At 30.6% G+C, this 101166-nt stretch overlaps 1 protein-coding gene across 1 annotated transcript; it reads right to left on the bottom strand.

Moving 5' to 3' along the window:
- Positions 1-17150: 17150 nt before the first annotated feature.
- Positions 17151-99321, bottom strand: LOC129971746 (uncharacterized). Its single transcript, XM_056085722.1, has 2 exons — positions 99292-99321; positions 17151-18833 (listed from the first exon to the last, which is right to left on the bottom strand). The coding sequence occupies exons 1-2, from the start codon at positions 99319-99321 to the stop codon at positions 17151-17153; spliced, it is 1713 nt and encodes a 570-aa protein (XP_055941697.1).
- Positions 99322-101166: the final 1845 nt, after the last annotated feature.

Genomic DNA, 101166 nt, shown 5'->3' with positions numbered 1-101166 from the left:
AATCGTACGTAGCATCATAATTACAAATGTATAATTTTGTGCTTTTGAAGCTGTCGAAAACGCGATTCCAGTGACAGAACCTGTTCCAGATATCCTCTATTTTTTTGCTAATGTACGATCTTCAAAATTTTTTCCTACTCCCACGAAAGGATAATTAATTCGACATACTCATTTCCACGCGTGTAAAGAAAGTGCAAAAAATTTTCAATTACCATCGAAACGTCATGTTTAGCAAATCTAACTATACATTGAAGTCTCAAGGGTTATTTGATTATGCTTTTACGGCTTTTACAACTATTAAAAATTTATTTGACAAAAACAATCTTTATTTGACAACTAATAATAATAATTGCAAAATTCATCTCCAAATTCTCCTAGTTGCTTCCGGAAAGAACTCAATACCTACATGAAAATCTTTCGTTTTTGTTAATGAGTTGGATTTCAAAAACAAAATTTTCAATCGTTGGAATCTTTGTGGTCAGGAGCGACGTGTCGCTTTACTTGGAAGATGGTTATCAAATTTTCTAAACTAATTTTATCTTTATTGAGAGTAATTAGTTTTGGCGCAGGAATTTCGTCAAAATAAATAAATCGTGGATTATTTATCTTTATCCAGGAGTCTTAGAGACAATTATGGTATGTTACTAATTTCGCTCAGATAAAGAGGATTTTTCTTTTTACCTCAGCAAAAAGTATAGAGGAGCTGGGAGAATATCTTTGTTGAGATCAATTGCTTTGTTCATTGTGGGGACTTTGTAATTTCTGATATAAAGGTAAGTTCTGTTTGAGCTGATTCAAGCGCTTGCTTGTTGTTATTCTTTAAAAAGGGAAACAAAACATGTATTTCTTAACAACATTACTGCTGGTTATTTTAAGTAATCTATGGCATCCCTTGCAGTTTCTTGAATGCGGATCTCTTCAGAAAGTACAGAGTGCCCCACAAGGTCCTCAGCGTCTAATTTTTACAGATTCGGTTCGAATACGTTAAGACGAGTATTTTGATATATAACACGTGGGATCCCCGAATATAGCGTCATAGTTTGATAACACGAAAAGCGTTAATTATGAATTTGACAGTTTGTATTCCAAATGACGATGCATACGACAATTGACCAACATGGAAGCTTCCCTAGATGATTATGCAAATTCGTGGCAGCCAATAAGAGGAAAAGCGTGTCTGAAAGTGTATATGCAAATTCCTGCAACTATAAGACTAAAAAACAGCTTTGATGAGAATGAGTCGCGTGTTATTCGCTAGAAAATTTCCGTGTAATGTGCGTATTCGTTGTGGTTCTGAAATGAACAAATACTCGATTGAACGTATTTTCATGGCGCTGACTTATCATGAATTGCAATCATATCACAGTGTGGTGAAAAAATTTGGCAATCGCTACAACATAAACGGCACTACGTTCAAAAGAACATACGAAAAATTTAAGTAAACCTACACTGTGTTGGGCAATGTGCTAGCGAAAATGTGAAGGGAAGAAAGAGATGCATGCAAGAAGAGAACGTAATGTTCAGAAAATGAAAGTTTTTGAATGATAGTGACATCCCATTCTTGCACGGCAGAGATGATAAGATAAGCGATTATTGGTTTATGCAAAATAGTGTTAAACCTCACCGCATTCTCGTAACTTCGATCTCTTAGCTGAACATTTTCACAATAGACTGATCGAGATTACGAGATCCATTGCGAAATAATGCTTCAGAATGGCCACCTTTCTCTCCGGATCTTAATCCATGCGACTTTTTTTATGAGGACGTTTGAAAACACAGTGTATCTCATTCGGGCCTCAACACTGGATGATTTGACAGGAGCAATTGAAACCGAGGTCAAGGAAATTGGAACACATGTTTTGCACAAAACAATTTAGAACTTCGATTCCAAACTTTGCTATTTTATTCGTTCGAAAGGCCGACATGTTGAAAACCTATTGTATTGATATTTGTCAATAAACATTCGATTTTCACTTGGTTTTGACGCTATATTGGGGGACCCCATATGTTAAACACCAAAATACTCGTCTAGAGGCTTTCTATCCGAATCTGTAAACATTGGACACTGCATATCTTATGGAACATCCTGTATCCAGCCGCAAAGTTTTATATTCACAGGTTCTTTGTGCTATGACTGGTTTCGCAAATCTTCTTTCATGTGTACGAAGATAGAGTAAGAAGAGAAGGTAGGTAGAGTATGTTATATACTTCTCAATACTTTCGATCAGTTGATAAGGAGTATACAGTTAATAATTAATTCGCCATCAAATTCGTCCAAACCTGTTACTAAATCAATCATGCCACACTCATAAAGCATTTGAATAATTACCTTTTCTGAGTCTATGGGAAGCTGTTTTTCCCAAGATTTACAAATTTGAAAACCCGTCAAAAAGAAGGTGTAGCAAACTTCCAGATTTTTAGTGTAACCTTCATAGGCCAAAAAGTGTATTTACCATATTTTCCTTTGAAAGAAAATTTTATAAGCCTAATTAAATAATGTTTTACATAATACATGATGCAAAGTAAAATTAAGACTTTTAACTTTGTTTTAGATTAACATCAAGTGCAAAATATCTTGAAGACTGCATTGGGACAAATCTCGTTAAGTCGGATTGTATTCAAAGGACAAGGGTGACACAAGAATAAGCACACCTCTCCATAGAGTCCTACACCACATAAACATGAGGTGTTTAACTCAAGAAAACTTATCTAACGAACACAAGGTTCACATGCATTGAATCATCGACAAAACCAAGTGTTAAACTAATAATCCTTTAAAGTCTTGGAATCTTGGATTTAAAGTAAAAATTTCCACTTTTAAAAAATAATGAATTTTTTTAACAAAAAGAATATATAATGTGATAAGCAAATGGTTTTAGAATATTTTATTTCACAGAAACATTAAAATCTACACTTCATCTTACGAAGCATTAGAAAAAGAGCGCCATTATTATCCTGAATAACAAAAACACACCCCAGCATTCGCTTCTATAAGCACTATAAATTTGCTTTTCCTAGCATTTTAAGCCGACAGAAGCATAAGCTACAACTTAGCATTTTTCCGAAATAAATCACGGTCATTTTCTTTGTTTTATAATGAGAATCTAATAATAGGGAAATAAGCGTGTAAGTGAACAATTATCAAAAAGAAAGTTATAAACGAAGGGGAAAAAATGAATCTGAAACCGCCAATCGCATTAAAATAACATTAAAGATCTCATACTCCTTATTAAAGATAGCGCGCTAATAATAGAGCAACTTCTTTCTGAAACCGATTTTTTTTCTCCTTCGCATCAAAAGTGGCTGCCAGAGTTATTCTATTTGCTGTCTTTTCATTCTTTTTTCAGTTTTGGAGCGCTTTTGTTTTTGGAATAGAGGGTTCTCCGTTGTGGAATTAATCATTTTACAGATGCAGTCGACAAGAATAGAACAATTTTTGTACCCCATTCTCTAATGATGCAAGAGTTCCTCTGGCACACCCTAAAAGATACCAAGCTCTTTTTTTTGGGCATTATTTATTTATTTATATTCATTCAGTTGTTTGTTTATTTTTTGTTAAAGAAGCATTCGGTTCGTCGACTGCGTTTGAAAAGATTCAGTGAGAAAAAAAAATGTTCTTGAAGAACCAAACGATTAGTTTTGCTCTTTACGAATTCTTTTTTATTTTTAGTCTCTAAAGAATTACATTTGCAAAATAAACTTTTCGTAACACGTTTCAGGTATTCTTAAAGCCAGTTTTAAAAATGTATAAAAGATTATTGCGGCTAGATATTTGTACCAATTTTTATAAATTTAAAAACATGAAACGATTTATTCTGTGGTTGCTTTTATAATAATTTATTTGAAATACATGGTTACTTTTAGAATTATTTGAACATTTTTTAAAAAAGGTTTTTTTTTTTAATTTTACGCTATCTTTCAATGGAAAACAATTATTTCGTTGGATTTTTTTTTTATTTAGAATTTTAAAATGTTCATCAACTTCTCAAAAAAAAATACTTAATAGTTCAAAATTTCTTTTTTTTTTCTTCAAAATACTATTTTTTTAATACTAACTACGAATACTAATATTGTTTCTGTAATAACAAAAAATTATAAAATCATAATTTTTAAATGTTTTTTCAACCAAATAACTTTTTCGAAACTTTTAATAAAACATTTAAATTTTTTATTAATAATTTTTGCTTTGAAATGAATATTAAATGTTCTATCTTTGTCATACACCTGGTACCTAAAATACTTTGGTATCAATACTCTTTCACTTTATCTTTCTTAGGTAACTTAAGATGAATATTAATTTTCATTTATCTCTTACATCTTGATGAATTAATTGATAGATGAAATTGATTAGATAAAACCGATCAAGACTTATCTCTTCAAAAGGTTTTGAATAAGATTTTAAATGACGCATGTGTATATTTGCTTACAGAATTTCACAATGAGAAGCATAGTTATTCAACACTGGTCTTATATTAATTGCTACTATTTTTCTCAAATTAATTGATTATAATTCTACATAAAACATATGTATGCGAGTTTTGTTATTATTTTCAACTGTTGCAAGAAAAGGAGAAAGAAATTGACAGTGAAGCAAAATATTAATAGAAGAACCCTAGCATAGCATCTATATTTATCTCAGACAACTGAGCGGGGGGGGGGGAATCGTTCCTCTTATTCAGTTGAAGAAAATGAATCTACGAAGCAAAGAAAATGTAATAATTTGTTTTTACCTTTTTTTTTAAGAAAAAAATTTTGAAATATGATGACTTAAGTATATATTAATACTACAAATAGTGTTGTAGATGAAAGGCTCGCAAGTCATTATCAGTTAATACCAGAAACACCTTATCTGGCATTTTATAAAAAAATCCTGCCATTTGTGGTTGTCGGTTATGCCTCCATCTTGACTCGAAGAATTTCTAACAATAGTTCTGCATCCTATATGTTAAAATATTTATGATTAGTCGTTTTTTGCCACTAGCGGGTTCGTTAAGATTAATGATCTTTAGAACTTCAATTAAATAATTTATGTAACTTGGATTTAATGGCTTCTTCAGCAAAGTATTGTTTCAAATTATTATAGACAGGGAATTTATAGATTATGCGAGAAATAAGGGATAATATATTTTAATTTCCGATCTTGTATAAATAATTAATTTAAAGTAGAATGCCAACTACTTCTGAAATTAGGCTTTATTTGTAAATCTCAAAAAAATTATTAAAAGCATCTGTATTTAAGACCTATTTTTAATGGGAAATTTTTGTTATATCTACATTAGCAATAATGCGGAAAAATACCAAGATGGAATATCTGTTATAAGAATAAATCAATATGGGCTTCATTGAGTTTTTAAAACACAATGTAATAATATTATTGTGAATAAAAACTTAAATTAGCTAAAAATTAGATAAAAAAAATGGCGAGAAAATTGTTATTATTGAAAATATGTTTTTTAAACTTTAAAATCATAAAAAAATCCCTTTTGTGCTGTAACGTTTTCTGAAGTTATGCTAAAACAAACCAACATTTCGCCTAATACATTTTTAAAAAAAATTAACTCCGAATTTCACGTTATAGTACGTGTATATGTATAATTATATACATCTGCGTCAACAGTCTGTCCTGTAAAGTGCCAGCACAAAGCCAGAAAGAGATTCATTTTTACTATAAAAAGAGAGATTTGAATACAGAGAAATTTCAAACCGATTCATACAGACCCGAACAGCATGTAGAAAATTCGAAGTATACTTAAAAATGAATGTAGAGTATTGTATTCGAAATTATATATTATTATTTATATATATTTGTAGAGGATTAAATTTAAAGTACTTCACAAATAATAAAAATAGTTCTTACCTTCATAAAATTCCGATCAGAAATCCTTATGAATCCTTCGACAGTTTTAGTTGTTTGAATCAAACAAAAAGTATACACTTGAATCAGAGCTCAAACCTTATCATGCTTTTTCCTTCAAACCATATCTACACTGAAATGGAGTTTTAATAAATTACTCTCATCTTAACTTAAAAACTACGTCTTCACGAAACATTGATTAATGCATTTCTCAAGAAAAATAACAAAGGAAATAGTGGTTCAATATATGGAATTATTCAGTGCATTAGAAGAGAATAAAAACATTTGAATTACCGTTGCCAAGTTAATAGTTAAAATACAAGCTCAATATTAAATATTCATTTCTTATCACTTATAAAGCAGACGATAAATAAACTTAATTGAATATAAAAAAATAAAGTAATAGAACTCAAATTACAAAAAATAATGTAAATTAATAAGACAATAAAACATTCAACAACAATAAACAACCAAAATTTGTTCTTACAACTATCACTCGAAATTTACCGATATTATTTAAGCTATTATCGAATTCACTGTAATTATATATTGAATCAGTAGTTCGATTTGTTATATTATTTATTAGAAGTTCAGTTTGTTATATTATTTATTAGAAGTTCAGTTTGTTATGTTATTTATTAGAAGTTCAGTTTGTTATGTTATTTATTAGAAGTTCAGTTTGTTATGTTATTTATTAGAAGTTCAGTTTGTTATGTTATTTATTAGAAGTTCAGTTTGTTATGTTATTTATTAGAAGTTCAGTTTGTTATGTTATTTATTAGAAGTTCAGTTTGTTATGTTATTTATTAGAAGTTCAGTTTGTTATGTTATTTATTAGAAGTTCAGTTTGTTATGTTATTTATTAGAAGTTCAGTTTGTTATTTATTAGAAGTTCAGTTTGTTATTTATTAGAAGTTCAGTTTGTTATTTATTAGAAGTTCAGTTTGTTATTTATTAGAAGTTCAGTTTGTTATTTATTAGAAGTTCAGTTTGTTATTTATTAGAAGTTCAGTTTGTTATTTATTAGAAGTTCAGTTTGTTATTTATTAGAAGTTCAGTTTGTTATTTATTAGAAGTTCAGTTTGTTATTTATTAGAAGTTCAGTTTGTTATTTATTAGAAGTTCAGTTTGTTATTTATTAGAAGTTCAGTTTGTTATTTATTAGAAGTTCAGTTTGTTATTTATTAGAAGTTCAGTTTGTTATTTATTAGAAGTTCAGTTTGTTATTTATTAGAAGTTCAGTTTATTATATCATGATATGTCGAGTGTTAAAAATTGAACTTCAGACACTTTCAGCGGAAGCAAGAAATAACTATAAGGGAATATAATTGTTGAGCAAAGTTTGAGAGATAGTTTTTAGAACACATTTTGGTTCAGCAAAATTTTCTGGTAACTGCGGGGTCTTTCTTCGCAAATCCCGACATATCATGATATGACAAAGAACGATTCCGTAGCTCAGTGCCAGTGATTACGTTAACCGTAATAAATAATAACCATGATCATTTATTCCACACATAACTTTCTTGGCATTCTTGAAAAACGTTTAGAAATAGCAAAAATTGCAGGATTAAATCTACAATATAGATGCATTAATCTTTTATTACAGGTTAGAGACAGGAAAGTTGGAAAAATATTTTACTTTTGGGGATTATATTTTCCTGTTACTACCTTTCAGAACTCAATAAGCGAAATGCTTTGTTTTCTTTTTTGGAATTTTTCTCTGTATGCTGACACTTTTACTGTTTAAGAAGAAGAAATTTCAAATAAGTGCTGTAAATTGAAAAAAACATGCATCTCTGTTCATTTTCGCTGTTAAAAATGTTGAATAATGGTCCCAGGTGGAGCAAAAATTGTAATAATTCTGCAGGTAATGGCTAAAAATGCAAGTCAGCATAAAACTTTTAGCTAATCAAATGAATCTAAACATTTGAGTTAAATGGGAATGGACCCTTTAACGAACGAAAAACTTGGTTTCTTGTTTATAATTTAGAAGCATTGGCTGACGAATCATTTTGAAAACCATATTCAGCTCTAATAACACCTATTTTTAAAACAAGCAATTCTTATATTCATCTCTTATTATAAGAAGTTTGGACAATAGACTATCTCGTGCCAAGAAACACGACTAAATCAAATCGAGCATAGTCTATATCTGAAAGCCCCCCCCCTCCCTTTAACACGTACATAAATGCCTTCATTTGCGTAATAAGACTTGAAAAAATTAGTACAACCTTCGAAACTACGAGTGTTACAAATCTTTAATGCGTTATTGAAAAAAAAGAAAGCTACACATCGCAGCAACTATTTTGGCTGTTTCATCGTCTCTATTCGGAAGAGAGTAAAAAAAATGAACAGAATCAGGGAGTCGTACAAAATGAAATTCCTGGCGAACTGCCTCCCTTCTTCCTTTCATTATTATGTAAAAAGACAGCGTTGGGGAGGTGAAAAAAAAAAGACATTTGATTAACGTCCCATACATCGGGACTTTGACTTCGCAGACCAGGAAGCGTGGAGATCAGGGAACTGCGGAGGTGTTTGTCTAGATCCCGCTAGGAAGGACAAAGGGTTATTTTTGTATGCTTAACAAGCGTCAAGTGCTTCATCGTTGAGTGTGAAAATAGTAATAGAATACTGATAAACAGACAGTTATTCCAGAACATTTGGACATCTAAAAAAATGTTGCGTAATTAAGTTCCTATTTCAGTTCAGAGTAAATATCTCACTTGAAATTTTTAGACAGAATATAACGTTTCTTCTTCACATCCATGTAAATGTAATTGAAGTTAAATTTTTATTCATCTTAAAAAGTTCATTAACTTTTCAACTCATAATGTATCAAATTAGTTGCATATTTTTTTTTCATATTAATAATCAAAAGGCATGTTTTTTAGAACATAATATTTTTTTTTTGGAATTTTTTAAATAAAAATTTGGATTTATTACAATTAATAGAAATTAAAGAGTTTAGAATGGGAAGAATTTTTAGAGTTCAATTTTTTTTAATTTATGATTTTTTTCAAAAAATTTTGATTTTTGGATGCAATTTTCCCATTGTTATATGTGAATCCCTGCGCCAAAAATATTTTTTTATTATGTAATTTAAAATATCGGGCTTTGAAGAGTTAGCATAGATTTAAAGAAGAGGAAACAAGAGAAAAAATGAATTATTTTATCCGAAAAACTTCTCAAATGCAAAATTTTAATTGTGCTTCAAAACCAGGTAATATTTCAACAGACGTGATACCAGGTATATTGAATTGAATTTTGTCATTTAAACATTCATTTTGACAAATAACCCGCCCAAAATACCTTTTTAAGGAATAACGGCACTTACTTCAAGAATTCACAGCCGAACGTACACAAGAACAGCAGCATACAAGCAAAAAAAAAATGCTTATTAAACAATCGCATCAGCACAAAACTATAAGAGAAAACTCGTTGGAAATCAATCAACCCTCCAAGAAAGATTATGTTCCATTCATCCACTACTATTCATTACCACTCATCTGTAAATTCCACTTTTTACAGCTTCCATGATAGAATTTTGAATGATCTAGAAAGTTATACTTTCGCTTAAATCAATACATAGCCAAAATTTCTTTTTTGTTATCAAAATCACCAATATCGTCGCCAAAAGCAAAATGGTAGCCAAATTCGCCGCCAAGAGGCAAAATGGTAGACAAATTTGTCGCCAAGTTGCATTGATTTGGCGTCATTAATCCATTGCTATATATCTTTCTTACCAAGAGACTTACTACTCAGGAAGGCAATATTACAAATTCATAACAATATCTTCGGTCACTAATTTCTCATGCCTTCGACTTTGTTCTTTTGTTAATTGTAAAATAATTTATTTTATATAATTACTCTTAGAAGATATACATTATCAGATTTCGTTACAAACTTCTAAATGTCATTGGAATTCTTGAATTATGTATTTCTTAAGTGAAATTTAATTATTTTGACTTCTTTTGATTAGCCTGCATTCCCTTAACAAACTTCCATTGCTAGATAAGAAAGATAACAATTGACCCAACAGATTTAACATCACCTGACTGCTTACTTAGTTACTCTTTGATGAAAGTGTATTTGAAACTTAATCTTCTGACGTCAAAGCCAAGACTTCACCACCAGGCCAAAGAAACCATCTATTTTGTTGGGGGGGGGGGAATATTAATTTAAGAAATATAATTCCAGCAACTTAAACTTCTTAGGGTAATATATTTATCATTTCTCTGTCATGTATTTTTCTGAATTATGTTGATATATTTCTAGTTCCATCTCTATAACATTTATCTCACAAATTTTCTCTTCCTCGATTGTTTCCGTAGTTATCAAACTATCGCTACGAGTCCTAAAAGTACTTTTGTCAAAATTACTGAAGCGAATATAATGTATACAACACAGCACAATTGAAATCCGCTATGTCGTATATGGTTTGCTTGTATAAACACAAGGGCTGGAAATTTATTAATGTTAGCTATTTAATTTCAATCGAGATAGTACCAATATTAGCTGGAAATGTTTTTAGACTTACGATGTAGTCAATAGCTATGTGTATATCTTATTACTAGAGATAGGTAAATCGTAGAATACCTGAAACATTTGATGATTCAGATGGAGTGTTCTATCAGATGGTAGTCTATTCGATCTATTAGATGATAATCAATTTCAAAATGAAAAATACAAATTTTATTTCTTCTTTAAAAATAAATTAAAAATTTAAATTTTATATATCTAATCTAAGACAGCATAGCTTATTAATGTTCTTCGTTTGTCTAGTTTTTATCTCATTTTAGTGTATTGGCAATGTGCATAACGATATTTACATCAAAAAGAGTGTCAGCATAAAAATATTATCATACCTAAAAAAGAGCACCTAAAGTTTTGAAATTAGCTTAAAGCATTACTTAAAAACTAAAGTAAAAATTCTAATGCACGTTTTTTAGTCAACCCGCACAAGAACTAACGAAACATTCAATTTGAATTTTCAGAATCTTGTTACTTGGTAGCACTTAGTAGTCTTGTAATAATATAGGAAATGCATTGTTACAAAATTGTGCTTAAAACTAAATTCAAAAATAAATTTTTTAATTTAATGAAATTTGCATGAAAATTAAAGCGAACGTCACTGAAAAATTAATATTTTTAACTTCAATGTGATTTAAAGTTGGGTTTTATGCAATAACATGTTTCAAATTTATCGAGAGAATAAGTTAAAATTCCGATTAATTTTTGATTAATGAAATATCTAATTAAGATTTTGAAAATATTTTTTTAGTGAGCATTTACTATTCCAAAAAATGAATAAGTACAACATTTTGATATGTTCCATTGGTCGTTTTGAGCAGCTTTTGCATTGATTATAGCGCATCATGCAATGCACAGACAGAAGGTCAATTTATAAACATTATTGTGGTAAATTAACTAAACGACAGGGCGTTTTGCATTCTCCGCATTTTGCAGAGGGCAGAATTCAGACAGAAGAGACAAACGTCAGCTGAGAAGGGTGGGACCGGAACTCGAAAAGGCACGATCCTCTTATAAAGGCCAAACTGGAATTCTTGCGTAAAAGAATACATATGTAAATGCCCAATGTACCACGCGTAGGTGGGAAAGACCTTCTGAACAACGTCAACTGTCCATAATCACGTAATAAAAATTCCTCCTCATTAATTCCTCGTTCATTATTGAATTCTCACTTGTGAAAATCCTCATATTCGTCTTTGTTAATCTATACTTATAATAAAGCTCAGTGTGTGTGTGTGTGTGTGTGTGTGTGTGTGTGTGTGTGTTGGCGCTCTACAGGCCAGACCGTTTGACCTACAGCTACCAAATTTGGTACAAGTATACCTTGGAGATTGGGAATGTGCACCTAGGGTTCCTTTTTTCGAATTTTTAATTAGAATTTTAATTACTAATTAAAAACCAACTTTCCCGCCAAAAAAATCTTCCATTTTCCCCACCGGCAAATGAGTAAGGCTTCAGGTTTTTTTCTCCCAACAGTAATGAGGCTACAGTTAACATTTTTCGGAGGATTATTTCAAACGATTCTGTTTATTTTCTTAATGTTTCATGCATTTAAAATTAAACATTGTTAATTAATCGGTCTTTCAGATTCATTCTAAAGTACTTTTGAATTAAAATAAAACAGAATAAAGGAAATTAAAAATTTCTAAACCGCATAGCGTTACCCCAACTGGCGTAGAAAAAAAAAAATCACGTATTTGCGTTACGTAACTGACGTTGAAAATTCACGCATGCGCATTGTGTTGACAATTATTATCAACGGATGCGGACTGGATTTAAATTATTTTTAGTTTCGTTGTATGATTTTGTAATTAAAATGTATTTATGTTAGTTATATATTTTTTGTATATGCTTATAGTTTTAAGTACATCGTTTTTTAAGTAGTTTTTTTAAAACCTGTTTTCAACCGTTTATTTTAAACAATTCGTTTTATTTTCTTAGTGTTTGATGCATTTAAAATTAAACATTGTTCATTAATCTATCTGCTCATAATGAATCTAAGAAAATTTTGTTGACAAATTCTTGAGATATTAAATAAATTAAAAAAAGATATTCTTTAGTGCCCATAAAGTTTAAACGCTGAGTGTCTCTATTTTCAGTAATCAGATTATAAAAAAAATGCTTTGTTTCAGTAAAAAATATTATTATATTAATTGAAGATTAATTCTTTCCACTTTAATTTAAAGCATAAATTCTACGGGTGCTAACAGAAAATTAGAGAGATACATATTACGTTATGACTGAAGGCCTTTATAATATTATAAATGAATTATATGACAATCAAAATTTGAAGTTTTAAAATATTTTGATGAAGAAGCTATTAAAGTAGAAATTGCATAAAATATTTAATTATTAAAATTTTAACGAACATTAAGATTGGCGAACCGGCTGGTCGCCAAAGGCGGCTAGTCTAGAAATAAAACGATTAAGCTAATTTAAGTGGGCTGATGCATTAGAACCCATCACATCCACATTATTGAATTAAAATAATGTCTTTATGATCTTGTACTTTATAATTCAGCAAGTGTACTAAAATCGAAGTAGGAATAAAATAACAAAAAATTTTCTACAAACAATTTAAGTATTTTATGATTGCTTTATAAATGCAAGGAGGTAACAATAACATATGGATTTAAATATCTACTTCCTGGCATTGATATTATTTATTACGCTCTTGCACTATTTTATTATAAATTGAAGTTCCATAACGTGTTTGATAAATAACATCCACTCAGAATTTTTTGTAGAATTTTGTTTATACAATTATTTTTCACAGTATACTTATTTTTACAAAATATTTATATATATTAAAAACTCCTTTATAACCACATCTCTCAACCTTCTGCAATATTTATCACCGATTGCTTTTTATTCCTCGACGACTTCATATAAGATCCCATCACCGCCAAGCGATATCGCCACTTTTATTACCAAAAGCAGCTGAATATTTCTCCATTTTTTTGGAATTCGTTACAAAGTAGCGTTATGGCCTTATCGTGGCCGCAGGAAAGAAAACTTTTCGGAGATCCGTTATCCATTAATCTCCGCTGCCTCGCAGGCAGATTGCCAACAGCGATACAGCAGCGTAACTCTGAAACACAATTTGTATGCTCTATCATACTGAATGACAACACTGTCTTGGGGTTCATTGTTTGGAACCACGCTGTATGGTGGGACTTGTTACTTCTCCTGTATGAACCCTTTTCAAAGCCTATTAAAGTTCTGTTGCTGTAAAAAGTAAAGTTCTCTGCTGTGGATTTTGAGTGAAAATGTTGTCCCGAGATTCTTTGTCGTGATCTGTTTTTTGGATGATGTGCAAATTACCTTTCGAAAGCTTGGAAAGGTTATTGTCTGTTTTTTTACTGTATCTATATAGTAATGTTAAATAATTTTATATATTTTAATTAAATTTGCACCTAAATAGGATAGACGCTTTTAACAAGATTATGTTTCAAAGTTGCATATTTTATATGAATTGGAGAAAGTGACAATGAAAAAAAGAATTAAAACCTTCTACAAGACAAATCATTGGATCTCGAGTTACCAAATTTAATACAGAAGATTTTTTAATTTTAAATAAATCTTTTATTAAAAATTAAAATTTTAATTTTTTTCCATAACTTTAAAGTTTGTTCTCACACAAAACGCAATTTTGCATCACTTTAAAATACAAAAATTAAGCTAAGTGATATCATTTTTCCTTCAATTACAATCGATGTATTTTTATTTCAGTTGTAATCGATGCGTCGATGTATTTGACAAAACACCAAAAGGAACAGTTCTCCACACCAACCATTGGCCCGATTTCGTCAGTTTTTGTTTTATTTCAAAATCACAACGTCTTAATATACCGTCGAAAGTCGCCGGCTCCCTAGCTTCTAAAACACTACTTGATGATATATTGTCTATTGTGAAAAAGGCGAAAGAATTTCCCAGTTAAACCACTGAACGTAGTTCGAAAATTTTTATTTCATATGAAAACTTTTGACCTTTAGTTGCGTCCTCAATATCCGCCTGCTCCCCTTCCGCCGTCCTAAAGCTTCGAAAGGTAGAGGAAAAATAAAACGTTGACACACTGCTCACCCTCAACAACTAGATGGAACGCTTCAATTTTATTCGGTACTTTGTAAAAATAGAGAACTCGTCAGATTTCTCTATAATTATTGTACAAGTATAATTGAAAATATTACTTTAAAGTAACACTGGTTAATTTTACTTAATCGAAGGCAAACAGTGGGTCGTTGAAAGCACATCATTTTTATTCGATTTAAAAAATATGTATAAAAATTCATTTCAAACAAAATTTTCCAAGTAGCATCTTTTTTCTTTATACAACTGCGTGCAACAAGATAATAAAATTCTTAACAATCATCGTAAATATTTTAACAGTTCTATACAATTCTATTGCATTCTGTTTCAATGCAATTGTTTTCTCTTAGTTTAATAAAATTTTAAAAATTGTTTGAAATACTTTTTACCACAAAGCTTTTCATTGTTCAGTTACTGAATTTATATTCATACATGTTGGGACGATATTAAATACATTTTTTCTGTCCATTATGAAGTTACTTTATAATTAAGAACAAATCTTAAAAATAAAAAATCAGAAGGCAAAAGCCTAAAACATTATCATTTTGCAATGTTTCAGATTAAAGTCTCCAGTACCTGTAAATGTTTAATATGAATATCACCATCTAATGTAACGTGGTGTATTAAATATTAGGTTCCTCGTTTTGTGAATTAAATTTTGCAGAAAAGGTATACTGCTAGTTATGCGTTGAAAATGACATTGAATTATTTCATATTGTAATGAATCAGGCAATCTAACTGCATGTAAGTAAATGCCGATTCTTTATGGAATCTGTGGTAGATGCCGTAGAAGTAGAAAGGACTTAATGCTATAATATTGTATAATAAAATATGAGATCAAATGAAATACGACTTCGACGTTGAAAAATTATACTTCATTTTTAGCCTTTAATTGAATGTCATATGACCATACTAAACCTCCGGAAGCCGAGCAGGTAGGTCCTGAGGCAAAGTACTAGATGTCTAGCTTACTTATTATATATGTATATTAACAATGATTACTAGAAAAGAATTTTCATCTTTCCGTTAAAATCGCACCAGTTATCACCAAGCAAATACAATGTCATCAGCTGTAGCCAAGCCTTATACTATGGTCAAAAATTGGTGACAGTGCAGGAAAAAATAGAAGCCAATAATTGGCATCCGACTTTGGTGTCGTACTACTAGGAAAATATCCAGAATTCAATAAACAATGACAGTACACCAGTTGCACTTAACTTTTGACTAAACATTTAGTAGATAGGATAGCATCCCTGTACTCTCTGTATCATGATTTGAAACTTGATTTTTCACCCCTCTTTCTCCCCCTTGAGAATTATTATAGTGGTCACTAATCAATGAAGTCTGTTCAATTGCCCGGTAATATTGCGTATTGTTATGAAATCTGCATTTTTAGTTAAGTGAAATTTAGATCAACATAGATAAGTTGAGTTTAGATCAACATAATGTGAATGTGCGAGTGTTATATTCAAGTAAAATAGTATAAACATATTGTTCAACCCATGGATAAAATTGGTTTCTAATGGTAAAGGATAAAAAATAAATGACTTTTGAAAATAAGAAAAGTTAGATTATTTTTTGATCTTATCCAGGAGCGATGGACCCAGGACTTGACATTTTTTTTCCTGTCTTTTTACTCTTTCGGATATTTTCAATAATTTAATGCAATTGTGTTTTTATCTATGTTATTACACATTGGATAGATTTCAATAGGTTAAACATTAGACTTTTCATTTTCTTAGTGTTTTATCTCCCAATCTCGTTATGATAAATAACTGTGCAGTTTTATTTTGCATCTAATCAGATTTTCGAGCTAAACTTTTGACATGGAAACTTTATTAGTTATTGTTATAAGTTGAAAGGCGAACATCATTGAAAAAATGCATTGAAATACCCGTAACAGTATAAAGAAAAAAGTTTGCTCTCTCTCTCTCCGAATCTGCTTCACGATTGTACCAAGTGAGAAATGAACCAAAGGGGAATAATCCTACCGAACCATATAGGATACTCTCCCTCCCCATATAGGAAACTTGCCTACCTCGGGCTGTGAACACAGCGAGTACTCAAATTTTTACTATCCTCAGAATCGGAGATTCCCCAAAACGAAACGGTGGCAATGCAACATAAACACTTAAAGGAGATCTGTCCCTTCATCCCTTCCGACCCTCTTGTAAAGTGATATAGTTCCCTCTCGTATATATTTTGTGTTTCGTAGTACACTGGAGAAGCCAGCTATTTCGACGTCTTTTTTCTGATCAATTAAAATCGAATTTCCATTTGAAACTGCCATCTTAGAAAAAAAAATCACATACAAAATTTTATTTATCTTTATGTGTTTTTGTTATCGTATTTACATATTTTTGAATTTCATGCATAAAGGTCATTAAACTTTTAACCGATTTTATTCAGAATTTATACAAGTCTACACTTTAGAGTTAAAAAAATCTATATGCAAAATTTAATCTTAAAATTTGTTTAATTTTCAGTTATGGTGTTCTCGTATAATCGAACTTATAGACAGACAAAATATTTCTGATTCGATTTCATCCAAAATTTGATAACAGCAACTACAAATTTGGTATAAAAACCACAAAGGTATATCATTCAGACATAATTCCAAAATAAAATTTTTGCACCTAGAGAGATCAAAAACTAGGAGATTCTTAAAAAAAAACTCCTATTGAGAATTATAACAGTACTTCTCTGTTATAACTCTGAGACAATAACAGTACTTCTCTGTTATAACTCTGAGACAATAACAGTACTTCTCTGTTATAACTCTGAGACAATAACAGTACTTCTCTGTTATAACTCTGAGACAATAACAGTACTTCTCTGTTATAACTCTGAGACAATAACAGTACTTCTCTGTTATAACTCTGAGACAATAACAGTACTTCTCTGTTATAACTCTGAGACAATAACAGTACTTCTCTGTTATAACTCTGAGACAATAACAGTACTTCTCTGTTATAACTCTGAGACAATAACAGTACTTCTCTGTTATAACTCTGAGACAATAACAGTACTTCTCTGTTATAACTCTGAGACAATAACAGTACTTCTCTGTTATAACTCTGAGACAATAACAGTACTTCTCTGTTATAACTCTGAGACAATAACAGTACTTCTCTGTTATAACTCTGAGACAATAACAGTACTTCTCTGTTATAACTCTGAGACAATAACAGTACTTCTCTGTTATAACTCTGAGACAATAACAGTACTTCTCTGTTATAACTCTGAGACAATAACAGTACTTCTCTGTTATAACTCTGAGACAATAACAGTACTTCTCTGTTATAACTCTGAGACAATAACAGTACTTCTCTGTTATAACTCTGAGACAATAACAGTACTTCTCTGTTATAACTCTGAGACAATAACAGTACTTCTCTGTTATAACTCTGAGACAATAACAGTACTTCTCTGTTATAACTCTGAGACAATAACAGTACTTCTCTGTTATAACTCTGAGACAATAACAGTACTTCTCTGTTATAACTCTGAGACAATAACAGTACTTCTCTGTTATAACTCTGAGACAATAACAGTACTTCTCTGTTATAACTCTGAGACAATAACAGTACTTCTCTGTTATAACTCTGAGACAATAACAGTACTTCTCTGTTATAACTCTGAGACAATAACAGTACTTCTCTGTTATAACTCTGAGACAATAACAGTACTTCTCTGTTATAACTCTGAGACAATAACAGTACTTCTCTGTTATAACTCTGAGACAATAACAGTACTTCTCTGTTATAACTCTGAGACAATAACAGTACTTCTCTGTTATAACTCTGAGACAATAACAGTACTTCTCTGTTATAACTCTGAGACAATAACAGTACTTCTCTGTTATAACTCTGAGACAATAACAGTACTTCTCTGTTATAACTCTGAGACAATAACAGTACTTCTCTGTTATAACTCTGAGACAATAACAGTACTTCTCTGTTATAACTCTGAGACAATAACAGTACTTCTCTGTTATAACTCTGAGACAATAACAGTACTTCTCTGTTATAACTCTGAGACAATAACAGTACTTCTCTGTTATAACTCTGAGACAATAACAGTACTTCTCTGTTATAACTCTGAGACAATAACAGTACTTCTCTGTTATAACTCTGAGACAATAACAGTACTTCTCTGTTATAACTCTGAGACAATAACAGTACTTCTCTGTTATAACTCTGAGACAATAACAGTACTTCTCTGTTATAACTCTGAGACAATAACAGTACTTCTCTGTTATAACTCTGAGACAATAACAGTACTTCTCTGTTATAACTCTGAGACAATAACAGTACTTCTCTGTTATAACTCTGAGACAATAACAGTACTTCTCTGTATACTTCGTATATGTGAAAGCAAACTACTATAAATTCACGAAATTACTTTCAAAGAGTGTTTTTCGAATTTATAATTTATCTACAGTATTTTATTTATCTGTGGAAACAAAATATGTAGCATGTATAGTCATAACCAGCTCCAATTTTATTATTGACAAGTTTGGATAATCTGAAATTAAATCTATTACACGATATTCTTTTAGACATATAAAATGCGGTTAGTTCGGCACTTATATTAGAAATATAAAATGTATGCTTATTCACTTAATTAAACGATTTAAATATGAATATTATATATTTCAGCTTTATTAAAGTTATTGAGCTGTAAACGCAATTAGATTTTGAACCGATCAGATTTCATTCTCTAGGGATAGAAAATTTTCCATTAAATTTGATACCAAATACACTGATAAAATATTCCAGACACTGAGCAGACAAATGTGATTGCGAATCGTCTGGAAACTTTTTCAATCCTGTTTCAGAGTCAGAAAATATGAATACTTTAAAGAAATGTATGCAAGTTCTTATGTCAAATCATTGTTCGGAATTTTCTAGGAGAATCTATGTATCAGATATTTAAATATTCTGTAAATTTCCCCGCGCCAAATAAATGACAAAGATGGAATATTCGGCAGGTCTCTTATTAAATTCCCGCCAAAACTGAAGTTCTTCGAACATGAAAGGATTTCTCGCGTTCGCCTTATAAATCGCGTGCCTTTTCACTTCACATCGGTTCTAATAAATCGATTGAAATTCTGAGAAAATTCGAAAATTGCTGCGTTGCTGATAATGCACGAAAAAGCCCCTGAAAAGCCACGAGAAAAATATTCCTTCCATTAAGTGAAGCTACTAAATCATTTGGGCCTTGATGAATTAGCACTATCGAGAAATGGCGGAAGAAAAATAATAAAATTCATGGCAGCGGCTTCGCAAGAATTATTAAAAGCACTGCAAAGTAATTATTCGAGACTTTTCTGAATTATGATGGAATCCCCGAGTTAAAAGTTATATCTATGAGGACATTCATTTGGCTGTTCTGTGATGGGGAGATTTTTTTCTAGTGCTTTTAGCAAATAAAATATGGAGGCTGGGTATATGCAATTGTAATGACTTAAGTAACTAAGAGAATTAAATTATATACATGCTGTTTTAATTTCATTCTTTTTTCTAAGCCACCTTCCTTGATTTAAAATGTTAATTACTTGCACATGTATAAAATATGCATGAAAAATTACAGAACGGAAAAGAATCAGACATTAGGATTCAGTGAATATCGATGCATTAAACAATCCAAACTTGGAGACAAGGAGAGTTCTGTTTTACTACTGTTGCCCATTTTTACATATAATTATTTTGAAATGAAATAATCTAAATGTAGGAAATCTGAAATGGGATTCTGATTCTTATATTCAGGTAGTAACCCTATTTCAGACCAGATTCATCAATGAAAAAAAAGATAACTAAATGCACAATACTTTTACATTACGATAAAAAAGATTACCCAAAAATTGCATATATAATAAGTACTATTTTTAACAAGTACTATCCTATTGATGTTGACGGAAAATATCATCAGTCTGATTCAACATTTAGCTCACATAGTCTTAGTGGAAATAGGTGGCACAAAAAAAATGCGAAAATCATAAGAAAGGATGGGAACACTAATTGGATGAGCTAGAGAGTGCTGCTGCTAGCCAACGCTGCGGTGGATTTCACAAGTCATTCCAAATTCCGAGGGTCTATAAAGAACATGCAGGAGTCTACAAATGCTTGATGGATATGCCAACATGATGAATTTACATATTTGATATATATGCTAACTTTGCCGAAAGAATCCATCACTATTGCAGATATCAATGAAAAACCTGATATTTTCCAAAAAGTTAAACAATCCATGAGCCGTAACGGTAAAGGGTGCATGTACTTGCGTAGTAAAAATTCATTATAATTTATGAAATTGAATAAAAAAAATCATTTAGTTAAGATTTCAGAAATTTAATGCATTCTCCCACTCATTCGGTCAGTGATTTCCGGTCATTATTTTGCATTCGTCTACATGTTTTCAACCTGATTAAAAGTTCGTAATCTGAATTACACATCACTTGATGTATATTCCATTATTACATTTGTTTGACAATGCATTTTCATTCTCGTCATTTAAATCTCCTTTAAATCACCTTGTTTATTTGCATAAGAATTACCATTCTGTCTGATTAAAATATTAGTTTATTCCATGCACAATTAGATTAAGCAAAAATTTTGTTTAATCTTACTGAGTATTACAAATTCTTTTTTTAAAATGCAGAATTATTCAAAATATTTGACTTGATTGCAAATGATGCTAAAGTTCTTGTAAATTATGATGCGAGGAGGATAAGGCTGAACACAATATAGCAGCAATTTAAAATTAATGTAATAATTGCACTTAGACTCATCTTGGATACTTGGACAGCACCCATGCAGTAATCCAGTTAATGCAAGACACTGTCAAACATATTCGCATTCATTGATGCGAATTCGATACTGACATGTATATTCTGCATGTGACCTCTTAATAGTCTGAAATTATCTTTTGTGTCATCATTTCTTTGGGACGTGCCATAGACTTTGTCAGGAAGTCATCATTGCTTGTATAGTAACCGAACTGAAAATAACCGTAGAAAATGCTTCACATTGTGATAAGATGTTCTAAGGGTGTCTTCCTTGTGGTCAAAAGAATCGTCATATATCAGATATTACGAACGTTTCCTTTTAAGTTAAGATCTTTTTTTTTTGAAGACTATATAATCATTTGCATTTAATTGCTCGAACACTTTTTTTCTTGTAAAATTCTTTCTCTTTATTTCCCTTTAAACTGCAGCTTTTTATTTTAATTTTAATATCACTGCATCTGTCATGTATAATTGAAAATCTTAGCGATATCTGTTAAGCAAAATCAGGTTAAAAAACACCCCGTTACTTTGTTATACTTCATTATCAGATGCTCAAATTCAAATTTATATTTTAACATCAAGCAACTCGGGAACTATTTAAATGTTTAAATTGACTGATTTATCGATTATGCGACTAAATCAAAGCATGAATAGAAATTATGTTATCGTAAACATTTTATTTATATTTTCTTTACACAATTTTATTGCAAAGATCAAAAAACAGATGTCTTCAACTTTTAATGTTTTTGCTAATTCATTATATTCACCATTCACGGACCAAATCGAAGATTGTTAGTATTTTCCTCCAGCATTTTTTTTATTTGGTTTTGCATTTCTTTCTGTTAGTGGATAATTGCTTGTTTCAATCCAATTTTAGGTTTATTTTTGATTTGAATGTTATGAATAATGAATATACAATAGAAAAGAAATAAAATTTGTAATATTATATATTTATATCTAAAGTATACAACAAATAATATATTTTAAGAGCTGTACCAGTGTGCATGAGAATTTATACTAAACTTTCTTTAGTTAGTCTGCAACATTCACATTTCAAATACTATTAACAGGATAATAAGCCCATCTAGAAATGCATCTTTTAGTGCAATTCGTAATACATATATTATTCGTTATAATAAAATTCTGCAATAACATTGTGAAAAATATGCGATTTACATATAGGAATTAGATGTGTTAGTTTAAAGAATATCCATCTTTATAAAGACCTCTGCTATGCAAATATCACCCTTATATTAGGAAATGCGAGAAAATTCCGAAAAAACGCTTCATTTAAAAAAAAAAAATACTTAACTTTTTTTTAATGTTTTATTTAAATCCCTCCTCACTTTTTTATATGACTTCAAATATTATCTGCACTCTTCTTAGATATAATATACAAAAATGTTGGTGAAAATCTCAAATTAATCCCCTTGGAGCCGAGAAAAGCATCTGCAGACATCGTTCCTGGCTGCCATAGCAACTGAACCTTAAACGATAGAACAGGTGAGTCTACTGGAAGTTGTTGACTCACCGAGTCAGGATTAGAGAAATGGAAGTAGAAGAGTATTCCGGGCAAATTTGCACAGGATAAACTTCGCGGGTCTTTAACGGTGAATTAATATTTTTATTTTAAATATCGCACAGAACCAACAGTTGATGGTATTGGAAAATTTCCGAGAGGAATTTAATATTGTCCCTTGGGATTTGTAACTGTATTTAATAGTCTATGCATGAATTTTAAAATATAAAAATCATTTCAAATGCATGTATATGAAAAATGAGAAAATGTATATATCATGCATAACATTTAAAAATAATATTAATGGTTTCAAGAAGTTATGTAATGGTTTTAAATAATATTTTGTGAACCCTTTCTGTGGCCGTGGGAAGTATGCTTTCCACTACATTTATCAATCTTTGTATGAAATTATGTAGGTTGCATAAGTTCTGACACATTTTTTTAGAAAGACAGAAACTTAGATGCTTTAGTTCTTTATCTCACACAAATGACGTGTCTTGATTTGTTACTTAATTATTAATTAACCAAATTAATTAATAAAATTGAATTAAATTTATCTAATAAGCTAAATGAATCCCTTTTCTTATTCTAATTTCAAGTCTAAAAATATTTAAACATAATATGACTAGAAAAAAATGGCCCTTTAAAGGGTTAATAAATAGGGTTCCATTCTTAATAATTAATACATAATACTAATAATAGGGTTTCTTAATAACTAATTTTCAAACCCATTAAAAATCAACATCCTCTTACAAATTCAAAAATGCCTTGAATGAAACAAGGAATAATTTGCTGTTAAAAAGATTTTAAAATCTGTATCATTATACTTATTTTTAAAGACAATTCCGGTCATATTAGTCATATTCAGTAGAATGGTTTTGAGATACTAACAAAAACTAAAGAAAAACGTTCTACTCTTTAGTAGTAGAAACTGACTATGAAAATCTAAGTTTTATTACTTATTCTTTGCGAGGAAACGACGTCTATTAATTGGCGGTTTTTCTACAAAATGTATATGGCACTCATGACATTTAAAAATACTATTAATAGTTTTAAAAACAGTTACAAAATATTTTCAAATAATATTTGTTAATAAATAGGGTTCTATTCTACTCTTGATTTAACTAATTTCCAAACACATTGCATATCGGCATGCCCTTATGAACGCAAAAATGTTTTAAATGAAACAAATAATTATTTGTTGCTAAAAAAAAAATTACAAAATCTATATATACTTATTTTCAAAAGATAAATCCGGTCATATTAGTTACATTCAGTAGAATAATCCTGATACAAAAGCATTTTACTCTTCAGTGACTGAAGACATGAAAATTTAAATTTTATTATTTTAGGCCAATCAACGGTTTCTACAAGAAATAAATGTTCACTGATTAATTTTTTTATGTGGTGGCCATTGAGAGGGTCTAAAAATTATTAAAATATTGTATACATTTTATTCTCCTATCACTCCTACCGGGGAGTACCTCAGAAATGAGTATGTGGTGACGCTTTATAAGCCAGATAACAGCTACGAGACATGAGAAATTTCTTTTGTCTAGTGGTCTTGTTACTCGGCTACGAACCCAAAGGTTGCGAGTTCGATCCTCGCCTATCGCCAATAGCTACATTGGTGACCCGATGACGCAAATTACGCAAACCTTCATACAACTGTTGTGGCGCCCTCTACCAGCAATAAATAAAAAAAATGAAGCTGATAAATAATCAGCCAATAAAAAAAAATGAAGCTGATAAATAATCAGCCAACAACAACAAAAAAAATGGATAAGGCGCAACATCCAATATATCACCACTAATAACAGCAAAAACAGGACAAAAAATCGTTCGTCTCACCTCCGACGCACTGGAGGGGGAGTAATGTGGTGACGCTTTATAAGCCAGATAACAGCTACGAGACATGAGAAATTTCTTTTGTCTAGTGGTCTTGTTACTCGGCTACGAACCCAAAGGTTGCGAGTTTGATCCTCGCCTATCGCCAATAACAACAAGTATAAGAAGCTTCCTGTATGATGGTTGGTTTTCGCCACCCGAGTAGGTATAGAAATGGTGAGGGTCGGCAACTTCTTTCCGATGGCGGGACGTGCTTCCCACGGAAAGGATTGTACCATGGCCGGAAATGTCCTATAGAACTCATCATTAAAATTTAATCCGAAAGCTTTTGATTAGGTGTGGAAGAGTAGCCTTGTGTGGTTATTCTTCTGTCAAAGAAGGTTTATTATTCTCAAATTTTTGTAGCAGAAGAATGGATCTTCTTTGTTTAAAATTGTAGAGTACTAAAAATATTTAAATATTAATATAAGGACTAGATGGACTATATAATGAAGTCTCATAAATTTATTAGAAATAAATTCATTGCTCAAACAATGCAATTTCTTTTCATTTGAAGCCTTTTTCTAATTGAAAATAACTATCTCTTATGGATTAGAAGTTACTTATTCAGCCACTATGAGAGTGAATGTGGAATTTCTCTTAACCAGCTATAATGTAATACATATGCAAAGTTTGGACGGTACGATAATTTCTTGCTTTAATGAATGATTTTCAAATATATATATATATATATATATATATATATATATATATATACACACACACACACAAGGTTAGCAAGAAATACGTTACCCACTTCAGAGGGCTCTAAAAATGCGTTCTATTAGTCCAAATAAGATAAAATTTGAACAAAAGATAATTCTTTACAATTATTAATTTGAAAAATTTACTACAAAAATTCACCAATAGATAATGCTGTAACACAAATGGCGTTTATTTGCATATATTGAAAACGTGAAATATAATTTGAGTTACGGCGAATGTCTATTGCCATTTTTCTTTGTATAAAAGGAAGACGGATTCTGCACGAACATTAGTTTCTCCTCTGGTCGTCATGTCTACGTTGCAATTAAAAGACTGCTGGTGAAATTGTTCTACCAGAACCAACAAAACGCCGTTGCAGCTCTAAAGGAATTTCGTCGCATTAAGCAGGTACGAAGGGATCCAATGTCTCCAGGTGCCCTACGCAAGATGATGCAGAAATTTGAAAGTGAAGTTTCAGTGGAAAGTGGAGGATTCAGTGGGAGTTTAAAAACAACAGACGATGTTGGAATTAAGAAGCAGGATTGAACTTCAGACAACGGAATGAGTGTTCGAGGCTCGTCCACTTATCTATCTATTACCCCCTTTGCATTACAACAGAAGTCTGCAGATGAAGTTAAAAGTCACGATTACCGTGCAACGCCATGCGAATTGATTTCATTACACTCACAATTAAAATACACAGCAATCGGAAACGAAATGTTCTAACTGGTGATTAAAATCGTCTGCTCAGTAAATGCGAGAAATAGGTCTAAAAATCTAGTATATTTAAAGCCCTAACCTCGAGCCGCATTCGATGAGAAATCGATAAATGTCGCTAGTTAGAGACAGCTGTCAAAATAGATATTAATTACACACCAAACAAGACATTTCAGAAACATCTCCGAAACTATTTGATAACAATACAGTATTACCCCGCTTTTACAGTTTTCAAGGGAACACAGGAAGAGTGGTATAAGCTGTAAGAAGAGTAAAACCTCTTATATTTATTACCATTTAACCATAATCAGTACATACCAACAAAAAGTGCTGTAAACGATGAGAAATCATACAAGTGGGAATGTAAAAGAATTGTAATACTGCACAGCAAGAAGAAATGAGGTGGCAAATATGCGCTGAATTGATAACCACTTGCAGAGGATTCACTCAGACTAAATAAGCAGACACTGAAAATATTTTCAGAACCACCGGTTCTTAAATTTGCAACATTATCGTGAAAATGGAAACTGAGCTAAAATGCATTAAACAATAAAAGATTTTAAAAAATGTCACTTTTCAGAGTATAACAGAATAAACAAATCTAAGAACATATATGATAGTAAAATATAACAAATCGAATTATGCACGATTCAGGTCTGATACTGATATATAATCCAATATAAAAATAGCACAAAATGGAAAACTGTATTACTATATACTTTATAGTACTTTACTGTAAAGTATATAATACTTTACTATACGCATTATTTAACATATACTTTAAGTATTCATGTATTCAAAGCAGTAGATATAAAAAAAATTGGGTTTATAAAATAATAACAATAGAAAAATTTCAATAATTCATTTAAAAGGAATGGAAAATAAATAATAAATAAGATAATAAAGCAAACATTATACAGGTAAGAGGATTATCTAATTAATTCAAGAACTGAAAATTCAGTCCAAAGAAGGAAAAAGATGTATACTTAAATTTAAACACGCAGAAAATTTCCCTGTATATGTTTCGAGCAATATTTTTTTCCTCTATGTTCTATTCTTATACAAAAGCATTTCCAAAATTCCCATATTATTAAAATTATTACGAAAATGTGTTTTACTTATTAGTCAGTATTTGGACATTCAAGAAGATAATGTCCGATATTTTTCTACGTCAACTTCACAGAAAAAAATCTGACGATTATCCAAAAAAATATTTCTAATAATATCCTTATGAATAACATTATTCCTTAATTGGTTGTTAATTAGTCTTGCCCTTACGGACTCACAAATATAAAAATATTAAGGTACAAAACAGTAAGGTTAAATTTATAAATAAAAGGAATGGAAAAAATTAAGGTAAAATAACAAAAAAAATAAGTAAATAAAATAGAAAAAGATAGTAAACATTATATAAAAAAGTAAATAAAGAGAAGAAAGAAAAATACAAAAATAGAGTGAGCGTAAAAATAACTAATTCCTTCTGTAATAATATAACTTGTTTTATTTTGTATGTTAATAACATCAAATTTTTTTAGTATAAAAGTTGTTCGCTTCTACGATTATGAATTTGTAGATCTATTAGTATACATCAAAAGTAATAAAAATTGCGAGGAATAGTTGCGTAAATCTCATTTAGCTACCTTAACGTCCCACTTAAAATCAACACCAGGGCTATTTTGGGACTGACTTCGTCATTTGAACACAGATTAGATGCCGGTGACGGCGTCTGAGTTTGTCATAGCATTTTGCAAATGCGCTATTAGTCCACTCGCTGTTTGTACATTTACAATTAAAATGGTTTTTCAACAATTTTTAGTTGACTAATATTCTGAATGAGAGACATTAATGCAGTTTGATATAGTAGCCAAAAAAACTCTCAATGAAAGACAATTTAATTTTAGTAACAACTCCCTAAAATCATCATTCCAATTTAAAATTAACAAACGATAATCTGATAAAAACGTAAAAAAAAAATAAATTACTTGAAAGTTACGGTTAAATTACTTAACAACGCGAGATTCGACATACGTCATTGCAATGCTCCTTGCCTTGAATTGTTTTATAGAAAACAATATAATAAAAAGGAACCGAGACAAGTCTCAAGATAGATAGTTCTTGAACCAACTATTTACATTATCTAGGTTATAATGATTCTTATTTTGGCACTACAAATAACGATCTCTAAAATAAGCAGAGAAAACCGCAGAGATGGCATTGGTTTTATGACGAAAATAGACCAACAGAATGATAACTTCATACTAAGTCACCATTTTAAAATTTTACAAACTCAATAAAAACTTTTACCAAGAAAAAACAGTTAATTAGCATGTAAAAAAGCATTTTAAGCAAAGAAGAAAAGAAAAAAAAATACGAGTTGATTTAAGGATAGCGATCAGCCACCAATACCAAATTTGTTGTTGGTGAGTTTTTGGATGTTTGTGATAACTTCAGTGTGACTTGTAAGATTTTGGAATCTGTTCTTATGTCTTAAAAATATTTAAAATAGACCAAGGAATGAGTACAAGTATGAGTATACTGGTGGTAATTCGTTACGGTTTTAAAGAAAGCAAAAATAATAAAAATAGTATACGAGCATTAATATAAAAATACTATAATTTATGTCTTAAATTTTTATGCATCACACAGCACCGACAAATACAGTTTTTATATGAGACTTTGTTTATACATTACTTAGGTGTGTTGAAGTACTTAGCATCTTTGCAATGCAGAGATGTCTGATTGATAGGTTATAATTCATATTGTTTGCACTAAACAGACGTATTTTGCTAGAAAGGGATATTACTTCTACTTGGATTTAAAATATTTCAATTTCTAAAGATATCAAGTATGCAGATTTCTTGCGAATTCTTATTTCATGAAAAACATACAGCAAGAAAAAATTACTCAAATCCATTTAACTTTTGTTTATTCAAATTCCAGTTGAATTTTGTTTGAAATGATATTTTTTTCAGAGGCAACATTGTTTTCCAATTCCGTGACAATAACAGGATGTGGATTTTTGTCCACATGTCAATGTGCCAATCCTCCAAAAACTCGCCAAAGTTGAAGTAAGATATCATTTTGGATCGTACAAATTTCCACATACAGCAAAAAATTGTAAAATTCAATGTTGTCAACTGAATTTTATTCTTAAGTCGAACCAATGTCGTAATAGTGGATATTGGTATAAAATCCTAAAATTGCTACAAATACCCGGTTTTAATTTTTTAGAAATTGTTTTTTTTAAACCGTTTGTTTGAACTAGTTACACTTGTTTTTATACTTTTTTAAAGACATAGCATCACGAATAAATAAAAATCCTTTAGAGGTTTTTTTAAAAACTAAACATAATAATAGGATGAAAATAATAAGATATGATTAAGTCGGTAGCTAAAAGTCAAAACCCAATTGAATTCGTAAATTTTAAGACGGAGTTACAAATAATTAATCTCGTATGCAAATAGTGACAGCATTTTGTTTTTGCTTTTGTAACGCTTGTGATTGTATTTACATAAGAATTATTTATTCTTTAATATTCGACTCTTTAAGTGAGATGCATTTGATGAAATTAAAGTTGTCTATTTAGCTTAATTTTAAATAATAAAAATTGAAATCTGCTATCGTAAAATTTTATCATGTGAGAACATTTCAATTTTTGTCATTGTTTGTCTTAAGTCATTAACCAGTTTAAACAGGTTTAAATCTATTTCGTGTCTATCAGATTGCGCATGCGTCGTTATTTTCCCCATTCAAAATCATTCGTGCTTCAAAATTTTATCTCGAAGCCAGAATCTTTTTTTCCCCGAAAATCTGGTTTAAACTGATTTGGAATGATCATGTCACTGTTGTATTACGTAATCGTCAACTTTTAGAAAAGTGATGGTTTTTTTTTTTTTCTGTACTTCTTCGAGCGATTACTTCCTACGACCCTGCCTTTTATTGGCCATATAGGACAATGGATATATGGCGAACATTCGCGCCAAGTTGTAACTTTGTTGGCGATAAATCGCCAAATGTTACATTTTTTTCATTTTTTATAACCCTAAAAGCGAAAAATTGTTGCCCCAAAAGCAATAAATCGCCAATTTTCTATCCGTCATTTTGTGGCTTCAAAAACAAACTATAACAACGTGTTCTCTCTTGATAATATTCGCTTTTATAGTTGGCAAAAATAGTATTTAAAAGTTTTTTTGCTAAAAACATAATGTTATATTCTTATTTATTACTAGAATGATTCTGGCAGCATGTCTTAATTTTTAATTTCTTAATCAGAAATGCTTTTATCCCATATTAATTGTTTCCTTTTTAAATGCCCTGCATTAAAAAAATAAATTTCAAAAACAATTTCTACTCTTTTATTGATTCAGTAAGAGAATATTACTAAAACCGTTTGCTGCTAAAATTATCTTAGAAATATTTTTTTTCCAAATTCTTGCTTTCCAATAAAGAAACTTAAAACACTTCATCAATCATGCGCAACTTATTCTATTATATTCGTAATTACTCGGAGAGTTTCAGCTATTAACATTTCTAGAAATTAAAATGGCAACTCGAATCTCGCACGCTAAAAGGTTGAAAGATTTAACGGAATGAATTAGAGCTTGCAATCATCCTAAAGAAAAGCAATCGTTTGTTATTTGAAAACTAGACCAATAAAGAAATGCAATTTTAGAATCACTGCTAGTTGAGCCTCATATTACCCGAAAGATGCAGAATGAGATGGTTACCATGGTAATGAAGCGATTAGCGTTTTCTATTTATTTAATGGCGCTTTTTAAGTGGAACGAATTATAAAGCATGTGCACTTTACTCTTAAGTATTAAGCCAGAGACTCAAAAGCAAGAGTGGATAAAGAATAGAGTTCATCTAGGTCTTAAATTGCTTTCGAAAGATATTCTTTATTTTTTATTTCTATGCTTTTAAACACTTTCTGCAGGACATTAAATATAAACTTTTTCATAAACGATTTTTAACTAAAAGAAATGGCAATTTTTAAACTTTGATTTAAAAAAATATACATTATTCATGAAAGTATTTACGTGATAATATTTACTAGTTACATGAAGGTGAAAAATATTTCTTAAATTATTCTTTCATAATTTTTTCTCAAAAAGAAATGTTTCTAAAGTAGCATTTTCTTTTCTAAAAATTACATAACGCTTTATTGCCAAGTGCAACGACGGATGCACTCTAGTCAAACGTAGACAATCGATGCTTTGAAGTGAAAATGTGAAGTGAAATTTAGACGCACACACATTTTTTTTTTCTACACAGACAATAGCTTTTATATTACATAGGCAACTTTTAGCAAAATGAAATGTTTCTGAATATAGTTTGAAATAATTTTAAAAGCAATGAAACCAGATACATGTGGTCAGTTTACATAAAGGAGCTCGTGTGTACTGCATGTAAGTGTGTCGTAATTATTAAGATCTTAATTGAATTAAAAATAACCATTTTATTAGCAATGAGGTCTGAATATATTAACTCCCCAAATCATCTTAAAACTTCTAAAAATACTTTTCTACTGGCATCATTTTTAATTGGAATTAAATTGGTGGAATTTTTCGAATTTGAGCGAATTTTGGAAATAGTTTTTAAAATTCATTTGTAGTTATAAATTTTATTGCTTTGATAAAAATCACAATATCATCTTTTATTTACCTGAATTTTTACCTTAGTTATTTTGCAATTGTTAAAACTAAACCTGAGTTTAATATACTATATTATTTTTAATACTAGAAATGATAGGCAATGTTTAACCCTCCAGCTGCTTATTCTGCGATCTCCGCGGGTTGGCAGGCAGTTTATTTTTCACTGCACCCCGCGTTTTTCGCAGTTTAGTGGGTTTGTTTTTACAATTACAGATTTTTATTATGCCATATTATTGTCGTGCAATATATGGTATCAGTTCGCTTTGTTTAAAAAAATATTTGAACTTATCTTCAAACCTAGTATCTAAATACTGATTTTTAAAAATTGCGCAGTTGGAGGGTTAATAATGCAAGTCAATAGTAAGCAAGCCTATCGTATAGAGTAAATAGTTTGTAATAAAAAAAGAATCTATTACAAATGATAGAATCCAATATTATCTTAGGAGTGACTTTGAGATTTTTATAAAAGCCACTGAAATCCAAAGATTTTCGAGTATTCAAGTAATTATTTATACATCTTAAATCTGTGTATATATCGAAATAAATATATTTACTTTTTATTTTATGGTAACGTATTAAATAATTGAAAAGTCTATTTAAATTTGTCCAAATAATAATCAGAATCTAGTCAGGAATTCGAAATTTTTGAAAATTAAGATTTTGCCGTTTTTTATCAGATTTAGTCTAGCATAGTATTCTTAGGCAAATTGAGTGAAAAATATCTTCATTTGTTTTGTATAAACCGACTTTATTCTAATAACGCCTCCGGAACAGACTTTCACATTAACTCTGTCGAAACTTCCATCTGGAAGGTAATTTCTATGGTAATGACAAAAAAACAGGACAACATAGTATATTCTAAATGTGGCAAAAACTAAATCAGGACTCGGGTAACTAGACAGAAGTATCAAGTTTGTGAAAAATTCCTTAAAAAGTTTTCACAGAAGAACTTTCTGGAAAATGATCTGCAGTGAAAAATAAAATAAAATTTAATATAGGTAAAAAAGATAGCAATTTTTGTAACAAGATTTTGATTTAAGAGTAAAAATCTGGCTTTTATTTTGCATACTTTTATTTCCTTCATTCAAACCCAAGAACCTTCCAGAAAGTTGGTAGAATAGAATATGCTTCACAAATATCCCATAAGATTTCAGTAGTACAAAGAGGGGAATTATGTTCAGGAAATATTTAGTTCTCTTTCAATATCGTATTTAACTTTAAAAATTGAAATAAACCCATTAATAATTTATGATATAAAATGAAGAAAAATCTAAAAGTCTGATCTCTCCAAATCTCGTACCTATATTTCCTCTTCTCGCCACAATTCTGAAAGTTTCAAAACAAAATCATAAGCGAACGTTCGATATGCTTTTCGGGAAACCATGGCAACGCCATAAGCAAACATAGATATTGAAACATTGTCTATTATTTATTAGAATTCTATCTATTAGAATTCGATTGGCTATGATTATGATCAAATCTGACTTTTCTAAATGGCACTTAGTTTTATTTTATTAGTGAATTATTGCATTTTTTTATATAAACCATTTTGATACAGATCAAAATTAAGTTTGATCTTGCTATTCGAGGAAAAAATAAGATAAATTTCTGAAATTTATTATAATTGCATATTTTAGAATGAACTGAATGACAAGTTTAGAATAACTAGTTTAATTATTAACTTAATGTTGTGGTTTATTTAATTATCTATTACCGATTCTTTCGAAAATAACTACAGGAATTCATTTAGTCTCGATTATGGGATTTTGAACTCTGACAAGATGAAAATGAACCCAGAATCGGCATCTCAATTCCCAAACTCCCATATCATAGCAAAGGGAGAAAATTTGACCTTCAAAGGATGTAATATGTACGAAGTTCGCATAATAAGATTCTTCAGTGAAGCGTCTCAAATTCCAAACCCTCCAGTCTGTCAGCCCTTGAGTCCATTGCAAAATGCATTGTTCCGTACGAGCATCATTGGCTTTTTAAATGTATAAACAGTACTTTTGTGTAGGCATATTCTATACTTAAAATTTCTAAAGTTAGTTATTAACGTAACATCTTTTTCAAGATGGTATAGTTCGGATGGGCTTCATAGTTTTCGACCATGGTCACATGACAAAAGTAACATCTGAGCTAGCAACCCATCTTCCAAACCAATTAACCAGACATTTAGTCTCCTACAAGTTTAATGTTCACCCGGTGCACATATTGTTAGAAAATTTTTTCTCCTACAAATACCGCTAATCAATCGCAACACATTTAATCGCTATAGTTCAGCAGTTTGTTTGCCGTCTTATCCTCTAATTTCTCTTATTTGTCGGCGACTCCGACTCCTCTCACACACATAACTTTTGACGATCCACACAACTTCTTCGCAGCTTGATGGTTGGGTTGACGGGGCGCCTAGCCCCGGCAGGGGCTTATCCCCGGTAAGGAGAGACTTCACAGTGCTTTGCTGTCTATACTTTGCCGTGGCCGTCTTCGACGAAATTTGGAGATGACGAGTGTCAGGATTCATTGTGATTGTCTGATATTAGGGTGGGGGTGGGGGTGGGGGGTACGCTGCCGTTGGGCTTAGTAAGTTTTTACTGCTTGTGAGCTAGAATTGGCTATTGAGATACTGTTTAATTTGAGTTTGAAAAACTAAGGAAAGAAAAACTAAGGGGCTGAGATAAATTAAAGTAGTATATTACGGGGTCTTCTAGAGTTTGTAGATGGTTTATATTTAGGGATTTTAGCTATTGCTTCATTTTCATTCTTATCCATGTTTTTAAAGAAGTTAGTGGCTAGATTTTTAATGAATTTTTTAAGAGGGGGATAGTCTAGGCATAAGTACATATTTGTATTGGGCATGTAGTATTTCATATTGCAGAAATTTCTAATTAAGTTATTTTGCTGGCGTTCAATAAGTCTAAGATTAGTCTTGGCAGCATATCCCCACACAGGGCAGGCATAAGTTAATACTGGACGCAAGTAGGCAGAGTAAATAAGCATTTTATTTTGTCTACTCATTTTGGAGTTTCGAGAAATTAAGGGATAAAATTTACGAGTTAGGTCTCGAAACTTTTTAGCTGTGTAAATAAAGTGGGGTTTCCAAGTTAATTTACTATCTAGAATAACACCTAAATATTTGCATTCCTTAGACCACGGGACAGTTTGATTTTTAATTTTAACTGGGGAGAATTTCTTTTTACAGTTATTTTTATTAAAAACTATAGCTTCAGTTTTACTAGCATTTATTTCAATTTTCCATTCGACGAACCAGTCCTCAAGAGATTTAATATGTCGGTTTAAAGCTATGGTAATGAAATTTTGATTTTTGTTTCTAGCTAGTATTGCAGTGTCATCAGCGTACATGCACAACATAGTGTTAAATTGCTTGGGGATATCATTAATAAACAAGGAAAATAAAATTGGCCCTAGTTTAGATCCTTGAGGTACACCTGCAAGAATAGGTTTTACTTCCGAAAATTCATTGTTTATCTTGATTTTAAAGGATCTGTAACTGAGGTAAGAAATTATAATTTTGATAAGGTGTGGGGGTATGTTGTAATTAATTAGCTTGTATATAAGACCATCTTGCCAAACTCTCTCAAAAGCTTTCTGAATGTCAAGGAAAACCGCTGCAGTTTTTTGTTTATTTTCAAAGCCTTCCTCAATGAATTCTACTGCTCTAATTAATTGGTGGGTTGTAGATAGGTTACGGCGAAATCCAAATTGTTCAGGTGTTAGTATATTATGTTCTTCTAGGTAATTATTTAATCTATTGAGAATTATCTGTTCAGCAATTTTGCTGACAGAACAGAGTAGGGATATGGGTCTATAACTGCAGGGATCAGTTGGGTCTTTTCCTGGTTTTAATATGGGGATAACTGCAGCTGTTTTCCATGACATGGGAAAATATCCTAATTTGAGAATGCTATGAATTATATTAATTAAAAATTTTAGGTAATTGTCCGGAAGTGTTTTTAACATTTTGTTGTTAATACTGTCAAGGCCAGGGGCTTTTTTGATATTAAGTTTTTTAATATGATCCTTTAATTCATCAGTTGAGGGAGGGGGAATATCAATAAATTTTTGTGGCAATGAGTCGAGAAAGCCTTTGACTGTATTATTTACATTATGTTCTGTGGTGAAATTGCTCAATTCATTAAGTTGAAATTGTTTCTCAAGGCTAGCCGCCAGGCAGCTTGCTTTTTCTTTATCAGTTATTGCAATACTAGCAGGGCCTTTAAGGGCCGGAATTTTTTGTTTTTTACTTTTAAAAGTTTTGACAAGTTTCCAGATTGATCCGTCTTCTGTGTTAACACTAATTAATTTGTGTATAAATTCATTGCTTTGGATTTTATTGTTAAGTTTTTCAATTTCCTTATTAATTTGGTTCATTAGTCTCTTGAAGACTGGGTCTCTGGTTTTTTGAAAATTTTTCCTGGCAAAGTTCCTGTCCCTGATTAGGTCTCTAATTTTAGGGTCAATAAAATTTTGACTATTTATAATGGGGGGGGGAGGCTAGATTTTTTGCATTAATAATTTGCGATTCGAAGATGTTTACAAAATGGTCAAGTTTATCTGGGTTTGTAAATTCATCAATGTTTGGGGTTTCTGATTGACTGAGGGTTAATTTAAAATTATTCCAGTTTGTTTTAAATTTATTAAGATTATTGGGCAGGGAATATTTAAAGAAAAAATTTAATAAGATGGGATTATGGTTAGAGCTAAGTTCAGGTAAGGAGTGAATTTCATGTGGGTACAGGAAGTCTTTAATTAAGGTGAGGTCTATTGTATTGGCTGACTGAGGCCCAAATCTAGTGGGGGTGGACGGTGCTATAATGTCTAATCCGGCCTGAAGGGCGAATGATTTTAGGGAATTACCTTTTGGGCAGTTACGCTTACAATCCCAGCTAACGTGGTGAGCGTTAAAGTCTCCGCAAATTATTTGATTAGGTCCTGTTTGCATCAGGTTTTCGATGTCGAAAATAAAATTGGAATTATCTGCACTAGGGGGGATATAAATAGAGATTAAGGTTATTGGATCTTGATTTTTAAAATTTAATTTTACCACGCTAGCTTCTACATGTTGTAGTAAAGGTGGGGGGACCTCACTGTGAGGTAAACCATTTTTAATTAAAATTGCAGTACCGCCGCCAGCCTGGTTAGCTCTGTAACTGTAATATGAGAAATAGTTTGCCAGGAAAATTTTTCTTTGTGGTCTAAGGTGGATTTCTTGCAGTAGGATTACATCGGGGTTATACTTATTTACAAAATTACGAAGGTCAATTATTTTATTGTTAATGCCATTTGCGTTCCAATAGACTATGCGAAGGCTATTGCAGGAGAAAACTAGTTAGTGACAGGTAGACTTGGGTTATCGAATGCCTTCATGAGTATATCCAGTTTTTCCATAACAGTGTTTGCGGTTTTTAGTTTTTTAAGCTGTGAAAAGAGTAAAGAACTTCTTCGCAGCTTCAGATTTCCCGTCTTTTATAGTTCCGGAAGGCGGGGCTAGAATCTTCAGACCAATCAGGGCGTACCTGGGTGTATCTGTTATTACTGGATGGATCATGAAACTTCTCGAACTTTCTGGTATTATCCATTTAGTCGCCAAACTCGCCAAATTCAACGCCAAGTCGCCAAATGGTCACCAAACTCAGCCGTGCCGGATAGCAAAATTACAGATTTCTAACAATATATATCAAATTTTTAATACAATCACATCTCGAAGCCAAAATTCTTATATCAAGCATCTAATCCATTTACCTTTTTAAAGAGGTTAAAAAAAGAGCTATTTATTTTCTCGTATATGTAGAAGATAAAGTATAATAATCGTCAAAAAATTCGGAATCGAGATCATGATGAATCTGCACGTTTCAGACCTTCCCGAGTTCGAAAAAACATGGAAAATGTCCGTCTGTCATTTTGTAACAAAGATCATTCTGAAACTATTTGATCCAGAAGGGTGAAATTTGGTATACGGTCTTTATGCCAAATTTGTAGGTTAATTTCAACATTTGAGAAAAATCCGCTCAGAAGAAGTTCAGCTGATCAAATATAATTTAGCCCCATAACTACAAGACGTATTTATTAGATAGATAAAACTCAACTCACTAAAGTTAACATCTATAATCTAGACATCTATCAAATTTTGAACCAGATCCAACAAAGGATTGACCATTTGCTGCTCTGTCCTTTTAGAAACATGTAAACGCGATAACTTAGAAATGCACAGACTTAAATATATCAAATGTGTTATGCGATTTTGTGACAGCAAGTGCCGTTTTTTGTCACATTTTTGTTTCAATCGGTTGGTATAAAAAGGCATCTATAACATAAATTCGATTTTCGGGTACTATGAACCACATGCCAGGAGTTCGTCATTAAATAAGTCGCCAAGGAGGACACGATTGATTTAGTAAAAATGTTTCATTCATGCCAAAGGTTAGTATTTCTTAACTATTGCACGCCAATGCTATGCAAGGTTTTCTCTGGAATAATGTATTTATGATAATTTATACTGAAACTTTTGGGGCTATTCATGATGTTTTCCTTTCTTTTACACATTAACATTTTTTAAATTTTTTTGTCCTTTTGTAACAAATTTACGAAGATTCCTTTTTATACAAGAACCTACGCGTAAAGGTATTCCATAGTATATTAATATGATGTTAATGAACGTAAATAATATAATTTTTAGGTGTAAAAATGCTCCATTTCTGTGTTGTACAGGGTCTAGGACCACTGGGCTTCTTCTTGCGTACAGCCGACCACCCCGCCAAAACTGAACGTAGCAGTATCGACAGAATAGGACCACTGGGCTGAAGGGGAGGGATGGAACGATTAAAATGATAATTAACCTAGACTAAAAATAAATTAATTAAAAAAATGCAAATTCTGTTAATGATGTGTTTTAATTATACTTTATAAAATGTTTCTATTTTAATATATTTAGTTGGTTATTACAGAGTTTATAAAAACCGACTATTGTTTAAATAATGATATGTAAAAACGTGGAGTCCTAATAACTATATAAAAACATATTTCATGAAATTTCTAAAATAAAGCAATCAACTAAATTAAATCATCAAGATGAAGTTAAATTAAAATGTTGAAATAAGAAACCTAATTGTTCACTTATTAAAAGAGGGTCTTAACACTGTACAGTGCACAAGGTCTCAAATTGCCTACATTCGGCAATGATTTTATGTTTCTCCTTTATTTTCCATAGGTCGTTATTTATTTTTTTTTCTGTTTTAAAAGAAAGAATCTTCCCATAATTCTATTTTCGTTTCAAAATTTCACATTTAAAAATGAGAATTCAAAGTTTTCTCACAAAGATAAAACCAACTACCAACAGATCAAGTTCAACCTGAAGTTGGCATAAACAGTGTAATTTCATTTTATATGAAAGATAATATCAAAAGATCTAATAAAGGACACCTTAAATTAAAATTCAGCTCGTGCAAGCATGGATTCCTTTCATAACATCAACCCAAGGGGTATGTATATGATTAATAATTGACTAAATAAAAATGGCCTTCAAGGGCTTTGCCAACTGGTAATATGCAGCCATCTTTCTTGAGGCAAAAATCTTAGAGATCTCTTATAAGAAGCCGCTGTCTTTTTCTTAATAATTCGAGGTCGAACAATATTTTTGGAACATCACAGAAGCGACGATAAAAAACCATTCTGAAAAAGAAAATAGAAGGAAAAAAAATAAAAGAAGAAAGAAGCGAAGAGAATCCACTGAAGAAGTCGAGGTGACAATTTTGTTACAATGCCAAAATAACTTCTGTGTGTAGTAATAAGTTTGGCAATTGTAGTGGGTTAGAAAAATGGATAGAAGAACTCATGAAGTTGGCGCACTTATGTTTTTTTTTCTTTTCGCAAGAGGGCATTTTATTCGGGCAAGTGCATTTGTACCAACTTTGCCAACAAGAGAAGCGACGAAAATAGCTCTTTGCCTTTCTCACATAAGAAAGCATAATTGTTGTAAACGAAGCCTGACTAAGAAAATGACAGTGTGTTCTAATCTATCAAGCTGTTTTTTATTTACTGAGAGCTCATGTCAGAACAATTCAACTTATAAGAATGGATGACAACGCTAGACTGCGGTTTACGCCACGTGACTCGAAAAAGGTTTCAATGGTGACGTCATCATAGAGCGTGGATTGTGCAGGTAAAGGCGTAAGAACAGGAAGTGATATTATTAGAAATATTGTATAGAAATCTTTGTGTTGTACTTAATCGGAAACGTAGGTATCAACTGTATCAAGTATCTTAGGTATCAACTGTATCGTAGATATCAACCCATTCTAAAGCAATTATCAACTGTATTGTCAGTACGCTATAATGTGATTTATATGATAGAAAATGGATTCGTGTTCTACAAAGGTCAGAAAAATAGTAGATATGTCCAGAAAACAGTCTAAAATATTATATAAATTAGGAAAAATCATTCCTATAAAGAGATACAATTTGGCTTACATATTACCAAAATTTCAAACCTGTGCCTGAATTTGATCCAAATACTTTTATAAGATTTGTTAGTTCGTCGTTCTGTCAATTCGACTGCATTTAATGCAAAATAGATGAATAAATATAATAATGAAATAAAATGAAGAAAAACTGTATTAAGATTTCAATAATATTATTATTATTATTAAAGGAATTTTAATAAGGCAGTTAATTATGTAAATTAAGGAAAGTAAACGAGTCAGAAGGCGGAAATTTAATGCATCATTACCAAAATTGTTTACAGATGTAAAATTTCGTTCTGTAATCTGTATTTATTTGCATTGAACGTGAAATCTGAAAAAAATATAGCTATGCGGATAAACAAGATTAGATATGTTGCTTTGATACTAAATTGTAGAGAAGTTTTTAATTTTGTACTAAATTGGAGAATGGAAATAAACTCAGAATGTATACTCGAATCCTTGTACTGCAATATGAAATTTAAAACGAAAGATGTCTTACTATACAAATATGCTAGATTAGAATACTATCTCTGATTTTCTATTTTGAATTCTGTTTTATATTTTTTGCAGAAAGTAAGTTGTTACAGATTTCTAACATTTAGCTTAAATACCTCTTTAAAACTTTTTACTCCCCCCCCCAGATGAAGCATCTTCGTAAATCCAACTGTTTGATTAAATCTATGTCCTCTCTACAGCCTTTTGGAGTGAAGTGTTTAACTTCGGCATTTTCACCTACATTACCATCCCATTGTCCCTATATTTTATTTTCAAATTATCATTATTCTGATCACATATTTATTATATATTTAATATAAAACACCAACTTGTTACTTTTTATAATCGTTACCATTATTCTGAAATTGCAATCATAACTTCATGTATGAGCATTTCTATGGGGAAAATCTAATACAGCCGTTTCATGGGCTACGAGAAAAAATTTAATCAGTTTTCCTTTCAATCAACCTCGAAAATTCTGAGAGTCCTCGCTGGAAATGGGCAGTTCTTCGTGGAAAAAACTCAACAGGTTAAAACAAGGAATCCGATATGTTTAAAACACCAAAGAAGAAAAGCCAATGATATGACAGGAAAATGGATGCAAGATGAAGTCTATAAAAAGAGAAATCAGAAGCGTCTCATACACCTTTTTAACTTTCCTTATTTGATAAAAACTTTCAAAGCGAAGTGCGCTGCTGCATTTTGGAACCACGGCAAACGGAACTGATGGATTAGTGTTTAATTAATAATTATCTGTGGGTAATTAAACCTGGTGGTTGAATGGGATCCGAACAACAGCTTAAGATTGGGATCTGCCGGTTGCTTATATTTGCTTATAACTTATATTTGCATATATGTGTGAGAAATCGAGAGAAACATGGTTATCAACAATTTTGTGAGTCAAAATAATCCAATGGTATTTCTAGTTTGGTTATATTAACGTCCTTTTTTTAAAGCAACACTAGGGCTATTTTGGGACGAACATCGTAATTGTGAACCGCGGTCATATGACGAGGACTGCACCTGAGCTGACACTCCTTCTCCAAACTTCCACATCAAACCGTCGGGTGGAAATTTGGTCCCCACGAATTTAAGGTACACCAAACCCGACGGTTCTTTGGTGGATCGGACATCGAACCTTAAAACCCTCCGGTTCCGAAGCCGAGATCTTACCACCAGGCCACCGCGACCTTCCAATGGTATTTATAAGTAATATCTACAAATATAAGTTTTTTTTCTATTTTGCTTACTTCCAATTACAGACATTTAAAAAACTTAAAGAATTTTTTTTTTATTCATTTGGATTGTTTGATTTTACGAACATTACTAAGGCACTTAACAGCAATATTTTGGTTACGTTTACGAGATTCTAGTATATTCAGCAAGCGAAAAAATAAAGTGACTGTGTTAACGAAATTTTGTTATGTATGTCAGAAATATTTACGTATTATTTATAGGCTTAAATTTAGAATGTCAAAATTTATTCTTATTTTTTTAGGGGTTCCAGATGGTGTTATTTTTGTTTTGTAAATAGGATACCTATAATAATTTAATACATTGGAGAATTGTAGAGCTTTAATAAATTAAAATTATTTGAATTATCAATGCGCACGTTATTTAGCATGTTCGTACTTTTGTTTATAATCGTTTGCAGAATTTCGAGGTCATTAGTGAGGATATTTTAAACTTTTGAAAAAGGCGTTATGCATATTTATGGTGTATTTTTGGTTTTATTGCGGTTACTCTGTTAATCAAATTAATCTTGTATTTTTCATTCTTATTGATTTAATATTATTCCAACACCAGAAATTTTCAAGGCGACTTAGTAAATTTTGTGACTAATTTCCACAAAAGCAATTTTTTTTTAATTAATAAAAAAGACTTTCACTGTATAGCAATTCCTCATCCTTCTTAGGATATCTCAAAATTATTTTGAATTCTAGTGAGTATCTTAGTTCTTACATTTAATACCCTGGTAAATAATGATTGTTTGCAGTTTAGCAAATATGACGCTTTAAGGGACCCGATTTTATTCATCGATTTGAATCTATGAACATAATCTAGCAGTTCAATCATTTTAGATTAGTAACAACCATGATAGTAACTTTGATAATCAAATATTTGGAGCACCGAGCATTATCATCTACTAGGTGGTTATAATTACCCCCCCCCCTATAAATAGCATCATACAACACAAACAGCTGAACGGAGTGCAACGAAATATGGTATATACACTATACGAGATAAGCTCACGAAATTTCGAAAAACATTTTTAAGTTCCAAAATGTCCACCAGAGGGCGCCTTTTGCGGAAAAACATTAATTTAACACAATAAACGACCAAAACGGAATACAGAAACAATATTAAGCTTTCCTTAGTTTCTTATCACCTTATCATCGAACAATACTAAGTAAAGATAAGGAAAGAAAGTAACAGGGCGCTGTTTGAGAAAATCAGTTCAGTTTGCAGAAACAAGACAAAATTGCACAAGAGGAGCAGTTGATAATCGTTACAGCAGGATGATGCAAGGGATACGTGCTCCGTGTGACCACCTTCATTCACCTACGAAACTTCAAGTCAATGGACAGTGTGTTGCTTCTCACATGAAGCGTTATGGAGTTGTTTAAGTCATTCAATGTCGCAACAAGATGCCGTCATCATTACAGCCAGAAACATCGACATAAGACATGACAACGACTGCAAACGTTTCTTATCCTAACCTGTTTTGCATAAAGCTTCCTCCTCTTTGAAATTATGCAAATCTCAACATTTTTTTTCCTAGAACTGACAGCTTTTCCCGATTTTTCATTTTATTACTCATTTATTCTTATTCTGGATTGTTAATATTGTTTCTGTATTCCGTTTTAGGCGTTTATTGTGTTAAATTTAAGGTTTTTTTCGGGAATATTGCGTCCTCTGACATTTTGGAACTAAAAAAAATTTTCGAAATTCTGTGAGCTTATCTCGTGTATAGCCTATATACCAAATTTTGTTACAATCCGTTCATCTGTTTGCGTTGTAGTACGCTGTTTATAGGGGAAATTTAAATATAACCACTCTGTATTTTAAAAGAAAGCATTTTCGGTGACTCAAGCATATGGCAAACCAAGAAATTCAAGAATCTAATTCCTGTATCTATTATTCAGTAATTTTATATCCCAAGATATTATATATATCTGTACTTCACTTATATTTATTCTAATCCAAACCTTTAATCCACAGCTGGGATTATCATTTTCTTCGCTCACTAAATGAAGATTATTCTTAATACAACGATTTATTCACTTGAATATATGATTCCCAAAGAAACCCTCGTTGGTGAAAAAAATTTGATATCTTTCCACGCTCTCCAGAATTTTACGCATTCTCACTGTACCATGTCTTATTGTTAAGAAAACGCCAACAGAAGATTTACATTCATATGAATCATAATGAAGGCATTTTCTTGTAGCTTGTGTACACGCATCTCGTTCTACCCTTCGAAAAAGTTCTTTCCGCGAAAGAGTCATGCTTTTGACAGGTTGTTACAGACAGAAAACGCTCTTTGCCTTATGTTTCTGCACGTGGATGGTAAAGAAATACTTTTTCTCAAGTCCGATTCTGTTATTTTCGTTTCAGTATGAAGCTAATAAAAAAGCACGCTGTATTTACAAAGTTTCTCGCATATACTTCCCCTCATTCAGATTGATTGAAAATCCGTTGTATATTTTCAATTGTTGCCTTTATTTCCCTACCCATTGTCACTCGGGGCAAAAAAAAAATATTGTCTGTACTAAAAAGTGGGCCCGTCTAGACGGGTTATCTTGTTAATAGTATCTGATATGATTGTCACACATTAACTAACGGACGTTGAAGCAGAAGATCATATGAGAATTGGTAGAGAGCTTTAGAAAGAAAAAATTATGTATTACACTTAAAATGCAAATATATATTACCATAAAAGATTTTGAAGAGTTGTCTCTAAACATATTATTCTCGAGAACTCAAAACAAAACTAATAACTAAAATTGAATTGAAACTAAATATTATACCTCAGACAAACCTCCAAACTTAATCAGTAGACCTCAGCTCATGAACCTTTGCTACAATCCAACATACAAAAAATGCGAATAAAGTCCCACGCCTAATTTTTATCATAATTGTCTCTTTATCGATTGCACAATTCTCTCCTCAGGTGACCTTTGTTTCCTTCCAATGGGATCTAATTGAAACTAATGATTTAAAATCGGAATTTAAATAAATCGCCTCCATATACGTATTCATAAACATTCCAGGGTTCTGCTTGGGATAGATGAAAGCTTACATAATAAAAGTTGCAGACTTCTGCTTATTGATTTTTGCTACAGTATAGCATAAAAATATATAAATAAAACTTGAAGTTTACGATCCCATAAATCAATATTATACATGCTTTGCTTTATCCACGCAGACACACACACACACACTATATGAGAATCGTTAGACGCGAAAATAGCATTACAGGTAATTCTTAATATTAACTTTTAAATTTTATGTTCTTTTTCATTTGTGTACTTTTGAGTGGAAATATAGATTGTATTATTTCACCTGAGAATTCATTTCTGCTAAAAAAAGTTTTCGCTATCTTAAAATCAAGAATATATTAAAGCGACTGAACAGAAAAACAAATAATATTTACAACATGAAATTAAAATTTTTGAAAATTTTCTAAATTGCAATTATTTTTATCAGATAATATGATCCAGAATTAAAAATGATGACTTTAAAAAAATTGTAAAATCAAGGATGTGATTGAAAATTTATCTAACCTATTTTGTTTACTTAAAATAATTTTACTGATGCCATTCTATAACATCTGCTTTCATATAAAACAGCCATAACAATTTATCGCTACTATTTGACATCTGGAAGCATAGAAGAAATCGAAACAATATATGACGTATATTGAAATTTTATGTGATAAATGTCCACATCCTCAGGAAATATATTATCAAAATCCGATAAATCTAGTTTAAAGCGAGAAGAAAACCTTTAGCAGTGATTTGTTAAATTTGGACTGACTGACATTTTTCTTTTCTGCTGGTGACACTTCTAATCATTTATGTTCCGATCTTTATAAAGCCAGTTTCTTTTTTTTTAAAAAATTAACGTTTGATTCCTTTTTTTATGTAGTACATAAAAAATATGAAAATATTTTATTATTTTAAAATGGCGAAACAGTAATCTGTATGAATAAAAGTTAAAATCTTTAAATAGCTTGAAAGCTGTACAAATGAAAATTATTCAATAAAATTTCTAGACATTTTACTCGAAAATACCGCGAACTATAAAGAAGAGTCCAGTTAAGGTTTCATGAGTATTAATTTAATACAAATAAATTTTATTCAGTTATTAAATAATTTTTATTTACTGTACATTTATTCATTAACTGTTCTTCCATATATAGAAAATATTTCTTTATCTTTCTGACATTATTGAATAAAAATAATGTAGATATTCTAAATTTTTTTATTTACTTTTCACCGAGTTCCACTTGTATTGTTAAAATTTGCAACAGCCTTTAAAAACGATTCGTAATTTATAAAAATAATTACCTATTAACTGTTATCAAAAATCGTTTGATGCAATCTAGTATTTTCAAGCAATTACGAAATTTATAAACAATATCTATCAATTTATTTATGCGACTGAATAATATCTTAGTTAAAAAGTAAAGTTGAAGACGATAAAAGACTTATAATATTACAAAGAATAATGAAGTGTAATATGATATTTTATAAAAAGTATTATAATAAATATGCATGCTAATATTATAATAAAAAATATTTATTATAATAAATATGTATGCTAATAATATCAATAATTATATTTAAAATCATTATGTTCATCCTAATAATAAATGCGCTTTTTGCATATGATATTAGCAACATACATCATCAATAGATGATTTGATATTTTATAGCTATTGTTATAAAAGCACTTATTTGTCATGTCACAAACACCAAAACATACATATTATTCTTCATTAATAATATGCATTCTTCAAAATTCCTATTATTAATTTTTCATTAACAAAAGACTTGAAAATATTTTCATCTTGATTAATGGCGGGTATGTCAATTAGTGAGCATAAAAGGGTAATTTTTACAGAAACTAATTTTTAAACTACAATAAGAAAATAAATAAATTGTTAATAAGAAAATAAATAAATATTACTGTTCTTCAGTGTTAGTAAACATGCATTAGTAGTATAGCAAATTTTGGAATAAGTCATCAATTACTTTCATTTCAAAGTTCTTTTTCATAAAAGTATAATGTAAATAAAGTGGGACAATTCCATTCAAAATTCTCTCGACAATTTGTGCGTTTTGAGTCTTTTTTTTTTCCCATTTAGCGAAGTAATCGAACAAACATTTTGCATTTCTTTCATGCCAAAATGTGATTTAAAAAAATCTACATTTTTGATGGCAAGACAACATAAAAATATTTATTTCGTTTCTGAACCTTATTGTTCGGAATCATGAATAGGCATATATGTAGACTGGCTACTACTTAACGGATATAGTCTCAAATATTCAAGATATTTATAATTTCGGTTCAAGGGCGTATGCCAAATTTCATTTGTGTAGCTCGTTGCGTTTTTCATGCATCGTGTTGCATGAACAGGGAAGGAAAAAATTTAATAATTTTTCAATGGTGATCTAAAATTTCATATAAAGTTCCATCTACAGTTTGAGCACAAAGATTACATTCCAAATTATATTTGTAAATCTCATTCTGATTTTTACTAATAGCCTTTAAAAAGCAGGCATAAATGAAAAATTATGTTCTTTTTCTTAATTAAAATATGTTGTTAATGTCATACTTTAATTTTATTCTTTTTTCAAAACTGTGTTTACATAAATGAAAAATTGTGCTGTTTAGATTGAGATAGAGGTCTAAAACATAGGTATTAATCAAGTTCCTGAGGCGTAATTTTATTTCATCCTTAGTCTATTTCGCATACAAGAATTTGAAAAAAAGAACTCTAAAAATCAAGAGAAGTATTTGGAATTGGATAAGAAAAGGGTTCTATTTCTCTAGCTCAAAAACTAATGATAATTGTCATTATATTCAAAATACATTATTCGATAGAACTCATCATATAAAAGAAGGTTTGAATAATTGCACGTATAATTGTTCTGCAAGTGCAGGTATCAGAATTTTTGTGGGCGAGGAATTAATTTCGGAAGCAATATTCTGTAATTTCACGGTTAGGAGAGCACGCGAGAAGTTTCCTTTGCATCCTGCAAAGGAAAAGGTGGTTCCACATTAATCTTTGAGAGAGAAAGAAAAACACTTCAACTAACAGAACAGAAACCATTTTAGTTTCTTAAGCGTTTATCGATTGTAGATGATTTTTCGAGTACTTTCCTGATTTAAAACCAGTCCCTAGTTTCAAAAAAACGCAAAATAAAATGTGTAAGGGACACCTTTATAGGATTTTAACTAAAGTAAAATATCTATTTATTCAATTGAAATAAATATAGGTTCCTATTAGAAAGATTCCTATTTGCAACGGTTTTCGTGACATGAGTCCGAAATATTTCTGCATTACTCAATCATAATACGCCCATTTCTTTTTAAAAGTTCATGTATACATATAACGCTTAATCATGTTATTTTGTAAAACAGATAGCTTGAGTCATTTTGATTGAATTTGAACCTGTGAAGAAAATATTGTTGGGGAAAAAAAGTTTTGGAAGAGTCCATAGACGGATTCTTCATTTAAAAGAGATTAGGAACCTTAACTAATGAAGATAGGAAGATTGAAATTAGAAGAATAACTGCACCTTCATAATAACTTTTTTCTTTGTTGTTGTTCTAAAGATTTCTTTCTATCTGCTATCTTCCATAAGTTTTGAATCGATAATCCTATCTGTAGATACAAACATCGCAATAATTGTTTAATTTACATTCCTCACAATTCGTGGAGATAGAGTCTCGGCTCCTTCGATACCGAAGACTGCGAGTTCAAGACTCGAGTCCGTTAAAGCTCTGTCATGAATACAAAATGTTTGCTCTCAACATGTCAAAAGGGGTTTTAATTTGCCGATAGGAATTTTTCATCACCTTAATGTGGATTTGCTAACAGACAATGCCTTATAAATAAGAATAAGAAATGAGTTTCAGCTTTAAGTTTTTTTATAGTAAATTTCAAACCATAAATATAATGCTTGACAATTGTCTTTATTTTATTTGAGCAAGCATAACTATCCAAATTCATAAAATAAAATATGTGACATTTTATTTTGTCAACGCAATTTTGGTGCTATTAATTAAGAATTGGGACAGAAAGTCAACTTGGCTCTTAGGGTATCCTATTTTAATGAAGGAAAAACATCCAGCAACTATACCACCCAACAGCTATACACTTGGAGGGGAAAAAAGCAAAATTTTCTTACAGCTAGACCTACAACAGTAAGCAAATTTCGTCTAAAACACACATTTGTCTGTTAGATTTAAATAATATTGTTTATTAAGAGCACTGCCAAAGCAGAGCTCATAACCTTTGTCCTATTCATCGTCCTGAAGCTTGATAGACTATTTAAATTCATCACCACTCTAATACCATTCCTGATGGATCCTTCATCATCCATGGGGAAATGCAGAAAGAAACACCATGCCTTTCTTAGTAAAGAGAAAACTTTCAAACAATGCTAATTTTTATTACCGATCACAAGTGTGGGTGTGATGGGTTTTAATGCATCAGTCCACTTGAATTAGCTTAATCTTTTTATTCTTGATTAACAAATGATGATTCTGATGAATTTTACAAATGAGAATTCAATGGTGAAGGAATTTATATTACATGAAGATGGACAGTTGATGTTGTTTAAAGGATCTTTCCCACCTGCGCGTGGTTCACTGGCATTTGCAGAGGAATTCTTCAACGCAAGAATTCCAGTTTCGGCCCTTTCTCAGAGTATCACGTCTTCTCGGTTTCCGGTCGCACCCTTCTCGGCGGACGTCCGTTCTCTCCCCTCGTCTAGTGAACTCTGAACTCTGCCCTCCGACTGCTGGCTATCACCGGAAGAACGCAGAGCGCCCTCTCGTGGGGTTAATTTACCACACAAGTAATAAAGTAGGGTTCACATTCAGCCAGCTACAGTTCATCCACTAAGATAAGCACTTGCTATAGTCCGCTTTTTCTACGCATGCGTGAGCCTACTGGAATCTTATAACTGACTGGATGTAAACCGTCTTAACAAATCACGTTCGCTCCGCTCCACAGTTTGCTATGGGAGGAAGATAATATGTAAATTATAGCCTTTGTCCGTTCTAAAGTAAAAATGCTCGAATTTAATACCCCTTTCTTTATATCCCAATTCACAAATTTTATTAGTCTGGCTTTACTTTGAAAAAAGAATTTCAGTTGTAAACAAAGTGATAGATACTTTAAGTAACATGGGAATTTTTTTTAATGGGATTTATGAAATTCATTACAATCCTAAGTAATTAAAAAAAAATCACAATTTATTACAAGATACATGTCAAAAAAATTAAAATAATGCGAGCTATATTAAAAATTTTGTAATTTCAAAACGTGAGAAAAAGAAATTCCAAGAGATATAAAGTCATTAATTGCCACATTAAATCTCCTAAATAGACATAAATAGGACAATTCAAAATGCTCAAACCTGCAAAAAAATTGCTATTTATTTAGATTCTAAAAGTCTCCCAAAGTTTTCAACCTTCATATAAATGAGAATCCATTTTTCAAGAATATGGATTGTAAATGTTATTCGGTTCTATTATACTCTTTAGTTTTATACTATATGACTTGGTTTTACCAATTTCAAAAATTTAATACCTTAACATTTATGTTTTCATTATTTGAATAAAATGAAACGTAAGCTATTGGTATCAAACTACTTCGGACGAATGCCCCTCTTCCAGAGTGTTAGAAAATGATATTTTATATTTATTCCAAACCAAATCATCATGCTTAATCTTTAGAGAAAGTCGTCGGTGAAATGTCTACCACATACAGAAATAGGAAATTTCCATATTCAAATAACTTGCTTTTCCAACTCCAAGTTTCCATATTTCTGAGAAAGAATTTTTCTCTAAACCCATTACACATGCTACCGCATGTCAGTTCAGATCTGAAAATATGGCAACTGTCACCACCACCTGTACTGAAGCCACAGATTACAAGAGAAATGACAGTCGATTCAGATAGATGTCGCTAGTGATGTTGATAAAAAACTTAAGTTGCAAAATAGGAATAAAAAAAAAAAGAATGAGAATCGAGAATGTCAAATGCAAAATATGAAAGAAGTGTATCAATATCATAAATATGTGGTAGAAGGAATTCAAATCATGAATGGCAAATGAAACAAATTCTAATATTTCTTTACTTAATGTTTATATGCCATCTGGATCTGAGTATTTCAAAAATGAAGATATCTTACTTCCTTTCTTTCAATAAAATGTATTTTATTCAGTCTTAAATAAAAAGTCCATTATTCTGATCCGATGATTTTGAAAGCTTCAGATCTCTGTAGAATTTTATATTAAAAAATGACGGGAAAAAAATTCATCCGTAACGTTTAATAGTTTTTATAGTCTCTCTTTGTGGATTGGATTGATTTATTTTCTCAGAAAATATCGTTTGCTTAATGCGAAAGATTGCCAGAAATAAAATTGTAAAATTTATTCTGCTGAATGGATTTTTTCTTCCTTAAGACCAAATAAAGGATAAATTTCTTGAAACATAATCAATTCTTTGTTTTATCATAAATCTTTTTTCATTCTACATTGTACATAAATTTATATTTTTATCTTTACAATTTCCGCAGAAACATTTATAATCATTAAATATTTATGTGCATCATGAATAATCTATGCATGAAAGTCAAATTTTTCTAAAGTCTAACAAGATTTCTCATTATGATTATTTGTAACAATGTAATTTAATCTTTTTTTTTATTTGGTGATTGGCTAAAGCATCTCTATAGGAATAGTTTTAGATTCTGGTTTCTGATTTTGCATAATCCTAATGTTTACTGCTGGTGCATCGATTTTTAAAGAAAAAAAAGCGACAAAAAATATTGGAATAAGTTTCGTCTATAAACAATATGGGGAGTAATTTAGTATTTATTTACTTATTTTACCAGTCATGAGTCAGTGAAGTCTATTTATGCTCATATGCTGCTTGCAAAAGATGCCTTGCTAGTTTTAATTGTGGAATCTCCTTCAGATCTTGCATTTATATTTCATAAAGCGACCAGCAATTTTATGATTTGAAGTATTTGTTTATTTTTCGCTTAATTTCTATGGAAATATAATGCCTGATCTTACATTAAAATAGTTAAAATTTCAAAATTTCGTACCAACCATACTTTCCACTTAAAAAATTTGCAATTTGAGCACATAGCATATTATTAATTACTTGTGCATGCATCATGAATGCAATGTGTAGGATTATACCAGATAGAGTGCGTATATATTGGGTTGGCAACTAAGTAACTGCGGATTTCACTCATAGATGGCTTCAGTTGAAATTTTTAGGTTTGTAGACTTAGTACAAATGTAAAACACATTTTGTTATTTGATAGTTGGCAATTCAGCTGTCAATCAGTAAAAAAAGTTTTTTCATCGGTTGCGTAGTTTTCGTTTGGCGTTCGTTGAAAAATGGAAAATCAAAAGGAACATTTTCGTCATATTTGGCTTTTTTATTTCTGCAAAGGGAAAAACGCATCGCAAGTTCATAAAAAGTTAGGAGCTGTTTATGGTGACGAAGCCTTAAAAGAACGGCAGTGTCAAAATTGGTTTGCCAAATTTCGTTCTGGTGATTTTTCACTCAAAGACGGAAAAACGCTTTGGTCGTCCAGTTGAAGTTGATGACGACCTAATCAAAGCAATAATCGATTCGGATCGTCACAGTACAGATTGCAGAGAAGCTTCATGTATCACATACATGCATTAAAAATCACTTAAAACAACTTGGCAATGTTCAAAAACTCCATACATGGGTTCCTCCCGAACTGTAAAAAACGCAACACATTAACAGCTGTGATTTGCTAAAGAAACGTAATGAAAGTGATCCATTTTTAAAACGACTGATAACTGGCGATGAAAAATGGGTTGTTTACAACAATATCAAGCGGAAAAGATCGGGGAGCAGGCCAGATGAACCAACTCAAACAACATCAAAAGCTGATATTCATCAAAAGAAGGTTTTGTTATCAGTTCGGTGGGATTAGAAAGGAATTGTCTACTTTGAACTCTTACCACCCAACCGAACGATCAATTCTGATGTCTACATTGAACAACTAACGAAATTAAACAATGCAGTTGAAGAAAAGCGGCCCGAATTGACAAATCGAAAAGGTGTTGTATTCCATCATGACAATGCAAGGCCACACACATCTTTGGTCACTCGGCAAAAATTATTGAAGCTTGGTTGGGATGTTTTGCCACATCCACCATATAGTCCTGATCTTGCACCATCTGATTACTTTTTGTTTCGATCTTTACAAAACTCCTTGAATGGTAAAAATTTCAATAATGATGATGTCAAATCGTACCTGATTCAGTTTTTTGCTAATAAAAACCAGAAGTTTTATGAACGTGGGATTATGATGCTGCCTGAAAGATGGCAAAAGGTCATTGATCAAAATGGACAATACATTACAGAATAATATTATTTAGTTCCATGAAAAAATTGTCTGATTTTCTAAAAAAAATCCGCAATTACTTAGTTCCCAACCCAATACTTTCATTCTGTTATGTTATAATTATTTAAATTGACTTTATGAAAATATTTAAGCTAGTGACGATGAAATATAAATTAATTTTTCTTAAGAAAGAATTCCTTTTCTATCAAATTAACTCATTCCTTTGGTGTATGTAGCGTTTTTTTTTCAGTATTAGCAAAGTTTATTGTGTATGTATAATGTAGGAGTTCAAGATACAAAGAGTAGTAAAACGGAATTGCTTAGGTGATCATGAGATTTATAAACGGAAAAATTCTGGCATCTGTTTTACAAATCCTTTGTCTAATATTTATATACCATAAATTAAATCTTGAAAAAAATTAATTTCAGATATAATTAAATTTACAACCCAATAAAAGCAATGGAGAATTTGCTATTTTTATGGAATGGAATAAACTTTTACTCGGTGGAGTCACACTGATTAAATTTCAGAAACTGTATAAATCTCGTTGATGAAAAAAAAGAGCAAAATAATTGGTAGATGGATGTTAAATAAAATGTACAGAAATGTTTACTGTGCCCGTAAAAAGGATAGGGCAAGTGTTGGAAAATTGAGTTCGGAATGAAATTTATAATAATGGTAGAATGCCTTTAAGATGTTCATTCATTCAAAGCCAGCCAATTTCGAGAAAATGGCCCGCAAACTCATAGCTTACATGCTAATAAAATGTCGCAATTGACGAATGCCCGAATAGCATAATCGGTAAGCCACTGGCATAGTTTTTTCAAAACCCGAGTTCGGTTCTGGCCTAGTGTTTTCTGCTTGTTTTCTTTCTGAATTCTTTCAAATGAAATTAAGGATTTAAAACGAGTTTTAATTAATAGGTTTTTCATTTTTTATGTAAAAAGAAATATTTATTCTTCATATTCTTAGATTATAAGAAAAATTATTCAAATATGAAAAAACATTATTCAAAATATGAATGCGTTTTTTTTTAAATATTCAAAATTAACAATTTAAAGATGGTTAAAGATAAAGAATTAAATTAACAATTTAAAGACACTCGAAACGGTGGCAGACTATTGTTGTATAAGCTATACTGAAAGTTTGAGGGCCATTTACCAGAAATAAGCCACTTTAATATTATCAATAAACATTATACTAATTAATAGTATTTTACTCCTTAATTAATGGTATTTTACTAATGAATATATACGAATGTATATTCATAATGTATAATGAATATATACGTTATACCCTACCCTTGTATGTGATTTCATTCCACTAAATGCCGTTGTTATTTTTTTAGCAACACATAGCAGTTACATCATAAGTAATGGAATAAAAAGAAAAGTGGAATAGAATGTAAAAACATAAAAATCATCTCATAATACAAAATGATAATTCCTAAAGTAATTATATGACTTGCCTTCAGATTAAAATTCATATGAGAAATAAAATCACCAAGGCAAATGACCGATTACTTTTCTTTAAATAATTTTTTCTTACTGTCTTTGAAAAACAGTTATTTTTAACAGTTATAGGTATACATTCTTCTCTATACCCAATAACACCTAATAACTCTCACATTTGCTGTCTCCAAATCATCTACGTTTCCAGCATAATAGATAGTTTGGATTTCTGAAGCCATATTGTATTAAAGACTATCTTGTTCTTCATACGAGAGGAAAATCATCAATAACACCTTCTCCCGCACAGGAAATGCGATTGTAAGCTGCAGGTTACATTTCCCAGATGACTCCGTAATGAGGGCCTTCTTCTGTTCGAGGGAGACTAATTATCATCACGTATCGAATATTTCGGTCATAGCGGAATTAGAGACCACAGATGGAAAGCAGATGTGGTGAGGGTTGTAACATCAGATTATCTGGTGGCGCTGTGTCATAGCAATGACGGTCTCAGGTAATCATCAGGAAATCAATAAACAAGAATGGGACGAACAATTATTTATTATAAATGAAGCTAAAAAACGTGTTTAACGATATTTCCAAGATCTATTTTTTTAAATAAAATTAGAGATTTTATCAAAATAGAACGCGTTTGGTTTATTATCCGAAGTACATTCTTTAACGAGTTTCAAATATTTTTTCCAAATAATATTAGGATGCGCTATCCTTTTTTTCTTCGAACTTTCTCTTTATTTTAAAGTTATCTAAAGTTCTTAATTTTTCGCGAAATAAATACAAAAAGTGTATCCACTAATCCGGCTCAACAGCTAGTTTCTAAACATTACAGATAGACATATATATACATCCAGTTGAAAACAATACTTTAAATTACATAAATGAATTATTTTTAAGATTATTTAGTGATAAAATTTATTTTTAAAAAATATGAATGTTATTTTTACAAATAAATATATTACTAAATAATTATGAAATCTAAATCCTAATCTTATATGTACCTAAGTCTTAATTTTAATCCTGTGAATGGCTCAGTATGGCCAAGAATGATCCTTGTGCCAAAAAAACCCAAATCAACGAACCTAATCTTATTAATCATATTTAAGAAAACTTTTTAACACTTCATAAAATAATTAATTGAGTTCTAACATTTTAAACAAAAAATATCCCTCCCTTCTTCGATAAAAACTTTGATCGAATAAGGATGATGATGATGTGTCCGCGTTACTACGGAAAGGGTCTGCAGTAGCTTCTGAGGGTGAAGACTGTTGAGCACCCGAGGGCAGAAGTCTGACTTCTTGCTCATATGAAGATGACACTCACATACTCGCTTGTACAACCCCTTTTTACATTGGGGGCTCTTTGTCACACCTCACAGATAGAACACGGGAGGGGGGGGGAGAATAACCATGATCGAACCAGGACTTGAAACCGGGACGCCCGGATCACGGGGAAGACGCGCTACCCCACGACTAGAACGCCGGCATCGAGTAATGATCCTTTGAATATTAACCCTTAGCACTCGGAAAAATAATTCGATGCATAATTATTCACCTAATACAAAGATATGCTTATTGCTCAGAAAAATAAATATATATAATTATTTTAAGTTGAATTCTTTAGTTGAAAACTTTCATCGCGGCAATTGGCTCCTGGTACCACTTTTTAGAAATGCTTTAAAGACAAAATATTAGAGTCTGTATACGCTAAAATAAATCGAGGAACACGCTACAATAATATAGAAAAACCTTGAGCAGAGGACGAGTTATCTCATCCTTCGCGCAAAGCGAATATTCCTGGAAGACGAGTTTTCTCGTCCCTCGCGATAAAAGTGTTAATTAGTTTACATCTTCTTACTACTCTGCAGGTGTTTTTAACAATCAAAATTTTAAAAAATAAAGCGACAAAATGATACACAGTCTTGAATATTGAGTGAGAGTCACCATCCGAATGCAAAGGGTTAATATTTTAGACAATAATTGGTCACGTCAAGAAAGATCTATCAATCTTCTTGGCAGAGGTAGCAATTGATTGGTTTAAAATAATGAAATTTAAACTCCTTAATTCGTTCAAAAGTATATTCATTGGCTCAAGCAACATAAAAGGAAATTTTGAATGTCATTTAAAACATGGTTTGTTTAGAAATGGTGCATATTGGTAAAGGTTTAGATATGGAGCTATGATGTGATTAAACAGTTTATACAATTCATTAATCTATATAATATACAATCTATGAATATATATCCATTGATTATATTGATATTGATATATACCTCGAATGTATATCCGTTTGTAAAACGGATATGTTCACTTTCGATCAAGTCCTCAAATGTTATTCAATATTTCTATATTTCTCTCGGTATAAGATTTTTTTTTGTTATTGTTAAAGTAAACTAACAAAATGCCGGTCTTATTTAATATCTTCATAGTCTATTGGACTCAAAATACATTTAATCATTATTAGAATTCATTCTAAATAACAATATTTTCCTGCTAATATCAGCTGTATTTTCCTGCTAATATCAGCTATATATTCCTGCTAATATCAGCTATATATTCCTGCTAATATCAGCTATATATTCCTGCTAATATCAGCTATATATTCCTGCTAATATCAGCTATATATTCCTGCTAATATCAGCTATATATTCCTGCTAATATCAGCTATATATTCCTGCTAATATCAGCTATATATTCCTGCTAATATCAGCTATATATTCCTGCTAATATCAGCTATATATTCCTGCTAATATCAGCTATATATACCTGCTAATATCAGCTATATATACCTGCTAATATCAGCTATATATTCCTGCTAATATCAGCTATATATTCCTGCTAATATCAGCTATCTATTCCTGCTAATATCAGCTATCTATTCCTGCTAATATCAGCTATATATTCCTGCTAATATCAGCTATATATTCCTGCTAATATCAGCTATATATTCCTGCTAATATCAGCTATATATTCCTGCTAATATAAGCTATATATTCCTGCTAATATAAGCTATATATTCCTGCTAATATCAGCTATATATTCCTGCTAATATAAGCTATATATTCCTGCTAATATAAGCTATATATTCCTGCTAATATAAGCTATATATTCCTGCTAATATAAGCTATATATTCCTGCTAATATAAGCCATATATTCCTGCTAATATAAGCCATATATTCCTGCTAATATAAGCCATATATTCCTGCTAATATAAGCCATATATTCCTGTTAAGTAATAATATATTTAATTTCACTAGTGAAAATGAATCGTATTATTTTTATTTCTTCTAAATTAATACTTTAATTCTATTTTTATTAAGAATTTTTTATAAATCGAAAGAAATATATATGCATTTTTAGACAAAAACAAATACACCAATCTATGCAAAACATACTAAGAAATTAATTCAATCCTACTACAAAATAATCAATCGGTACTGAATTGTATCAAAACCCAGCTGCAGAAAGATCGATACATTACATTTAATACTGTATAGAAATCATTTTAAATTGCTTGTTATAAGGAAATTTTTATTCAAGTAATATAGAAACTATTTTATTTCCTTACTCTAATTACCTCGAAACAGCTTCATTCGATAATAAGAAATGATTACTGAATAAAATATTATCCACAATAAAGAATTCCCTAACTTATTTTTGCTAGTTATAATGAATCTTGGTTTTAGTTATAATAATTTGTATCAAACAACCATTATATTCTAAATGTATTTTTGAATACTTAAATTCTCTATTATGGCAGTTTTACATCATTAAACAAATGAAAGAAATCAACTATTATAAACATACCTTCTTTTTCTTGGTCCTGCAACATTAAGCGTATTCGAATGTAAAAGTCTTCTGTGACACTAGCATTCGAACAGCGATTAATTATTGATAAAACAAATCACACAGTTTGGAATTTTCTTTCACCTTTCCACAGTTAAAGTTACGATTGACAAAAGCATTAATGAGTCGTTTCGAATTGCTAACGATGTGATTTTTCAGTTCTATTCTCCGAATACTCTCAAGATAACAGTTATTTGTTAAACAATGCGCATTTCATATTAGTCTTCTTCTTCTTCTTCTATTATCGTTTGGCGATATCGTAATTTAGGAAAAATCATTTGAAAGAAAATCAATTTGAACTTTAATCTCGATCATGACTTTCGAGTGTTAATAAGATTGATCTAGTCGGTTGTGTAGCTCGGGAAAAACTTTTTGAGAGTTTCTGATTTAACGAAGACCTTAGATGAAATTTTGAAAGTTAATGTCAGCTTCCACGTCGGCTGATGTCCCTTGATACGGTCTAGGCGAGCAATTAATTGAAACAATGACAATTCGATGTAATTCACAGAAAAACATTAAAAAACATAAGCCAAGATAAAGAAAAAATTGTCAGTGTCATGAAATATTCTTTAAAAATCTCATAGATGAATTGTAATTAATTTTTAATGTTATTTTACAACAAAAATTCTTTATGTTTCAGAACTATAGCATATTTTCTTTATATATGAAAATATTTCCAAAATCTTTAGTCTATTAATCCTTTGTGCAAGACGGTGCATCATTTTGACGTTTTATTTATTTATTTATTTTCAATTTTGATTGTTATAAACACCTACAAAATAATAAAAAGATGTAGATTATTTTTTTTAAATTCAATTATATATAGTTCTTTTTCAGAGCAATAAACAATTCTTTGAATCAGGTGAGTAATTATGCATCGAATTACTTTTCTGAGTGCAAGGAATTAAAATATATCATACAATATTTTTTTACAGGCTATACGATTTTGAAAAAAAAAAGTAATGTCTTTTCTTAAGTGAAGCACAGTGCGACAGTGGTCAAAATACTTTAGACCTCAATTACAGTTTAATTATGTTAAACCTCCAGTTATGAAGTTTCATTGAGGTCATTTTAAATCATGAAAAGATAAAGAAAACAACACCCAAACCATCATATTCTGTAATATCAGCTAGAAGACTTTAACTCTTGACTCCAGGTTTACTTACATCAGGCTCGCATGCTCGTAGTATTATCAATTAAGTTCGGTTCAAGTCCAAATTCGTCCTGAACAGAAGCCAAACTTTTCCACCATGCCACCGCGGTTTCTTTTACTACGCCTAAAAAGTGCTTGCTTATGTGAAAAAGTTTAATTTCTGATAAATTAGGAATTGTAAAAAAAATTTTTAAAAAATAAGTGAAAGCACAAGACATAAAAATAAAAATCATTTGTTAAAAAAATGAACTCAAATAAAATTCATGCTGCTATCAAACGATAATCGTTTTCAATCTTACACAACTATAACCGATTACTTGCAATTACATCAAGCAAAACACATATCGCAGTATCAAAATATAAATCGTTTGCAAATAAAAATGAAACAATGATACGAATAACTAATATTCATTATGGTGTTTATAATTTCTACACTTTTTAGATTGTGAGATATTTGCATTTTAATCAAAAATAATACTTTTTATTGAGCTATCAGAAGTTCAGAATACTTCCTTTGGTTTAAATTCTTATAGACATAATTGTGCATGCATTTAAATCACTGGATTGATACTTACGATAAATAACATACAACTATAAATGATATGCACTGAAAAATTGGCATTTTTTCTATATCTTTTATATGTTATATATGTGTATTTTATATGTTATATATGTGTATATATATTAATCTTTTTTCTTGTTGAAACATTTAAAAAAATTTTTTAGTTTTTAATAAAACGATACAAAAAACTAAATCGACCAATATTTAAACCATATTGTCTTGAGATAACAGCATCTTGAGAACTATATAATGATCTCAGGATTTAATTCATTTACAATTGTTTTAGGAAAAAGATTGATAAAATTGAATCTGTCATGTGCAATCTTATTTTATAACGCTGATTAAGGTTATTCGCATTTCTTACGATAAATTATTACATTAAGAATTAAATGTCTTTACAGAAAGAGAAGATATCCATTTTTATTGAAGAGATAATATTAAAGAGGTTGAAGTTTAGGGAAACAAAATAATTTTTGTTGGAAAATATTCAAAAAAAAAATTAAGTATTGCAAAATTCTGAAAAATTTGCACGCTAATTCACTTTAAATCATTACAAAGGCGACTTTATTAAATTTTAAAACCATGTAAAATTTAATTATGTTCGTTAATGTTTTCGGATGGAAAACGTCAAAATTCAATTTAATTTTTAATTAATTAAAATTTTAATTCAATTTTTTAAAAGCACTTCAAGATTTATATCCGGACTTCCAAACTGTATATGAGCCAAATTTGGAAACTGTAGGTCAAGTGGCCTGGCTTGTATAGTTCCAACACACAAGCAGGCACATTCATTTCTATTAGTAGTAGATATAAGACATTCTTCGTAATTTCATATTCAACAAGGGAAGAAAATTCCTGGAATAAATATTTGTTGCATCAATGAAAATAATTTTAATTTTTTACAAGAGTGAAATATGTAAAAAACATCTTTAAATTGAATTAAAAGTATAAAATATGACCCATAAAATGGTGTCATTGAAATAATTTTGAAAGTTATGGAAGAAAACATCAAAATTTCGTTCATTTTAAATTTCTAATAACACTCTCTCTGATACTTATATTTTCTTCTAAATACAGGGTGGTTATAAGTAAAGTTTCCACTTTGAAATGGTCATAAAAGGAAAACTACAAGACCAAATGTTACCAAAATTGGTAATAATTTAAAGAAGGTCATTGGTATTGCTTTTTTGCCAAAAAAAAACTCATCACCAGGGGTGAAATGGCGCTGTAAGCGATATTGTTAAGCAAAATAGGACATGAAGACATCGGCTTAAAATGTGTTTAATCATTTCTGAAACGTGTTGCAAAGCATGTTCAATGTGTGTTATCTCAAAAGCACTGTTTATGGTGATAATCTAAACAATTTCGCGGAACTGAAAGGTGCGATTACCTACATGTGCATAACTTTTCTCCTGATACGCTAAGAGCTACTGAGAATACAGAAATGCGATTGAGTTTTCCTTCAGAAAATGGTGGACGACACATTGAACATGCTTTATAACAGGCTTCATAAACTATTAAACGCATTTTAAACCGATGTCTTCATGTCCTATTTTGCTTAACAATATTGCAACAGTGCCATTTTCACCCTGGTGGGGAGTATAAGAACTTTTTTGGTGGAAAAGAAATTTCCATGTCCTGCTTTAAACTATTACCAAGTTTGATAAGATTTGGTCCAGTAGTTTTCCTTTTATGATTATTTCAAAGTGGAACTTTAATTATAACCATCCTGTATATAGGTGCCAAAGGTGGTAGCTTTTTAGCATTTGTTAATTCTGGCGAATTAACTAGTCGATAAAGGCGGCTAGTTTTTAACATTTGTAAAATTTTAATTGATGATTAATTGTGTTTTATCTATCATCACTAATCTCAAAATAAATTTTGTTAAAGTACAAATAAACCGAGACATGCAACTGAAAGTAACTGGCAGTCATTAATATAAAAATGGAACTAAAAATAGTAATGATGGAAGAGTGGAGAAACACTTAAAACACGTAACACGTAAAAATAACAAAATAAAATTATTGCACTTCATACCCAGATGTTTAAAACCTGTTGTAGAATGGGTAGGATATTCTATTAAGCTCTAATTTATCGAAATATCCCAATATTTATTAGTACGTGCATAACGTACGTGACACGTACGTTTAGAATTAGCACATACCTTTCTTTCAATGCTATAAAGTCTTTTTTTTAGATAACTCTTCTGTTCCTTCAAATTATTGATTTTTCAAAAGAAAATTTTTGCAATTTAAATATTTAAGGAAGTTTTATTGAAAAATAGCTGTAGACATTATTAAAAAAGTTATCATTCTGTAAACATTAATTTTTAGTAATAGATAGAATAAGATTTCATTGAAATTCGTGAGTCCGCGAACAATTCAGACAGCCACTGCATTCAAGTTTTGCAATTGTATAGTTCAAAAAGTGAAAGAAAAGACGTGTGACATTTTTTTATTATACTGAAATATTAATTAAAAAATTAGCAAGGGGTTATCGTAGCGGAATAAAATTAACTTCCTCTTTTGCCTTTTTAATCACTCGACATCTTTGAAAGCATATCACATTGGCAGATACCTGCAAATAAGATCTGTGGAAAGCAAATCACGAATGTTCAAATAGTAAGAATCTGGCTAAATTTCAAAGAATACAAATGCAGTGGAGTCGCATCATTTTGCATAAAGATTCTATTTAAAGGTTATTCTAACTGAAGTAATTAATTAAGCAAGTTGCGGGAATTCCTGTCACCTTTCCTTTCCCATCTTATCCAATAATCCATTTTGGAAGCCGAGTAGATACAAAATGATTCCATATTGGACAAAGAAAATTATCTGGCCTTTTATAAACAGCCTTAATTAAAAGTTACAAGTCGTGTTTATATGCCAAGTAAAGAATGTCTTTCTCTCATCTGATGGCGCGTTTGTGATTCGGATTCTTTTTGACTGACATTTAGTTTTTCTTCTGAAATTGCTATTTTATTTTCCTTTAGATATGCAATACTGGTTTCCTATTTTATTCTTTCTTCTTGTATAGATATCTTAAAGAAGAAATATTATTGTCCTCGAAACAGAGTCTGCAAGCGATGGTCTTGTTGCGATACGTTTCAGGTTGTTTTAAAATTAGAATCAGCGGCAGTAGTCTCACCAAAACTTTCTGGCATACTCTCTAATAAATTTGTCATGCCAGAGAATGCTTCACAGGACTCTGAAGTTCAAGAGTTACGAAATTTTAACTTTTGGTGTGAATTAACATTTTTATTAAATCTAACGCTCCACCCATCGCGATTGATTTGGCGATTAATCCCTGGCATGCGTTAATAGTACTCAAAAATCGAATTGGGCTTTAGATACGTTTTCTCAACCGATTGAAACAAAAATTTGACTCAAAACTGCACTTGTAGTCACAAAATCCTATATCAAATTTGATTTATGTAAGTCATTGTGTTTTTGAATTACCGCGTTTACATTTTTCTGAAAGTACAGACTGACAGACAGTCAACCCGCTTTTGGATTTGGCTCAATATTTTACAGGTGTATATAATATGAATATTGTTACGAATCTGTGATGTGGCTTCCCAGCATAGTTGGTTCCATCATAAGAAAGAATATTTTACAGTCATCTGCATTGGACGGAGTACGGGTGTCGCGTCGGAGATCCCGGAGCTTGGCGATAAATTTGGAGACTTTGGCGCCAAAATAGATTATACCCGAAACATCAAGAATTTTCCCGATCCGCCCAGTAGGAATCGAGATACGCCTCGAACGTTCCTGATTGGTTGAGAGGCTTCTAGTCCCGCCTCCTGAGACCTATAAAAGGAGGTGGCCGCAGCTGACAGAGTGGTCGTAGTCGGAAGCGACAGAGTACTCGTAGTCGAGAGTAGTCGGGATCGACGGTGAAGAACTGGCCTTCCAGAGATAAGCGGAGCAGCGACGGAGTCAAGCTAGTACTGAACTAAGCTATGCGCTACTGTCTGCAGTAGAGTCTTGTTGTATGCTGCTGTTGTATGCTGCACGTCTTGGCTGAAGATAATCGTCTTCTATGCTGTATATAGTTGTCGTTTTTGTGCTGTCCTGTGTGTCTTCGTGTAAATAAACGTCTTTGTTTCTTTTTCTACTGCCGCCTGCTGATTGAGCGTCCTCTTTACACCATATCACTTCCACTATCCAAACGAACCCCGGGAAATTTCGTAACAATATTAAATCTGTATACTGAATTTTATCTATCTAGCTCTCTTCGTTTTGCAATCAATGTGTTAACTTATATTCGAGCATCGGGACTAACGGATTTTACTCAAAATTTGACAGGAAATTTCGTGTAAAGATTGTATACCAAATTTCAACCAGCTAGCTCAAAGCGTTTTTGAGTTATCTTTGTCACAGACAGACAGACATTTTTCAAAAATGTTTTTTTCGAACTCAGAGAGAAGCAAAATGTGGAGATTCGTTAAAACCTCGAGTTTGAATCTCAAAGTCGCATACAAGAAAGTAAAAAGACAATTTCAGCTTTTGTGATAGTTTTGTTGTTATAAAATTTTTATAAAAAGAATTTTCAAGAAAATACTTTCGAGAAACATTTATAGAAATGCACAAATGAAAGTTTTGTCACATACTGAGTTGAGATGCAATTTCTTGCTAGTGTTCACAAGAGACCGAATTAAATTTTTCTTTCCTTTCTTAGTAACTTTCATATCAAAATATATTTCAATTATAAAAATATTTATGAATTTAAGATAATGATGAATAATTTAGAATTTCTACAATATTATCCTTTTTACATTAAACACATAATAAAAACTCCGTATTACAAAGATTTCTCTATGACTTGGTTTATTTATTAACATTTTAATGCTTATAGGTCAATAAACTGCTTTTAAATTTCTCATGAAAAATTTATATTGTATAAAAACTTCTTCCACAAGGTTTTTACGATCGTACTTAATATTTTCATTGCTATGCTCTGCAAGTAAATATGTTTCATATCTAGCTAATCTCATTGAGAAAAATGTCAGAATCTTAGTAAAATTTGACATAATTTACTTTTCCAAGCACTTAAGATTAGAAATGCCTACTTTCATTAATACTTGTATCCTTTATCATATGCTACGTATATATTTCATTTAAAAATGTGTAGTAAACTGGAAAAATAATTTCATTTATTTGAAAAATTCTAATTCTCTTTTCAGTTAGTTTTATGGCAGGAAAACTAATCTTTTAATGTACAACATATGAAATATTTTGTTCTCCATTAACTAAAATACGACGTACTTTAATGATTAGTTCTTAAATCTATTAAAATCTTCAAATGCATCACCAATGATATTTTAATCTTCGATGATTGTGATGTTCTCACTTAAAATTGAAAATTCAGTATTCCAGATTCGACATTAAGCATAAAAGGTTTGAAAGTTATGATATTGGTGAATATCAAATCTTAAGAGGCCTCGGGTAAAATTATAAAACAATATAGTTCACCACCTTTTTAAAAAAATCACAAAAGACATTTTCAATACGATTTCTGGTGAGAACCTCGTTTTTTTTTATTATTTTCATTACAACGTTGCATAAAATGTAATTCGTGAATTTACTGATTTGGCGGAAATTTTTAAGATTTAATTATAAGAGTAGATTAGGAAAATTTACTCAAATAGACTGTGGCAAAACATTTTATCTTAATTTGAAGGAAAGTTTGAGATTGTTTCAATTGAAGCTAACATTTTTTTTAAGTTATTAAATAATTGGAAAATCATATTAGGAATATATACAGGGTGGGAAAAGAGTCCGTAAAAACTTTAAAAATTCATAAAATCCGTAAAAATAATTAAAATAAAAAACGGTTTGCAGGTTTAGCATTGATTTGTCACGGAATTTTTTTTAAAGATAAGAACAAAAATTTAAAAAGAACAGCCGACAGATGGCGCTGATACGAACAATTTCGTTGTATGTATGTAAATGAGACAGGTGATTATCAATACTTACGCTCATAATCCAGAACCAGTTCTCCGTTGCATGCCATCATGTATATGAACAAGGATGCTGAGTGGAAAAGATAAAACTTTGCTGGTGAAGCTGTTTAACATGAACCACGAATCAGCGGCTGTTGCACTGCGACGAATTCCGATTTCAGAAAAATGTGAAGACTGGAAAAGAGCCTTTAACAGTGGCAGGCCTCATAACGCTTGTTCAGTGATTTCAAGAAACTGGATCGCTGGCGGATCGTGTAAGGCAGACACTTTCGCTCGCAACACTCGCTTGCACAACCCCTTTTTACAGGACGGCTCGTTCACACTACCTCACAGATAGAACACAGGGGGAATAACAACAGTGCCCGAACCAGGACTCGAATCCGGAAGGCCCAGTTCACGGGGAAGACGCGCTACCCCTAGGCCAGGACGCCGGCTTTGACATAAAATAAAAATAGTTATCAAAATATGCCTGTTTTTGAAAATTTTGCTTACCATTATTAAGCTATCATTGCATTTTATGTTTCATTCCATAAGTCTTTTTAATACCTGCAAATTCTTAACATTATATCCTCCTCCGATGTTAACAGCTGATTATTTAAACGCGAAAATCACTATTAAAATTTCTACCGCCCCCCCCCGTCTCTCCTTATCCTTTTATATACTAATACATATATATCAGCATACAAACTTACAGGCCAGTTTTGGATATCCAATTCAACAACTAAAACCAATAAAATTTCTGTTATGTCTTTTTTTAGTTAAAAATAAAATTCCACTTTAATATAAATCGGGTCTTTAATATAAATTACTGCTTCTTTTCCATCACACGCAGGATATTTTCCATCTTTAGTAAGGTGATGATTTTTTTTTAAATTATGATTCCAAATAAACTTAATTCCATTTCTGTTTGGCAACCTCCTCCATAAGTAAATTCTCTTATGTCTAATACATCTGTTAAAGTCTGTTTTCATAATAATTTACGACCACTGTTGAACGAAAGAGAAAGAGCCTCAATCGGGTTCAAAGCAAGATAGTGCTGGCAAAGAGGGGTTCCCTATTACCCGTCTAGCACTTTGAATCCAATTTGCATTATCGGGATAATGAGGTTTGCGATGACACCCGATTTAAAACGCAGCTATTAAATAGTCAAAGCAGGCAAGAAAATACAATTGCCCAGAATTTAATATTTGGGGGTGGATATTTCGATTTAAACCCTGCTCGATAATGAACTTTATATATTTTTTAATTAATTGTCACAAAAATTATTTAAAAATCTGCGCAGTATTTGTGAACTAAATTTTAATTACGCCTCGTCAGCGAAAAAGTAAGAATATACAGGGTGCTTAGAATTAAAGTTCCACTTTTAAATGATCATAAAAGGAAAACTACTGGACTAAGTGTCATCAAATTTGATAATAGTTTAAAGAAGGTCATGGGAACTTCTTTTTCATCGGAAAAAAGTTCAAATATTCACCACCAGAGGGAAATGGCGCTGTATGCAATATTGTTAAACAAATTAGGGTATGAAGATATCAGTTTAAAATGTGGTTAATCGTTTCTGAAACATGTTACAAAGCATGTTCAATGTGGCATCCACCATTTTCAGTAAGCAAGTTAAATCACGTTACTGCATTCTCAACAGTAGCTGTCGGCATATCAGTAGGACTGCTACGCACATGTCGGTGTATCTCATTTTTCAGTTTCGCCAAATTATTTAGATTATCACGATAAACAGTGCTTTTGAGATAACACACACTGAACATGTTTTGTAACACGTTTCAGAAATGATTAAATACATTTTAAACCGATGTCTTCAAGTCCTATTTTGCTTACCAATATTGCATACAGCGCCGTTCCCCCCCCCCCCAGTGCTAAGTTTTTGAACTTTTTTTTTGGCTGAAAAGAAATTCCCTCCTTTAAACTATTACCAAGTTTGGTAACATTTGGTCCAGTAGTTTTCAGGTTATGGCCATTTCAAAGTGGAATTTAATTATAACTACCCTGTACTTAGTATTAGAATTGGACAGAATCCCAATGCACCATTACACGAACCACTTTTAAATAACTTATCTTTAATTTAAGCACTTATTTTATATAAAATGGGACTCAAAATCTTTCTGGGAATTCTACAATTTAATGTTTATAATTAAACTTTAGAAATTTTCTAAAACTAATAAAAATGGAATAGAAGTATTTTAAAAAATGAAACAAAAAATAATGGGTGAGTAGCTTAAACTGACTGTTTTTAGTAACATAAAATCTATGAATTATTTCAGATCTATCTAAATTATATGTCTATTATATCAAACTCATCTGATTATAACAAATTATCTATTAAATCTTGAAAACGTAATAAAAAATTGAAGAAATAATAATGCAAAAATATTTAAAAAGGTGAAACAGAAATATCAGAAAATAAAAATTGAGTAGTTAAAACTCACTTTTGTCGGTGACGTAATATCTATAAATTATTTCAAATCTATATAGATTATGTATCTATTGTATCAAATTCGTCTGGTTGTAATAAATTATTTATGACACCTTGAAAAATTAATAAAAAATTGAAGAAATAATAGTACATAAATATTTAGAAAGGTAAAACACAAGTATCAGAAAATAAAGGTTGAGTTGTTCAAGTTCACTTTTGTAGATAACATAATATCTATAAATTATATAGATTATATATCCATTATATAAAACTCGTCTGCTTATAATAAATTATTTATGATACCTTGAAAAATTAATTAAAAAAATTTAAGGAACGATGACACAAAAATATTTCTGATTAGAAAATTTGCTCTAAAATTACTATGGAAAAATTAGGATATTTTGGTAAAATTTCTGCTTAATTAAATATTTAAGTATAAATTATATATTTGTAAATTTATATATAACTTTTGCAGTTTAGTAAGATGAAATATTTTTTTTTCTTATCTGAAATAATTAACTATGCAAGATTAAATTTGGATTTGGCCAATTAGGGGGAGATATATGAATATATTTATATATATGTTCAAAAATCAAATAGACTTTTATTTTTGCTTCTAAGGTATCTTTTACGAATCTTTCTACATTACTTTAAATAAAAAAATATTCAAAAAAACTCAAAAAATATTTCATTTATGGTCAGGAAAATTTGTTTGTTTGTTTGTTTGCTTGCAAAGCACTTGAGAGTATGCCTTCAAATGACACACATTCCTCAGATTATTTTTTTCTATATGTATATTCGAAATGAAGCTTATTTGTGTGGTCAATTCGCATACATTTTATAGATCCGTCTGGTCGACTGTAGACCATCTGAGCCCTAGCTTTGTTGATAGTTTGCTGGTTATGCTATTATGGTACTTGGGTACATCAGGTGTTAGAAAGGATTTTCTTTGATAGTATCATTTTGTATGCATCCCTAACAGCATAAAAATAATACATTTTTTTTCCTTCTACGTATATTTATATGGCATACAGGCCAGATGAAACGAATGAGTAGCATTATTTTTTAATTATAAAATATCACAATTTAAAATGATATAAAAAAAATACTGCCATGCAAAAAAAAACTTCCAGTCCGAAACATCAATGTATGCTGCCTTTTTCTGCTCCAATTGGCTCTCTTGTATTCATCTATCTAGACTGCATTGCAGTTTGTGAGTAACCAGTTTTACATAACTCAATATGTGCAATGAATGTTCAATGTACTGAAAACATTCAGTGATTGAAATATATTCAATTATTAATTAGTTACATAACTAGCAGAAGTTGTCGCCCCAAAACGCCTTCGCATATTCTCAAATACATTTGTCATGGCATTGGCGTACAGTAGTTACGAAATATTAACTTTTGGCATGAATTTAGCATTTTTACTGAATTTATTGTGTCATCCTTGGCGAGTTTTTTTGGGATTACTTCTGACATGCGGTTAATAGTATCCGAAAATAGAATTTGTATTTTAGAGTTGTTTTTCTCAACCGATTGAAGCAAAAATTTTGACACAAAACTCTATTTATAATCACAAATTCCCGTAACAAATTTGATATATTTAAATAATTGATTTTTTTAATCGAATTTACATGTTTCTGAAAGTACAGACCGGCAGACAGTCACCCCGTAGTTGGATTTGACTCGAAATTTGACAGGTGTCAATGATATAGATGTTAAAATTGTGTGCCGAATCTTATCTATCTAGCCCTCTTCGTTTAGTAATTATCGTGTTAACTTATATTCGAACAGACGGACTTCCTGTGAACAGATTTCACTCAAATTTGATCTGAAATCTGCAAATTTGGTGTAAATACTGAATGTCACATTTCAACTGTCTAGCTCAGACAGATTTTCCAAAAATGTATTTTTCTAAATCATGGAAGTGTAAAACGTGGAGATTTGTCAAAACTTCGAGTTTGAATTTTTTGACGAGTATTATACGTTCTATATACTATGCATACGAAAAAGTAAAAAAAAAAAGTCAATAAAAGGTTAACAAAACATGTCTTATTCAGCGAAAATGTCAAGTATGAGGTTATGTATATTTAATACCTCCAAGTGGAAAACTATAGTAAGGAAAATAAATTAATTGCAATCAATTTAAGATATTTATTTGACTGTTTAAATTTCATAGTAAATTGAAACACACAAATATATATCTTAAAATAATAAGCATTTATTTATAATTATAAGCATTTCTCAATAACATAACATTATTTTAAGGCAGGGTTATCTATATGAAATTATATTAATTCAGTAAAACTGATAAAACAACATGCAACTCTTCACTTGGAATTGCTTAACAAGGTAGCCATAAAAGCACCACAGGACTCAAAAATATTTATATATATCTTCATCTTATAAGGAAAAGTTAATCCAGTGAAGAGTTCCTTCACACCTTGTAAGCCACCCCCTGAAAATGATTAACCCACCTCTCACTAGTCTCTGTCTCCTTCAAAGTGGACTTAAGAGAATAAAACGAATCAATTTTCGCTCGCACCATGAAACGATGCCATCGGCCTTTGATGGAAATTTGAATATTGCATAAGAGAGCAAGCCGTTCTCAGCGAGTGAACCATGGTCAAAATGAACCTGGAGGAGATTAATAAATTATCGCCAATGACTTGGCATCTAGTTGGCTGTGAATTAAAACGCCAAAGTCTTCTTTTCTCTTTGAGAAATCGGAGCCTATTCAAAACTTCTGGGATTCTCCGGATTAGAGGGAGGTGAATTCTGATGAAACCCACTTCGAAGGTCAGGAATCGATGGGGGATTCCTTTTGGGGGAAGATGCTTTGTATGTGATGAGGATTTTGACCGGGCCAGGTATACTGTTCGGCCTCTGCGGAGCTTATTCTTTGCTAACGAATTTATTAGAGGTTTAATTGATTTATTGAGTGTTCTTCAAAAGTGGAAATACTGAATCCTTGCTGAAAGATATTTTGGAATTTATGGAGTCTGGCAGTTTATGATTATGATTTGGTTTGAAAATATAGTATATGGGAAATATATATATAAACTATTATTATTATTTTCTTGTATATGTAGTATAGAGAAAGTATTCTAATCGTCAAAAAATTGGAGCTCGAGAATTTGACAAATTTCCATGTCCCGTATTAGAAAAACACATTTTTGGAAAATATCCGTCTTTCTGTCCGTGACAAAGATAACTCAAGAACGCTTTGAGCTACAGGGATGAAATTTGGTATACTTTACACTAAATTTGCAGATTTCTATCAAAGTATATATTCCATTGAGAGGAAGTCTGTCTATCTGGCTGTTCGAATGTAAGTTTATATGATGACTACAAAACGAAGAGAACTAGGTAAATAAAATTCGGTACACAAATTTAACATCTATACCAAAGTCTGGGCTAAATCCAAACAGAGGTTGATTATCTTTCAGCCTCTACTTTCAGAAATATGCAAGAGCAATAACTCAAAAACGTAATGATTTGAATAAATCTAATTTGGAATGGGATTTTGCGACTGCAATTGTAATTCTGGATCAAATTTTTACATCGATCGGTCGGGAAAAAAGATTCTAAAAGTCAAATTAGTTTTTTCTGATACTATTTGTGGTGACGCTTTATAAGCCAGATAACAGCTACGAGACATGAGAAATTCCTTTTGTCTAGTGGTGTTGTTACTCGGCTACGAACCCAAAGGTTGCGAGTTCGATCCTCGCCTATCGCCAATAGCAACATTGGTGACCCGATGACGCAAATTACGCAAACCTTCATACAACTGTTGTGGCGCCCTCTACCAGCAATAAATAAAAAAATGAAGCTGATAAACAATCGGCCAATAAATAAAATGAAGCTGATAAATAATCGGCCAATAAATAAAATGAAGCTGATAAATAGTCAGCCAATTAAAAAAATGCAGCTGATAAATAATCAGTCAATAAAAAAAAATGCAGCTGATAAATAATCAGCCAATAAATAAATGAAGCTGATAAATAATCAGCCAATAAAAAAAATTGGATAAGGCGCAACAGCCAATGTATCACCACTAATAACAGCAAAAACAGGAGAAAAAATCGTTCGTCTCACCTCCGACGCACTGAAGGGGGAGTAATGTGGTGACGCTTTATAAGCCAGATAACAGCTACGAGACATGAGAGATTTCTTTTGTCTAGTGGTCTTGTTACTCGGCTACGAACCCAAAGGTTGCGAGTTCGATCCTCGCCTATCGCTAATAGCAACATATTAAACGGATGCCAGGGTTTAACCGCCAAAAACCTCGCCGAGAGTGGCACGATAGATTTAGTAAAAATGCTAAATTCTCACGGAAAATTAATATTTCGTAACCATTACACACCAATACCATGCAAGGCGTTCTTTTGGATAATTATTATAGAAAATGCAAAAAATTTTTGGGAGGACCACTAAAGCTGATATTTAAATTGCAGATTCAAATAGTTTTAAAAAATGTTGTATTACTTGAGAGATATTGATTTCATACATAAAGACTTTCTCATAATAGAATTGAAAGTGGGTACTTTGGGATTATCTCGTCGACCATTTTCGCCAAACCCGATATTATCGCCAAAAGATAGCTTTGGGCTAATAACCGCAAACTACTTTTCATTATGATGGCGCCAAAGGATTGGCGCATTTTCGATAGCGTTGATAGGTCGATGAGATGATCCCAAAGTACAGTAATTTCTGTTTATATATAAATGAGACAACAAGTAAGGCTCAGATATATGACTAATCAACATCCTCATAAAAGAACCCTTGAATTCCAAAATAGTGTTGTTAAATCGAATAATTACATTGTTTCAACTAATACATTTTTTTTTTTTTTTTCTTCTCTTGATTTTTTTCCCCTCTTACTTATTGGGTAAAAATATAAGCAGAAAATTTCCTTCAGTTGTTTGTAAATAAAATTGTTATTTTTTCCCGTAATTCTTTTATTTGTATTGTGAATTTTTTATTGTAAATGAAAGACGCATTTTCTCTAGCTGATTGAAACAAAGATTTGACACAAAACTGCATTTGTAGTACAAATTTCCATACCAAATTTCATATGCTGAAATCATTGCGCTTTTGCAGTTATAGTATTTAAATGCTTCTGAAAGTACAAGCAGACAAACAATCAATCTTTCATTGGATTTGATTCAAAATTTGATAGATGTCAACAAAATGGAATTTAAATATGTGCACCTAATGTTTTCTTTCCAGTTATCTTCGGTTTGCAGTAATCGCGTTAATTTATATTCGAACAACCGGACAGACAGACTTCCTTCAAATAGATTATGCTCAAAATTTACAAATTTGGTGTAATGGTCATATACCAAATTTCAAACCCCCGGGGGACACCTCGAAATGAGGATGAGATGCTTCCGGCATGGTGGTTAGATCTCGCCACCCTGGAGGGTACACAAATAGATGGAGGATCTGACTGCTCCCATCGATGACGGGACGTACTTCCTTCGGGGAGGGTTGTACCGTGACCGGTGATGGCCCTTAGGACTCAAACATAGTTCCCTCCAGTGTTGCTGTTGCGGCGGTCCGGTCATTCAGTTTTATAGTTTAAATCCGTGTGCCTTCTTGGCGGATCAGTCAGACGGCTTGCTATGCTAAATTTCATCCATCTAGCACAAACTGCTTTTGAATTATCTATGTCACAATAGATAGACAGGCATTTTTCAAAAATATTTTCTTCGAACTCAGAGATGATAAAAACATAGAGATTCGCTCAATTCCCGAATTCGAATTACAAAACTTTCTCTGTATTTTGTGCACAAAAAAGTAAAAATATTGTAAATGTATGCACAAAGTGATGCAAAAAAATTATTCGCTGTGAACAAAAGCAGAGGAAAGTGGACGCAGAATCTTCTAAGTTTCTAATTTTCTAGTTAATGGAACTCTGAAAAAATTTCTGAATTTATTTTTTTGATTTTGAAGTTTTTATTTTTATTACAATGAGAAGTATTACAGTTTAGAAACATTTGTTTTTATTTTAAATACATTGTATTTTGCAGAGTTTTTGCACGGCTGTGAAGAGAGCTGCTAAAAATCCAACAAAAGTTTTTCAAACATGTTTTATTGACAAATGCAAAAAGAAATCATGAAGTATCTACAATTTTGTTGCAAAATCAATACCAAGGAGATATATATAAACATATTTTTAAAAAAATCTCTAATTATGAGTGAAGATGAGAATAAATGTTTTCCAGTAATTGAAAAAAAAGAGTAATCTTCTGCTTTCAAATCCTAAATTTTTTGATTAATATTTCGATGTCATTGTTGTGTTCGAAATCCGGCTAAAAAATGAATGGGAAAAAAAAATTAACTTAAAAACAAGCTGATTGAAACTATGCGTTCTATAAACATATTCTAAGACCATGTGGAATAAAAGTCATAAGGAAGATAAAAATAATTTTGGAAAAATAGTAATTAATATTAAAAAAACCAGAATAATTGGCTCGAACACAAAACTAACTCCATTCAAGTTTTGTTGGAATTTTCATTCATTAATTCCATAATCATGAAGCATTACGGATGTCAGTATTTTCTTCTAAGCTACTTTTGACTATGCTTTCAATCATTTTTCGCAAAACATATCGGATCTTTCTTCTAAATAAATAATTACGTCAAAGCAAATAAAAAAAATCCATCCCAATTAATTCGAAGCGAACAGTGCAACATCACCGAAATTTTCTTATCCTGTGGTACTAATTTCGCGTTATTTTTCCCCGTTTAATATTTTGATTCCCTTTTCCTCATTTATTTATTATTTTTCTTTTCTTTGAAGAACAGTCTGATTAATTTTACAGTGATTAATTTTCTCTCTACACTTCAAATTATCAAAAAAATATTTCATAGAGCGTAAGTTGTTAAATTTAAAAAACCTGAATTGTTTACTGTATTCGGTAGTATGTTTGGGATTTTTGAAATTTTGAGTTAGCCTGTATAAAAATATTGCATACTTTAATTTATTAAATTTGTGCTTAAAAATTTACTGTTTTGTGATGCATAATAACTTTTTAGCTAAAGTTATAAAGCTGCACATTTTGCTGAACCCATTAAAATTTTTGTTATCATTATTTAATGAATTTGATTTCCGTTGAACAAATTAGATTTATTAATGAGCGAACGTAATCGATATTTTAGATATAAAAAGACGCCCAATTAAATTAATTCAACCATGTAAATATATTTAAGTAGCTTGACTAAATGTTAATTAATTGGAAATAAGCAATATAAAATTTTAAAAAATTCTTCGATTAAATACTTTTGAGAATTTACATTGAGAATATAACCTCAGAATATAGATTCACATTGCGCCTGATATTCCCGTTATATGGACATCCCGGGTTCAAGTCCTGGTTCGGGCATGGTTATTCTTCCTCTGCGTTCTATCCGTAAGGTGTGTGTAAGAACCCTCCCCCACCCCCTTGTAAAAAGGGATTGTGCAAGAGAGTGTGTGAGGGTCATTTTCATATGAGTTACAAGTCAGACTATTGCCCTGGAGTGCTGAGAGACCTTTACCCTCAGAAATTACTGCACCCCTTTTCCGTGGTAACGCAGACACGGCATAGATTCACACTCTTCAACATTAATACTGAATATACTGACAATACTGAATCTGGTGACTTAAGGAAGAGACTTAACATAATAAGGAGTTATAAAATCAAATCATCAATCAAAAATACTCTATCGAGAGATTAATCTACATTAATCCAGGTGAATTAATACATAAAATGGTGTCAAGCTTCTATTATAAGGAGTGAAGTATCATAACCACTAAATTATTAACCCCTTACCTGCCGCCGGCGTATATATACGTCTCCCTAAGTCAATGTGTTAACTGCCCCTGGCGTAAATATACGTCTCGCAATTAACTATATATTTATATATACGTGGCACTGGGGACCGAATCTCGCAAGTAGGTAAGGGGTTCATAATACTGACAATTGAATATTCTGCAGACGATTAAATAAATATTGTTGCAAATCTGCAATGTTGCTTCCTAGGACGGTTAGTTCAATCACTAGAAAGACCGTTTTACGATCAGCTCTGTTGGACGTTGATCGGGTGACGAGTCAGTGATCCCCGAGCTTGGCGACAAACTTGGTAACCATTTGGTGATTTGGCGACAAAATGGATAATACTGGAAATTTTCAGAATTTTAGCGACTAAGCCAATAAGAACCGAGATATGTCTGATTGTTCCAGAACCTTCTCTGTCCCCCTCCGAGAACTATAAAAGGCCGGCAGTCTCAAGCTGATGAAGTCAATCGTAATCGTGGAAAGAGTCAACGGCTAATAGTTGGATCAGTCCAACGAAGAGCAGCATTGTGTGGCGTTCAAGCGATTGCTGAGCTTAGCTGTATGCCGAGTCCTGGTGTTTATTGTAGAAGCAGCATCGAGTCGTCTGTGGAGTAGCGAAATGGATACAGCTAAAGCGAGGAAGCAGTGGAGAATTGCAGGTGTTTGGAGAGGCCGTAGAGAGTAGATACGACGATTATCTCCTGCTGCTGAATTGTGTCCGGCCGCTTTGTGTACTGTGGTTATTATTACTACCGATTACTACTTGTAGGCTTCTGTTTGTTATAATGTGCTACTGTGTGTTGCCTGTGTTCGTCTCGGCTGTATATTTGTTGTCTACATTTTCTTGTCTTCGTGTTTAATAAAAATCGTTGTTCGTCATGGCCTGCTGATTTTTTTCACACCATACACCCACTACAAGCAAACCCGTTGACTTTACGGACTTAGTGGAATAGAAGATTCGTAACAATATATAAAAAAAGCATAAGCGAATTAAAGCCTAAAGAAGGTATCTAAGATTCTATTGTTAATTAAAAGGAAAAGAGCTTCAAGGGTACGAAGACATTCTAATAAAAATAATGCAAATTCTGAAAATCTTATGCAAAACACTAATAATAAAATTTGCAGAATTTGATTTGAACATTTTACTTGAGATTATATTAAAAGGCTCTCTAAAGCTATTTATTGTTTCATAATAAAATTTACGATTTAAAATGGAGGAATAATGAAAGGACAAACAATTTGAAAGGATCAGATGATATTTAAGATATAAAATACATCAAATTTTAGGATAAACTTAGATTTGAAACTCATTAAAAAATTTCCTAACAATAATTCACTTATAATGTCTATCCGTAAACATAAAAGATGATTAGATTAACAAATAAGCAGATAGAATTAATAAAAAAATAATTTTTGAAAGTGAGAATTTTTTTTTAAGGTTAGAAATTAGAGGTGAAAAATTTCTTATGTAACAGAATAATATTTTAATTATCTTATTTTAAGACTGCTTTGATTAATCTTAATAATTAAAAAGTTTTTTAATTTAGAATTAAATAATTCAGTATTTCCCTCAAATTTAGATAAAACATATCGCGAAAATATGTTTCAGCAGCTTTTATAAACTTTTAAGATAAAGAAGACTTCAAAATTTTATTTGCTCTGTAATTTCAAGAAATACATTCTAGGCAGTATTTTAATGAAAAAAAGGATTATAAAGATTGAAACATTAGCATGTAATCTTATCTCAAAATGTCAGTTATAGTCTTTGGCATCACGCCCGATAAAATGTTAAAACCGTTAAACAAAGGATTAAATCTTCTCTCAGTAACTGACATATTTGAAATTCTTTTTTTATTCAAGAAAACGAACAGCATTATTTTATCAACTTTCCAACGCTTCTTAAAATGTGATGTTGAACAGCTCCATAACTTTAAACAATTCATTCTTACTTCCGTAATGGGAATAGATTCTTATTCTGTTTTAAATAAAATCGTTCAAAAGGTAAGGATTAAAATCACATCGCTGTATTCGAATATTTTAAGAGATACCAGAATAAATTGTTAAAATATTTCAAGCTTTATTTAATAGAAAAGAAAATATTTAATATGTTGTATTTTAAAAGCCAATTTTCTTGAATTTTGAATCTGACTGTAAAGAGAATTTTATATGTTTCAATTAATGCAATGAGTTATCTCGTTTCATATGAAATGTGTGAAATATATGAAACTGGATAGAGATGATTATTAGTTAACATAATGCAAAATTATAGTTGATATAAAATTTTTCAGGAATTAGGAAAACATTTGAAATAGATGTTTTTGTTGACAATTATAAATGTTATGATTAAAACATTTTAGTCTATAACGCATATAATAATGGTATGAATATAAAGGCTTTCAAATTGTTAGAATAAAATTCATGTAATGTTGAGATGAATATTTATAGAAAATGTTAGAGCATTTTAGTTTGGAATTGAAAGATGAAGATAGCTTCTAAAAGATCTTTCATATAAAATGTGTAATTATATGTAATTAGAGATCTTTCATATAAAGTGTATAATAAATATATGTAATTTAAGGACATTCATATAAAGTATATCAGAAATATATGTAATAAAAGGGTTTTCACGTAAAGTGTATAGTAAATAATGAAATATGTAATGAAAGGTCTTTCATATAAAGTGTATAATAAAAATATGTAATAAATGATCTTTCACATAAAGTGCATGATAAATGTATGTAATAAAAGGTCTTTCATATAGAGTGTATCATAAATATATGTAATAAATGGTCTTTCATATAAAGTGTATCATAAATATATGTAATAAATGGTCTTTCATGTAAAGTGTATTGTTACGGATTTGCTACTTTAGTTTAGAGGTCTTTTAAGATTTGATGGTCAATGTATAAATAAATAGTCCTTTCGTAAAAAAAGACGATGGCTTTTATTACACATGAAGAGACGAATACGAATGTACAGAAACGACAACTATATACAGCCGAGACGTATACACAACACAGCACACAGCAGCAAACAGTAGCCCACAAGTAGCAATCGACCACAGCACATAAAGCTACCAGACAGAATCCAGCAGGAGAGGGAATCCTCCGAACTTCGCTCTATGGTCTCTTCAAAAGGCTGAAGTTCTCATTGTCTCCTCGTTTTAGCTGTATCAAACTGCCGACTCACTACTATAAGGCTGACTACTTCACACACGACTTGATGCTGCTTCCACAATAGACAACAGGACTTTTCACACAGCCCAGTTCAACAATAGCTTGGACTCCACCCAACGCTGGCACTCCGCCGTTCCTTCGCTATCCTCTCGAAGACTCGTTACCTGTCTACGATTCCGATCTGGTTCATTGCAGCTTGAGACTGCCGGTCTTTTATAGTTCCTGGGAGGCTGAGCGAGAAGGCTCTGGGCATATCTCAGTTCCTATTGGATGGATCGATAAAATTCTAGAAGTTTCCAGTAATTTCTATTTCGTCGCCAAATTCGTCGCCAAGTCAGCAGATGGTCGCCAAGTGTATCACCAAGCTCTGAGATTAATGATGCGGCACCCGATCAACACCCACAGGGCTAATCGTAAAACGGATTTTCTTATAATGACACTATTCGTGCTGGGAAGGAAAATTACAAGTTTGTAACAGTATGATACATATATGTAATAAAGGGCCTTTAACAGAAAGTGTATCATAAATATATGTAATAAAAGGTCTTTCACATAAAGTGTATCATAAATATATGTAATGAAAGATCTTTCACATAAATTGTATAATAAATATATGTAATAAAGGGTCTTTCACAAAAAAAATATATAATATATGTACGTAATAAAAGGCATTTAATATAAAACTTCAGATGGGTTGATTGTCTGTAAAAGGACTTCGCCATTTTAAGAGTGGAAGATCATGGCCAAGAAAAGAGAGGCCTGGAAGAAAATTCTTGAGAAGGTCAGGGTCGACCCGGGGCTGTCGTGCCACTGAGGAAGGAAGGAAAGTTATCTTCAACAAGCGCAGTAGTTGATTTCAAAATGCATAATAATATGGAGAAACGTAAGAAAGCTGAGAAAAATTGTTTCATATTTTTAATTTTGATTTCATAAATAGGCTGCTATTTAAGATGGTTCCGTAAGGTATTTTTGAAAAGCATAAAGTATCGAAATCAAAATCAGTTACTACGCGCCGTCAATGGAAAACTTTCAATACATTTATTGAATGATATTATGAAAGCGTTAGATTGCCCAACACGTATGCAAATTGGTTATTGGATCACATGTAAACTAGTTTCCTTAAATGGAAGTACAGGAAAAAGTGAAGAGAAATGTCTCAATAAATTTTGCAATTCAGTAAAAATCCTATAAAAAGTGTAGTGTTGTTGGTGTATTATTTTATAAATATTTAGGATGTCGAATAGAGTTTATTTTAGAATTCGAAACATTTAAGTTTCACTTAATCTCCAGTTATTCTTATTTTCTTTTCACCGCAATATTTTTACTTTGCATTCCAGTAGCAGTAAATAAGTTAGGGAAATAACACAAACACACACATAAATCTTTATTATTAGTATAGAATGTACTCTAAATTTTCTTTTATCTTCTTTCAGAATTATTCTACATTAATTTTCCAGATATTCTAAATTTTTTATTCTATTAATTTTCTAAACTAATTTACCGGGAATACAATTTTTAAGTGCCAATTTTATTCATATTTCACTTTTTACTTCTAATGTAAAATGCAAGAAGTATTTTTAAAATTTATATCATCTTATTATTTAACGGAAGCGCCACTTAAAGACGAGTAAAAATACAGGCTGTCCACTCTAATAATTGCTTTATAGTTAATATCTAAGCCTTTGGGAATAAGTATATACTTCCAATTGGATAAATATTATATTAATAAGACATTAAGAATAATAAGATTCTAGATCCGATTTCCTTTATGTATATTTTCAGCATAAGAAGGTTATATACATATATAAGAATTCTTGTGTCAGAACAATATATATATATATATATATATATATATATATATATTAAGAATTCTTGTGTCAGAACAATATATATATATATATATATATATATATATATATATATATATATATATATATATATATATATATATATATATATATATATATATATATATATATATATTGTTAATATTAATATATAATAATAATTAAGTTATAACAATAATAATTAAGTTTTAATATTTTAATATTACGATAGGATTTTAAAGTTGAATAGTTAAAATTCGATTACAATGAGTATGATATATATATATATATATGTATCATACTCATTGTAATCGAATTAAAACTTAATTATTATTATTATTATAATGATATTAAAACTTTATTAAATAAATCAAAAGGGTATGAAAGGAAAATGATTTTGTAGATTCGAAGTTGAAAATATATTTGTTTATTTGTGTTAGTATTTCTGTGACTAAATTGCATCGCCAAATTTGGATTCCTATTTAGTTAAAAGCAAAAGAAAAATTTCATTGCTGCTATGCTGCCAGAAGTAAATTGCACTTTAATTAACTCCGAGCCAGAAGATAGTAAAACTGTTCCCTCGTGCATCTCAATAGCTGTTTTCTCAAACGTGTTTTCATGAAATATCTTTTAATAAAGTTTCAGCGCCAACAAGACTGTCGAGAATCGAAATTTCCTTTTTCTCATTTCAAAACAGGCTGCGAAGCATCGCAACGCGAACTTGTTTCTAGGATAACAATATTCTTCTCCTTTCGACATAAACTACAAAATATGCAAAACAAGAAGAAAGACCAAAATGGAAAAATAGCATTTGCATATCTAAAGGAGAACAGAATTCTTGTGTCAGAACAAGAATTGAGTGTCAGTCAAAAAGAATTCCGAACACAAGCGCGAAATCGTCTGCGAAGAAGACATCCTTTATCTGGGCGCGATTTACAAACACGACTTGTAACTTTTAATTAAGGCTGCTAGAATAAAAGGGCAGAGAATATTCTTTGTCCAATATGAAATCGTGTTTTAGCTGCATCGTTTCCAAAGCGCTTATTGGACAAAATTTCTGGGGGGAAGGGAAGTAAAAGGGGAGAGGGGATTCACATGCCAAATTCGTAAGATTCTCAGCAAGAACAATCGTTAAACGGATCTGTTGCAAAATGATGATAATTTGTTGCATTCGTGTTCGTTGAAACTTGATTTTGTTCTTGCAATGTGATTGTGTTCGCCAAGTGTTCTTTCCGTTTAATCTGACAGAGCTTAATATTTCGGCATACTTTTGAAGTTATAATTATTTTAATCGGTAAAAGTTATATTTGAATTTATTTTGGATAGATATTTCATTCTTAAGTATTTGTAATAGAGTACAAATACAGTCATAATGTGTCTTGGATAGATTTTCAAATCAAAATAAGTGCAAGCTATGCATATATATATGTATCAATTATTTCGGCCAACTGCTCCGTCTAAACATTTTGATCTGTCAACACTATTTCAAATTTGCATATTTGGTAAAATGACACCAATTTTTTTTCACTTTTGGTAAGTAATATTTGTAATTGTTTCGAATACCTTCAAAAACAGTTTACATTCTAAATTGGAACACTTATTCCAAGAGAACCAATTTTTAAAAGATATACATGAAATTCTTCACGTGAATTTAATTTTGGATCCAATTCGTTTATTTTAAGAAAAAATAAGCACTTGAATAAATTATGAAGTATAAAACAAGAGGCAATTAATATTAATAACTACACTATTAAGCTTGTTACATGAAGTGTCTGTATTGTTTCTCAATCCCATACTGTTACATGTTTCGAATGCCAAATTGCAATGACATTGCAAAGCAAAATTTCTTTTATTGTAAAAAAGAAAAAAAACAAAAGAAAAAAGAAAAAAAACAAAAAAAACCTTTTTTGGACAGAAAAGAAAGTATATCATAGTTTTTTGGTCTTGATATCCAAGATTCGAAATATGATATGGTCTTCTCATTTAAATTTCATGTAAAATGCATTACAGCATTTTTAGTTAGTTTCATATAGAAAATAGAATATATAGAAAAATCAATCTTTTAATTTACAAAGAAATTATCTTACCATTGTTATTTACAAGAATTTATATTTCCGTCTTATACACAAATTTTGATGGAATCTCTACTTGTAATAAAGACGAATGTATGTGTCTTCGAGTGTGTTGTCGTTCTACTGTACACACCGTTTGACAAAAAGCTATCAAATTTTATTATATACACTTTTGATAGTAAGAACCTTGGATCGAATTTTCGAAACATTAAATAAAATTTTATTTAATTAAAAGTTAAGTGGAATTTCGATTTTTTTCGCAGTAAACGTCCAAAAATATTAGAAAACAAAATTGATTTTACTTTATCTTAAAATCCAATAAATAAATAAATATCCTTTCATTTATATTAATATTTTGTCGTTTAATACTTGACAATTTTTATTTAACCTTTAAGAAATGTTTTAAGCACATTTTCCCACAATATATTTCATAAAAAAAAAGTTTAATCACCACGTGTACGTGAAAAAAAAATTGTCTTTGATCAACGTGTTGCCATAATGTCGATAAAAGCTCAAATTAAAGGATTAAATTGCCTTTCATTGCACATTAAATCGCGAAAACCATAATATTCGGTACATGTCTGCATGAAATGAAATAAATATGTAACGCAATATTTCAGAGAAAAATGAATGCATGAACAAGTTTTCTTTGATCTTTTAAACTATTTATACTATCAATTAAAAAATTCTTTATTATCCAAAGCAAGTATAATTTATATATACAGGATATCCATTTAAATCGGCATCCAAAACTTAATTTCTTAACCCTTAATAGCATGTACAGGGTGGTTTTAATTAAACTCTCCCTATAAACAGCATCCTATAAAACAAACGGGTGAACGGATTGCTACGAAATTTGGTAGACAAACTATACACGAGATGCGCTTACAGAATTTCGAAAAAAATTAGTTCCAAAATATCCATTAATATCCACTAGAGGGCGCCTTTTCCAGAAAAACATTACATTTAACACAATAAACGACCAAAATGGAATACAGAAATAATATTAACAATCCAGAACAAGAATTTTGTGTAATAAAATGAAAAACCGGAAAAAGATGTCAGGTCTAGAAAAAAAAATGTTGAGATTTGCATGCTTGCGAAGAAGAGGAAACTTTATGCAAAACAGATAAGGGTATGAAACGTTTGCAGATGTTATCATGTTTTATATCCGTGAGATTTCTGGTAACGGAGCCACTTAAAAAGTGTGGTTCATCGTGCAAATTTTGAGATGTTAAATGACTTAAAGTACTCCATAACGCTTCGTGTAGGAAGCATCACAACTGATCAATTACGATCTGCTGTTGAGCACACTGTCCACCGACTTGAAATTTTGCAGGTGACTGAGGGTGGTCACATGGAGCACCTTTCCCTGAATCATCCTAGACACGATTAACAACTGTTCCTCTTGTGCAATTTCGTCCTAATCTGTTCTTGTTTCAGCAAACTCAACTTTTTTTCTCCCCTCAAGCAGCGTACTGTTATTTTTCCATTAATTTTAGTTAATATGATTCGATGACAAGATGATCAAAAACTAGTCAATAAATGATAATATTGTTTCTGTATTCCGTTTCGCTCTTTTATTGTGTTAAATTAAACGTTTTTCCGGAAAAAGCACCCTCTGGTAGAAATTTTTGATTTTTTTTTTTTTTTTCAATATTCCGTGAGCGCATGTCATGTATAGTCTATATAACAAATTTCGTTGCAATTCGTTCACCCGTTTGCGTTGTATGATAATATTTATAAGGGAAGTTTAATTATAACCACCCTATATATATATATATATATATATGTAATAGGAAAAATGGTTAAAATGAAGTAAATAATTATGTTTTAATGTAGTTTCAGTCAATAAATGTTTCGAGGAATTATGAATTTTAGATTTTTAAAGTCTCTCAGATCTGTTAGTCCTATTTAATAAAATATAGATACTGACAATTTAAATAAAAATGCTCCACTCTTTTTCGATTAAAACATACAGATTTATAAAAATATATATGTAACTGTTTTATAAAAACTGCCGACTACAAATCACTTCATTAATCATCTCGAAGAAATGCCGAAAAAAATGTCTCGAGTATCTTCAATTCTGATTGGTCTAAAATAAGGAAATTGTTGATTGTCCTAAAATAATAACATTCAAATCTTCATAACTCGTTCATATTTTTAGCAGAAGATTAAAATTTTAAATCTAAAAGTTAGAGTGACAAGAGTATTTTATTGAATATGATTCAGAGGACCAAAGAACTGTATAAAGAAAGACTTCGTATTTTTTTTCAGGAGTGTATTTATAGATTGGAACAAAATAAAATAAATATATTATCATTTATGTCAATTAGAACATTTTCTGTAATGAAACTATATACAGCGAAATCTGCGTATTGCGATATAGTCCGTAGTAATAAATTTATGTATAACGCTGTTTCTCTTTGGTCCCAGACAAATTCTTATTCACTATATATTTTGTACCTACATGCAGTGATAATCGCTTTTAATTGCTCTTGCTTACAAAAATAATTTTTCTTTTCAGAAAGTTGATAGTACATTTTCATTTCATGAGAAACAACCCTTATGGTTAGAAATGTGGGCGGTGTTTGCCTCTATGCCCAGATGTTGACTGTTTGGTTGCTTTGACCCTTTTATTTGCAGGGGAATCAAAGCAGACAAGGAGTATAATGATTGGGGGAAATGTTTGTTGCTTTTGGAATGCGGTATATACATATACCAAAGATTATCAGGGCAAATTCCAAATTGCAGTCATTTAAGGATTTTGTTGTAACAGTACCAAATATATACGAGAGTGCATCTCAATTCGTTAGATAAGTTGAAATATATATATATATATATATAAATGAACGTAAATGTCATTTGCATTTAAAAATAAGTAAACGAAATTAACTTTTTTTTTCTAAATAAAAATTTTTCTCCATAACTTTCTTACAAAATCAACTTATGCTTATACCTCTCTTCTAACCCCCGGGGGAGCACCTCGAAATGAGGATAAGATGCTTCCGGTTATGGTGGTTGGATCTCTCCACTCTGGAGAATACATAAGTAGGTGGGGGTCTGGCTCCTCCCATCGATGACGGGACATACTTCCTTCGGGAAGGGTTGTACCGTGGCCGGTGATGGCTCTTAGAATTCAACCACAGTTCCCGCCAGTGTTGCTGTTGCGGCGGTCCGGTCATTCAGTATTTATTATCCGTGTGCCTTCAGGCGGGTCGGAGAGTCAGTGATATGATTTATATCTCGCTTCTCTCCCACCAAGGGGCACCGCAGAAATGAGGATCAGACGCTTTCGGCATGGTGGTTGATTTTCACCATCCGAGTGGGTACAGAAATGGTGGTGGTCGGCTACCTCTTTCCAATAACGAGACATACTTCCAACGGGAATGGCTGAATCATGGCCGGTGATGGCCCTTAGGACTCAACCGTAGTTCCTACCAATGGTATCGCGGCAATCCGGTCAATCAGATTTAATTAGAACGTGGGACGGATTAGCTAGTTGGTCTATCTCTCTTGTATGTATATTTATATACTCTTTACTTATTGTTAATAAAATTTACATTCTGCAGTTCTTATAAAAAGTTTAAAGAATATGTTATAAATGTTATACCTAATAAATGTTCAAATTATATATATAACGATAACCTGTCTATAGCCATATTACATGTGGGTCATTTAGCAACGTTGTAGAAAGATTCCATTGAATAGTTTATAAATTAACACCGCGAGTGTAAAATCTCTTACAAGATTTGAAAAATAAAAAATCTCTCAAAGAACGGGAGGTCACAGTTAATGAAAGAAAAGAAAAGAATTTACAAAAAATGAGACAAAAAAATCAGAAATTGAATGCTTCTAAAAAATGCACTTCAATGCAAAAAAAATCAATTTTCATGTAATTAATTTAATTTTTCAATGAACGAACCCCTTTGTGACGTAATTTATCTCCTCCTTTTGTATTTTCCTTTTATTAAAAAAATAAAATACTTTTTTAGGATTATTATTAAAAAATCAAATAAAATAGAATTGATTTTTGGTTAGAGATTTGAATATAAAAAACATGGAGATGAAACGAGAAAATATTGGTTTCATATTCGAATTCAATATCAGGAAGCAGCCCTTTTTCTTCACATTTAAAAGCGCATAGACACTTTTTGGAATCACAGCATGTGTATATAACAACTGCAATAGTCTAACTAGAATTTTAAAGTATAATGCTCTTTGGATTTTTCCATTAAATATATGGATGTAATTTATGATGAATATATCTAAAGATAAGTTTCATATTGAGAGAAAAATAAATAAAATTTATAACTAGAGGCTACAACCAGGCATTCATTTTAAATTTTAAATTAAAATAAACTGAAAAGTAGTATTACAAATAAAATGAATTCAAAAAGTTTTACTTAGTTCATCAATTTTATAACCAACTTACATTTATATTACTTTCTTTTCTTACAGAATTCTAGAGTTCTTTGTCAATTGAAAGGTCATGCATGAAAAGTTTTCATCAGAAAGAAAATAAACATTAAAGTCTACATTATATCATGTCGCAACTATACAAGGAATTCATGGAATCTTAAATATAGTTTAATCTACTTGGAGACAGGGCTTGATTGGATTATCGAAGAATTCTTTATGTAGAGGAACTGAATTGTAATCAAATTAAAAAAGAAAAGTTATTATGGGTTTGGATATAGATGAAAAAAATATCCTCGTTATAATGGAGTAAGTGCTCTAGAAATTTTTTTTTTATATTCGATATTTTCTTTTTGATCCAGATTGGCCCGATGTCTTGGGTCGGTTTTTAATATTAAACGATATAATGAGTGCATAGCTAGTGATTTAATGAAATCTGTGCCTACTTCTCTGTAACCTCAGCGGCGGTAACCTGAGGTCAGAATCCTCAAGATTTGCTCCTGTCGCGATAGCCTAGTGGTAACCAACCGGCTTCGGGACCAGAGGGGTCCTGGTCTGAAATCCGATTCCATTAAAAGAACCATTGTGTATGTGGACCAGGTGCACATTAAATCCTTCGCCGTGAGCCGAACGTCCTCCTCCCGGAGGAGTACAAAATTTTGGAGTGGAATTGCAAGCTCAGGTGTCGTCCTCATTACCTGATCACGTTTCAAATTTACGAGACTCATCGCAAAATAGCAAAAGTATCCCTTACAAACGGAATATTAAAATAATTAAACTTGATATCTTCTTTTTTTTTAACTATTCAATTACTTTCCAGATTTCAACATTTTCCAAATTTTCATCCTGCATAACAAACATTGCATATCAATCTTCAGTGATTCTCTAACAAATATATTTTCATCGCTATCTAAGAAAGATTATTTCCAAATATTAAGTTAGAAATACTATATATCTACTGAAGCTTTTATCTGTTCTATAAGTATAGTTATTTGAATTTCATATTCATGCTATCAAATCGCATCTATTTCTTGAAAAATATAAATTAAACTTCTACTTAAATTTTCCTAATTCCTCTTTTAATAAACATCATATCAAAGAATTATACATTAATGAACACGCATTAAATCTTCTGTTTTCTAATAAACGAAGTTTGACAATTCTTTAGAAACAGTCTTAAGCATTTCAAGAGATTTCAAATGCTGTGAATCAAATAATTTTCATCCCCCTTGCTTGATGTTATAATTCCTCGAGGTAAAAGTATTTACATTTGCATGACAAAACTATTTATAAAGATGTTGCATATCAAATATTGAAATTGTAACGCAATGATTTTTCTTTTAATTGAAAACTGGAAATAAGCTCCTTCCTAAAAGCAGCTTTAATCCTTTTGGAATTTTATCGCGAGGGATGACAGAGAGTGCAGTCGATATTTTGAGATAAGATTTCAAGAGAACGTCTTATTTATCAGAAACTAAAATTAAAATATTTTTCGAAGCTAATTTGTGAATCCATTTTGAATTGTTTAATCAAAACAAAAGTTTATTTAAAGGTTGTTTATGTTTGTTACAAAATATCTTCTAGCAGGATAACGCGCGTTTCAATAAAAATATATGATTATTGCTAAATAATGAAACATTGGGAAGATGACCTATGAACATTAATAATTTAAAAGACTTTATTTATTTAATGCTTGAATTATAAACCAAATACTCTCTTATATTAAAAGATGAAAATATAATTTTTATTAGCTTTCGCGTTATTTTTATTTTATTTTAGTATTCGTTTAACTCTGTTTAATTTAGGATATAAAAAATAAAATTGACTTCATTTAACGGAAATCGAAATTACTTTCGTAACATTAACTATTAAACACAAATAAATACTGTTTGAATTTACCAAACATATATATACTTTTTTAAATTTATATTTTTATTTTAATCACTTTTAAATCATTTCATCGTAATTGAAAGCGACAGATCTTAAAGTATGAATATTGACGTAAAATATGGCATCCAAAGAAATTGGTAGTGTATTATATTTAAAAAGTCATTCCATATTAGCAGCCTTAAGGCTCTTAAAAAGGGTACACGTGCGAGTATTTTGGCTCCCCAAATTTAAAAAAATAATACTTTAGCTTCTTAGGACATTTGTAAGTATTATATTTTAAATTAAAGGACCCGTGATATGTGAGCGTATTTTGCATATTAAATAGTTTTGCTTTACTTTAAGTTATCGTTTCTGATAAATGATGATTTTTATTTTTCAAGACAAACATTAAGAAGGGAAAAAATGAGATTCATTCAAAATCTTTATACGAAATTCATAACAACACTAAATCAGTTAAAGACTCTCTATGTGTCGAAAATATTTTAAAATATAGCTGTGAAATTAACGGACTTTTGACTTTATCAATTAAGCATATAATTCGGGTTCTTAACAAAGACCTTTCATATATAGGAGAAATGTATGCATTGGCCGGCGCCCTGGGTATAGAGGTGGCCAGTCTTCCCCGTGATCTGGGCGTCCCGGTTGGGGCATGGTTGTTCTTCTTCTGTGTTCTAACTGTGAGGTGTGTGAATGTACCCCCCCCCTGTAAAAAGGGATTGCGCAAGCGAATGTGATGCACGAAGTAACTAAGTCTTACTCTTGACGGTATTGAAAAAACAAGTGACGCTCTTTCGGCTTAATCGCTGACAGATAACTGTCAGCGGGCTTGTAAAGTGCTATAAGTCAAAACGCAACATATATGCATTGACTGACTATCAGACTTAAGTATTACACATCACGAGCCCTTCCTCCGTTTTTAGCATTCTTCCTCCTTTAGTTTCATCTTCCACCTCATTTTTAATTTAATCAGCATATTAATGATTGATATTTAAATGGACTTTTTTTTCATTTCTAATAACTTCTTAAAAAGGGATGTTTTTATTCGTTTATTTATTATGGATCAAGACAGCGCGCTTATCGATATAAATTGTAAATAATTTCTAAGCACAAACGCTTTGCTTATAAACACTGTAATTACTAAGTGGAAGTAATAAAACAATTAGTAATTTGCCCAATAATAATTTGTAATATCTTAATATTAAACAAATATTTTATATTCATAAGATTTCTATTTTTACAAATTTATTTATTTGGCAAAAAGGCTAATAAAATCATTCCAATAAATCTATTCGGCCTAACGACAAAGGCAGCTGCCTAGTCGGAAATCCAGAAATTGAAAAGATGAGTGCATGTGTTGTTTTTATTTCTTATGGTACTTGTCATAGACAAGCCCGCTGACTAAGTCTACAATTTTAAGCCGAGAGAGGGCCTCATGTTTCAACAGCGCCATCTAGGGCTAAGAGTAAGACTTAGCTACTCATGCGTCATATTCGCGTGCACAACCCCTTTTTACAGGGGGACACATTCACACACCTCACAGTCAGAACACACATTAAGAACTGGGACTCGACCCGAGACGCCCCAAACACCCATATACCAGGACGCCGTCTGTGCGCGTGTGTAAATTCATACTTCAAATAAGTACTATTTGAAGAACTCTTAACTGACACTAAGCCCAATAAATGAATTAGCTTAATTTTAATGTACAATTTCCTTAAGTATCTAAAACCTCGGGATTGTTCATAGTTAATATCTAGGTTATAGTGATAACAGTGACAAATAGAATTGTGTGTGCCGTTAATCAAAGCAATTGAGCATTTCAGCACGCACTCTATATCATGGTGATCTCAATTATTCGATTATAGTATATTTTAAAGTATAAAAATTATAAATCAAATAAATTCATAAAAAAAATAATCCGCAGAGATTAAGATCCAATCAATTCAATGCTTCCATTTAATACTGATCTGAAAATCTTCAGTTTGATTTCATAAGAATTTTAGTATAATAATATATTAATTAATAAAGCAATGAATACATTACAAAACTTAAATATATATATTTTTAAATATTTAAATAAAAAAATTCGAAATTAACAAACTTTCTGGCATGCATTTCAATATTCTCATTTTTAGAGATATTACGTTCATATATCTAATAGTCAAAGCAATCAATATTTCTATAAATTAATGGAAGAGCCAACATATTCCGCAAAGTACAAAGCAAGAGTAAAAGTAAAACCAGTGGCAGCTGTGTCCCCAAAACTTTCTCGCATACTTTCTAAAACACTTGTCACGCCAAAGAACGTCTCGCATGACATTGGCGTACAATAGTTATAAAATAATAACTTTTGGCGTGAATTTAGCATTTTTACTGAATCTATAATGTCATCCTTGGTGATATTTTTGGCGATGAATTCTTGGCATACTGTTAATAGTATGCAAAAATTTAATTTGGGCTTTAGTTGTTTTTTTAACCAATTGAAACAAAAATTTAATATAGAACTACAATTGTTATCATAAAACTCCATACCAAATTTGATTTACTTAAGTCATTGCATTTTTCCAATTACGGCGTTTACATGTTTCTGAAAATACAGACCGACAGACAATCAACACGTAGTCAGATTTAGCTCAAAACTCAACAACTGTCGACACTGAAGATATACTATAGATGTTAAATCTGTATACCGAATCTTATCTATCTAGCTCTCTTCGTTTTATAGCTATCACGGCAACTTATATTCGAATTTCCCCTGAAGAGGTTTTTCTTAAAATTTGACAGAAATCTGCAAATTTGGTATAAAGTCTTTATACCAAATATCAACCTTCTAGTTCGAAGCGTTTTTGTCTCAGATAGACGTATGGACATTTTCCAAAAATATGTTTTTCGGATACAGGGAGGTTTAAAACTAAGAGATTCTAAGAAAATTTCGAGTCGAAATTTTTTAACGATTAAGTACACTTTTCATACACTACATATAAGAGAACATAAAAAAAAAATAGCTTTCATATTTCAGATCTCAATTATGTCCAGTAAATTTCTACATAAACCTTAAGAAGGAAAGATTTCACAAAAGGTTATTTACTTTTTCTTGAATTATGCGTTCCTTTTTGCAAATAGACCTTTACAACTAATGCATCACTTTCACTATTCTTTTCAACAATTCTAAGACTTTTAAACCGAAACTTGCATTGAGAGAATAAAACTTGTTAAAACTCTTTCGATTAAAAAACATTTGGAAATATAGACTAACAAGTCTCTCTTCTAAAACATTTTTTCTGATGCTTTATGCTTATTCTATGAAAATTCATCAGACTTAATTTCATAGAAATAAAGCGATGTGATTTCTTTCACATACAGAAACTTAAACTTTCCATATCCAAATAAACTTCCTGTTCTACTTTATGTTTCCATATCTTTTAATGTCGGTCCCTTTCTAAACCTATTACAAACGACTACCGCAAGCCGATTTAATATTGAAATTATGATAACTGATAACAGCATTTGTTCTGATGCCACAGATTCAAGAAAATGGCAGTTGCCTCAAATAAGTTGTGTTGATAAAAAAAATCAGTTACAATTTAAGTATGAAAAAATGCACGAAAATCGAGAAATGCCGCATGTGAAATATGTAATAGGTATGTTAATATCATAAATATGCTTCAAATTCATATTGCGAAGGGTAAATGAAATATTTTCTAATGTTTCTTTTTCTTAATGTTTATATGTCATCTGGATTTGAGTATTTCAAAAACGGAGATATTCGACTTTCTTTCTTTCAATAAAATGTATTTTATTCAGTCTTATATCAAAAGTCCATTACTTTGATCCAATGATTTTGAAAGCTTCAGATCTCCTTAGAATTTTATGATAAAAACTGGCAAAAAAATCGTTTGTTATATTTTATAGTTTTTACGGCTGCGCTTAGAGGATTGGATTGATTTCTTTCTCGGAAAAATATCGTTTGCCAAAATGTGAAAGATTGACAGAAATAAAAAAGTAGGCAATTTTTTAAATATTTCCTGTAGAGTACTTTTTTTTTCTTTTGCAAATTTGAACAAAATTAATTTTGAGAATGGTATTCTTATTATGATTATCTTAGAATTATAAACATTATTTTGCTTCTTAAATTTCTTTTAATCCTATATAAATTAATATTTTTTTTCTCTCTCAAAATGTGCAATCTTCCACTATTTTTACACATCATAATTAATTTAGATATTTAAAAAGAGCAATTATATTAGACAACACTTGTCTTGATATTTTTATACATCTTATTATATAGTTTTTATCGTATTCATTTTTTTTAATTTGGTGATTGCTTCAAGTTTTTCAAATGCATTTTTATTACCATCTTTTTCATTTTATTATTGCTCTTTTAGAAGTATTATTAGAAAAAAGAAATTTCTATCAAAAAAGTCATTAAATAATCTTAGTTTAATTAACTAAAGAAATTTCTGTTTACCAGTTTTATTAATAAAGGTGCTTTTGCTAAAGATTATACAGCAAGTGGTATATTCTTAGAGAGGAGATTATTTTTTCATTCAAATAAATTTAACTTTTGTTTTTAAGCGCTGTTGTATTTTTTCTTTTGGCTTATTCACGAATGTTTTAAACATATCCTGATAAAAAAGAACAAATAAAAATGGCATTTAGGAGACAGATGGATACCCATATTTAATTCTAACTTTGAAAATTGAATTCACGTTTAAAAAGAAGTAAAGTCAATTAGTGAAATAATATATAAATAATTGCTCATGTTATTCAGTGTCTAACTTCACATTAAACTGCTTTACCTTGACCTGTAATATCGTATCCTTTTTCCTCCTGTAAAGTATGCAAAGAAGTTCATACGTTAAATCGAGATATAACACTTGATGTATGCAACATGGGCATTAATTGATTACCACAAATTCTAAATTTACATTTGATCATATTTTAATAATATCTATTGAACAGTTTTAAATTTTACATAAATAGAAGACTTTGCTTTAATAATGTAAAGCATTTATCAGTTTTTGAAATATTAAAAATATTTATTATGCATTAGGTTTAGTTAGAAAAAGCACGAATACACAACAAGTATTTAATAAAAGTTGCATGAAAAATTCTTTCACTAATTAAAATAAATTACCAAAATGCTTATTTTTAATTGAAATTCTAGATAAAATACTGAATGTTTATTGACATTATGTAAATGTAATTGAATAGATTAGGTAATAAAATATCTATAGCAATATCACGAAATTGTGAGAATAGTTGATACATCTATGCAGAAAATCACAAGAAGAAAAATTCCGTTATAAATCAATGCAATGGTTATTCCATTCTTCGAAAGCAAAGGTATTTATCAAAGAAGAATTTGAGTCTAAAAAGGCAAACTATTATAGATCAATATAATTTGAAGTGTTTAATAAAAGACACAAAACAAATAATTCATCGCATTCGTTCAGAATATTGAAAAAAAATTGATGTTTGTGTCATAATAATTCAATCAGTCATAACTTATGCGTTTTATGCGTTTTTTCATAAGTTTTTAAAATATAACGTGTATGTGTTAAAACATCCACCGTTTTCACCTGCTTTAGCACACTCAGATTTTGAGATTTTTCCATACTCCCAAAATTTTAAAGAAATTAAAGTTGCTTCTGATTGATGATAATTTAAACATACAGTTAGCTTCTGTGTATACTTTAGAGACGATTCCAAAAGATGTATTGAAACAGGCATTGAAGTATTTTAAGTATTGAAAAAAATAGGCTAATTTTGATCAAAAAACGCAGAGCAAATTTTCCTGCTTCTGTTTCAATTTATAGATTTAGTCTCAAAAGTTATTTAGTATACTTGGATCTCGTCGGCAGCTATAGTTAAGTCTGAAACAGAAAAATCCAGTAGTTACCTCTGTAATTCATAAGAATAAATCAAAAATTATAAATCTAGCTTTATTGCAGGATAATGAACTGAATCACAACATGCTATGCAATATTGTCAAAATCAAACGTTCAAGTGCTGCTTAAATTCATCGGAGAACGGAACGAGACCATACTGGTATCCAAATAAGTAGCACAACAACCTAGAAATGTGGCCTATTTCGAAAAGAACATCTGTGAGGAAATTTTTGAATCATTTTTAAATGGCCACAAAACTTGGTGAGTGCGAGGAAGTTATTCAATATTATGACTAAATATGGTTATATCGCTCCATCAAATACGTTTCTTCATATTAAACTAGAAAATCTCGTCTACTATATTCAAGACAACTTTTTCACTTCAGTTATTTTTACTTCTCAGATTTAACTTTTTAAAATAATGCATATTATAAAACCTATCCTTTCAAAGATCTAGTTCTATTACTACATAAATTGTTGTAAAAAAAATTGCGAAGATACCGCAAGCAAACACCACTGAAAAAAAAAAATCTTCACCATAAGCTTCGATCCTAAAAATGATGAACCCTCTTCTCAGAACAAACGCCCTGTTTCCCTCCAAACGAGCTTTACCGTAAAAGCACCGAATCAACTTTCACTTCAAGCCAGAAACGATGCCATCAGGTTTTGATAGGAATTTGAATACTTCATGAGACAGTGAACCATTCACCGTAGATGAACGGGTTCTGAGTGAATAAACCGTGGTTGGAATGAACGAAGCGAGATTAATAAACGAGCGTCTATTGAATTGGAAGCTAGTAGGCTGTGGATTAGAACGTAGATCCTTTCTCTTTGAGAAACCGGAGCCTATTGAAAATAACCTGAGTTCTCCGGATTAGTGAGACATATATATATATATATGTCTGTGTGTGTGTGTGTGTGTGTGTAATTTGAGCTTAATGTATAAAACTGATAAACTTTAAAAAGTTATAAACTGATAAACTTAAACATGTATAAAACTGATAAACTTACATGTATAAAACTGATAAACTTACATGTATAAAACTGATAAACTTTAAAAAGTTTAGAGATATAAAATCTATATATATAAAAATGAATGTGTGTCTGCCTGTCTGTACTTGATAGATTCAAAAACCATACATCCAATCGCCGTGAAAATTTGGGAAATTATTCGATATATCCCTAGGAAGGTTTTTAAAAAAAATTAATCAGAGTTGGGTTTTTTTAATTATTAATTAAAAACTAACTTCCCGCCAAAAAAAATCTTCATTTCCCCACCGCCAAATGAGTAAGGCTTCAGGTTTTTTTATCCAATCTAAAGAGGATAGACTTAAGAAATTTTCGGCTGATTATTTCAAAGGATTCTGTTTATTTTCTTAAGGTTTGATGCATTTAAAGTTAAACATTGTTAATGAATCGATCTTTCAGATTCATTCTGAATTACTTTTGAATTAAAATAAAGCATAATAAAGGAAATTAAAAATTTCTAATCTGAATAGCATTACTCCAACTGGCGTAGAAAATTCACGCATTTGCGTTACTATAATTGGCGTTGAAAATTCACGCATGCGCATTATGTTCTGGTTGTTGACAACGGATACGGACTTGGTTTTGAAGGCTTAATATGTTTTCGACAGATTATTTCAAACGATTCTGTTTATTTTTTTAGTGTTTTGATGCATTTAAAACTAAACATTGCTAATTAATCGATCTGTTCATGATGAATCTGAGAAAATTTTGTTGAAAACTTCTTGAGATATTATATAAATTAAGAAAAATATTCTTTAGTGCCCATAAGGTTTAAATACTCAGCGACTCTGTTTTCAGTTCTCGTATTTAAAAAAATGCTTCGTTTCAGTACAAAAAAAAATATTATTATATTTATTGCATTTTAATCATTTCAACTTTAATTTAAAGCATAAATTCTACGGGAGCTAACAGACAATACGAGAGATACATATTACGTTATGGCTTAAGGCCTTTATAATATTATGAGTAAATTATATGACTATTAAAATTAGAAGTTTTAAAATATTTTAATGAAGAAGCAATTAAAATGGGAGTTCCATAAAATATTTAATTATTAAAATTTAAACGTGCGTTAAGATTGGCGAACCGGCTGGTCACCAAAGGTGGCTAGTTTATTTATAAATAAATATCATGTTTAAAATTTTGTAAACAATTGTAAATACCTGATAGAAATTACAGCCGGTTTCATAGCATTTAAACTTCTTAACATATCTGCATTTTAGAGGGGTTTTTTTTTCTTTTAAATGTTATCTACTTACTTCGAATTTGAATTTATTGAAATTAAATTATTTGAATTTATTTTTCCTTCAAAATTCCCGTTGATAGCACAAGTACCTATTTTTCTCATAGAAGCCTTCTAAAAATAATTTTTACATTGATAGCAATGCATTAAAGAAGAAAATCAGCGATTCACTAGAGAGCATTTACCGTTGAATGAGGTATTAAATAAGAAGTCCTGAAAGCTTTATAAAAATGGTATTTTGGATTCATTTTAGGGTTATAAATCAGTCCTAAATATTTTATAGAAAAAAGTTTTATTTTGCTGTAGTTCCAATTTTGCTCTTTATCTTTGATTGAAACGACGACTGAGGAAATTTCATATTTGATTGATGGCTACTAACTTTTTAGAATATGGGAAGAATAGTGCATAAGTCACTCGATGGAAAATTACTTTTTAAGAGCGTTTTTTTTTATCACATTCATTTTTAATTAAATCAGTTTTTCTTTCAAACTGATTCTTATTAACTTAATTAAAAATAAGATATTCATTTTCAATTAAATTAATTATCTTTCAAACTAATTCTTATAAATTTAATTAAAAGTAAGATACTCATTTTTATTTAAATTAGTTTTTCTTTAAAATTGATTTTTATTAATTTAATTAAAAAATACTCATTTTTAATTAAATTAGTTTTTTTCAAGCTGATTCTTATTAATTTAATTAAAAATAAGCTACACATTTTTAATTAAATCAGTTTTTCTTTCAGATTGATTCTCAATAATTTAATTAAAAATTAAATTAGTTTTTTTAATTAAATAAGTTTTTTTCAAACTGATTCTTATTAATTTTTTTAAATAAGGTATTCATTTTTAATTAAATTAGTTTTTGTTTTAAACTATTTTTCTATGAGATTGCTAGACATAGAATTAAACATAATATTACTGAAAATTTATATTAATGGATTCAAAAGTAATGACTACAGAATGCATCATCTGTGTCTTTTTTACCCATCCATGTTTTTAAAGATTAGCGGTGCACTGAAAGCGATTGTGAGGATTAGCTTTAAATTTAACATTCATAACTATGATTTATAAATCTGTTTAAATCTTGATTTATAAGTTTACTGCCTATGAAATCTTGTTAAAGATTTACTTACCTGTAAATTGGGCCTTTCAAACAGCACCATATTTTCAGTATTACTTTTATCCTATCATAGTCCAGCTTTTTTCATATATTAATTTTATGAAGAAATGAAATATTGGATGTTTGATTTTATAATTATTAACGGCATTCTGAAACCGATTTGTGATCATAAAGCTTTAAATTTAATATTTTTCACTCTATGATTTATAATTATGTTTTAACCATGATTTATAAGTCTACTATCTATGGAATCTTGTTAAAGATTGATTCACCTGTAATTGAGCTCTTAAAACAGTTCTCAGAGGGTTTTTTACATATACAAATTTTGAAAGAAGAAGTGAAGTATTGACACTGTGATTCCATAGCTAAATTATTATTTAAAATAGAAATAATAATTTAGTTTCTTTGAAATATTTCGAAACATTTGGAAAAAAAACTGCAATATCATTATCATACACTAACATTTCTTCCTATCATCATATATGCAATGGTGGAAACAAAAAAAAATAATATTCCTTGCTTATTAATAACATTTATCATTTAAGAAACAAAACGCGCATAAAAAATCAAATGTATTCCTCTTTTTCAAGAAAAAAATCTAGTCTTTAGCTCTACAATAGCAAATAAGGTTATTCGATTATTCTGGCGTCATAAATTAATCTACTTTAATTCTAACTGAAGATTTCGATGACTATTTCTGTAATATTTCTCAGCTATAATTTGTGAAACTCTAGAAATATGAAATGCATCGAGATATAAACATACTAAAATGTTACATTACCTTCATATAAATTAAAATGATGGTGAGTAAAAATGTAGGAACAACAAAAAAATTGTAAAATTAATTTGAGAGAAAAAATTCTATTGGGATTTTAAAAATATTCATTAATTACATAATCAAATGACATCAGAGATGACGAAAACTTTCAAAATAGATTTTGGCCACACTTAAAACGATTTTTGGTAAAGTATTGGATTCGTTATTTAAATGAATAATTATATTAAAGCTAACAAAAAAAAATATTTATCTCAATTAATTTTAAATGAATGCAGCAATCTTTAAAAATTTATTTTACTGTATGACAGTTATTTCACTCTATTTTTCATTTGGTGTTTTTATTCTTTATCTATTATTTATTTTCCGTCGGTTTGAAAAAGAGTTTAATTAATTGCATTGAGATTAATTTTCTGACTTCGCTTCAAATTATCTAAAAACTCTTTCGTAATATATTTATTTTAGCAAAATGGGTAGATTTTGCATGGTTTTATTAGGAATTCCAAAATGTAAAAGTTTACAAATGTTAATAAATTAATTATGAATTTTAAATTGTAATTTCTATTAATTTTGGAATCTATTAATAACTAAAATGTCTACACTTTTTCATGAAAATACTTCTATGCATTCATAGTTAAAATAAATTTGCTTTTCCATTAACACCCTCGAATTCTCTAATTGTAATGCGTGAACTGTCTTGTTGGCATAATCGAAATTTATTCGTGTAATAGGTGCAAGTGGTTTTAATAACAATTTATCAAGTCATCAAACATTTAGTCACCAAAATTCTTCAAACATTCCATCCTACAGTGAAGAAACGAATCTTCATTTTAATTCAAATCAGTATGAATTGGTTTAGTTGAAGATAAGGAATAAACAACTCAACTCTCATATTATACGAAATCATTATTGCTACGAAATTTAATTAATGAAAAACACTTTTGGACAACTTGTGTTATTTTCTGAATCTGTAGTGACATAATTAGTTAGCCCTAACTCAGAAGATAAATTAAAAAGTTAAGGATCTTAAGTGAAATCTATAAGTATGATTGAGGTATAGAACTTACGTTATACCATAATATAATTATAAATATGTAAAAGACAACATGATTT

This window comes from Argiope bruennichi, chromosome 6 (assembly GCF_947563725.1).
Source record: "Argiope bruennichi chromosome 6, qqArgBrue1.1, whole genome shotgun sequence".
Taxonomy (NCBI): domain Eukaryota; kingdom Metazoa; phylum Arthropoda; class Arachnida; order Araneae; family Araneidae; genus Argiope; species Argiope bruennichi.
The sequence above is the reverse complement of the archived record's forward strand: the minus strand, read 5'-3'. Positions and strand labels throughout refer to the sequence as shown.

What these genes read in the sequence shown, in the direction of transcription:
- LOC129971746 (XM_056085722.1), bottom strand. Translation starts at nt 99,321, where the DNA reads ATGGTGCTGTTTGAAAGGCCCAATTTACAG. An exon ending in TTGAAAGGCCCAATTTACAG is followed by an intron (nt 18,834 to 99,291) that starts GTAAGTAAATCT and finishes ACATATACGAAG; the next exon opens with TATACAGAGAAGTACTGTTA.